This window comes from Alosa pseudoharengus, unplaced genomic scaffold, assembly GCF_046254945.1.
Source record: "Alosa pseudoharengus isolate Yale_2024_CS ecotype anadromous, Long Island Sound unplaced genomic scaffold, YU_APseudo_1.1 YU_APseudo_1.1_scf_8, whole genome shotgun sequence".
Taxonomy (NCBI): Eukaryota; Metazoa; Chordata; class Actinopteri; order Clupeiformes; family Clupeidae; genus Alosa; species Alosa pseudoharengus.
In genome coordinates this window covers 29,643,886-29,785,533 of record NW_027468870.1, presented here as the reverse complement: position 1 = coordinate 29,785,533, position 141,648 = coordinate 29,643,886, and the positions used below count along the sequence as shown (strand labels likewise).

Sequence of the window (141,648 nt, the reverse complement as noted above, 5' to 3'; positions counted from 1 at the left end):
TGCTTTAACTTTATTCACAAAACTATGATTGGTCAACTCGCCCTGTGTGTTGAGCCGGCTGCTTTAAGCAACCTGTGGGTAGTAGCATCATACTAGTTCGCTAACATAAGCTTTGCCAATAAACTCAGACATATTTTGATTACAATGACGGGGTTAGGCTATCCATTTGTAAACTGTCTATCTGTCAGTAACGCTTTGAAATGAACACTTCGTATCGCCAACGAGCAGCAGTAGGAGTTCGACATTCTAACAACCGTTGCGGTGGTGAGCCACGCAGACACAGGAGACACAAAACTTTGAAAGGTTTACGCCGAAGTAAAGGTAACTGCATTGTGTCGACGCAGAAGCTATTCACCAGCACATCAGTGAGGGTGTTTATGTCGTATGCATCCATGCACAAATGTATAGGCGTAGAAATAGCAGTCGCTTTCAAAATAAAAGCAACGATATTGATTTGCGTGCATTATCTCTATGCTAGGCTCTTGACTACTGTTGTAATGGCTATTTGTCCTTTCGTTAACAAAACAAAATAAAACAAATCAAATGGCCATTTCCTGGCACCGTGGATTAGGCTTTACGCAGGTCAAGGAAAACAATTCAAAGTCCATACCAGAAAAGGCATTTCAATGTTGGTTTATTCACCATTTCAGCAAGTTACAGCCAGCAAACACAGCCTTCACCTCTCTGATCCCTGGTAAAAAACCATATGCCCCGGTGCCCTCTCAAACCCATCCCACTTGACCTACATATATGTAAATTTGCACCTGACGGCCCATTCAATTAACGCAAGCTTAATTTAAACTCCCATAATGGAAAACAATAATACAAATAATAAAGAAACATAAACCCAGTTTAAAGTTAACAAATAATGATAATAATAATTATAATAATAAATCAAGGATGTTAATACTAAAGAAAATTAAACCACAAATAGCTCCAACAACCCAGCCCCTAATTGTGAACATGAAATCCCACAATTACATTCAGCGTAAGCATAAGAGCTATTTCTAAGCTACACTACTAAGAATCTTTAGGTCTTCTTCTCTCCTCAGGGACACTTGGACATCTGAAACAAATCAAATAGATAGAGGAGGAGGAGGGGAAGAAAGAAAGAGAAAAACAGAGAAAGAGAGAAAGAGAGAGAGAGAGAAAGAGAGAAGAGACTTTCAGGGGACAGCCTCAAGGAGGAGACAGAGCTTGGTAACAGATCTCTCCAAGATGCTGGTCTTCGTTTGGACCCTCACAGAGCGGACCAAGCCTCTGGAGTCAGATAAGGTACTCAACACTCTGCCCATCATCCAGGATCCTCTTGGAGCTGTGGCATCAGCAATGGTGACAATATCCCCTAAACAAAAGCTCCTCTTCGGTCTCACCCATTTTTGTCTCTCTTGCATCACCAGTAGATATTCTGATGTCCACCTTTTCCAGAAGAGCTCGGCGATATACTGTACTTGTCTCCACCTTCTCCTAATGTACAGATCAGATGGCTCAAACAAACCTGGTGGCAAGATGGGCTTCCCTTTTAGCTGGAGGATGTGATTGGGAGTGAGCGCCTCCAAATCATTAGGATCATCTGAAACTCTTGTGATTGGCCTGTCATTTAATATCGCCTCTACCTCGCAAAACAGAGTCTGCAGACCCTCCTCATCCAGAGTTTGCTGCCCAACAACAGAGGTAAGTACACTTCGTACTGAGCGTATCAAGCGCTCCCACACGCCACCTTGATGTGAGGCCGCTGGTGTGTTGAATCTCCATTTCACTCCCTCTTGGACAAAGGTACTCTCCATCTTTGATTGATTTAACGCAGCCAGTGCTCGTCTTAGTTCTTTCTTTGCGCCAATAAAATTTGTGCCATTGTCTGACCTTATACTCGCCACAGGACCTCTTCTGCAAATGAATCTTCTGACAGCATTTATGCAGGAGTCTGTATCAAGAGAACATGCCACTTCAAGATGGACAGCACGGCTACTCAAACAGGTAAAGATTACTCCATACCTTTTCAGAATGGTTCGTCCTCTTTTTACATCAAGTGGTCCAAAATAATCCACTCCCACATCTGTAAAAGGTGCTTTGTCTGGCAAGACTCTCTCTTCAGGCAGGTCTTACATTTTCTGCTCACCCAGCCTTCCTCTGTAACGTCTGCATACTATACACTCAGAGATGATTCTTCTGGCTGCAGAATTGGCACTAAGGATCCAATATTTCTGTCTTAACTTGCTCAGCATGTGATTACGACCAGCATGTCCAAGTTGTTGATGAATGTGACGCAATATCAGCTGGGCAACATGCAGATCTTTGGATAGGATCACAGGATGCTTTACTTCCAATGGCAAAGCTGATTTAGACAGGCGACCGCCAACTCTGAGTGTGCCATCTTCCAAGAAGGGATCAAGACGATACAGGGGACTATCTTTAGACACATTTTTTGAGCCTTGTTTTAAAGAGGCAATTTCACTGCTGAATCTTTGCTTTTGTACATAATGGACTACTGCCCTTTCAGCTTCATTAAAGCATTCAAGGATCAAGCTGGATTTTCCAGATGTGGCCCTAAACCTTTTTAGCTCCTGGTCCACTTTGTCACATTTACCAGCCACAAGTTCCTTCCTCTTCCGACTCAAAAGCAAGAGACGCTCTTTTAGCTCTAGGAGCCAGGCTACTGATGTTCTGAGCTTCCTCCAAGAGGAAAAATAATGGATAAGGCGATCTGTAGGAGTGTCACTGTGCTTAACAATAACATTCACTATTGGCTCCTTCTTCACCTCTGGATCATCAACAGAAACCAAAGATGAACCTATGTCAAATATTGGCCACTCACTTCCAGGTAAAGACAGAAATTTGGGGCCCTTTAGCCACTTTCCTTGAGTCATAAACTCCTTAGCCGTCAGCCCGCGAGACGCTTCATCAGCAGGGTTGTCTTTGGTATTCACATATCTCCATTGCTGCATGTTTGTGGCTTCTCTAATAACTGAGACTCTATTGGCAACAAAAGTGTGGAAGCGACTTGTCTCATTTAAGATGTACTTGAGGACAGTAGTACTATCAGTCCAGAAAAATGACCTTTCAAGTTGTAACTGAAGCTCTCTCAGCAACATCTTATCCACACGAACGGCCAGCACAGCTGCAGCAAGCTCGAGGCGAGGAATGGTGACTTGTTTCAAAGGTGTAACTCTGGCTTTTCCTACAACAAATGAGATATGCACACTGTCAGTATTTTCAATCCTCAAGTAGGAGACTGTGCCATAACCAACCTGACTGGCATCTGAGAAATGATGGAGTGCCACCTTCACAGGTGTCCCAAAACTTCGAGGCTTCATGCATCGCTCCACTTTAAATCCACTCATATGCTGGAGGTCAGTGAGCCACTTAGACCAGCGTTTGGAGAGCGCAGATGGTATCGGCTCATCCCACTTTAAGTTCAGTCTGCACAGCTCCTGCAACAACAACTTGGCAGGGATAACAAAAGGGGACAAAAAACCAAGTGGATCATAAAGAGAGCTCACCACAGATAAAATGCCCCTCCTGGTATATGGCCGCTCTTGCACTGCTGTTCTGAAGCTGAACGTGTCGCCTTCAACACACCACTCCATCCCAAGTGCTCTTTCTAGGGGAAGCTGATCCTGGTCCAAATCCATTTCCTTTGTATTTGCAGCTCTGATGTCACTTGGAATTGATGCCAACACTTCACGACTGTTAGTAACCCATTTTTGAAGATTGAAGCCGCCCATCTTGCAGAGTGAAGCCAGTCCATGTATCAGTTGTATTGCGTCCTCTTCTGTGGCTGTGGACTTAAGACAGTCATCCACATAAAAATTACATTTAACTGTATTAATGACATCAGGTGAGTACTCACATGCATTGTCCTCTGCTGCTCTTCTCAGAGCATAATTAGAGCAGCTTGGTGAAGACACAGCTCCAAATAAATGCACCCTCATCCTGTATTTCTGTGCTTCATTGTCAACATCTCCATTAGGCCACCAGACAAAACGCAGAAAGTTGACATGTTTGTGTGGAACCAAAACCTGGTGGAACATGGCATGGATGTCAGCCATAACAGCAACAGGCTCTTCTCTGAACCGGAGGAGGACCCCGACAAGTGAGTTGGTTAAATCTGGGCCCTGCAGAAGTTGACAGTTAAGTGATGTTCCTTTATATGTGCATGCACAGTCAAATACAACACGGAGCTTTCTTTTGGTGGGATGATATACACCATGGTGGGGAATGTACCACACCTTTCCCTCTGAAACCTGTTCATCTATGGGTACTCTTTCAGCGTAGCCTTGCTCCAGCATGTTGTTCAAGAAGTCTGTGTATTCCTGTTTAAATGCAGTGTCTCTAGCAAATCTCCTCTTCAAGCTTTGAAGTCTTTGTAATGCAATGCAGTGGTTGTTGGGAAAGACAGGATCTTCTGCTCTGAAGGGTAAGTCAATGCAATAATGTCCATTTTGTAGCTCTGTTGTGTTCTGTACAATGCTCATGAATTTAATGTCCTCCCTTGACATCTCCAGTTGTTCATCACATGTCCTTTCATTAAAATCATGATTATACTGCTGTCTTAACATGTTCTCCAAGTATTCTACTGATATGTGATTAGCAGTTACAACAGTACAGCCTGTTTGGACATTACCTCCAGAGTCTCCACCACGAAGAGGCCCGTTTATGACCCAACCAACTCTTGTCCTTACTGCATAAGGTCCATCACATTGGCTGTTGATTAGCTCCCATGGTTCAAGTACTTTGGGAGCATCGGTGCCAATAAGCAAATCCACGTCGGAATCCACCTCAGGTAACTTAATGCTGCTCAAGTAGGTCCATTTAGCAAAATCCTCTTGACATGGGATATTCCCTCTTGACACTGGCATTGTAGCTTGTGTCAGAACAGATGGTAACTCAATAAAATCCTCTTGATCAAGACCAGATACCTCCAATCCAGATACGACAGTAGTTTGTACCTTTTTAATCTGCCCCATTGTCCTAAGTATAATGTTCTCTGTTTTGCCAGTTACCCCCAACCTCTTTGCCAAATTAGTAGTACAAAATGTACCCGAACTCCCTGGGTCAAGAAAGGCATATGTGTACACTATTTTGTTGCTCTTTTGGCTTTTCACTTTCACAGCGACAATAGGGAAAACAGTACGGTCCTCTTCTCCAGCCCCTATATGTCCACATGTCTGCTGTAAAGCAGGGCTCACAGTCTCTTCCTTTGCGCCATCCTTTTCCACATGCAGGACAGATGGATGCTTCCTATGGCACACTTGACAATCCAAACGAGTCCTGCAGTCTTTGCTTGTGTGTCCAAACTTTAAGCAGCCAAAACAAATCCCTTTTTCCTTTAGGAAGTGTATTTTGTCCTGCTGTGTCCTTGATTTAAACTGTGAGCATTTGTCCAGTGCATGGTTGGTATAATGGCAAAATATACATTTTATCTGCTTATCTGGAATAGGAGTGAAATTTTTTCTGTTATATTTATCTCCATCTTTTGTTGCAGTAACATTGGTGGCAAAAGTACCTCCTTTTCTCCTCTGCTTCATGTGAACTGATGTTTTAGCTTGGTTGGCTGAAGATGGATCATGAATATTCCCAAACAATGGGTCTGAAACAATTTTGACTTGTTTTTCAATAAAGCTCACAAGATCAACAAATACTGCCCTGCTACCTGTTTGTTTATGAATGTTACATGCAACATTTCTCCACCTTTCCCGCAGCCTGTAAGGGAGTTTCATTACGATAGTCCTGAGGTTTGCTGGCATGTCCAACTCTTTCATGTATTTGATGTGCTGTACTAAGTTAGAACAACCTCGAAGGAATAAAGCAAACGATTGCAGTGCACTTACGTCCTCAGATTTAATTGAGGGCCAGTTGGTAATTTTGTCCATATAAGCAGAGGAAATTTTATATTCACTGCCAAAGTGTTCAGTGAGCAGTGTCTTTGCTCTTTGGTACCCATGTTCAGGGGGAAGATGCTGGCAGCTTCTAACAAGGTCTCTTGGCTGGCCCCTGGTGTGCTGCTCCAGGAAATACAAGCAGTCACTAACATTTGTTGTTTTATTCTCAACACAGTTTTCAAAGGCTCTCAAAAAAGATTTAAAATGCAAGGGGTCACCATCAAATATAGGTATATTCCTCATAGGTAGAGCAGAGGCTGAATTTTGCTCGACTAACAAAGCAGTGATCTCATTCTGGCGTTGCATGACGCTAAAAATGTCCGGAGTGGGCTGGGCTTGATGCCCTCCTTGTGCATCATGTGCCCTTTGTGCTGATGGTGTGAAAGTTGGAGTAGGCCTATTTGTAACTGGTGGTTGTATTATCCCAGTGTGTTTTGGTCTGACAACTTGAGGATTCAGTGGAGGGTTAGATTCACCTTGGGTTGGTACAAACTGCTCAGCATTAGGATTTAATCGATTTGACATTATTTTGGCCTTTTCAACATATGAGTTCATGCCATCTGATACTCTAGAGCCACACTCTGACCTTAACTTATAAACTTCAAGTTTTGCGTTAGTCTCTTATTTTAGTTTCCAATGCCAGTTGTTCCTTTTCTCTTCTTAACTGCTCCTGTTCCCTCCGGAGTTGTTACTTTTCCAAACTTATTTTTTCTTCCTTTGCCTCCAAAAGGTGTTTCTTTTTTAAAGCAGCCATGCGTTCTACCAATGCTGCCCTTTCTGCTTGCGCTTTAATTTTAGCTGAATTGGTAGAAGATATTTTAGATTGTCTAGAGCCGGCATTAGAGCTCACTTTAGGACCAGCAACATTTGATGCGCTGTCTTCAGGCCCAATATCGTCATTATCATTTTCAGCGGGTTTATCGTCATTTGGTGGTTCATATGAGTGCCCAGCATTAGATAGCCAGCTCTTTACTTCTTCAATAAAACTAGAAAAGGTAGCCACTTTTTGTTCAAAATATTTAGTCTGCGTCTCTACCTCATCTTCTGGCAAATCCAATGACAAAAATGATTCATGCATTTGCGTGGCTTCTTCAAAACACGTTATCAATTTACTCAGAATGGAATTAACAGCGTTTACATTTTCCGTGGCTTGCATCAACTCATTCAACTGATTCATATACATTTTAGCTTGTTTGCATTTCATAGTCCTCTTTTCTTGGCAAGTCTGTATAAAAAACATCATGCCCTTTGTTGTAAAAGTGATGCGGCGTTTAGACAAAGGCACAGATGCAGGCTGTGGTGGCTCATTGGCAGCTTTTAATGCAGTGTCGGACATTGTCTCCAGTCTCTTGTTTATTTTCTTTATTTATTCATTACTTTTTTAAAAAAGGTCACAAATTTTAAAAACTGATTCACAGTGCATAAGCCACCTATAGGCCTACCGTGCAGCAGACTTGAGCTGGTGATGGCGACTGGATGCGCGCGCCCGTGGGCTTTTCCCGAAGTTGAAGGCCTTTCAACGTCCAACAAACTTGATGCGCCAATAATCCAAATACTGAAAGATACATCCAGCGCTCCAGTAGCGTCACCGTTATCCAATACGATGTCCTCAGAAAACTTTCACTTTGGGATGGATTGGATTGAAATAGTCCTTGCTGTATCTAGGCCGTAAATCCTTCACTCCTAGGCCCGCGTCTCCTCATGGGAATAGTAATCCAGTACGCACAAACATTGTCCTTAGTCCATTTTCACAATTGTTCAGGTAATCCAATAAGTATCCACTGCTGGGGAGGTTTTTTACTTTATGTAATGGCTATTTGTCCTTTCGTTAACAAAACAAAATAAAACAAATCAAATGGCCATATCCTGGCACCGTGGATTAGGCTTTACGCAGGTCAAGGAAAACAATTCAAAGTCCATACCAGAAAAGGCATTTCAATGTTGGTTTATTCACCATTTCAGCAAGTTACAGCCAGCAAACACAGCCTTCACCTCTCTGATCCCTGGTAAAAAACCATATGCCCCGGTGCCCTCTCAAACCCATCCCACTTGACCTACATATATGTAAATTTGCACCTGACGGCCCATTCAATTAACGCAAGCTTAAATTAAACTCCCATAATGGAAAACAATAATACAAATAATAAAGAAACATAAACCCAGTTTAAAGTTAACAAATAATGATAATAATAATTATAATAATAAATCAAGGATGTTAATACTAAAGAAAATTAAACCACAAATAGCTCCAACAACTGTTTTTTCACGGACCTTACGCGGGCCGGTCAGGGAAAGCCCACGGGCTGGATGTGGCCCGCGGGCCGTATGTTGCCCATGTGTGCACTACACAGTAGCTTAAGGTGTGTTGCTAAAGCAGCCATAATGAAATGAAGGTGTCATTGTTTGGATACTTCACACACACGTGCTTTTTAATTTCACAGACTACAACTACCAAGCTGGAATCAAAGCACATCGATTCCCCTCTCACACCCTGCACGCACTTAAAACAAAATAAACAGGCGTCTCAGTCTCACGCATGTATAGGCAAAACTGTATCAGACCGGTGTAACGTAAATCTTCGATTGCACAGAATGATTTTTGTAGCACGTGCAACAAATGACAGTGGAAAGATACAATTACAGTGCTGCTATCAATTTGCTTGGTATAACCACATTTATAGTTTTCTACAAATGCAATCAATCAAATTGGCCTCCATCACTCAACCAACGCTAACGGTAACATTACCTAGGTCCTTATTGATATTATAAGATTAATGTACCTGCAGTAAAAACCAAGCATGTCCGATAAACATCCTCAGATTTATTTCGGCTTCAAGAAGAAATGGGAATTACATTTCATGTGAACATCATCCTATCCTTATTAGACGTTCTCTGCGGTAAACTATAGTCCTTGTAGGAAGCGTCCATTGTTATTCCAACCCACGTTTAACTTCCAAAAAAATTACGTCTCACTGCAACGATGCGCCATCTAGTGGACAAACGACTACTTATCGCCAATACTGGAAATGCAGCCATGATGATGATGAATATTTATTTTGGCTTTCTTTTAATCCTACTGAATTTGTAATTATGTATCGGCTGTTATAATACCGATAGTATGTGGGTGCCTGTGTGTGTGTGCATGTGTATATGTGTGCACCGCCATCACAGGCCAATGAGTGTACAGTCACTAAATGTACACATAATCTAATTTTTTAAGACCCCCCCATGGATGAAATTCTACAAAACTTGGCATACCCCCAGAGAATGCCAGGTCAATCATACACATAAAATTTGGTGCAGTTCTGAACATCTTAACTGAAGATAGGGGCGATTAAAGCAGAATAATATTGCATTTTCATTTTTTACCGGGGGGGTGCAAATCACAAATGAGTGATTATGGGCCAGATTGATGTGGGCCCTTGAGACCAACATACCATAAAAGATTCTTCATCCTCGGTGCCACGGTTCAGGTAGTTATTTAGGAAAAACTGCTTTTTTTGCAGTTCGGGGGGCCCAGCACGGGGGGGGAGTGGACCCCGGGGACGAAACAAAATTTTTCCGTAAAAGTCTAGTGGGGCTACATACCCACCAAATTTCATGTGCCCCGGTGGTTCGGTGTCCCGGGTATCGTTGACCAAAAATTCAGGAAGTAGATAACGGGAAAAAAAAAACAAAAAAACAATCCCTATATGTAAAGGGAAAGTTCACATATAGCCTAGCTTCGCTAATAATTAACAATGCATGCCTATGCATGGGTCATGGTTTTACCAAAGTCATAAAACAGTCAAAACTATACATATTCTAAAAGTATATGCACTGTACATGAAATATAGCATCAATCAACTTATGTCCCATCTTCCTCCATACCATGCATAACACATACTCCTCTATTCTGTATAGGCAAATCAAGTGAACAGCTGATACATTTTGGCCTGCACTATTAAGGGAAACAAATTAAACACCATAAACCATATATTTTCTATAAGCATATACCCTCCGGAGGAGATATAACACCATTTAAGACATTTCCCATCTTCCTCTATGCCATGCACAATACATTGCCCTCTATTCTGTAAAGGCGAATCTAGTGTAAAGTGGATACATTTTGGCCTATACTGTCCAGGGAAAACAGATTAAACACCATAAACTATATATTTTCTATAAGCATATACCCTCTAGAGGAGATATAACGCCATTTAAGACATTTCCCATCTTCCTCTATGCCATGCACAATACATTGCCCTCTATTCAGTAAAGGCGAATCTAGTGTAAAGTGGATACATTTTGGCCTATACTGTCCAGGGAAAACAAATTAAACACCATAAACCATATATTTTCTATAAGCATATACCCTCTAGACAGTGCTTAATTTGTAAAGTGGGAGGGTGCCGGAGCGCATAGGGTGAGTAGATCCGGCGACTCAAAACGGGGATTTGAGGTTACGGACCAACAACAAAAAAACCTGCGTACATAGCTCTGACTAAAAAAAACTAAACAACGCGGTGTGTACACCAGGGCAATGTTTATTAACTTCAGAACTTGCAACACTGCACTTCATGGGTGTAAAATGTAAAAAATTAAAATAAAAAAACAGCAATTATCCATTATCAAATTATCTGAAAAAACTAGACAAACATTCTACGCATAGGCCGAAATAAAAACATATGGGCTATAGTATGCTATATATTGCAATGATGAAAACCCAGTAATCAATAATCAACTAGATACCGCGTGGAATGATTAATAATTTCTGATTGACACATCTGAATACCTATCTGAACCCCTATTCCCCCCCGGACACCTCCCCTCAATCAAAACACATCGGAACTGACACATAATATGACACAGAGAGGGAGCGGGACACAACACAAACACTCACGCGCGCACACACAAGCACGCACACAGACCGGGAAAACAGGAGATACAGGGGAACCAACAAAACAGTCCAACAAGGGGCTAATAGCCTCGGCGCTAAAGTATGCTATATATTGCAATCATGACCACCCACACCCAGTAGGCCTAATCAATGATCAACTAGATACAGCGTGGAAGCGCAATTTCTTCCTACTGTAGCCTAGGCCTACTTGTCCAAAATGGCCCATACAGCATCCAGACCCCCGGCCTCCATTAGCCTGCTTCTTTCTCTACACCTATGTCCTTTAGAAATCCATGACCTCACGTAAGGAAAGGGGTTGAACCGGGCAAGCCGCGGGCCGACAAGGAAAATGGGGAGGAGATGGTAGAGGTGGTATTCCCTGAAAGCCCTGATGACATTCCGCGGGCTTTCGATGCAAAACTGCTGGCAGAGCATCTCAACTTCTCTCTCCCCGAACAGCGCGTCACCCTCCTGTGGCCAATATTGTGGATAAAGCACTTTCTAATCCTCGATTAGCTTGTTGTATCCTTTTTGGTCTTTCCCCTATTTCTAAAGACTAATAAGAAAGATATTAACATTGAACACTACACAAACAGTAATTTATTTATTTTTCGTTTAGGCGATTTATTTTTTATATTGACGTAAGAGTTGACGGATCCAATAAAAAAAGGTTCCGGATCCAACGTCGGAGGTGCCGGAACATGTTCCGGCGTGTTCCGGCTCAAATTAAGCCCTGCCAGTTAAGACATGTATTATCTTCCTCCATGCCTTGGACAATTTGTTTGTCAAATGTTGCAATTCGTTTTGGGTCACTATCTATACATAATTACATGATGCCCTGTTTGCCCATGTTAACAAACAATTTAAAAAAACTTATAATACATTTTTTGTTTGTCTTGATGTAAGTAATCAACTCAGTAATTTTCATGGTGATATGTGAAGGTTAATTTTTTTCCCCGATTTGCGTGAGAAAAATACTGTATAACGCATGAATAGGGTATATTTAGGTCTTTTTCTAAACTTTCCCCTATTGGGATTCTTCGGGGCTTTTTTTCCCTTACTCAGGACATATTGAGGATACAAAATCAGTTAAGTTTGCTTGTGTTGCAATTTGTTCAACCCTTTCTCCTAAAATGACTGGACTAGTATGTGTGTGTGGACTTTAATGTGTGGTCTGTAAATAAAGAAGGACTAAATCAGTATGCTGCATTAAATGACATTAACCTTCACACAATTGGCTAATAACTACATTACATGCAAGCATCGCATATCAAAATGACCGTGGGTATCAAGCTAAGCAACATAAAACCAACACATAGCAACATAAAACTCAGCTTAGCATGCTAACTTTCCACTTAGCATTCTAATCATGTATAACGGAATGTACACATTTATGGTGACCGCTACAACCTGACTTATCATGTCTGCAACTCTACAAACACTTACTTTTGTATGGACGCACACAATCCAGCACATACATGTATTTTGGGCACATAAACTGCAAATTACTTAAACTATTGTTTGACCACGAACTCGTGTCACTCTGAAACTGAATTGAAACTTAACGAGGCTGCACGAGCCAAGGTTGCTAGGCAACGTCAAACAAACAAAATAAGAGTCTTTCGTACAGCTAAGGCAATTCGCTCTTGGGAAAGACTCATCCTCCTCAGGTGCCGATGGGATCTCCGGTGTCATCATCGTCCGGGATGGCTGGAAGGCGAATGAGTCGAGTCACTGGCCTGGTATACACTTTGTCTCTAATTTGAATATCTGCTGACCGGACATGACCATCTACGCTCCGATGGACTTTGATGATCTTCCCGATGGGCCAACTGGCTCTAGGGAGCTGTGGGTCCACCAGCAAGGCCACAGAGTCATCAGCGAGGTCTTCTGTGTTGGCGTGCCACTTCTGGCGAAGCTGTAGAGTTGGTAGGTAGTTCCGTATAAAGCTTGCCCAGAACTGGTCAGCCAGAATTTGGCAGTGCTTCCATCTCTTTCTGGTGAGGCCTTTTTCCATAGGGTACACTACCTGTGGTAAGGCGCCGTCAGGCCGCCCCATTAACAGGACATTTGGTGTCACTGGGTCCTCATCGGCTATACTTGAGGACGTATAGCCTAACGGCTTAGAGTTCAGGATGGCTTCAACTTCCAGCAGGACTGTGCGAAGCACTTCCTCAGCTACTGACTGGGATCCTATCACTGTGTATAAAGCATTCTTTGCTGATCTGATCTCCAGTTCCCAGGCCCCACCGAAATGTGGAGCTGCAGGCGGGTTGAAGTGAAAAGCAATTTTCTGCTTGGCCAGGAGCTTCTGGAGTTCTGGGCTCATACTGGTGAAGGCTTCACGTAGCTCTTTCTCACCGGCCTTGAAATTGGTCCCTTGGTCTGAGTAGACTTCTGCCGGCGTCCCTCTGCGAGCGATGAACCTCCTAAGTGCCATCAGGTAAGAGTCTATGTCTATGCTTGGTAGAAGATCAAAGTGCATGGCACGGATTGTGAGGCATTTAAAGATAATGCCCCACCTCTTCTCTGTGTGGCGGCCTATCTTGATCTGGAAAGGCCTGAAACAATCAACGCCAGTGGAATAGAATGGAGGCTTAAAGAGTTGCAACCGAGCTGCAGGTAGGTCTGACATCTTTGGCACTACAGGACGGGCCTTCCACCTTCGACATTCTTTACACTGGTGCTGTACGCGTCGGATAGCTTCTCTCCCACGCAGGACCCAGAAAGAACGCCTCATCTCTGCGTACACCCATTCAGGCCCAGGATGACATAGACGAGCATCATAATCCTGGATCAGGAGTTTGGTGGCTGGATGGGTCCAAGATGATCGGATGTAAGGAGCTGGAGTCTAGTGCCTCTGCTCTCCGTAGCCTTCCCCCTATGATCCCTGCTTCAGGGTCCAGCTCCGGCGACAGGGTAAGTAGGCGGCTGCTGTGCTGTACAGGCTTGCCTGCTTCTAGGAGGCGCAGCTCTTCCTGAAAACAGTCCTGTTGCGCTTGCTTGATGATTAACAACTCTGCTTGCTGATAGATGGAGGCGGTCGGGCTGCCACGCTAATGGCCACTGCGTCTTGTCTGAAACGCAGTAGGACTCCGACAAGAGAGGCCCCCAGGGTTGGCCCAGACAGTAACGCTTCGTTCAGGTTAAGGCCTCGACACTGGTACGAGCAGTTGAACACTATACGGTTCTTGTCGTTGTGCTGTACTAAATGATGTGGGATTAACCACGTTTCACTCTCTGTTGTGACATCGGTGCTGAGCTTCACTACTGATCCTGCTTTGACTAGTTTGCGGATCTCCTCACAGTATGCCTCTGCGAGTGCTGGGTCCCTAGCCAGCCTCTTCTCGGTGCTCCTTAGACTTGGCATGACCACCTCCTTGGTGGCTTGGAAGAGGGGCATTTGACGTTTGCGCAGCAGAGGGGTAGCATACCGCAGAACACCATCGACCTCCACGCGTATTGTCTTCGCCTCAAGCATGTCCACCGCCTCTTGGTCCTCTGACCGCATGACTACCTTGTCACTTTGAAATGGCACCACATCCATCTGCCACAGCCTTTGTACATTTGTCATCAGTTCAGCTGTCTGTGGGGAGACGGTGGTGAACAGACACTGCTGGTGTGGCAGAGTCTGCTGGACTAACCTGGCGGGGCCTTGCAGAGTCCATCCCAGTCGAGTGCGGATAGCTGCAGGTCCTCCTGGTGGGCCCAATCTTACCGGTTCGACTGGGGTGAGCAGGTGCGGGTGGTCGGCACCTATGAGTATGAGGGGCTTGACTCGGTCAAACTGCTTGAGGGGTAGACCTACAAGGTGCTTGTATTTCTTCTGGAGAGACGTGATGGGGTAAGACTGCTCAGCAAGACCAAGACGCTCTGATGTAAAGGCTTGTGTGATTTTAAAGCTCTTCTTTGGCTGAGCAGCGGGAGATAGGTGGAAAGACACACGTGCTCCTCTGAGCACCTGGACGTCCTGCCTTATGGTGCGCAGGTTGAGTTCTTCAGGGGTGCCTTCTAACCCCAGTTGCTTGGCAGCCTCAGGGAGGAGCATGGTGCGCTCGGAGCCATCGTCCAACACTGCATAGGTTTCCAGCTTGCGGTCGTGATGGCTTAGCAGCACTTTAATTATCTTCAGCAGGATCCTTGATGAATCAGCTGGTCTGTCTAGATAGAGGATCTCAGTTGCCGTGTTGACATAGCAGTTCTCCTCTCTGGGTGGCTCAGCCGTGCCTCGCTGATTGACCTCATGAAGGACCTTTAAGTGTTTGCATTGGCACACGTCGCAGGTCCTTTTCAGGTCACACTGTGCGGCTTGGTGGTTCCTTGCGCAACGCCAGCATCGTCTGTTTGCTTTGATCCACTCAGTCACTTGCTCCTTTGTGAGTCTCTGATAGGTTGGCATTGGCTTAGGAAATGTTCTGAGCTCTCACAGTATGGGCAATAGGGCTTTGCTTTGCCTCTCTTCTCTGATGACATAGGGCGTTGCTGTGTTCGATTTGTGGCTACAGGGGGCTCTGCTCCATGTAGAACAGAAGCCGCATGTCTACTCTGCTTCTTCTCGATCTTTGAGCTGTGCTGCACTTGCCCCTTGCTTGCCAGCTCAACCTCATAGCCTTGGCACCAGGACTCGTATCTTAGCCACTCTGCCAGGTCAATCAGGGTGTATGTCGACCCAGGTCGTTGAAGCATCTGACGGCGAAAGTCAGCTCTCATTTCTGGTGGGAGTTTTGTGAGTAGACGGGCAACGTGCGAGTCGCATCTCAGCTCCACATCTCCGTCGGGTCCCAGGGTCTGGAGCATACCCACCAGGGACTGTACGTGTAGTGCAAACTTCTCAAAGGCTGCAACATCTCCATGCTTCACCTCTGGTGACTCCATAACAGTGGCTATTCTCTTCAGAGCCACATGATGGGGCTGGCCGAACTTCTCATCTAAGGCTGACATAGTGTCGGAGTATGGAGTGGGCGAATTGAGGTAAGAATCAGCTACCAGACAGGCCTCTTCGAGTTTTAGGTGGTCGATGAGGAGTTGGTATTTGAAGAGCTCTGAGCTGTCTTCAGGTAGGAGATTCTTAAGGGCTAATTTAAGACGGACGAACTCCATTGGGTCTCTGTGGCTGAAAAATGGTATCTTCGGCTTGGGCCCTCTGTAGACCCTCTCTTCCGACACAGAGGAGTTGAATGACCGCTGATGGCCCATGGGTGAAGAACCATAGCCTGCTCCAGGGCTAGGTGAGTATCTGTAGCACGCACCAGGATCATACGGGGCTCTGTGGTCTGAGGGGGTGAACGATGGGGGGCGTATAGCTGAGAATGGCTGGGATTGAGTTAGCCTGCTAGGTGGCACGGGCTGGCTAGGCGCCATGGGCCTACTATGTGGCATAGGCCTGCTAGGTGTCATGGGCCTGCTAGGCGGCATTGGCCTACTAGGTGGCATGGGCCTACTGGGGGCATAGCCTGCTCTAGGTGCCATGGGCCTGCTGGGGGTATAGCCTGCTCTAGGTGTGGAGGACAGGCTACTATTTGCTTTTAAACTAGAAGCCGCACTCTGTTTCAGAAGCTGTAGCTCACCCATCACTCTATCTATGGCTGAGACCATTTCTCCTTCATCAGGATGCTCTGATGGCCGGGGTGTTCACCCTGGTGGTGGTGGCGGCCAGTCGATGTCGTCATAGTTTCCGTCCTCTTTACCTGGGCCTTGTGTTGCAGGAGGTGGAGGAGGTGGTAGGTCTGGCCATACTGTATGATGAGGCTCTGTTCGGGTTTCAGCTAGGGCCTTCACTGTGTCAGCTAGCGACCTCACATCATCGTGGACATATCTTAGACATGCAATGTCATGTAACATGTACTCATGTGATTCACGCAGTTCCACGTTCCCCTTACGAATCTCCTCTAGCTCGGCCTTACATGCAGCAGCAAAGTCTTCACTTTCGTGCTTACGCCATGTATCATATTCTGCGCGGGGCCTGAGGGAAAACTCGTCCTCTTGCTCGTTGAGGGCTGGGTCCCACTGCACTTGGCGCCTTGAATATGAAGCATGTGGATGTGTGGTGGGTGTCATCTTGACTGTTTCCAGCTCCGCTATACATCTCTGTTCGCTCTCCTGTATGAGCATCTCTATCGTAGTCGAAGGAGAATGACGTTTTGCCGCTGCCTGTGTCGAGCTCATATTCTTCAAGGTAACGTGGGAGATGTGTCTGTCGCTTAGGACGAACTGCTTCACTTATTTGTTCCATCTTGATCCCGAATTAACACAGTATCCGGCTCGAAGGACCAAAATGTTAATGAGGTTAAGGACAGTATTTGCTGGTTGGAGTGGCTGGTTGTATTGCTCGGGCGTGTCTGTTAGAACACGAAGAATCCACAAAGCAGTCTTCCTTTATCTCTTTACTGTGCCTTCATTGGTTCCATACAATCTTCCAGAAATGTAATGGAGGCTATCTAAGTCTGGGTGGATGCCTTTACGTACAGTATGTGTGTGTGGACTTTAATGTGTGGTCTGTAAATAAAGAAGAAGGACTAAATCAGTATGCTGCATTAAATTACATTAACCCTCTAACCGCCCATGTCGCAATATTGCGACAAGCGTCATTACTGAATAAAACAGACGATAGACGCGAGTACAGTGTAAAATCTCATTTGTACTCTTCACCACTAGTTGGCAGACACCCAGAGCTTCGATTCAAGCTCAACCTTTTTTTTCAAAGTTTTCAGGAAGCATGTGAAAACACGCGAGAAACACACGAAGAAGACGTGCATTTCCTCCATAACGCGGAAGCGATGTGGGCCATAGTTTTGCACAAATTGAAGCAGAAATACACCAAATGTTAAAAAAAAATCACGTGTGATTAAGTCTCGGGTCTTTTATTCATCTATTCTGATTCTAAAGGATAAAATCTGCATTTTGGAGGATATGATCGATCGTCTATTGGCAGTGATAGTCACGGAGCGTCTGTGAATGGAGGTGCGTCATTTGCGTCTTTCCGACAGTGTTCACTAAGGGTGCATTCAGAGCACCTCGGAATGACAAGGACCGCCCCCATGGCTACTTTGTTTTTCCGACAGCAAGTGTTCATGTGCTTTGCCGTCGAAATGTGTGACAAACACGGATGCCACAACAAAGGTTAAAACATACACTCACTAATCCTAAACAAACAACTGTATTTGCTTAAAATATAGTGTAAGACGCTTGTGAAAGAAAGATATGCAGCTTTCAAGTGACAAAAACGGCAAATTACCAAGTTCACATTAAAACTGTTGGACATGAAAGGCCACATGGACTACAAACGAACTACAACGTGACGACAAAAGTGATGACGAGCCCCTAACTGGGCAACTCTGTTAGCAAAATCTAGCCCCAGTTTCCGACCTCTGACTCACACATTACGTGACGTGAATGACGCGGAATGATGATGTTTTCACTCGGAGAAAGGGTTTTCCGAAGCTCATGAACGCTAGGTCAGCATAAAATGCATATTTCGACCCTCTGCCCAACATAGCTGTAGATGCCAGTGGTAATAGTGATGATAGTGTCCGTAATGGACGTGGTATTACACGCGATTACACACGAGAAACACATAAGAAGACGTTCATTTCCTCCATAACACGGAAGCAATGCAGGCCATAGTTTTGCACAAATTGAAGCAGAAATACACCAAATGTTGAAGAAAAAGTTAACATGTGATGAAGTCTTGGGTCTGTTATTTACCTAGTCTGATTCTGAAGGAGAATATCTGCCTTTTGGAGAATATGAGCGATCGTCTAGTCACGCTGCGTCTGTGAATGGAGGTGCGTCATTTGCGTCTTTCCGACAGTGTTTACTAAGCATACCACGCTTATGTCGACCCTCTGCCCAACGTAGCTGAAGGTGCCAGTGGTAAAGGTGATGATAGTGTCCGTAATGGACGTAGTAAAGACAGCAGGGGTAGTAAAAATAGGGCTCTGAAGAACTACAAAGTCACCCGCGATAGGAACTGATTTGACCAGGCTACTTTATTGTATAGTAGAATAAGGTTTGTGGTAATAGTAATAGTTTACTATTGTTGGGTTACATGTGACTGTATTCCTGTTCATTTGTTATGTCGGTGAAATGACAAAAAAAGAAAGAAAAACTGCTCAAATATGTTCAACATCTAGTATTTACTGAAATGTGCATAATTCACGGTGGTTACCATCCAGTGATGTCATAATATGCAAATTAGATTAGTAAATTTACCCCCTTCATAAACTTCTGTTCATACTAAATGATTTTCACATTTACAGTAGGACTTTATCTCTGACCACTTGCAAGCCATGGCCTTTTGAAATTTTTATGTACAAATCCAATTTATTCTTTTTAAACCCTGGCGGCTAAAGGTTTAAGAGCACAACTCCTTACATTTGTAAGGCTTTTGTTTTTAAGTCAGCAAGTTTCATGGCCATGTCACATCCATAACGTTTTATAGGAAAAGTTTATGCTACACATACAGTGTTGATGCGACAATGTCCATAGTGTCTGTGCAAAGCTGATTTATATCAATGTAAAGTGTGATGACCAAATTGTGCCCCTTTCTTACTTTTAAAACCTTTAATGGTGCGTTATGGATGTGACGTTATGGATGTTACATTATGTAAATTTACAAGACTGGATACTTTATTATACCTCAAAGCCGATAAAACGTCTGTTCTGGTGGCATGTCAGTTTCAATGCATTTCACCTTAGTGTTTACAATTGACATTTCAAAGATTATTAGGTTGATCAAAACCACAGGGAGGCCTCGCCTAAGCATTAGCAAAACAAACATAATATTAAAATACCTCCAGTGATTAGCCTAGCCATAGCCTATTTTCAAGTGGCCTAATAAAAATCTGAAAATCTGAGCGATTATCTTCCCGTAACTGTCATACCAGGGCCGGAGTGGGGCCACTTTTTAGCCCGGGAGTTTCAGGCCCATGACCGGCCCACTTTTTTAGTGGTGATAGAAATTGGATGAATAAGGCAACATTTCAGCTCTTACTATCCTGTAGTTTTTAATTATAGGCTACCAATATTCCACTATTCCACAAGGATAAGTTGATAAGTTAACAAAAACAGGAAGGAAGAAATAAAGCATTTGAAATGTATCCCACAATTCCACTAAGAGGCATATTGAACTATTGTTTAGGCTACATGTTTTTTCTGCATGGGTCAGCTATCATGTTGTTGTTTGGTGATTTGCTCCTTTACTACACCCACTTCTGAGCAAACAAGGCATCATGTAGCCTACTGCTGTCATATAGCCTACTGTTCTTTCTTACATAAAATAATTTTAATTCATATGGTTAACTCATAGCTAATGAGTCATAGCTAATTTCAGGCTCATCATTTTTAGCAGGGGACTGGCTGCTCAGAGGCTTTTGTTTTTAGGCCTAGGCTACTGCATACACAGATCAAGCTTGAGTTTTGTTATCAATATTTGCATAATATTTGCAAAGTCTATGAATCATATTGGATGATACAAAAAGGCTATTTTTTAAATTAATTTAATATGTTGCTTGCGAATAGGTTGACAACGCTACAACGTCCAGTATTAGCCCAATAATTAGGCTACGGCGCTATAATCATGGCTAATTTACCAGTTGCCATTTATTCTGTCCTCTTCAAAAAAAATCTGGAAGCTTGGCACATTTGGCAGCATTTTCCTCCAATACTTTTCGTCTTTTTTACCTGGCCTTTCCAGTCCCTCATGGCCTCTTTCTACCATCCATCCTCCCTGACGCTTATCACTACGGTAGGGCCGGCCCAGCTGGTATCCGAGAAAACTTTTTAGAAAAGACGGGCTATATGGACCCAACCAATTAACTCTTCTTTATGGTTATGGTTATGGTTATGGATTTAGCAGACGCCTTTGTCCAAAGCGACACATAAATACAAAACAACATAATAATATTTAAAATTGAACAGGGAACAGATTAAAATGTAGGTCAAATATAGTAAGGAGAATAGTTGTAGTACACAATAATATCAATTCAATCAATAGCCTAATAAAAAAGCAATGTAAAAAAGGGGAAAGGCAATAATAAAACAATAATGTCAATTCAATCAATAATATAAAAACAATCACATGCTAAGACTACATTAAGGAGAATATCAATAATAAACAATAATGTCAAATTAATTAACAGCCCAATTAAAATAAAACAACATTATATAAACCATAACACATAAGCGGTTAAACAACTAAGTATATGTTGAATAGGAATGTCTTTAGACCCCTCTTAAACGACCCAAAACTACCACAGGAACGGAGAGCACTGGGCAGTTAATTCCACCAACATGGAACCACTGAAGAAAAGAGTCTGGAATTAGACCCAGTTTTCATGACTGGTCGACACAACATACGCTCACCAGAAGACCGCAGTGGGCGGTTGGGGATGTAAGGCTTGATTATTGAATTAAAATAACTATGAGCAGATCTAGTTAGTGTCCTATAGGCCAAAGTGAGAGATTTAAATTTAATTCTGGCTGCTATAGGGAGCCAATAGAGAGTAACTAGGAGAGGAGTTACATGTGTCCTCTTTGGCTGATTGAAGACCAGGCGTGCTCCAGCATTCTGAATCAGCTGTAATGATCTTGTTACACAAGCGGGTAAGCCAGCTAATAGTGAATTACAATAGTCCAGCTTAGAGATGACCATGGTCTGAAGTTGTGTGGAATCTTGTGTCAGATAAGGTCTGATCTTCCTAATGTTGTAAAGCATAAACCGACATGATTTTGCAATAGAAGCTATATGCTCAGAGAAGTTAAGTCGGTCATCAATTACAACGCCCAAGTTTCGTGCCGATCTAGTTGGGGTCAGTGAAGTTGAGTCAAGCTGGATGTTAATCTGTTGGGGAATAGCTGTTTTAGCTGGAAACACCAAAAACTCTGTTTTTGAGAGATTAAGCTGAAGGTGCCGATCTTTCATCCAGGCTGAAATATCTTTAAGGCATGCAGAAATCCGGTGGGAAACACTAGAGTCATCAGGTGGGAAAGACAGGTAAAGTTGAGTGTCGTCTGCATAACAGTGATAGTCAAATCCATGGGAGGGAATGGTATCACCTAAGGAAGTGGTGTAAATAGAGAAAAGCAAGGGTCCTAATACTGATCCCTGAGGCACACCTGTGGTGAGGTCATGAGACTTAGATACCTGTCCCTGCCAAGACACGTTGAAAGAACGCCCTTTAAGGTAAGATTCAAACCAGTCAAGAGCTTTTCCAGAAATTCCCAGTTCAGATAGTATAGATAGGAGAATGTCATGGTTAACAGTATCAAAGGCTGCAGATAAATCTAGTAGAATTAATACTGATGACTGAGCAGAGGACTTAGCTACTCTCAATGCTTCAGTCACAGACAGAAGAGCGGTTTCAGTAGAATGACCACTCTTGAAACCAGACTACATAGGGTCTAGTAGATTATTCTGATGAAGAAAGTCACAAAGTTGCTTGAGGGGAAAACAACCCATGCAGAGGCTGCGGTGTTAGCTGTGTAGCCAACTTAGAGAAGAGAGCCAACTAAGAGAAGATAGATTAACGTGGCAAATGTTAATATTTTTCCCTCGACCGGCCCACAAGTGAAGCGGCCCACCGGGAATTCTCCCGATTCTCCCGATTACCCACTCCGGGCCTGTGTCATTCTGTTGTTGTACAGTAACTGGATTATCGTGTTAGCTGGTGAAGATGGCTGACTTTGCAGCTGGAGTTAACATCGCAACCTCCTTCTGTTGCAGATCTGTTCAGCCTTTCACGTCTGCTTAACCAACGGCGTAGGTTTGGTCTGAGCTTTGGTGGGGACACTACCCACTAAAGCCTCCCCCCCTCCCTCCATGATTAAAATGTGCTACTGTCTAAATTGATCTAACTATACTGTGTAGCCTACATAATCTGATTTTAATATGTACAGATATGTAGGCTATATTTAACATTTACATTTATTTTCTATTTGGTCTGTTATGAAATCATGCATTGACCCATTTAAGCACAGCTCAGTTTTAACTTAAATACATGCATGCTTAGCATTTTGTGAAAAGAAATCATTAAGGCTACATTGACAAACTCTTAACCGTGAGCTGCCTGTATATTCTCTGATTCTAATAATTACAGATATCTAGGCGATGTAAGCACAGCTCAGTTTTAAGAAATGCTTAAAGCCGAAAGACCATGTTGAATTTTGCTACAATTTATTTGTAGTATTTATTTATACTACAGAGTTCAACAGAGAAGAATGGGTGAATTTGGACGCACTTCATATGCCTTGTAGTGAAGTGAAGATGAAGCGCTGCACCATGCTGCGCAGGAGACTGCGGCTCAATGGTAGTTATTATAGGTAACTTCAAATCAGCGCGATTTACCCTTAGGCTACTGCACATTACAAGATCTGTATGAGATGATCCGCAGCACTGAAGTGAGAAATTGTTTAACTCTTTGTGTAGCGCATGTGAGCGCTTTTTTCCCCATTTCAACCTGAATATTGGTGGGGACATTTCAGTCGTAATTTGACATTGGTGTGGACACGTCCTTCGGTCCCCACACAAATCTACGCCCCTGTGCTTAACACAGTTTCATTTTAAATGACGCGATATGCCAGCATTTGAAGTGTCAGGTCCTCTGTAGCTAATACCCACAGAGTAACATGAGTAACGACAGCAATAAACTAGATGTACCGCATAGTGGTACAAAATATGACCGCCTCTCAGTCCTGCATATTCTCTTCGCAAAAATAAATCACGCTTGTCAATTTGTCTCCATCTCCTACTCCTGCAACTCATGTGCATGTAAATGAGTGTGTGTATATGTGAGTTTGCTTTTGTTTATAAGAGTGTGTCTGTGTCTGTGCATGTGCGTATGCGTGCCTGTGTTTTGTGTGTTTATATGTGTGTTTGTGTGTGTGTGTGTGTGCATGTGTTTGCATGCGCACATGCGTATGCATGCCTGTGTGTGTGTGTTTATGTGTCTGCATTCATGTGGGTGGGTGTGTGTGTGTGCTTGCCTGTCTGTATGTGTTTATGTGTGTGTGTGCTTGCCTGTCTGTATGTGTGCGACTGTGCGTGCGTGCGTGTGTGTGTGCATGTGCGTGCATGTGTGTGTACTTTATGTGTGCAAATCACAAATGAGTGGGTATGGGTTAGGTTAATGCGGGCTCTTGAGACTAACATACCATAAATATTTTGTCATCTTGGGTGCAACGGTTCAGGTAGGGCTAGTTATTTAGGGGAGTGGCCACCAAGTATCATGTTCCCTGGTGTTTCAGTAACCCGGGAATCACTGACCAAAATGATGGCGGTAAAAGAAAAAAATTAATTACTTTTTTATATTTTAAATGACTTGTCCTGATTCTTCCTGTGGATCTTAGTGGGCACTGAGGAAGCAATACTTTCATTGCTAGTTTTTCATGATTACTATTTCAATTGTTTCATATCAAAATTCACTACTTAATTACAGTTAAACACTGTTAAACACTGTATGTGTTTTATGTAGTTTGTCGAGGACTGGTTCAGACACGTCACATCCATAACGTGAAACCGTCACATCCATAACGGCAGTTTTTCCTACATAATGCATTACGAAAATGACGCATAGTTTCAAAAACACACGTTTTGTGTTCATTCAAGTCTCCTTCATGCTACATATATCATAGTTTCGGCAGTTTCCTTTAAAATTCACAGAGTTTGTAGAAAACCTGTAATCTCTCACAAAAGAGTGTCCATTTCATGTCACATCCATAACGCTGATAAAATGGCTTGTATTTTTAGGATGAAATTGATTATATGCAATTTGAGGATTTCTCAGTATTCAGAGGACAGAGGTTACATTAAAATGTATGCAAATTAATTCACTGATACTAATTTTGCCCCCACTTTAAGGCATTTTGTTTACCAATATGAGTGCAATTGTCACATCCATAACGCTGGAACTGCCCTATAACAGAATGTACACATTGACTTATCTGACTTACCTTACCTGACTTATCATGTCTGCAACTCTACAAACACTTACTTTTGTATGGACGCACACAATCCAGCACATACATGTATTTTGGGCACGTAAACTGCAAATTACTTAAACTATTGTTTGACCACGAACTCGTGTCACTCTGAACGTCAAACAAACAAAATAAGAGTCTTTCGTACAGCACTGTAATATGAAACAATAACAATGAATGAGAATCTGAAAATGTACATGAAAGGAAAGGAGTTATAAGGTCTTGGCGTCTAGAAAACAAAAACAGCCCTTGGCACCAGTTCAAGGTAGGCGTAAAGAGTCTAGCAATTCCAAAAGCAACTGCTTAAAAAAATTACTTCCCTTTAAAACCAAACTAACTGGATCACCACCAAGGCATTATAAATGCTTCCCTTTGGTGAAGATTAGTTGATTCATCCTTGCTCTCTAAAAACAACAGGGGTGAACAGTACTGTGGTGAAACATTTTGGTCTCAGACCACTTATTTTTCAATCAAACATGTTACAAGGTATTCTTCTGTTGGCATGTCTTGCACTGACATCACAGCCTATGGAGTGTCGACCAGGTAAGCATACCAGAGACCTTAAAATCTTATGTGTTGGTGTTGATATTTAGAAAAAGAAATGATGCTCATTGTATGTAGCATTTGTATGTTCCAGTTTCTAAGTATCAACACAGAAGTCCTGTGTAATAATAATACAAAACTATATATTTCTCAAAATATATCAGTTAAAGATTTCGTTTCCATTTCTACAGGGGGTGTTTTTGATCCCCGTGGTATCAATGCGACCAATGGCAATTACAAGGTGGAAAAAATTCTACGCAGATTTAGAGTTGTTGAACGTAGCTGCAAGGAAATCCAACAGAACTATGGTATTCATGAAGGTGAGCCCCTATGTCCCTATCTTTATCTGATAATTAAACAAAAAGTGTTTCCATTTTTCCTCCAATTATTTTATAATTGATCATGCATGATTTCATTTCAGATGGTCTGTATTACCTCACCACCTCCAGTGGGGTCGTGTACCAGACCTACTGTGACATGACCACAGCAGGTGGTGGATGGACACTGGTAGCCAGTGTGCACGAGAACAACATGTATGGGAAATGCACTGTGGGGGACCGGTGGTCCAGTGAGCAGGGAAGCAATCCCAACCGCCCTGATGGAGAGGGTACATGGGCCAACACAGCTACCTTTGGGACTCCAGAAGGTGCAACCTCTGATGACTACAAGGTAAAATCCCATTTACTTTCAGAAGATACTAGAAAAACTGAGGAAGCAAAAGAATAATAACCAATAATGAGGCTTATGAGTTAATGACATTACTTAAACCTTACCTATTCCTTGATACAATTGAATGTTTTAACATTGAAATTGAGTTCCTTATCTTCCACAGAATCCTGGTTATTATGATATTGTAGGGGAGGATGTGTCTGTTTGGCATGTGCGTAACAATGTTCCACTACAACATTGGACAATTGCTGCCATCCTACGATACCACACAGAGACAAGATTTCTCACACTCAATGGAGGAAACCTCTACCAACTCTACCAGGTACATGGAGCATCAAAGGTGATCACATACACACAATAAGTTATGTACAGTGCTTTACCATAAATGTATTTATATCACGATTTTTAGCGCTACCCAGTGAGGTATAATGTTGGAGCGTGTAGGACTGAAACTGGACCATCCATTCCTGTGGTGTACGATTATGGAAATGCTGAGACCACAACCAAATTGTATGGCCCAAATGCTAGAAGTATGTTAATTTAAAGCATTTTGTTATAGCAATTGATTACATTTTATAATGCCAAACTAACAGCCCACTTCTAACATTCCTCTCAAATAAATGCAACTTCTACAATATAGAAATACTCAAATTAGCATAAACACGCTGGAATGAGTTGTTCTTTTACTTTCCCAGATGAATTCACTCCTGGCTACGTCACCTTCAGAGTGTTCAACCATGAGAGGGCAGCCATGGCCATGTGTTCTGGAGTCAGACCCACTGGATGCAACACTGAACATGTAAGGATGACCACAGCACAACTTCTCCTGACATTTCTTTTTAATATTTAAATTTTTATAATAACTCAGTAGGGACTCAGTAGGGACTTGATATTGTCTAGTTGAAAGAACTAAACACCATTGAAGAATACCATGGTGAGATGATGGCTTATTTGTATATCACAAAAGAAATATGAAAGAAATTATATTCATGATATCCACAACATAATATCACAGTACACACTTGTCTTCAGAAGAAGTATTTTAAGACTAGTATGCAGTAATGAGTGTTTTTAGACTATGTCATCAAATAAAATTTTTGAAAGAATGTGTAACATGATCAAATCACTTCCTGTGACAGTATTGCATTGGTGGTGGGGGACACTTCCCTCAAGGTGATTCTCGTCAATGTGGTGATTTCACGGGCTTTGACTGGAATGGTTATGGAACAGGAACAGACTGGAGTGCATCCAGAGACATGACTGAAGCTGCTGTGCTGCTCTTCTACCGCTGAATCTATTAGATGAACTGTGCAGAAGCTATATTTTGTGATTCTGTATTTTTTCAATATTAGGTTTATGGTTGTCCTACATTTTATTGGTGAGGTTTACTTTAGGGTTAAGCTTTATATTGACTCCTGTCCTATATAATGTCTCTACATAGCAGAAGATCTTTGCTTTCACCTGTCACTGTCCAGCCCTTAAGAGTCTATAAGCAAAACGCATATTAAAATGTATCTACTTGCATTAATAAGATGTGTGAAATATTTGTTATCGATTTTCTGTTTAGCATTTCTATACAATCAATGATTGTATTTTGAGATGAAATGTTAGGAAATTGGGAATTAATTTCCATCAATGTGATGTAAGAAAAAATAGGAAAGGTTTTCTCTTCTTCGGATTGATAAAGCAAAGTGGTTTATTCCAGTGCAAAATGGTAGAAAGGTTCGCAAAAGTTCACAAAGATTCAACCTATGCCTGCCCTCAGCATATTCTCTGGAGTTCTCTCTCCTTCGTCCGGTCTGGGTGAACTACTTCCTCCTGTCTGTGTGAACTACAAAAAGTTACCAATTCAAGTCATTATATGGTCTCAATGCAAATTAATCTGGCTTCTACCAAGATAGCCTTTTGTCCTATGTATATGATAATTGAGTTAACCTCCTTAAGAAACACCTTTGGCTGGGATGGTTTTCAATGGCTTACCCCCAAAACCCATTGCTCACCTGGCGTCAAACCGTCTGGCCTGCCATCAGAACATCATAACTGTATCTTGGTTGGAGAAATTATATCACGCAGAATTCGGCAGGATTCATTTCTTATAGGGATTAAAAATATTGATTAAATCAATTCAATTTATCCAGAATCATGTCCCATAATAGGTTACATGTGGAAACATATCTCTCATACTTCCTTTTATACTTCTGACATTATAATCATCCTGAGGTATACAGTTATAGATAGATAGATTATTGATCCCCAAGGGGAAATTTAAGGCACCTAACCCCTCACTGCTCCCCGAGTGCCGCTGTAGCAGGCAGCTCACTGCGTCAGGATTAGTGTGTGCTTCACCTCACTGTGTGTTCACTGTCTGCTGTGTGTTTCACTAATTCATGGGATCAAAAGAGTATGTATACTTATATACTCTATAAAATAGACACCATGATGGTTGCAGACCAAAGGCTTAGACACACTATAAACAGCACCACCATTTTGATTATCCAACTAAACTTACTTATCAGAAATGTCTTCCCCAAAGGGACCACATCACCGCCGGAAATCAGTGTCAGTTTTTAGGAGTAAGCATCCTCACTGTCCAGCAGGCCAAGATCTTCCTTGGTCTGTTGCAGAATGTCTGAAGAATAGTGTGAGGGTGCCATCGTCTTGTTTCTGCTTCTCTAAAACCCAAACATGTCTAGTGTTTATTCGCCTTATTCACCCGGCGGCCAGAACGAGGCTAAAGGGTACACTTGCCATTACACTTCAGTCCAGCAGATGGTGGTGGTAATGCACTCCGTTTGCAAACTGCCAAAAAAAGCTCACCGAAAAAGAAGAAGGGTTCGTTGGCCTGTTCTACTTCTTCAGTGAGTTTTTCTTGGCAGTTGGCATTCATCATGGCAAATGTTGTAATGTAGTTGTTTCCATGCCTACCACAAACCATCTGGTTTTGGTTATGTTTTCTGAAGTGCATAAGTCTAGAAAATGTTGTGGACAGAAAAGGTGCATTGCATTTAATGATTTGACTTTGGTTTTGGAATTTTATTTGAGGAATTATTTGAAACATATCAAGAAGGTCACAGGTTTGTTTTGTTTTTAGTCACACAAGGAATGTGACAAAATCATTAACACCCCAGGTTTTCACCTGACTGGGCACCTGCTCTTAAATGTAATCCGCTACACCTAAACTTGATCATCAGATTTACATTTGAAAAGCTCACAGTGTTGGATGTATTCACATTTAAACACCACATTGACGCACAGAGTGATTTATTTTAATGCAACATAAATATATATATTTTTAGTTACATGTAGATGTTTAGAATTTCTGACTCCCTAGCAAACAGGAATTGCTTCCAAATGCTTCAAACACCTACAGTATTGCACCGTAAGCCTATGAGGATAACTGCTGTTCAGTTCTTTTTTTTTAGTTATCATGGCAAATAATACTGTAAGTATAAATTCAAAACAAATGCAATTAAACCATCATGCCTCCAGGAGGCACTCATGTGATAAAACATAAATGAATGTCTTGCTTTGCCCATAAATTAATGATGTTATGAACTAATTTCAAACCCAACCTTGTTAATGGGCATAATCTCATAGCAGATGACTACATGACAGAATGTTCATGTTCAATGTATTGGGGAAGACTCAAAGTCAAGGAAAATGGGTACATTTGTACCCTCTGCTGTGACTTCTGAGCAGGGACATTAAACACCCTCCCCTTGAACCCCCTTAACCCTTAAACACTGTTGCAGCTGAACTGTATTTCATGCATTATGTATATGTATTTTTTGTTGTCAGACAAATGTCTGACAAAGACAAATGTCTATTTTATGTAAATGTAATAGACAATAAGGCTGTCTTATATTAAAGACAACTTTCGTATGCAGTCATTTTCAGATAATGTTTTCTGTTTTTGTCCATAGGTTTATTATATCACATACAATAGTTGTAAGCATGTCTATTAATTAGGGCTGTCAATCGATTAAAACAATTAATCTAATTAATTACTCTGTGATTAATTAATCTAAATTAATCGCATATATAATTTTTGCTGTGAAAGTATTTTAAATATTCAAATTCAAATGAATCATTGAATAATCAGCATTAGTGACATTAAAGTTCAAAAACTATTTTATTATTATTTTCACTGTTCAAATAATTGCCATAATCTATGATATGACCTAATATGCTGAGGAAATAAATTCAAAGTGCTTCAAATTCAAATAAATTCAAAATAAAGTGCTTCAGGAAGAAGTTTTTTTACATACAAGGCATTTCAGGCCACAGATATAACCTAGGGGACACAATGAAAATAAATTAATACTCCCCTCAATGTCAACACTTATTTCTTTGCATTGATGTGCGACTATAGAGTTGATGAACTCCGGTGATATACAAATTCCTTGCTGCAGACATTGCAGAGGACTTTATTTTCAACACTTTATTTTTTATCAACACCATCAGGCCGTTTTTTAAAAGTAAATGTTCCAATCAATGATCCAAGCAGCACGTTTTCTTCTCTCTCCTTCATTTCTCCTCTCTCCTCCGTCTAATTTTTACTGACTAGAACGGCTCGGGGTCAAAGGTCATACGGAATCGATTAATCTGCACTAATTTTTTTAATCAGTTATTTTTTCTCAAATTAATTAATCGAAATTAATCAGTTATTTTGACAGCCCTACTATTAATATCTTAGTTTCTCAGCCTACAGGTTCCTGTAATTGGTCTATCTGGGGTAACAGTTGGGTCAGATGGTTCAAAGCTTTATTCTCAGACCCCGACAAACCACAGACTACAGCCCTGACACCCACAAGCCACAACACACCGAGTGACCAAAAAAAAAGATTAGAAACTTGCAACCAGTCCAGCATGCTCATTGAGGTTATAGTGTGTTACAGAACAGAACTGACATGTTGAAGTCACCGTGGAAACCAGCTGGGATGGAGGACAAGCAAGCAGAGCATGTTGGTCAGTCAGCTGGTCATAGGACGGTTTAACACACGCATGTCACATGTTACCCAAGTTCATTACATCTCTGTGCACACTGTCCTTGCTGGCTTGCATTGCACATGCAGCAATTACTGAGGGAGACAAACAATGGTCATTGTTTTGTGACCATTATAAATGTACATTCTCATCTGGCCTATTGAAGGACATGAGGTCAAGTGGGCCTGCCCACATACTGGTTGCAGAGAGTTGTGAAAAGCTTTGCATGGGTTACATAAGGGGACAATTCTAAATGTACATGGGAGATGCTTCTCACCTGGCCTGCTGGAGGACATGAAGTGAACCTCTACACATAGTATGTAGTACAGCAGAGTGTTGTGAAAGGGTTTGCATGAGTTGTATGATTTGTAATGTGACAAGCCTGCTTTTAACCATGAAACAAAGAAACACAGGGTGCCAGTTTCTCTGTCTCTAGTGCTCCTCTTTCTCTCTCTCACACACATACTCACAGACGTCATACACTCTAACAGGTTCAAGCATGCGCCTTGCATGCATACACATACATACATACATGCATACACACACACACGTTCACACACACACACACGCTCACAGACACACGCACACACACACATGCACACACACATGCACGCACGCACACACACACACACACACGCGCTCACACACACACGCACACGTACGCACACACACACACACACACACTCACTCTCTATCTCCCTCTCTCTCTCTCTCTCTCTCACACATATCTCTCTCACACACATACACACATACACACACACACGCATATACACTCACACACAGATATCACATCACATAACACAATATAGCACACTCAACCTATACACACAATCTTTGTGAATGTGTGTGTGAACGACTATTGTTCTGAGACAGCACAGATAGGAGGGACACTTCCTGTTCTTGTTCTGGTGGTCGGAAATGGAAAATCTGAAGAAAAAAAAAAGTTGACTCTTGTTTCTTGTGTAAACACAAACTCTGACACCACAATACATTATACTGCTACCTGTAACTCACAGCAAAGACAATGTAGATGATCATATTTTCTGGTGAATGGGCAAGACAGATCAGAAATAGCATCTGTCAACATTCAGTGAGATAAGACTTACAGTCAGAAAGGTCTGTTGCAATACATAAAAAAGATTAAAAGAATTTTAACAAAAACATATTGAAATCTGCTTGTCCGAGTCTTGGCCGAGTATGTACTGTCTGAACATGAACTGTCTACATACAATGGGATGTAGATTACTATGGGTAGACTTAAATGGCTATTTGCAGCATTATTACATTACATGCGGGAAAGCAAAGACTTCAAGATGAAATATGCTGCATAATTCAGTAGCCATAACTGTTAACCATACCAACATAACCACCATAACAACTAAAACAGGAGTTCACAGACACTATGGAGTGAGGAGGATGCTCCATTTGTGAAGGACTGTTCTGAAAGTCTGGAACTTATATATCAATTTATTGAAGTGTATCAGTTTGTGGAGGACATTTTAAAAAGTGCAGCACTGGCTGGATAACAGTTTTATTGTTGGTGTGTTATGACATAAATACATTGTTATTTCACAAATAAGTGAACCAAATGCAAGAAAAATCAACAAGAGCATTGGTGTGACATTTACATTGGATTGCTGCAGAAAATGTATTTAAGTCGTATAATTTAAGTCCATTAACGTTTAACATTTACAGATGCAGGATCCTTACGTGCATTAGCATTTCAATTTCATCTTTCTATTTCTTTCAATGCATTTCATTTCTCTAATGCTTTGAAGATTCACCACTTATGTATCCTACAATAACATTGGTCAAGATAAGTTTTGTCACCGTCAGATGATTCAAGTTTATTTTGAAAGGAAAGGTATCTTTGTTATCAAGTACAAATTAGCTCACACATGCTATCGTCTTTCCCCGAATTTGTTTTTCAGACATCCTTTGAGGCTGATACTATTTGTCATGTCAAATTAAAAAAAAAAAAAAAAATCAAAGGTGTCTGATTCTCAGCAAAAAGAATGTGTCTGGCTACAGAGGCATCAATATGGTCCACTTACATAATCATCTTTTCTATCATGAGCATACATTATGTGAGCATACAATGACATCTTTATATACTCAGATCCAGCCATATCACTATTCAGAAATGAGATCCATTGGATTTATGATTTATCTTCACAGTGGGAGAGAAACCAAAGTGCATCAGATGCAGATTATTTTCATTATTCAGGGCCTTCTTCTCACCACTGTTGGCTGACAGATCATTGGAGGCAAAATGATTATATCAACAGTCAACAACAGTGAAAGTGTCTAAGTGGAAAACCCAGGACTTACTTAATGCTTCCAAATGTTGTTTTTTTATGTTTCCTGTTTTTAGTTGTTTCCCCCTCTTTGAAATTTGCCAATGAAAGAAGTCAGTGCAACACAAAGATTTACATTTGAGTGAATCAATAACCCCAAAAAAGTTCATGGAAATGTTGATACCATTTCTCTGGGGGAATTACTGAACAGTCTATCATATCATTCCTATTGTCCTATTCATCATATTATTCTTATACTGTCACAAATCCATTCAATCAGTTATTTCCACAGAGTGCTGACATGGTTATTGAAACGGCAACATTTTGATGTTTCACATGATGTGTAATAATCTATCTTTAGCCTCGTGTCTGAAGCTCAAGCCGCACTCCAAGCAGGTCTCTCGTCATTACGAAGGCTTGCATAGAGACAAGGTAACGACCACATTTCCTGTTTGTAACTGAAAAAGACAAGTCACAGGGTAAAAATAGCAGATAGGTTGACAAAAACAACCCTGCAATGAAACAGCGGTGATACACCATGGCCTGATCGAGGAGGCGAGATGGAGCCACATGTCCAAAACTATTCCTAGCCGCACAATGTCGGGTGAGGCGCATTCTTTTAAAGAAACCAACATTACTCCAGTTTTGCCTAAAAAAATCTTGCTTTCCGCTGTTAAATGGCAACTATTCTAGGGTTAAGAAACAATACAAATACATACTCTAGTTTACATTAACAGATGTCACCATTTTGTTGGCTGGTTAAAATTAATGTAATGCTACATCATTTGCACATATTCAGTATCTGACACTGAAAAAACATTAATTTATTTTTAGCAGTATAAATGATCCAGCTCTTTGTAAACCGACAAACACCAAGTGGAGAAACCACACATCTCGGACAATTTTAACATTAATAGTGTACATTTATAAACTAACCAGCAGTACATCCTTTCAGCAGCAACAGTTTTCAGAGTTTGTATGATTCAAATACTTTGGATTTTGTGCCAATTAATCACCACAGTTTAGATACAATAGATGCTTTGAAAGAAACACTGTCTGAATTATTACTTTGGAGTGGAATGTCCAGCATTTTATTGTTGGCATATACCGGTACATTATATTGTCATTTAACTGTAGCTTGCATTTCAGAAAATACATCTTATAGAAAAAAAAAATCTCCTGTATGATAATATTTTGTAAAGATTTCACATTGTTCATGCATGAAACTGAAATTTGTATTGGATTTCTACCCAATTTAGACTGTGCACAGGCCTATATAGGTCTGGCTCTGACCGGGCTGGCCTTGATGATTTCAGCCTGTTTAAATGTTTTGTTATATTCACTGAGACGCAGAGACCAAAAAACAAGAGGTATGTAGCAATCTAGCAAAAGACCAAATCAGACATTTAAATCACAACCGGTGCACATATGCATTTCGTCAGAATTTTGGAATTGTTGAAGTGTTCTAGTTTCTTTAGTTGAATTTTTATGTTGATAGATCTTATTTATACTGTATGATATAGGCCATGATATATGAAATAGTTGAATTACTCGACATATCATAGATTTAGACAATATTTTAAAATTTTCAAATTTTCAATTACATATATTTCAGTGCTAGAGCTTATATTTAAACTCTGTATGTGACAAAAGAAATGAAAAAGAAAAAATATTTTTTATCAGATGCTGAGGAGTATCTTTACGACAATTCTGAGCACAGTGAGAACAGGTATGGTTGGATTTGATGTCAGAGGTCATATTAATGACAATAGATGAATGCATGCGTTCAAGTCTTTGAAATACAACACTGCTCATGGATTTGTTTTTGCGGTTTTATTCACAAATATGCTTTTAGGTTTGAGGAGGAAGTGCAACAACAGGAAAATCCAATCTATGGAAATATATGCACAAATGGGGGAGGTGAGTTGTATTTTATGTGCATGCTTAAAAATATGTAAAAGGGTCGAGTTTAAGTGCTGCCCTATTTGTGGAATTTCTTCCATGCTGAAGCATTCAAATGTTACACTGCAATGTTTCTCAACCGCTGGGCTGGGGCCCATTAGTGGGCCACGGAGCGCAATCTAATGGGCTACAAAAAGTTATAACTCATTTTATAGAAGAGCACAATATTAATCTAATCTATAATGGAAAGATGTTTAAGAGTATTCATGTTTAACTTATAAGTAATAGCTATCAAAGTAGTAGGCTGTATTATTTGTTTCAACTTTAAACAATGTCATCAATTTGAGGCGCTCAGTTCTCTGCTGTGTACTTTATATAATGAAAAAATGCCATTGCTAGTGATAGGCCTAATATTTTACCAAACACTACTAAGGCTCTGCGAAAATACAATCCGGATTACATAAAATAAGGTTTTGACAATGGAGGTGACGATGTTGAGCCCAAAGCCCAGTGTCAGTCCAAAGCCATTCAAAAGTGAAGTGGCATCTGGAGACGACACACAAACTCTGGCTGGTAAGCCAGTTGACTACTGAAAATGGACTTCAGCTACAGTAAAATGTAATCCCAAATTGGGGATCTTTTTTAATTTTATTTACAAGTATGAATAGGTGGGCCTTAAAGCAGACAAGGTTGAGAACCCCTGGTATATTGTATATTAAAGTGATTCCATTTCATGTAGTAAAACATCAGTCTTTTCTAAACAGACACTTTGGTTAGTCTAATTAATTCATTCTAAATAGTGTGGATTTAGGGGCTATAATGCTTATTTACATTTGACTCATCACAATTCATCCTAACTATTTTGTTTTGATAAAAAGGATAATATTTGTCTTTCACTGAAACATTTCTTTAACCTTCTTTTATTTTTTTATTCTGTTCCTTACATTATTCCCATCACTGCTTGTGCTCCAGAATCTGAGGCAGCAAATGAGATGTGCTACGAACCAATGACAGGCCGGGACCCTACACCAAATGAAAGGGTATGTGTATATTTTATATATCAATCTTCATGGAAACACTTGATAAGAACTGTGTATTCGTAAATATGTAACAATATGTACAAATATTCTATTTATGTAGTTACTGCAGTTACACCGTTAATAATAGCACATAATGACATGTGACATGACATGAACAGTTTTAGGAACGCAATAGTTATAGCATGCATGCTCATTATCCTAAATTTGTGGATTCATTTTCACTCATTACAAAAATGGCTTCAGTCTGCGATTCTATGGATGCTAAGAGATGAGATGACCTAACAGCAAGAAGTAGCGTAAATAGTTTGAGGGAGATTCCATTTACCTGCACCATTTTACCTGCCCGTAATCCAATAGGCCTTTACAACCATATGAAGAACAACAATGTACAGTATCATCTGTCTCTATGCTCATATGAAGGATATGTACATATAGCTCTATAATAATAGCAACAACTGTAAGACACATGCAGTGTTCTTTTCCTAATTTCTTAAAAGAAAACCAGCTGTTTGGGCCAATTGCTCTCTCAGATAAGGAGATAAAATTGTTGCCAGGCATACCCAAAGTGATGTTTCTTCAATCAGTTTTGAAAAGACCTGTAACTATTACCTACCTCTTAATTTGTCACGTTATCCATGATTTGTGATCAAACAAACCTATGCTTTCCTAGCTTTTAGATGTATTTCAGCCTATTACTGACTCTGAACCTATAGGGCCCTACTTTAAATGACAGGCAAAGTGCAAAGTCTAAAGTCTAACATCAGCTAATTTGGCTAAAAATAAATTAGTTAAATACCATGAGTTGGGCTGTGTCAAATGGATGCTTCATGTCTGATCTTGTACTGTAAACCAAAATGATTGTGGCAATATAACATTAATTTATTTTCCTGTCATATTTTTAGAAGTGCTGGTATATGAAGGGTTGTTACATGAGTCACATCAATAAATAGTTTGTGTACTGATAGTGGGTGTATGTCTCCCCATCACTTGCAATTCAATCTCACAATATGCAGACCCAAATCAGAAAGTGAGTTATGTATCTCATAAAAATATTTCAGCCTGCAGATGTCTCCTATGCTTCTCTGGACCTGAGAAATGCCAAAAAGCACAAAAAGAAGCGCAAGTACCAGCAAAACCAGACCGCTCAGACCCAAAAGGCCCAGTCTCACGCGACGTTGCCCCAGGGCTGTCTGGACGTGGCGGAGGGTGAGGAGGACGTCACCCTTCCCTCCAGGAGCTCCAGCCTCATGGTGTCCCGCCACAGCATCTACCTCAACAGCCAGCAGATCGCACAGGAGGCCCAGGAGCTGGAGAGAGAGCGGGACAAGACGCAGGAGCTGGGAAATGCACAGGGCCACACAGAGGAGTGGTGAGGGCCGGAGAGAGAAAAGAATTCCATTTTTTTACACTGTACCTAAGTATCTAATAAATAACTCTGCACTTCTGAATGTACATCTTGTGTGTTTGAATATTTACGTGTTACTAATCTTAAAGAGTTAAAAGTTAAACCCCATACCTAGACCTAAACCTTCACTCAGAGTTACAATATGTACTGATTAATTTATTCGTATACTACTATTAAAGCATCATTCTGGAGTTTTGACCCACAACTAGCAAGCCAAATGCTGACAAACCACCGGCCAGCCAGATGGCACTAATAAAAAGCTTGCTAACATAATAATATAGTTTGTGATTAGCTTTGTCTGCTGGGGAGGCTTGTCTTATGTTTTCATAAGTTTAGTCCTGGATCACAGAGCTGCCGAACACATAGCCTGGACAAATAGTGGGACTAAAACAAATGTTCTCCCCAGCCCACAGTATGTCAGCATGATACATTTAAATTAAATGAAATAATGAATGTGTAAAATTCAAAATTGTATTCGTGTTATATCTCGGGAATTAGAGTAGTCTGTCTTGTTGCTCATTCTTAACGCGTGGTGTTAGTAGTCATGCACAGTAGCTACTTGGAAGTGCTACAAAGCGCTACACTCTAGAATCTTTGCTACAAAGTGAGGCTCTCGCTCTCTTCTGTTTGCCGTGGTACTGAAATACCTTCCATCCACTATAAAAGTCCAGCTTGTCAGATGTAAACTACTGACGAAAGCTGTCGACAAGATGCTGAATAGGTAAAAAAAAGCACAACTTCTGGATGAAAGTGTACCAACATACAAGGTAGCTTCAAGAGACATCCTTCACAAACACGCAAGAACAGAGATCTAAGCGTGGCGTGCAGGGATGGATTACTGCACGGGCCTACCGGGCCCAGGCCCAGGCCCAGGGGCCCAAGGGGTCAGGGGGCCCTGAAGCCCAAGCCTTTGCATGGAATCATTGCCTCAATATCAACAAATCAGAATGTAGGCTATGAATCTGATTGAATTTAGTATTGGCCATCCCCAAAATGCACCAGAATACAGGAAATCACATCAAACAAATTAAAACATTTCTGGGGGAGGATACCTAAACCCCCTCTCCCACATATACGACAATTAGTGGGGGGCCCTTAATACATCTGAGCCCAGAGGCCCGAAAGTTCATAATCCGCCCATGGTGGCGTGGACAATGCCAAGTATGCCAAGAAGTCAGTGGACAAAAAAACTGCAATTATGTGTCGATTGCACATTTGCAACAACAATGACAACAATAGAAAGGGGTGCTATAGCAAAATAAGGCTGTTCCATGGGTGAAAAGCTGTCAGTCATATACAAGAGAGGTCGTCTTTCAAGGTATTCAAAGTAGAGATTTTGAAAAAAGGACTAGGGATCTACATGAATGACTCTTTACATGATGAATATGTCAATGACATTTAGATTCACCTGGTACATCTGTTATATTGTTTTATTCATACGATTGGCATCTGGTAGCTCAACAGCTAATATAAATAAGAAATTGTAAATAAAATAGCCTGTTGCAATACAACAAGTTCATTCAACTAATCTATCGTGGCGCATGTAATTTATGTAAAATAAAAAAACTACAGTATATCAGATAAGTTTCATTACAACTGACGGCCTATTGGAGAGCATGATGCTTAATGAAGTCTTCAGTTTGGGTGCGACTTTAGGTGACACTTTAACTGAGGATGCGTCACCTGACTTCTCTTGCACTATGGCTCCCCCTGCAGGTTCCTGCTGCTCATGATCCACCACTCTTATGCTCCCTTATAACCTATTTGCTAATAAGCAACAACATGCACAGCGAGAGCACTTGAGTGCTATGGACACAGATTAATCAATTTGTTCTTTCAGGACTTTTGAAATATGACAGCGACTAATCTAATCTGTGGGACGTTCATATTTCAAGTATACATTTTGTCATTTTGCACTTAATAAATAAATTTGTTAATACATTGCTAAAGGGAATTGAGTGTTCCAGTATTTGCATTGAGTTCAATGGTAAGAAGCCCACTGAACTGCTTGAAGGATACCTTTCAATTAAATATCAATAAAAGAGTCTGTGTGGTGGTGGGCTATGTACAGGCAGCAATGTTTGCACCAGTCATAGCCAACAGGCTGGCTACTCCAGTATCCCACAAACCCACAAATAACATGACTTAAAGGTAGAGCTTGTGATTATGCCAAAAGGCCTTGGGCACACAGTGACACTAAGATGCAATTCCCCCTATTACAGTAATTTCCTGTGTATTAGCCGCATTGTGTATAAATCGCAGGACAGTGTTTTATGCAAGTAAAAAAGAACAAAAAAAACCATAATTTATACCATATTAACTGCCCCTGTGCATTAACCTCATAGCTGAATAGTCTGTAAATGATGGTAAATATAATGATGGTTGTGTACCATCACAATCATTTTTGAGCTGTTTACATTAAACTATGTGTTATTTTGTGTTTGCTTTAAACGGTCCAACTGTGATGGTGATGATGATGAGAATTCATCTGTCTGTTTCTCTACCAGCCGACATGGTAACCACTTCAATCCGCTTTTAACCAATTACAAGAGTGAGAGTAGCACCTTATCAGCAGTTCACATGACACCACAGAAGGCCTCCATGTTAAAGATGTCAAAGGACCTCATTTAGCTTGGCACACAGAACAAGCCTTTCAGTATTTGAGAGAGCAACATTAGATGAAGATGGACCGTCTGAAATGCAGAAATGAGTTAATGTCATCAGCCTGAAAGGTGTTAGCAAAAGGTCTGTGTGTGTGATCACTGTGTAACTGAAGGGTGAATCTAAAAGTGGAAAGATGACCAAAACCAAGCTGTCTGACAAGGCCAAACACAAGTGGCAAACAACACTTATACTATAGTGACCTGTCTACGTCTGTCCAACATGGCTAGTTTGTAGAGTATTTTATCAGATATAAAAAGAAGGCTTTGGATGCAACTTTACAAATTGCACAATATGTAGATTTAGAGATGTTGGTTGTTGATTATGTTACTGAATATGTGCTGGGGTTGAACATGCATCCCCTCATCTTCCCACAGGAAATGTGCTACTTCTATTGTGATCTTAAAATGCAAAACGGCTGCTTTTAACTGGTGCAAACTCACATTAAGTGTTAAATGCAAAAAAGGTTACTTCTAACTGCTGTAAACTCCTCACATTAATAATGTTCCATGTCTCCCATCACCATATTCAACCATTCTTGTTTCATACTGTGTTTGTCTGTAGTGTTTTAATTACCATTTCAAGAGATCATCTCTCCAGCGCTGAATCTTTTTAATAAAAAGGTTCACACAGTCATTACATATATGTGCAATGTTTGACCATTTAGCTATTTTCATTAGCCCATTTGTATATTTCATTAATCATTCTAACACTGTAACAGCAAAAGAGATCAGTCTGTTTGACTCAAGATGAGGACTGGGAATCTGCTGCAGTGCCAATGGTGCTAGGAGTAGACGTGGTGTTGGTCAGATCAGCAGGTTTAGGTACAGGAACAGGTAGAGGTGCAATGGCATCTGATGAGGCATTCATCAAACCAGGTGCTGAAGAGCTGAACTCTGGTGGTATTGGTGCAGTGACTGGCAGGGCTGGCGTTACTGTGGAAGGCAGCTTTAAGAGTGAAGGGGTCATCTTTTCCCCAGAAACGCTGAGGGGGGACCCCTGTACGGAAATCTCGGTCACTGATGGTATAGAAAAGGGTGTCATTGGTCCTTCAACAGTTATGGGCACTGCTGCCTTTGCTTCAGAGGATACAACAGGGGCTTCTGATATACCAGGGACTAGGCCCACTGGACCTGACAGTTCTGGTGCCAGAGTTGGTGACGGGACAAAGGCTGGTGCGCCGTTCCCAGCACCATTAGTTAAGGACGGTCCATTCATCACCGGCATGTCTGCAGCAGGTGAAGCTATGCCAGATAGATCGGGGACTGCTGCTGCCGCTTCAGGGACAAACACAGGTGGCAGTGGGGCATCTGTGGTGATGATGGGCGCCGCCATGTCCGGCGTAATCCCAACGGGCACATCTGTGGCTGCCAGGCCTGGCACTGCTGGCACCGCTGCCTGCTCCACTCCTGCACTGGCACCGGCAGCCTGAGCCTCCGCCTGGGCCAGCTCAGCAGCCTTGCTCTCCAGCTCGTCCATCCGCCGCTGCACCATCCCAGGCATTAGCTGCACGTAGGTGCCCATCAGGCGGTGGTTGGAGCGGATGAGCTTACCAGCACAACTGTCAACGCAACGCTCCTATTGGACCACAAACACCAGCAGGCAATGGGCGACACATCAGTAAATTTACATGACATCAGGACCAAACACATCATCTAGGCCTATTACACAGCATCATCAATTTACGATTTTCACCTGCAGGGATACGTTGACAAACAATATCACATTTATATCTCAACCACCTAACAGATGCATCTAGCTGACCATACAGCGAGGATGACTAGTAAGACTCATTCCCTCTTCAATTTCATAATGTCTTTCGCCTTACCTCGTCCATAGTAAGAGCTCTGTAATTGAAGTTAGTTGTGCATCGCTGGAAGCAGATCTCGGTCATCCGATTGTAAACTAACAGAAAATCCTTTAACTGAAAAATAACATATTTAGTTAAAACAGTAGTTTATTCTACTGGACTTTCTAACATATAGCCTACGGTTAACGTTAACTTACATTTCGTAGCTGCTGTACTTGATCCATTTTAATACACCTGCAGTCCCCGAGGAAATTGGCCTATGTATCTCGTTTAAATGTAATGTGGTGCCTAACGTCTTAATTTATGATTGATATAGTTGTAATTTGTAATACTATATCGCCTATGTTTCACGATAAACAACAGCAATTCTTACAAGACGTGTAGCTCATGACTTTCAGAAGTGCGCCGCCATGTTTCTTTTCGCCACGCCTACTCGGTTTCTTCTTCGTGTTACAGTAGGAACAACATTCGGTAAAATGAATGCATACAGCCGCTTACTGTGGTGGAGTACACCACATGTTTAAACTGCTGTAGGTTGCATAAATGCTGCTGGGCTTTTAAAATTCCTCAGTTTAGGATCACATTTAAGTTTTAAGAAAGTGTTTATACTAAATGTGCATCAGTCTTGTTTCATGAGCAAATCACTTGACTAAGCTTCTCAGATTTAGCCTAACCTTCAACCAATTCCTTGAACATAAACCTGCTGATATTCACTTGACCTCAAAGGCCTACATACTGTATTGTTCAAGGTCCTCTTACAGAGGCATTTTTATCATTATGTGAGACCAATATCCAAAGACAAAGTCTTTATTGTTAGCAAGCAGTGTTGGGTCAGATTACTTTGAAATGTAGGCCTATCTATTACTGAGACAGACTTAGGCTACACCATATCCATTGCATTTTAAATAACCGATTATAATCTGAATACTTTTGGATTACTTAAAAATTAAATACATTGAATAAAAAAGACACTGCCAACATTATTCCACCAATATTTATTTTCTTTTTGCACTTGAAAGTAACACAATGTAAGTTGTTTACCTTAATAATGGCATCAAGCTCATTTTGATGCTACTCTGACTTAAAATACGTACGGAAAATAGCATGTCTGACATTGCTAATGGACATGATGTAAAGCTATGTTATGTATTCAGGGATGGGCAGTATTTCTGATACATGTATAAGTATAAGTATAGTATGTATATATACTTTTTTGATCCTGTGAGGGAAATTTGGTCTCTGCATTTAAATGGTTATGGTAAAATATGTCTTGTCTCCACCGTGGGATAGTGAGAAACGTAATTTCGATCTCTTTGTATGTCTGGAACATGTGAAGAAATTGACAATAAAGCTGACTTTGACTTTGACTTTAACCCAATCGGTGAATTAGTGAAACACAAACAGCAAACAGTGAACACACAGTGAGGTGAAGCACACACTAATCCCAGCGCAGTGAGCTGCCTGCTACAACGGCGGCGCTCGGGGAGCAGTGAGGGGTTACTGTAGGTGCCTTGCTCAAGGGCACTTCAGCCGCGGCCCACTGGTCGGGGCTCGAACCGGCAACCCTCCGGTTACAAGTCCAGAGTGCTAACCTGCGGGCCACGGCTGCCCCGTTGTATCTAAAATATGTATTTCAAATACAAAATACTATTTTGTCATTTGTATTTTATTGGGTTGAAGAAAATGACTCTGTATTTTGTATTAAAATACTTTATTGTATTTATATATTTTAAAAATACTGCAAATAATCTCTGTGAAACATCTATGTGACGTCATAAAGCAAAATGATGCATGGAAGCTGGTGCTGACCTATACCAAGACTTTTGAATCAGGTCTGTCCGATTTGTTGTGTAGTTTTAGCAGACTCACGACTAGAGCCCGACTGATGAATCGGTGTGCTGATATTATCTGCCAATATTAGCTATTTGCCGATCTATCGGTATCTGCATTTATAATTATTTTAAAATTAAGTAAAAAAAACATTAACATTAGTGCTACGTCCAACAGTAAAATAATGTTAGCTACTGACAGTAGCCATAGGTAGTTAGCCACAATGATAGAATTAGCTAATGCCATTGTTTGTCTAGGGCAGGGTTGTCAAACTCATATTAGGCAGTGGGCCGGATTTATTGGAATGAGACCATGTGGGGGCCGTCATTGTCATGGTCATTTTTCTGCATGGGTATCAGAATGTTGTTTGATGATACTTCTCTATTATACCCACTTATGAGCAAACAAGTACAAGTCATACTGCTGTGCTATACTTCTCTTCCCTGCTGAAAAAAAGCAGCTAGAAACCAGCTTATGCTGGTAGTTTTAGCTGGTCTTTGCTGGTTTTCTTCCAGTTCTTGCCGGTCTTTGCTGGTGTAGCTGGTTGAGCCACCAGGTGGACATGCTGGCATGACCATTTGAGGAAGCTGGTCACGCTGGTGTGACCAGACTGTCATGTGGGATATAGCTGGTGTAAGATTGTCATGCTGGTGACCAGCCTGCCAAGTTTAACATTGTTGGTGTAAGATGGTCATGCTGGTTTTCTAGAATGACCAACATAGGCTGGCATAGTCAGTTAAACCAGCAATGTAAGACCAGCAACACCAGCTAAAATGACCAGCTTCAGGTGGTACGACAAGCAAAACAAGCCAAATACCATTGTAAGCTGGGTAAACCAGCTGTAGGTATGTTTTAGCAAGAGTTTTGCTGGTCTAGTATCACAGAGGTTGTAATTCGTCCGTCGCTCACGGCCCTCAAACCCGCCACCTCGACACACACCGGCATGGGAGTCGAATGCTCTAACCACTGAGCTAAAAGCCCCGGCTTCCAACTCAGCGGTTAGAAGCGTTCGGTTAGGGCTGTGAGGATTTACACGGGCAACTAGCACGCTAGCTCAGTCTGCCTCCGTTACACTAGCTGGTCAACCATCATATGGTAGTCAAACAAACTGGTTAACAAGCTGGTCAACCAGCAAACCACCTTAAAGGTGCTCTAAGCGATGTTACACGGTTTCTAAGCTAAAACATTTTTTGTCAAACAGCAAACATCACCTCACCATCTGCTAGCTGCCTGTGCCCTGAATACACTTTGGTCTCTGTGGACAGCCCAGGCTCTAAAAACGGCAACAAAAACAGCCTGGTCCAGCCTGGACCATAAATACATAACAAACTGTTCCAGCCAATCACCAACGAGATGCGTGTTTAGGAGATTTTCAATTGCACAGGAGGCAGGGAGAGAGTAGCGAGCTAGCTCCTGTTTTCTTTGAACATCAACGTTACCCAACATCGCTTAGAGCACTTCTAAGCTGCTCTGGCTGGTCCGGCTATTTTTTTCAGCATGGTTTTCCTCTTGAAATACCCTACTTCCATGTCAGTTTTTTCGACCTCGGTTTCCTCTTGAAATACAACCTCTTCCTTCCTGAGGATGGTTTGTTGTACAGTATGTTTCAATTGATCATATCATAGAGACATTGCTTATTATGAAGAACTGGATTCGATTTTTTTTTACCTTCCCTTCCTACCCAAAACATTTGGGGGGCTGCATGAATTCTGCTGTGCCTGATCTGGCCCCCGGGCCTTATGTTTGGCACAACTGATCTAGGGTGACCATTCATCTGAATTATAAGCCCTCTGACCGGACCAAAGTAGAGTGTCCTCCTTTGTGGGCATTTGTCCACCTTTTTGGCAAGTGTTCCAGAGCAAACAATGCTTGTAAGTAGTGATAATACAAGTGCTCCAAAGCAAATGAGACTTATAAGTAGTGACAAAAACAACACATTCTCTGCAGTTGCACATTACATATAGGAAGCGGCATGCATTGCATTTGCTGCGAGGTTGCGCTGGGTTAAGCGAATGGCCCAAAGATTTGTGTTGTGGTAACACTATTGCCAGAGAGGGTTAAAACGAATCTTTGCCATTTCTGCTACACATGTAGCCCCCACTTCCCCTTTTAAACACAAATTGCGTGTATATGTCTAAACCTCACTCCTGATCCTGGTCACGGCACCAATGCCTTGTGTTGATTTGCACGGCTCAGCCCTGCATTCGAACCCACAAACAGCAGTACCTTGGATTCGGGTGTCGAGCCTGCTAACGATCAAGCTAAAAGCCCAAGCTGCTGTCTCTCTTACTAGCATAACTCTTAAGGTGTTGGGAAATAAAGTTTACACAAAATACATACTGCACAGATATACACCAGTCGTTACACAACCGGTATAGGCAAGCAGACATTGGGGGGATCCTCATTTTGGCTAATTTGTCCTCACTTTATAGACACAACTTGTCCTCCTTTTCAGAGTCTGTTTGGTGGTCATCCTAGCTTTTGCACACGTGTAACACCTACTTTCCCCTTTAAACACAAATGATGACTATCAACTGCTCTTTTCAATGCATTTCTGTACACAACCACTCCCATGAAGTGGCAAAAATAGGCATTCCTTTTTATTCTCTAGCTGGGTCAAGGCTGCAGATGAGTTTGAGCCGTGCCTGAGACACGGATATGGAGGAGGTACTGTGGCTGCTGTTACCTGGTAACATGGGTGCCGAATGAAAATCAACACGCAACGCAGCCGTTCCGCAGATGCAACACACGCAAAAGTTATATGAGAGTATTATTTTACATTATGCAATTTTCCTTTCCAAATCACACAAAGTATTGCACTGTTTAATGGTGTTAACAACTGTTTGACTTTTTGCCTTTATTGTGACAGGACAGTCTGACCAGGATTGATCAACATGCTTCATCTTCAAAGGCAATAACCCCGTAAATTATGACTATGATTATTGTGCAAAGAAATGGACAGATAGGGACTTACAAATATAACCATCAACACATTTAAAGCCACCCTTACACCAGAAGACTTGGACAAGAATTGGGAAAGATTCTTGAAAGATTATAGTCTTTTGAGTAAAGCTTGAATGGGGGATATTAGCTAAAAGACTCCAATCTTTCAAGAATCTTTCCAAAATCTTGCCAAAGTCTTCTGATGTATGGATAGCATTAAGCATCTTGCTGTGAAAAAGATGCCAATTGCAAAGCATGATCATCGTACATAGCGTGACCTGTGTTTTTTGACTGAGGGGCCCATTAGATATTAGGGTGATATTTTTCAAAGTACAAAAATACAGTATTTTATTTTGATACATAATATGGCTACACTATGTTGTAGTTTATTTCGATACATTTAAAAGGAGGGGTATTTTGTATTTTATTTAAAAAAAGGCTACATTCTGATGTAATTTTGCCCTTCCCTGTATGTATTGAAACACGTTATTAAAATGTAATCAAGTAATCTTCGACAATGTAACTATAATCTGATCATACATTTTTTTAATGTAATCTGGTCTGATTATAGTCACTTGTTTTTTGTAATCTGTTATCCAGATTACTTGTAATCAGTTACTACCCAACTCTGTTAGCGAGAGTAGGCCTATAGGCCCACATAAAAATGAGTCAGAGAGAGATGTAAATACCAGTAAATACCAAAGGAAACATATTTGAAACATCTTTGAAGTTCTTAGTGTAAGGGCTGGCTAGCAGGCCTGGGTCGAGATATTCCGTACCTTTGCCAGGATAGGAACAACACATAGATAGATAAATAGGTAGGTAGGTAGGTAGGTTGGTAGATAGAGGCCTACTTTCATCCCAAAGGTAAATTTGGCATTCAATATCTTGTAGTATATGCCTAGGAATAAGGAAACTCACATTCAAAACAAAAAACAATATGATGAAATTACAGCTGTGAAATTACATATATTTACCAGAATTACTACAGAGAACTGAGACTCGAAAATAATATATGCCAGTGGAGCATGTGCAGTCCTGCAACTCCTCATTTCCCCTTGGAAATTCTACATAAACTCCAGGACTGATTTGTCTCTTGTTTAGTGCTGCACTGGTGGTTATTGCGGCACTTTGGACTTATTGTTCCTTATTTTACTTCCTATAGTGACAGTAAATTGTACTTGCATCTGGTCAAAAGGAAGTTGCCTGGACATATCTATTTGTTGTTTGTTATAATAATAGATTTAAAGCAGGTCTAAGCATAATACCAAGAATTCTTGAAATATTTGATAATATTGTGGCATGGATGTGGTGTGCGGAGAGCCCTGTTTGACCCTGATATAATTATAGTGCATGGACTTGGTCAGGGTTAGTAGATGTAGGCCTATTTTAGGTCTATGTCTTTCAAATGACCAGACCATATACTCTTAAAAGGCGTCACAACAAAGTCTATGGGGCAGTTCCAGCGTTATGGATGTGACAATTGGACTCATATTGGTAAACAAAATGCCTTAGAGTGGGGGCAAAATTAGTATCAGTGAATTAATTTGCATAACTTTTAATGTAACCTCTGTCCTCTGAATACTGAGAAATCCTCAAATTTCATATAGGCCTAATCAATTTCATCCTAAGAATACAAGGCATTTTATCAGCGTTATGGATGTGACATGAAATGGACACACTTTTGTGAGAGATTACAGGTTTTCTACAAACTCTGTGAATTTTAAAGGAAACTGCCGAAACTATGATATATGTACCATGAAGGAGACTTGAATGAACACAAAAAGTATGTTTTTGAAACTATGCGTCATTTTCGTAATGCATTATGTAGGAAAAACTGCGTTATGGATGTGACGGTTTCACGTTATGGATGTGATGTGTCTGAACCAGTCCTCGACAAACTACATAAAACACATAATTAAGTAGTGAATTTTGATATGAAACAATTGAAATGGTAATCATGAAAAACTAGGGATGAAATTATTGCTTCCTCAGTGCCCACTAAGATCCACAGGAAGAATCAGGACAAGTCATTTAAAATATAAAAAATTAATTATTTTTTTTCTTTTACCGTCATCAATTTTGGTCAGTGATTCCAGGGTTACTGAAACACCAGGGAACATGAAACTTGGTGGCCACTCCCCTAAATAACTAGCCCTACCTGAACCGTTGCACCCAAGATGACAAAATATTTATGGTATGTTAGTCTCAAGAGCCCGCATGAACCTAACCCATACCCACTCATTTGTGATTTGCACACATAAAGTACATGCACGCGCACGTGCACACACGCACATGCGCGCACACACACACATAAACACATACAGACAGGCAAGCACACACACACGCACACACACACACACACACACGCACAAACACCCACCCACATGAATGCAGACACATAAACACATACACACAGGCACGCATACGCATGTCGGCATGCAAACACATACGCACACACACACACACACACACATAAACACACAAACACAGGCACGCATACGCACATGCACACACACAGACACACACACACAGACACACACACACACACACTCTTATAAACAAAAGCAAACTCACATATGCACACACTCATTTACATGCACATGAGTTTCAGGAGTAGGAGATGGAGACAAATTGACAAGCGTGATTTATTTTTTGCGAAGAGAATATGCAGGACTGAGAGGCGGTCCTATTTTGTACCGCTATGCGGTACATCTAGTTTATTGCTGCCCTTACTCATGTTACTCTGTGGGTATTAGCTACAGAGGACCTGAAACTTCAAATGCTGTCATATCGCGTCACATTTAAAATTGAACTGTGTTAACCAGATGTGAACGGCAGGCTGAACATCTGCAACAGAAGGAGGTTGCTATGTTAACTCCAGCTGCAAAGTCAGCCATCTTCACCAGCTAACACGATAATCCAGTTACTGTACAACATTAGTATGATAATTACAGGAAGATAATCGCTCAGATTTTCGTTAACTTGAAAATAGGCTATGGCTAGGCTAATCACTGGAGGTATTTTAATATTATATTTGTTTTGCTAATGGTTAGGCAAGGCCTTCCTGTGGTTTTGATCAACCTAATAATCTTTGAAATGTCAGTTGTAAACACTAAGTTGAAATGCGTTGAAACTGACATGTCACCAGAACAGACGTTTTATCGGCTTTGAGGTATAATAAAGTCCCCAGTCTTGTAAATTCACATTATGTAACATCCATAACGTCACATCCATAACGCACCATTAAAGGTTTTAAAAGTATGAAAGGGGCACAATTTGGTCATCACACTTTACATTGATATAAATCAGCTTTGCACAGACACTATGGACATTGTCGCATCAACAATGTATGTGTACCATAAACTTTTCCTATAAAATGTTATGGATGTGACATGGCCATGGAACTTGCTGACTTAAAAACAAAAGCCTTACAAATGTAAGGAGTTGTGCTCTTAAAGGCAAGCTGAGCATAGACATTGCTCTACCATTCCCTTGTCAATCTGGAATTTGTCAAATGACACAATTTGTTTGAACATTGGGTCCATTTATCCACTTTTGAAATATGTATAATATTACCATGTAAAAAAAGTTGTTTCTGTATGGTTGCACACCATATTTATGATGTAAAAAGAGTGTCATTCTCCATCAAATTCAATCAGATCAGTTACAAACAATAAAATATAGACCTAAATGAAGATTTTAACAACAGTTCTATTTGCGTATGCACAACTTTTTTTTTCCATGGTAAGGATGACCTTTGCATGGAATTGCCCTATGATGTTAGATTTTAACTGATGTCCTTGCAATTCTGGACAATCCATACTATGCAATCAAAGAACATGCCTGGCGTATAGGCTGCAATTTACTTAATTTAAAATATGCTACACGTGGTCATGCGATTGATAGGCATTGGTCCTCCTGTAGCTTTGGAACAGCTCACGTGATAGGTCAGCTGACAATATGAACCGATCACAAGACCAGCTGTGACTTGTTGTTGTTGCTAATAAGGTCTAATTTCCCTTGATAAGGTCGGAATATTTTCATAGCGTAGACGTTTTGGAACATCAGCGTTTATAGTTGCTTTCTTCATTCGGGGAGTGCTCCACGACAGAACTCAGCAGCCGGCCAGCCACCTCTCTCTGTTTTCCTTCCTGTTTTGTTGACGATTGCACCGCAAAAGCACATCCTTGAACTTATGTGTGACCTGCAGTAGCCGAATGTTAGTCTTTCAGCTGTGACTGTTAGTGGTAGAGGGTGCGGATTTGGTGCGGTATTTTTGAGTAAACTTCTGGAATAACGATCCAGAGAAGAGAAGAAGCTCGCTAGTGACTTGACTTTTGTGCACTGTAGCACGTTGGTAGAGCTGCAACTCGTTTCACTTTATGGAGGTTTAAAGTTAGCCACCATGAATACGTTCAAAGTGTCCTTCTTTGGCTTTTCTTGTCTCTTCGTCACGGTGACCTTGATCCATTTCGGTTCATCAATCCCTCTGCAAGAGAAGAATTTTGGCCAGTTGAGCTTTGTAGAGCAATTGGGTCGTTTTGGTGTCCGATTCAACTGGCGCAACCTCACGTGTCCTGTGTGCAAAACAGTTTTCACCATCCTAGACATCGCATTGTTGGTAAGAACACAATTATTAATCACACAGGTTTTGTCATTGGTCCTTTTATATTTGTCTTAGCAACTTGCAGTTTGAAAAACTGGAACATCGGGTTAGTAAGCAAAGCCTAGCCCATGCCAGTCAGCGAAGCAGTTTGAAAACAAAACTAGTAATAATAAATGGACTGGTCTTGACACCATGTAGCCTGTAACCTGATGAGAAATGAGAGGGGAAAGACCCCTTCAGACCTTGTTAGTCACACATTGAGTCAGACTAAGACTTAGAAAATATATCACCATTGTGGCAAAACTGTCTGCATGCATACTCATGCACTGTGAAGAAGAGGAAGTGTTTAATTGTGTTAACCACAGCTTCATGAATATTTATATGCCCCCCCACCAACACCCATGTCATCATCTTTCCTGTTTACAGAGCGACACGAATAAGGAGCGAGTGGCTCACGCCGTGGGTGAAGCTTGCACCCGCCTGCACCTGGCAGACGAGCATGTGTGCCGCGAGATCACCGAGCTGTTCAGCGACGACTTCATCACCACGCTGCAGCAGTCCATCCTGTGGCCGACGGAGGCCTGCGCCGTCCTGGTTGGCCCCAGCTGCGGCCGTTTCGACATCTACGCGCCTTGGAACGTCACCCTGCCGGCCGTGGCCAAGCCGCCCATCACGCCGCCCACGCCACCCAAACCCGGTTCTCCCCAGAGCCGGGTGCTCTTCCTCACCGACATCCACTGGGACCGGGAGTATGCTGAGGGCAGCAGCGCTGACTGCAAGGACCCGCTGTGCTGCCGCAACAGCTCGGGGCTGCCCAGCTGGAAGCACCATGGCGCCGGCTACTGGGGCACCTACAGTAAATGCGACCTGCCGCTGCGCACTGTGGAGAACCTCATGGAGAACGTGGCCAAGGACGGGCCCTGGGACTGGGTGTACTGGACGGGCGACATCCCGGCGCACAACGTGTGGTCGCAGACGCGCGCGCAGCAGCTGATCGAACTCACCACCATCTCAAGGCTCATTCACAAGCACCTGGGCCCCAACGTCATTGTCTACCCGGCCGTGGGCAACCACGAGAGCACCCCGGTCAACAGCTTCCCACCGCCCTTCATCCACGGCAACCGTTCGTCCCACTGGCTCTACGATACCATGGCGGAGGAGTGGGCTGTGTGGCTGCCGCCTCAGGCCCTCCATACCATCAGGTGGCCAGACGATGCCCTTTCACCATCATTTTTATGTCTTTTTGTCTTACGGTTGTAATGTGTTCTTCCAGTTGTCCGTCTCTGGTGGATGTAATGACAGTTGTAAATTTTGCCTCTTATAATTGCCAGCAGTTTTAATTGACTGATATTAGATTAACTTGGTTACCTCCAGGGAGTTGCCGCTATAAATAGAGTTTGCCCTTACAAGTGAATTTTCTTTTTGTCAGTATTTGGTCTCTGTTAATGTATTGTTCAATAGCTTGTCATATTGTAAGATGAAACGGTGTGTCCTCCAGTGCCTTGTGTTCAGTGTCTAGTACATCCTGTTTTGGGTCCATCTTGTAACATATCTTATGCTGATGTGTTCAGGCGTGCTGGTTTCTACACCGTCCAGATCCAGCCAGGGTTGCGGCTGGTGTCTCTCAACATGAACTTCTGTGCCCGAGAGAACTACTGGCTCATGGTGAACTCCACGGACCCAGCGGACCAGCTCCAGTGGCTCGTCCACATCCTTCAGGAGTCCGAGAACAAGGGCGAGAAGGTAGGCACAGGACAGCCATATAACACTGAAAGAAGGAACGTGGAGATCAAAGAAGCCAGGAAGTTAGAGTAAGGTCATCAAAGAACCCTCATAAATAGAACAAGGTCAAAAAGATAAAACATGGTCATTAAAGACCCCTGAAAGATGGATCATGGTCATCAGAGAACCCTGACAAAATGCAAATAGTAGCACTTGCACTCAGAAACAGCCATACCTCCTCAAATGAACGTCAGCTAGGCTGTCATAAAAGCCCAGTGATTATCACCTAAAGGCAAGTCACCCCTTTTAATATTACAGATAGCCAATCATCTAAGAACCTTTATAGATGGATCATGGTCATCCAAAATAACCATGCAAGTTAATAAAAGAAAAGCACTCTTGGCTTACAGTAGGCTCTATGTCTGCCATCATCATGCCATCTGTGTTTCGTCACTATAACGTTACAAATGTCCTATCTGTGTTGGCGTTGAAAAATGTCTGACTGTTGAAATGTTTCAACATTAAGGCAGTGGTTAGCTATTCTGTTGCCTGAAAAGAGCCTTCAGTCTTAATTCCTGTTCTGACTTGCCAAAGAGGCCGTCTGGGATTAATCCAGTTAGATCAAAGCAATCCGTTGCAAAGACCATAGCTTTACTTTACTTAGTCTCCATGGTGTTAAGGATAAATTGAGGTTTTGACTAAACCTGTATGATCCCTTTTATTTCAGAGTAATATGATGCAGCATTGTAGTTTAATTTTATTTATTTTTTCTTTGCTGTTGTGTTTGTGAATTTTAACAGCTTAGTAAATGTACCTTCACTGCACCCAATATAGCTCTTCAGTGGAGTTATTATTGATGTCTCCCTTATTTCAGGTTCATATAATAGGACATATCCCGCCTGGACTTTGTTTAGCCAGTTGGAGCTGGAACTACTATCACATAGTCAACAGGTCAGTGCCACACTAACCTCCATTCATGGCCCTCTGCCCATTCCATTCTCCTAATCCTCATACAATGCCTAGGAACCTCGGTACAAAGTCATGAGGGTCTCCCGCCATACATTTTGTGTGTGTGGTCCCTGTGTCTGTGTTTATAGAATTATCAGGATCTATCATGGTTTCACATGAATTTGATTTGGGAATGTACTGTACAGCTTACACAATGTACCCAATGCACTTTTGAAACCGCAAGACGGAGAATGAGGTTAACAAACTTTGGAAGCTTTATCAAATAATGTTTGCGGGTTTTGTCTGTCATGTGATCCCTGACCTTTAAGACTGACTTGTGTAAACTTTAGGAGTGGTTGAATGATTCTTGTTTTTGCCGGAGCTTTGCCTTCATCTATGTTTTTTGTTTTAAACTCACCAATGTAAAATTGTACAGGTTTCTTTCTCGGTCACGATTGTTTCAGTTAGTTATCTGTGTGTGGATAATGATCCTCTTTTGACCTAATTTTCATTTTTATTGAACTTAGTTTTGTGTGTGTTTCTTTTGTAGGTATGAAGGCACCATTACGGGACAGTTCTTTGGTCACACTCATATTGACGAGTTTCAGATGTTTTACGATGAGGAGACCATGACCAGGCCACTGGGTGTTTCCTATATTGCACCAAGTGTCACCACTTTTGTTAACCTTAACCCAGGTAGGTTCCATTTTAACTCATCTTGTTCCTGACCTTCTTTTTTTTTTCTCTCTTAATATACTATAACTTAATCATTACTTAAACATACGATGTCGATTATGCTCATTGTCGATTAATCTGACTACTATTTTCTCGATTAATCGGTTTGTTTGATTGATATAATGTCAGAAAGTCAGCCCAAGATCATGTCCTCAAATGTTTATTTTTTGGTCCACACACCAAAAATATAGTTGACAATTAATCAATGAATTGTTGCAGCCGTAATCTAAATTGCTATAAACAAAAAAACTCTTGAGATGGAACTTGCACAACATACTGTAGTACATAGATAATGGTGGTGTTGGTATGCAGCAGAGTCTTCCAGACCTGTAGTACATAGATAATGGTGTTGGTATGCAGCAGTCTTCCAGACCTGTAGTACATAGATAATGGTGTTGGAATATTGCAATGTCCTCACTGGTCACAGTTGTGGGCCTGGTGATTTTTTTTTTTTATTTTTTTTTTTTATTATTATTATTTATGTTTTAACAAAAACATCTAGTAGGCTTCTAAATATAGTACCGGTAAACTTAAATCCATATCCTTCATTTGTCCATCATACTAACTAGCTAGTGGTTCCATCAATGTTGATGTATTCCGAATTCTGGTCAGCACGTTAGTGGTGACTTTCAAATAACTATGTTGCAATAGATGTCTTGCTGGCATGTGGAGTGTTCAAGGTCAATGCTCTCTCTGTTGCTATAGTGCAAACCCAGCACTGGATTAGCAGAATTGATGTTTTTGTTTGTTTTCTCTTCGCTAGGCTATCGTGTCTATTACGTTGATGGAAACTACCCTGACAGTTCCCGTTTCGTGCTGGATCACGAGACGTATATCCTCAACCTCACCGAGGCAAACAACCGCCCCAATCCAGCCTCACCCCTCTCCGCTGCTGCCCCCGACCCCAACCCTAAATGGACTCTCCTATACCGGGCCTCCAAAGCCTATGGCCTGACCAGCCTCTTCCCCTCTGATTGGCACGGCCTCATTCAGACCTTCCTGCAGGACGACCGGTACTTCCAGACGTACTGGTACCTGATGCACAAGGGCCACGTGTCGGAGCCCTGCAAGGACACCTGCAAGACGGCCAACATCTGCTTCTTGCGCAGCAGCCGCTACCAGGAGCTGGTGCAGTGCAACATCTTGAAGGGCCTCGGCAACAAGAAGCCAGCATACGTCCGCAAAACAATGTGTTAACGTTTCGAGAGTGTGGAGAGGATAGACTGGTTTTGGATTGTAGTCCAGAAAACGGATCGGGTGAATTATTTTTAGGATGCTGTGAAACTGCATGTGTGACACGGGTGTATTAATGCAGTCCTGGCTATTGACATTTTGTGGCACTTCCTTTAAACGTGGGTGTTTAAAGATGTTTTGTTCTCCATGGACTATGTTGAGCCATGATTTTTCTGTCTGGCATTAATTTGGGACTTATTCATTTCCTGATGTGTTGCACAAAAAACTTAAACCTCTGAGTGGGCCTTGGGTTACACTGTGCTGGTCTTGGGTGTAGTTAGACCAATAACAGGTCTCGGTGTTTTGTGCGCTCAATTTCCAAAGAATAAAGAAATGTAATGGGGGATATTCATGCCTTAAAGTTCTCAAGTCTTGTGTGGTTTCTTGCACATTGTTCCTGGCTCTTTTGTAACCTATTTGCTTTGGCAATGCACTTTTGGATTATATGGCCAGCAAGCAAAACTTTGTCAATCACTGATTTATTTTGCTCTTGTGTGTGTGTGATCCTACCACCTCGTGCCCAAAATGAGCTGGGCTTCTTTTTTTTCTTTTTTTGTTTTGTTAAAGTGTTAACCTACTGTTTACTGTTTTGGGAGTAAGTAGTTGTAATTTGTCCTTTTACAGGAATGTCTTTAGAATATTACTTTAAACCGTGCACATCAAATTGTAAGTTAAATTAATTTAACTTTAACTTGACAATGACAACATAAAGTTCTTCTTATTGCCCTTGTGAGTTGTTTGTTTTCTGGCACCCTTAACCATTCAAGTTAATTATTACATGATTTAATGAATATACTTAATATAACTTAATTAATATAAACCTGAATTATATCAGTATTACAATTTACAGTATATTGTAGACCCACGTGTAGTTGAACTGAAGCTGAAACTTGACCTGACCGTTCAGTCTTGTTGGTACTTACGGCTCCCACACACAGCTGCGTTCCGTCAACGCATGCCAGTGGGTGTTCCCGACGGTAGCTATGCAAATGACTTGAAGTAAAACCGTAATGTGATTGGTTGGTGCCGTCCGTAGATTGGCTTGATTGGCCGGTGCCGTCTGTCAGTGCAGCAACAGCTGAACTCAATGCGAGCGGCGGGAGAAACGCGATGCAACGGACCCACAATTCAGTTCGGCAACGGATCACGTGAGCCCATGTAAAGTGAATGGGATGCGTCTCCAGCAACGCGATGCACGCAGCTGTGTGTGGGAGCCGTAACGTAATGCCGTAACGGCTCCCACACACAGCTGCGTGCATCGCGTTGCTGGAGACGCATCCCATTCACTTTAAATGGGCTCACGTGATCCGTTGCCGAACTGAATTGTGGGTCCGTCGCGTCGCGTTCCGCTCGCGTTGAGTTCAGCTGTTGCTGCACCGACAGACGGCACCGGCCAATCAAGCCAATCTACGGACGGCACCAACCAATCACATTACGGTTTTACTTCAAGTCATTTGCATAGCTACCGTCGGGAACACCCACTGGAATGCGTTGACGGAACGCAGCTGTGTGTGGGAGCCGTTACTGTACTAGACTGACGGTACCGATCCACTTGCACGACACTTCTTTTTGTCGTGTAGCATTCCACTCTAGTCCTATGGGTGACGTCAAGCGACTTTAACGCGCCCGCAAAGCATTCCGGGAAGGCAGCGCTGCATTTGAAATAATGTCGCGCGTCAAAAAGCTGGCCGATGCCCATACTGTTACGGTACCGATCCACTTGCACGACCCGACATACGGATGGTGTCGCGCTGCCTCCCCTCGTTCAGTCGTGTGTGGGCGTTTCGTTTAAAATGTCAGTTACCAGCTCATATTCAGTTCGTTTTAACGTATCTTAAGTGTTTTTCCACAAATGGACCCCAATTTTAGGCATGTACTTAACAGTATACAACACATTAATAGCCTAAACAAACTATGCAAGCCATTTCGAAATCTTGTTTTATTTAAACTACTCAATGCAATCTCAAATCCTCACCAGAAACACCAACAGTCAATATATTCATCCAAATCCTAGTTTCGTTTGTTCTATGGACTATAGGTGGTCGTGGAAGAGATGGTTAAAACATTATTTGTCTGGTAAGCGGAACCAAAGTTTCACAGGCACCGTTGTGGTAGAACAAAGGACCTACAAACTCGTCCTTTCATTGGAGAGTCGCCTCGCGTTCAACGGATTCATTTGCATAAAGCTGGGCATCGGCCAGCTTTTTGACGCGCGACATTATTTCAAATGCAGCGCTGCCTTTCCGGAATGCTTTGCAGGCGCGTTAAAGTCGCTTGACGTCACCCATAGGACTAGAGTGGAATGCGACACGACAAAAAGAAGTGTCGTGCAAGTGGATCGGTACCGTAAGTTACTCCAAGGAAAGAGTAGTAAAATAATTTAATGATGGATTTACTATGCACTTTGATCAGTGACAAGTACATATTTAACAACATATAAAATAATAATAATACAATTTATTTATATAGCACTTTTCAAGCACAAAGTGCGACTGTTTATCAGTTAATTCGCTACTGGTAGTTAGAAAAGTAGATATGTGTAGGGGATTAAACATATTTAGTAAAAATAAATCCACAAATTACAACAAACATGGTCATGGAGGAAGTGAAAGTATCCCTATCCTGGTGATTGACCTCTATTAGTGTCTATTATGTATCCGACTCATCTGATGTTTTTTGTGTGGGGGGGTGGGGGGTGGGGGGGGTCATCCATAATATTGTATCAATGTTTTCAGGCCACCAATGCAGTCATGAGTGTGTGTAGTCACTCACCCTCCAAACAATTTAAGTAGCTACAGATGTTTGATATACCAGGGCCGTAGTCACCATAGACTTTGGGGGGGACGTGTCCCCCTCAATATTCAGATGTGACCAAAATGTCCCCCCCAATATTCGGACATACAAAAAAATAAAGAAAAAAACGCTATAGGCTACTACAGGAAACCAACAAGTCCCGCCATCTGAAATGCAACCAAACGTAAATACATGTAACACACAAATTAGTGACCTATTCATGGTTTCAGAGAGTACACTGTGAGTGGTTTGTCCTGGAGGTTTTGCGTTTATCGTTTGAGGCGTGCGCTATCAAAAGCTTCCTGCACCCTACTGCTGTGCAGGCTGTCAACAATATCGCAAAAGATACCGGTACAATTCTCACAAAACTTGTTGGAAAGGTGTAGCACTGTCTAAGGAAACCCCATTCATTTTTTAAGCTGATCAGACTCAAAGGTAACTTTGAAGCATTTTCCATATTGTAGCCTATTTTCTCGCAATGATAGCGAAAGTGAAACATAGTGTCCTTTTATTTGAATTTGTGCGTGCCTGTGTCATTCATTTCTTTCACATGTCTTACAACATAAATAATGCATTCATATGCTAGTAGTAATGTCAGAAATTAACCGGTTTATAAGCCTCTTAGAAATGGCTGTTGCATCTTGCATGTTACATTTAGATGCGCACTCAATCGCGCATCCATGCAGGCAAAACGTAGCACTCAAATGTGGCGACGGCACAAAAGTTGAAAAAACGTTTACAATGGCGGTGATAGCCTACAGTTACTGTAATGTGAATCGCGGACATTAACCAAAGAAAGGAATTTCCACCTCCATTCACCAAATAAAGGCTGTGTTTCTACATTTTAACACAAAACGTAATTTCTGTCAGAAACCAGCCTATAATGCATAGGGTAACTTGAGGTGAGTCAGACAGAAGAGGGACCTGTCTAGTAGCCTATATCCCATCCCTTTCAAACAACCTTAAAATTGTGTGATTAGCCGCCAGAATAATAAAATCAAAATACAAAATATGATTGGGCTAGGTCCAAACCTATGAGTAAGCATTCAGTGTAATATAGAGGTTATCAAAGTATTGTCTTTTAAAATATACATTTTGGAGACAAATGGAGTCATACCACATGTCTATCCAGGGATGGATTATTGAATGAGCCTACTGGGCCCAAGAGCTCAGGGGGCCCTGAAGCAGACTGTGTGAAGTTGTATTTAAAATCTGTTATTGAAATACACCGCACCACAGATTTGGTCCCCCCCAATGTTGACATCATGGCTACGGCCTTGTGATATACCAAATATGAAATTGAAGGTTCGGAATGTGTACATTGATCAAGTTCAACAAATAACAAATATGTCAACAGACATATATTTTATTCCTCTGACCTTCACATTCCTACAATGTCAATCCTCAATAGGACACAGGGACTGCAATGTATAGTGCAGGAGGCTCCACCTAGAGGTGTCATTTGTAACTACAGCAATCCTCTCCACACTCACAAGTGTGATTTTAGTCCTAAAAAACATCCTGTTTTATAGATATGCTGAGGTAATACAGTCATAAAGAGTAGTGTTGCAATGAGTGTGCAGCAGTTATCAGGTATCAGGCGGTGATTTATCAGGCTTATTTTGTCAAAATTAACCTGTGGGATCTCAAATTGGTTTGAAGGAAATGAATACATGATAATATCCAGAGCAGCAGACAGATACAGGCAGTACAGATCTGATGATAAGTGCAGATCTGATGCAGAACCTCACTGATGATGTGTTCAGACCTGTGTCAGCAGATGTACAGTTTAGTCACAACTTAAACTCAGGCAGCAAACCCAGGCAATGGACATGAGCAAGTAGTACAAATGTGTGCAAGAGGGAGAATGGCGAGAAGATCCACCAAGCGAGGAGGAAGGAGGAATAGCAGCACGACATACAGGTATCCAACCTGGTGAGAGGCAGGATGAGCCAGGCCCGGGGTCACCCCATAGGAACCTCCAAGTGTTGCAAACCAACCCCTCTAGCATCAAGTCTAAAAGGAGGCAGATCAAATGGCCTGCAGCAAGTATGACAACACTGTGGAAACAGTTGGATGATGACACTGACCAAATTCTGAAGGCAATGGGTAAGGAAAAAAAGCCCGATGAGAAGCTACAAGACATGGACACCATAATTGTCAGCATCGCCGCTGAACGGTTCGGTAAGGAAGGAAGCAGAGGCAAGGCTGCCTCTCAGGAGGCTGGTTGAAATGGTCACTCGGGCAAAGCAAGACAAACACCTCCAGAGGGAGGGAAGGGTGCCACCTGGTTCAGGAGGAGGTGAGAGCAGCAGTGAAGGATATGAGAGCCTGCAAGGCAGTGGGAATGTAGCAGCAGGGAGCTTGGATGGGAGAATGTGCTGAAAAGTGACCTGGTCTGAGCTTTGGAGAGCTGAGCCTCACCTCATCAAATTTTGCATCCAGGCAGTATATATGATGTGCTCCCAAGCCCATCAAATCTGCAGACTTAGGAGCACAGTCACCATGCCCACTGTGTTCCAAGATGGGAACCATTCAACACAGCTACTGTTCAAAGGCACTTGAAGAGGGATGGTACCGACGATCAAGTCTTGAAGACCATTGCTGAAGCAATCAGCACAGGACTTGAGTGAGTGAAGCGGTGCCCTCAAAGAAGACCATTGGCTTCGTCAGAACTGGAGAGCAGCCAATTGCAGCTACCACCATGTAACCAGATACTGTCCTTGTGTCTGAATCCACAAAGCAAGTTGTGCTGCTGGAACTAAAAGTTCAATAGAAAGATTGCTGAGACAAAGCCTTCGAAAGGAATCTTTCCAAATATGCAGTTGAATAAAATATAAGAACAGACAATTGAGGGGAAAAAAGAAGCTAGTTTATAGCACATCTGATTCTACCTGTTTATAGCACACCTGTGTGCTATAAACAGGTAGAATCAGATGTGCTATAAACTAGCTTCTTTTTTCCCCTCAATTGTCTGTTCTTATATTATATTCAACAGTTTATATATAAACTCATTTTAATTTTGTATTTGCTCAATAGCCTTACCTGCAATTTAGCAAATTTCAGTTTATTAATGTTAATTCTCATATATTCCTGTTAATTCCCATGAAAAATGTCTAACTTTGAAAATTCCCTGAATTTTGCAACCCTACTCTGGATGTATGCAGACCCTTTGAGAGGTTGGTCTGATCCATGACTGAATGTCAGCCAGTTCCACAAACCGGCAACTGACACAGGAAGTGGTCTGGTGCAAGTCCAAGCCAGGCCTGTGCAGGATCATGGTCCAGAGGAAGTTGCTACTTACGAAGAGTGTTTTTGACACATTGACACCAAAGATTCAAACAGTAGCCTACATTTATTAATAAACACCTTCACAATTATGAGCCATTGTTCAAGTCGTTGAACAATTCAAGACATTATAAATCCATTCAAACCTCAGTAGGTTACATACAGTATGTAGTATCTTTGTCCACTCACTTAAAATTCATACTCTTTTATGTCTTCGTTTTCTGGAAGTGAACTTGTGGTGGAAATATAGTGAATCCCTTTCATACCCATATGTCAGAATGTCTGTCAAAATAATGATTACACATGTGCACCAATAACAACATTCAACTCACTATATTGTACCAAATAGTGCTAAATAGATGTACAAGATACAAAGTATAAGATTATACATTTAAATATATTCCTAAATCTCCCTTTCACAGATTGAGCAAGTATCCCATCCCTTTTTCACAGGTAAATTACACCACGGAGAAGTCTAGGATTTCTGAGGACTGAATCATAGACTGACCAAACAAGTCTATCCAAAAATATGTTTTATGTACTATATTCATATTGTTTTATATGAAAACATATTTATGTTGTAAGAGCTTAAGATCCATTCTCCTGAGTTGGAGTGCTTAGTTGTCTCCCCCTACTCGTCTTGTGTCCCCATTCGTTAAGTTTACTACAACGAGGACGATTTGTCTTCAGTGAGGGGAAGCAGACATGTCCTGTCCACTTACACCTCATCAAGGGTCACAGAAGGACAGAGTCACACCAAAGTCCTCTTTGTAGATGTCCCACACCTTCGATTTGTGTGGATTGTCCAGTTCTTCCCTGGACAGAAACAACCTGGAGCGGTGGAAGAGAGGAGATGTAAGATGTGAGGGTATAATGTCTCACAAAAATGCGTCAAATGAGTCAAATCAGAAGTCAAATAAATCGTACTTATTATTCTCAACAAAGGAGGTGTTGAACCAGAAGTAGAAGGGGCAGTTCTCATATCCCTTTGGAAGACCCTGTGTGGAGGTTGGATTAGTTTTACTGCATAAGACAAATCACTGTAAAAGTATGCAGATGTAATCAAATTGTTGGTCGTTGTGCAATACAGTATAAAAACTTACAGCACTGGATTCAAACATGACCTTGATATCCCCTGAGATAACCGGACAGTCCTGTAAACTGATGACCACGGCATTATTGCCAGTATCTGGAAACAGCTGTAACACCAATCAAGCCATGAATTAGTTAATGAAAAGTAAACCAACGAAGAAAAGACAGACAGACAGATAGACAAACAAACAAACAAACAAACATCAACCAATATCAATAAAGAGGAACAGCAAGAGACAGAGAGCGATAAATGGATATCATTACAATTATTTTCAAACTTTTCTTACCGCACATTTCTCCTGCTTGGCACAGACACACTGGAACACAAGTTCTCTCCTCACAATAATTTTTACTGTCAGGTCAATGCCACTGCCTTTGCCCACACCTGCATATGGATTTGTTTGAAATATGATTTTTGCCAACATTTCTAATGTGTACGCAACACAGTATTTACCATTTAGCAGTGTGTGACAAAGATGAAAATGCTCATTATTTATCACTACACAGCATATAAAAAGGACTATTTACATTTCACTTTTATAAAAGCGTCTCAGGTTTAACAAGAGAGCTCAGTACATTGGACCATTTACATGTTTGTAAATAATCTATAGGCGGACATTTCCATGTCCAAAACCCAGTGTGAGCAAGACACTGCGTACTGCCTTAAAAACAGTGCATGTGTGTATGGCAGCCTTTGTCAAAAGCTGAAGAAGACCTGGATACTTCACCTGCGATGGAGTGAATGCGGACGCTCTTTATCCTCAGGAACCTGTCAGGGGGCAGCTGACGGTTATACTTGGTCTTCATGACTTCATAATATCCAACGTACCTGCTCTGAAGACATAACAGAGAGTCCCGAGTCAATACCAATCATTCGCCTAACAAAGTATTTCTATTTTTAATTCTGCCATTTGCAGTATTGGCCTCGGTTGTAATAGTTTCATGCACCAATAGTTGAACTAGGTTTTGAACACTTGCACAAATATATTTTTTAATTTAAACTTTGGTTAAAATCATATTCAAGCTCAACAACACGTGATGATGTAAGCATTAGTGTGCACCTGAGAGGGTGTCTCCACTCCCTGGAACTTGGAGCTCATGCTTTTGTCAGTTCTCCTCTCTCCAAAGTAGTCCAGACTCTCCTGCAGATTATAACAGGAAAGTCATATTAGCATACGCGTCAGTGTAAAACCAAAAAAAAAGCCAAATACTGTATATGAGCTTGCTAACCTGAGCGCTCTCAAACTGGTCACTGTCAATTAGCCATGTGCAGACCAGCGTCCCAGTGCGCCCTAAAAAATATGAAATAGTTACGTCATGTTGCAAAGCACACTCACTAGTGTCTAGCATTGGATGAGGAAGAGTTTTTAAGTTTTAAAGTTAAAGGTCAGCTATTAGGCAGACAGAGACCTGCAACGGTCAGGTACTGATTCTCAAACTCAATGCCTTCCACTACACTATTACACAATAGTACAGTAAAACAGATGCAGACATGCTACCTGCTTTCAACATCTCCTAAGATACATCACTGGCATTTAGTTTTCAATACAGTCATTTCCTGTGTATTAGCCCCATTGTGTATACCGCAGGACAGTGTTGTATGCAAGTAAAAAAAACGAACCATATTAATTCCATATTAACTGCCCCTATGTATTAACCTCATAGCTGAAGAAATTTAGCAAAATCAATGTATTAACCGCGGCTAATATTTCGGAAATGATGGTAATGGTTTCCAGAATATTGAAGACTTAAATAATATCACATTTCTAGAGTCAAATCTATACTCTGCAGTGTGCACAAGTGTTTGAATCGGTTGAAGCGTCTCCATTCAAAACACTGAAGAAAAAAAAATGACGTGAGAAAAAGAGAGGCTGCCGCTGCTTCTGGTAATCAAAGTCATATAAAACGCCACGCAGACGCCACGCAATTGACACGCAACGTTCACGCCACGTACCCGGTGTGAAACGGGCCTTACCTTTCCCTCCTTTGCAGTGAATGGCAATAACATTCCTGGAATCAGCTGACATCCACTCCCTCACACTGGCAGTGTACTTCAGCATATCACTAGCAGAGACAAACAACAAGAACAAGAATAACAAGAATAAGAATAACAAGAACAAGAATATTATAAACACAAGAATGTGACATGTAATTCGCTGAAAACAAAGGGACCATAAAGTTATAAGAGATCAGAAGTCCAAACATGAGTGGACTTCTAGCACAATGCTCATGTGTTTTAAAAGACCTTAGAATACACAGTAAACCACAGTACCGGTAGATCCTGTAGTGGAACAACATTATATGAAAATGTCCATAGTGCAGCAGGTGATACTTACTCTAAAGATGGCACATTATGGTCGTCTATGAGCACGCGCTCGACTCTGTAGTGGAAAAACTCGTGATCATAGCCCTTTTCACCTGGCAAGTCAAACAGGAGTTGTGTTATGTAGTGACAAAATAGATTTTGAAATATCCATTCTTTCTGTTTATATGAACATTTTCTACAAACATTTTCTACAGTTTCAGCGGTCTATGTGTTCACTTACTGCAGAGGTTGTATACTTTGTAATGATCAAGATGTTTGGTGTCAAGGAATCTTGCCACCTCCTATAAAAAAAAAAAAAAAAAAATCAGACACATTCCATAGTGTGTTCCTCTACACAGTACAAGCGGTCATCCTAAATCACAGTATACAAGCATGCACTGAATTTTTAGTTTGCTATTGAAAAATCTATTTGTTTTTGAGGTCATCTTTCTCTATTCTATATCCGTCTCTGCTGGTTTAGTCTTTTGTTCCACTGAATCACTGGAGTACTGATGTTCTCAAAAAAAGTCTTGCTCACTTTGATTGGATTTCTGTAGAGAGACTGCTTCCCAGAAGATGGAAAAGACATGGCGATGACTCGATCTGGAAAGAAATATGATATGAGGCAACATTCACTCAACACAGTACTGTCGCCCTGGTGCACCACCCATGAATTACACCCACCTGTGACATACGTAAGGTCAAGGTCAAACCCATCTTTCTGATAGCGCCGCTTGTTTTCTGAGACCTGCACAAGTAAAGTAAACTTTCAATTGAAGATCATCCATGTTCACATTCCTACTGATGGTAGCTGCAGTGTGACAACTGTCTAGGTTGTTCCCCAAAAACAGTGTTGTGCCACAACCATCCAAAAACTAAGAACGCAGTGTTTAATAGTCTTTCTATCATTTTAAGACATGTTGTGCCACAACAAAGGTTTGGTATTACCGAGGGTCTCTGTCTAGGTCCTAAACTCACCATTCTCCTGGTAACTTTCTCCAGTTCCTTCTTCTGTGAGGCCAGGCGAAAGACACGGAACAGGATAATGATTCTCAATGCCTTCAGGAAGTTAAACACTCTATAAAGGCACAGAAGATACACAGTAAAGTCATTACCTCTGATTCACAGTAGAATGTAACTAGATTTAAAGATCAGAAAGACAAGAGTGACAGTACCTTGGGATGAGGCTCACTCCTGAGAAGTCTGAGAAAGTATAGATCATAGTGATGACTAAAGTAACTACCACAATGCAGGTGTCCATGATATTCAGCTTGGAGCTGTAGTACACTTTAAATCTGCAAAACAAAATGTCATAGTCTTTCTGAATATCTTATGTTGAAGGACCACATGCCTTGGTGTACTATCATATTATTTTACCTAGTATTTTACAAAGTACACATTACCATAAAGCATCATGGTATACATTAGGAGTAACTACTGTGATAAATTTGACTATTTTTCTATCTTTAATATGAATGAAATGTCATGCTGACGAAGTCTTTGTGTTTGACGATCGTCACTGCATTTCAATCAAGATGAAATTCATGTTAAAAACAAGTCAGCGAAATATCCAGGAATAACTGCCTGATAGAAGCGAACACTTCCTGTGCATACTTCCTATGGTGAAGGCAATCCCCTGAATCAGCACATTTGTGACTTTCCTCCTCCACATTGTAGGTCCCATTTCAAAACCTTATCCTCCCCATTACCTCGTATGTATCTAGAGAACCCTGCTGTTGTTACTCTATAGCCTTAGAAATAAAACTGAACAACGTGGTCACTCTCAATTTAAGTAGAAGAAGGCAGGTTTTGTTATATACGGTCACTTCTGCTGCAGCTTTAGCTGCTTTGTCTCAACTCACATGTGGATATTTAACATAAAAATCCAGTCACCACTGGTGTGGTCATTCTAAGTTTTATGGTGCAAGTCTGCATTGCTGGACGCTCACTATCACAGCACGTATAGTTCACTGACACTGTTGATTATTTACTGCACTTAATGTTACTTTATGCGTGCTTATTAGCCAAACCACACAATCACAAATAGAGACAGAGAGAACAGATCAAGTAGGATATGTAAGGAGACCTTCCAGGGCCTTCCTTATCCCTCCACAGAAACTCTTTAGGATAGTCACATTCTACTTTTAGTCTAGCCATCCACACTAAATATGCTAAGAGACAGCAGACAGGGCTAAAGGGACATTTCTGAAGCCATTTGCCCCCTTACATGCAATCAATATTGTGTGATTATCTATTTCCAAATCTTAATGTTTGTGTTTATGCAATTAGCTAACGCTTTTATCCAAAGCGACTTACAGATACCAATTGCCAACAAATCTCCCTGGAGCAAATTGGGGTTAAGTGCCTTGCTCAAGGGTACAACGGTAGCAGTTGGAAATTGAACCTTGACTTTTATGGCTGCATAATAGCCAAGCTCCTTAACCACTACAATACCAAATGCTCGTGGGCTGGCCCATATCTGAATTCCAGCACAAAGCCTGAGAACCTAAAGCCTAGCTGAGAGAGAGAGAGAGAGAGAGAGAGAGAGAGAGAGAGAGAAGCAAGCCTTGGAGTGACTGATCCAGGGGTCTTCCTTACCCTTCCACATATACCCTGAGGAGCACATCCACCAGGAAGAAGATGGCAATGGCCAGAGAGATAGCCTCCAGTGTGTCCCCCAGACCCGCACGGTTCTGCTGGGGAATGGCCAAGTCAGCGATGACCAGGCAGATGTCCACAATGATGAGCACCACACCGAACACTCTAAGGGCACACAGAGGAGACACGTTTGCTCATTTAGTCGAAGCTTTTATCCCAAACGACTTACAGTACAGATGTACAGTAGCCTACACATACAGGTGTGTTGTTATTGCAGCGTTCCTGCAGATCAGATTTATTGAGAATATGCATTATAACTTGGTTAAACCAAAATACATTTGGGAGAGGAAAATGTTAGTCACAGTATGTAAAAAATTTAAAGCATTTACCGAAAACCAAAGGACATCACAAAAGGAGTAATCTTCTTTCGGACTTTTCTAAACGGAGAAGAAGCAAAGTTATGCATAGTTAGGAAAAAGGGTAGTCATTTCTGGACATGTAACTCACGATTAGACCTCCACTGCACTTCACCAAGCGGTTAGAGATGATGAGTCCCTGTGCTGTGTTTCATTTGACAGCCTCCCTGGTCATTTAGGTATTTTTTTTTTTTTTTTACTCTTTTGATCCCGTGAGGGAAATTTAGTCTCTGCATTTATCCCAATCCGTGAATTAGTGAAACACACACAGCACACAGTGTACACACAGTGAGGTGAAGTACACACTAATCCCGGCGCAGTGAGCTGCCTGCATCAACAGCGGCGCTCGGGGAGCAGTGAAGGGTTAGGTGCCTTGCTCAAGGGCACTTCAGCCGTGCCTACTGGTCGGGGTTCGCTGCTGAAAGCTCCATAAAATCTTTGTGTCCGCCTTTTAGGATGGTCTTTCAAGACATGTGACTTCATGAACTCAACTAAAAGTAGCCTACAACGCATCAACTGTATATCTATATCAATATAAACTCTGCTTATGTGGTGAAGATAATTATGAGCATCATTTGAATCATCTGTGAAAAACCATCGTAAGCCTGAAGAATAAGATAAGAGTTATAGATTTACTGGTAGAGAGTATCAGGCTCATCAGTCTCCTCTTTGCCATCATCAATCTTGACTTGAGCTTCTTCTTCTTTATTTCTGAAATAAAGGGGAATACCAGTTAATATCACAATACCATGGACATCACCCCATGACATTCAACCAACACCAAAGATGATTGTGCAAATGCATGACTGTTCAAATGGAAATGAAAGTGTTACATGCTATTCTAGATGGAAATGTTTTGTTCTAAAAAGACAGCCTAAAGGTTACAAGAGCTTGTGTAGTGTTCAGATTAGCCTGAAAGTTTTTCGACTTACCCATTAACCTCTTTGGCATCCAGCCCAGGGTTAAAATGCACGGATGACATGTCAGTTGGATCCTGATGACACAGACACCATCAATACACCCACAGGGCCGGTGATAGGCCTACATTTTTGGCTATTTTAAAGCAAGCAAGACTTGAAATTCACTTTACTTATGGTGCATCATGGACAACCAGAGTCTTTCACATACTTAAATGCAATTTAACTGTTAATAATAATACGAATATATCAATTCTGAATACAAAAGTAGATAATATGATGACCTACGGTGTAGCCTACTATTAATGTTTAAGGGGAAAACCATGAATGTGCAAGAAAAGTGCAAACAGTAACATTGCTGAAACAATTATGTGTAAGCTGTTAAAAATATCACATTAATGCAAATCAAATGCACTTGTCCAACAATTACCAAGTGCATTTACTATCAATATTGTCAAAGGTTTAAAGAATACGAATTCCACATAAAAAACGATACAAACCGGACAGTTCTCGGAGGAGGACGGACGGACGGAATGCAACCCTTTTGTTTCCCTTGCGGTGTGAACTTTGCAGTATCAAAACGTTACTTTCCTACTTAGCATTTTCAAGCCCATTCCCTGCCTTGTGCCGACTAACTGTCTTTGGAAATGTAGTATCTGTCTTGTGACTTACCATGAGGATACTAAGGAAAAGGTCCAAAGGTTGCTCGTGGTATTTTTCTTTCCTTACATCCACAGTTATTCCGCCGCCCCTTCTCTGCTAACGTAGCGGTTTTGAACTTCCTGATGCGCTCCAGAAGCCACTACCTTTTCCTCTCCAAGTTAGAGTCTGAATGGTTTATGTGTATGCTGTGCCATGCTACAACTCTGCATTTCATGTCTTATACGTATATATGCAAGTTATTATAAAAGCAATCAGATTGTAAGGAATTCGGCCACAGCTGTTTCCAATTAAACACTGCTTTGAGTTTTCACTCTCTCACACAACCGAAAAGCAGCTTTTATGTATCAGGACTAAAATCAAGATAAGGTCAAAATATTGGTTGATGTCCCTGGCTTCTAAGATCCAAAAACTCAACCTACCAGCTGTGGAATGCCAGGAATGGGAAAAGTTACGACACCTTTCCCGTTCTTTGCTGAATTTAATGTAGAACATGCGGAACCAACAGGTTCTATAAATACTGCAAGCAAACCCCTGTCAGAAAACAACGGGCTATTTCTTTTGCTTCTGGACGGGGAACGTGCGAAGCGCATCAAGGATTCATCAAGGTAAGGCACATTTTTGGTCTGAACAAAACAGGAACACATTCTAAACAAATCCAAAGAAACACAACACATTAAAAATGGAAAATGACTCGAGTATGAAAATTATGGCATTTCACTTGAAGGATGGAGCACACTTTTTGATTCACTGTTATCTCTTAAGGCCACTGCAAACACCAGTGCGTGCGCACACACATATCTGATGCCACTGGTTGTGTCTCTGTTCCTGGTGCTCAACATGGTGTGGCAGTGCCATGCCGGTGCCTTTCCACCACTCTCAGTATGTCGTTTTACAACTCTTCACATTTTTGTGGTACTTCTGAAATATGATTGATTTTAAAAGTGCTAATTGATTAAATGTTACGCTGTTTAGACTGTTATGTCTTGTTTATTTCACCCGAGGCGAAGGAAGAATGTATGCTGGGCTTGTCAGAACTCAAGCAGAGCATCCAGACGCTGGATCACAAGCTGGTGCTTGGGGAATGGCAACTGCAAAACCTACGAGAGTACAGATATTTCCCACCTCCTAAACTGCGCCAGATCTCCATACCAAATGACACAGTCACATACAAGACAACTGCTCCACTTTTACCGCTTGGTCCTGGGAATTTACTAGTACACGATAAAGGTCAAGCTTGTTAAAGCACACCCTGTGAAGGATAACTCTAAGGGGAAAGGTATTGACCACTAGTTAAATCATGTTGTTGTGCTTTCTAGATTGCTCTGAGTTATATGACAGACTGCAACCACCCAGTGGCTTCTACCGAATCAAGCCAAAGGCAGCCTCAGAGCCATTTCTGGTGTACTGTGATATGGAAGATGGTGGGGGGTGGACTGTGTTTCAGAAACGTCGCAATGGAAAGGTAGACTTCAACAGGTAAGACAAAACCATCAGCATTTAGTTAGCTCCCCCTAAACATGTTTCTCATTTGAATGTATGAGAGATATGGTAAAATGCAATTATATTTACTTTCCCCCCCCTTGTGAATTTCTGAAGGGACTGGGCTGATTACCGTGATGGGTTTGGAAATTATGAGTTGTGGAACGATGAGTTTTGGTTGGGGAATGAAAACATTCATTCTGTACTCATTGGAGGTAAGACTGCCATCATATAGATACCTTGTAATAAGTCCTGCCATCAGCAAGGGTCTAAGGGCACAGATGACCCCACCCCCCAAGGCCAAGGAATGTATATGTTCTACTTAAAGGGGAACTATGCAGGTTTTTTTTAGCTTAATTTACCTTAACTGAACAGCTTCAAAGTCATTGGAATGGTTATATGACTTTTTTCGGGTTGAATGGTGGCCGTCTCGCTTCCCCCTAGCGCCTGTGAGCGGAAAAAGCACCCTTCCAACTTTGGGCCGGCGGGCTGACGGAGACAGAAAGTCTCGCAGCCATAGCTCGCACCCTCACAATGTAACAAATTGCTTTACTGCACTACACACATACACGCCAGGCACTGACTAGGTAGTGATGGAGTTTCTCAGACATTAGTCATGGCAGAGCTAGAGAAGCAGAGCAGAGCAGAAGCAGAAAGCGAGTAAACCGTTGTCGGAGGGGAAACAGGGAAAGAGGAAAACGACAGACTGCCCGATTGAGGAGTGCCGTAAATCCTATACTTTGAAGCTGTAGAGGGAGCTCTGCAGAGAAACCTGCGAGCAAAAAGCGAGAAAACAGCAAAGAAATTGCCAAAACTGCGTAGTTTCTCTTTAATGCTGGAGCGTGTATGGATGAGGGGCCCAATTATTTTGTCACCCCTGGCCTGTTCATATACGTCAAACACATCAAAATATACAATGCATACATAAAATGTATACTATTGATGCATATATATTTCTGGTTAAACTTGAATGTTGACGAAGTCATACAGTTTATTTCCCTGTGCTCTAGATGAGTATCTGTTGAAGATTGATCTGATGGACTGGAATGGGCAAACAAAGTATGCCATCTATGACAACTTTAAAATCTCTGATGAAAAGGTAAGCTTTAGCATCCCTCCCACACACCATTAGAGAAGAGGTAGTTTATTATGGATAGCTGGAGACATAATAATTTACAAGCAAAGCTATCGTGTGCCTTATGGGAGCATTGAGCTAACCCACTGATGTTTGTGAATAGGGTTTTCCTTGTGGTATTAACTCAGCAAATAAATTTGGCCTGATCGCAAATAAATTTGGCCTGATCTAGCTTCAGCAAGACAAAAATAATTTTACTCGTTTTACTCGTTTACTCGCTGTCTTCGTCTTGTTGTTGCCACTGTTTGTCTTACCACTGACACATTTGTAAAACTCCCTCTTCACCTGTCACTTATTTCAACCCTCTGCAACATATTTGATACAGACTAATATCTTGAAATGTTTTTAATGGCTCAAACAATGTTTCCACCGGTCGACTTCAGGTGGATAATAAAAAAAAACACTCAAAAAAGGAGAGAAGACTTTTTATTGTCAAAAGTTGTTTTTTGACTCCTGCAATTGGGATGTGAACAATCACCTTTTCCTCCTGACCGTTTCCTTCTTTCCTTACATCCACATCTATCTGTGTCCATTTCAACATCAGATGGTAGTTCTAGGTGGTAGTTCACTCCATCTCAGATCGGACACAGTTTTGTTTAATCTGCTAAACCAGGACAAAATCACTTAAGAGTTAACTGTAGGCTGTTTATTCATACAATATATCAATATGCAGGATCAGTAAAGGGTAGTCACTCTAGTTACCTGAAGCCAGGTACACAGACATTTCATTTCATGTTCCATTTATTTAGAGTAGTTGTAGAAGTGTGCACATCCCCACCGGTGAGGTGCAGGGCAAATGGAACTAGAACTCAAAGAAAAAAAAAAAAAATGATTTGCCTGAGGAAGACCCAGCCAGGTCGCAACATTTAATAAATATATGGGAGTTTTAGCAGAGTGCGGGCATTTCTTCCCTTTATGTTCCATTTATTTCCCACACCTGTTCCACACCAAACCTGGAAGCACTGCATTAGACTGACCTCCTGTCTGCCTGAGCTGATCTCTGTGTGCGTGTGCTCCTCTGCAGGACCAGTACAGGCTGAGTGTGGGTGTATGCAGTGGCCAGGCAGGAGATGGGCTCTCCGGTGGGACCAACATGGTGGAGCAGTGGTCAGCCTCGCTCAGCGGCATGCAGTTTAGCACCAGAGACCAGGACAACGACCGCTACCTGCAGGGCAACTGTGCTGAGGAGAACATAGGCGGCTGGTGGTACAACAGGTCAGCTACGATTCTGAGATTAAATCTGATTATAAATGGAGAGTTAATTTACACACATACATAAACGTGACATTATACAAAGAGTTATATAGCTTTGATTTAAGGGCTGAGTACGTTTTATTTATGCTGAATTTTGAATAAGCAATTTGATCCTTAAATGTGTACATCTAGTCTCCATATGTGATGGGGTCTGGGAAAACCCATCGCATGGTGAAATTTCCCCAACTTAAGGTTCTGATACCATCCTATCCTTTTCCAAATCACACCACATATAAGGACAACTAGATGTACCGCAAAGCGGTACAAAATATGACTGCCGCTCAGTCCTGCACATTCTCTCCGCAAAAATAAATCATGCTTGTCAATTTGTCTCCATCTCCTACTCCAGCCCCTACTCTTGCAACTTTTGTGTATGTAAATGAGTGTGTGCATAGTGTGTGCATGCGTGTGTGCGTGTGTGTGTGTGTGTGTGTGTGTGTGTGTGTGTGTGTGTGTGTGTGTGTGCGTGGGTGTGTGTGAGTGAGTGTGTGCGTGCCTGTGTGTGTGCGTTTGTGTAGCTGATATGGCCCCCCTCCAAAACTTTGCATGCATTCAGAATATGTCATAATGATCATATACTTCAAATTTCATGCAGTTTTGAACCTCTCAGCCAAAGATACCTGCGATTGCAATGCATAATTTTTGCCTTTTCATTATTAACTAGGTGGTGCTACACAAAGGTGGGCACAAATACATCAAAAACTTTTGTTACAAATAATGGCTCATGAAATGTAACAAAATAAAATACAAAATACTGATGTGAAAAATGTATTTAATTAAAATACAAGTAATTAGTAATTTGGAAATACAAAAATACCCACACAATAATCATAGTTTACTAACAAGGCATATTATTGAAAATTTATCCCTAAGAGACAAGAAATACTATTTTTGATTGGCTGGCAGGGGGCTATTAATTCTGTACATTGGGGCACCTATGAAGTAGATCTGGTAAAAAATGTAATCACCATCCCATATCAATGTAAACAATGATTGAACTGACAAGCAGGCTTCGCAACAGTGGAATCAACTGTAACAAAGCAACCTACCCACCATCATTTTCCGTAACCAATGAAAGTAGTACAACAAATTGAACAGGTCGGTCTCTTTTTAAACTGAACTACATTTCCCTTGTTGTGCTATAAATGCATGCCTACTAGCAACATGGGGGATCAACAGAATAACAACCTATAAGGTGTCCCAATATACGGAATGAATTAACTTGGGAGAGAATTCCACTCCGGGAGGTCTTTGTCTCCGTCTCCTCCATTATTTCTGCATATCAGGACACCTCAGCGGATGTTACTCCTTACATAAATCCTCATGTCAAATCCAAGTTTTAATACTGTCCTGCAGTAAGAATGAACATCAGCTATTAGGTACTCAAGGTCATGGGGTCAAAGGCCGTGGTCCTAATATTCTTCCTCAGTATCTTATCTGTATTGTTTTCAAATTTTTGTCTTGTAGCACTTAACACACCTGACAATTCAAGCTCCTAGTTTTTCATTTCTTTCAACTTCCTGAAATGTTCTAAGGGGTTCTAAGGGGCTTTACGTTGTCTACAAGGTGACAAAAATTGACATAAACAAACAAATTGGGTTTACACCCCATGTTGTCCTTACAGAAGGGTGATAAAGTTGACCATTTTGGCTCCCACAATTGACTTTTCTTTTCATTTTTTTCAACTTTACAAATGTTCAGAGGGGATCATAATAGAGGAAAGTTGGACTTTTAAGTTGGACACAATGTGGCATACCACAGCAAGAAAAATGGAAAATGGGTAAACATTTCATGTTTTTCTTCCTAAAAGGTAATGAAATGTTTAGGTCAACTTTACAGTTGAATACAGGGAATTGCCCAAAGGATATCTCCAGGCACCCAGCACTATTCTTAAAACCAGATTCACCAAGATTCTGGCCTTTGGCTTTATGATAAGCATTGCCTATTGTCATTGTTATAGCGGGTAGTAAATTTAATTGATCAATTGAGTGATGACATTTTGGCTTATTTGAGAAGTATTTAAGTAGTTGAAATACTCAAATACAATCCCTCAAAGTATTTTGTTACAAACTACATTTGAGTTTTCCCAATCCTGCAAAATACAAATTACAAAATACGCTAAAGTAATTAAATACGTATTTTAAATACATATAATTGAAATACTGCCCATGTCTGCTGCTACACCTCAAATGAGTGGATATGGGATGTGTTGACATGGCTCCTGGAGACCAACATACCAAAATAATTTGGTCATCCTAGGTCCTACGGTTCTCGAGATATTCACAGAAAACTGTGTCCAGCCCACCCTCTTTTCGGGGGGCCGATGCAGTTGGTGGGCGACAGATGAAAACAACTTTTCTGTGTCCTTGCTTCCATCCTTGTGGAGCTACATGCCCACCATGTTTTGTGCAGCCTGGTCTTTCAGTGTCCCGGGAATCGTTGACACAAAATTACTGAAAAAAGTAAAACATTGACTAAACCTATATGACTGCCACTTCGCTAGCACGCTGGTCATAATAACCCATTTGTCATTGTTGCAATGCTCTGAAAAGGTGAATAGGAATAACTGTTATGTGGGGTTTGTAGATGGTAAGTTTTGATAGAAACTGGATAGCTCATGTTGATGCTGTATTCACAACGCCACTCAATACAGGTTTCTAGGTGTGGGGGTTGGTCTTTAGGTAACATCCTCAAATCACACTAAGGTGGGCACCATTCACCTAGACTACCTATGTTGTTGGTTATGGAACCCAATGGAAGCATATCTATGGTTTACAATATGATCAGCAAACAGGAGAAAAAAACTCCAGCTCTTCCTAGGTCACTCATATTATTTGTCTAGAGAAAACATTAACTGTGTTTGAATACTTTATGATGTCATTTTTCAATATTTTTCATAAAATACAGGTGTCACGCTGCCAATCTGAATGGAAAGTTCTACAGAGGAGGCGAGTACAAGGGCGAAAATGACAATGGCGTAGTGTGGGGTACCTGGAGAGGGCTGTGGTACTCCCTCAGGCACACCACCATGAAGGTGCGCCCACAGCATGCCATGGACGGCCTGGGAAGTGGAGCCGGACCAGAGGGCTAGTCGGCCATGCAGGATCCCTTTCTGCTAGGCAATACAAGAAAGGTTCCTTTTTGGAAACCTCCTTTTTGCTATCTTTCTTCGTTCACAGTAACAAACACTGGAACCACTGATTTTTGTAGTATAGTGCATAGTTTATTTTTCATCCTTAGTACATGTCAGTACAATGATAAGATTGTCCTTGCATGCCATTTTACTGGGGCTTGTGATGGCTAGATTAAACCAATAATTAATATCCTCCATTACATTCAGTACAATGATAATAAAACCAGCATTTGAATTTGGCCCCTTGGTTGTGTTTCTTTTCTTTTAAACCTCTATGCTATTTGCATGAAAAACGTATCAAACAGGCAGATTTTATATATAATACATTTTCTATAAAAGTAATAAAAAAACAGTACATTTGTGCATGGTTAACCACAGTGCACATTGACAGAACAGTTAAAAAAGAAAGGTTAAACATGATAAAACAAATACAATAACCTCTCCCCAGTGTTATCTGCTTACTGAACAATTTGTGCATGGAGGTTAAGGCATTCGTGACATTTTTCAACAAATCTATTGTTCACGTCAAGGCCCTATGAAGTTATATCTTCAGTGTCCTTCAGATGGAACATATTTATGGTCACGAGTGAGTTGCTACAAATGCACTAAAAGCAGATTTCAGTTACTGTTTAGATGAGAAACTGCCAAATACCATAAAATAATCCACACTAGACTCTATTACAGTTAGTACTACGGGCATTCAGTTTCTTCCTCTATGCCCAAAAATGAAAGCAAATGACAATCAGTGATTAGAGTGAGTGAAGTTGTGTAATCATAATCAAAAACAACATTTGGTACAATAAACATTCAGTAGTTTGACAGTGTATCAAAGGGAATTCACATCTAATAGTGACTGCTACATGTACAAATGTATGTACATGTCCAAACTTTTGACTGGTAGTGTATGTTTTCCCCAGTCACTGGTGTTACCTCAGGTGCGCCTGTGCATTCCCAATCCCGGCGGTAGCTCCACTCCCTCCCCCTCCTCTCCCAGGTGTCCTGGGAGGTCGATCATGCGCTTCTCTGCCTCAGAGAGGCCGTAGGGTGAGCTGGCACAGGCGTTGCTGTAGTCACCTGAGAGCGGGAGGCTGCGGCAGCGGTCTCTCCGCTGCGCCGTCGCGGAGAAAGTGGCGCTGCGCTGCCGATGATAAGCCGCATTAGCGTTGTTAGCATTGGCGTTAGGGTTAGCATTGGCCTCACGTAGCTTCCGCGCCAGGATGTTCCGCTGGATCGGCGACGGACCCCGGCGGTTCCAGTTCTGCTCGGCCTGCTCGGCCCTGCTCAGCCCGAGAGCCGCTGGTGGGCTGGGGACGTCCCCTCGGTGCCGCTCAACCGGGGCAGCCACCGGTCTGGCGCTGGTGTCGGTTCCGGCTGAAACACTTCTGGCTAGCCCTCCTGCGTTTGCCTTGAGGTCGATGAGACACGGCAACGCCTCTATCCACGGCCGCCTCCTGCTGTCTGTTGTGCTTTCAGAGGTTCTGGGTTTCCCGGGGGCCCAGGGCTCGCTCTCCCGGATGGGGGGAGGCTGCTCCCACGCTCCCCGCGTCTTGCAGCTTCCCTCGGGGATCTGCCGTGGTGTCACCTGGGTCATGCTCCGCTCCCGGAAGGGCCTGGCAGCCACCGCTGATACTGGGGTAGACTGCTGGTGCAGCTTGGTCTCGTGGAAGCTGGACGTGCGCCTGAAGTTGGGGTTCTTGGATAAGCCGACGCCGCTGCGCTCCACCATCTCCACCCAGTCGGCCGTCCGCTCCCTCTTCTGTGCGCTGAAGCCTGCCGTCGGGGACCCCAGACTGTAGTCAGCTTTCGGACCGAGTCTGTCGGGGAGGGTTTTGGAAGCTTTGGAAGGTGTCCATGCTCCCTCCAAGAATGGAGACTTGATTCGGTAGCGGCTGAGGTTGGAGTCGTCCTGGCTTTCGCTGTCCTGCTGTGTGGCGGTGAGGCCGCTCTGCGTGGACTCCACAGCCTCCAGCATGGTGTCGTCTATGGGGCTCTGGGAGACGTGGTAGACCTTGGTGGCCTCCTTTAAGCCCCGTTTCTTCATTTCTTTCAGCTGCTGCTGGGCCAGCCGGTAGCCAAAAATTGGCGGCACGATTTTCTGCCCCGACGGAGACAGTCTCTCCGGGTCCTGAGGGGTGAGAGGGAGGGACAGGTTCTGTTGATGCCCCCCTGAAAAGGCCCTCTCCGGTGGGCTGGACACTCCAGCAGCGAGAGGTGGGCCCTTCAGGAGGGCAGGAGCGGCCTGGAGGCTGTCGGAGAAGCTTGGCCGCTGGAGGCTGTGTCCACAGATGGATGCCTCGTCCGAGTTCTTGCGGCCGCCAGGTGAGTGCACGGAGCTGCGACGCACCGAGCTGCATTTGGCCGCACGGCACACCTTCCTCCAGACAGTGATGAGAATCGTGGCTACAATCACTGCCAGGCACAGGGAGATTCCTGCCAGACCTACTAGGTTACCCTGCAGTGAAGAGCCAGACTTAGGAGGGAGCATTGATGGCACTGGCACAGGAACTAAAACAGATGAAAAGACACAAAATATGTGGCATTATATAGTCTACTGCATTCAAAGTATGAAATATACAGTATATGAAGCAGTCAAAAACATGCCTTTATTATGAAAGCACACACAATTACCAGAATATGAACATGGTGATCAGACTTGATATGATAGTTTACTGTATACATGTAAGCATATATTTGTGTACATGTAAGTGTGTAAATTTGTAAATTACAGAGCTCTTATATAGGACTGAATGCTCTTGGGTGGTGAACTTACCTACACAATCCTCTAGGGAGCAGTGTGACTGCTCCTTCACCAAGCCTGTGCACCGAATCATCGCCCCACCAGATGGCACCAAACACTTGCGTGTGCGCTCCCGAACGCCCTCCCCACAGGTCACACTACAGCGGCTCCACGGCTGCCACGGACCCCACGTCTCTGGGATGGCGAGGAACATGAAAATCAGTCAAAAACAAAGCAATTAGTAAGCAGTACTAGACTGATCAGAGAAAAACAGTTCAAGAATGCCAGGATGCACTGATGTTCTAAGACGATGTGTTCAGCAATTCTTTACATTTATATTGATCCATCACTTTTATCCACAAATACTTGTATAAATATACATTATAATTAGTATCTGTGTTCTCTGGGAGCTGAATCCATGATTATGCTAATTTTAACCACCTTGTTCTAGTGGAGGTCCTTTCAAATAAGACAGAACCACTCTGCTTCATGACGTACTTTTAGGTGGCAGTTTAAACGCTCCTTAAGTATTCAAACCTCTTGGACTGATCTAGACTTGGGTTACAAGATGGGTGGATGGGTTAAAGTAAACACAATATAACATTGTACTATTGTGGACATAACTTATTGTCAAAAATTCAACTTGTTAAGTCCAGCCTAAACTGGTAGGGCCAACTGGTTATTGATGGCAATTTTGGTTAAGATTTGGGATTGGTGATCCAGACTACACTACACTACACATACAGTATATGTTCTTTCTATGCCATTTTATTTGGATGTGGTTTTGTGTAAACAGTCTAAACACAATTCGCATGTTGCATGTAACTGCTAACCTGCAATCCTCTGCACCACTGTACAGGTCTGTGCAGGACTCGGTGAGCGACTGGAGTTGAGGATGAACCGGAAGCAGTACTTATTCTTCCCGGGGTCAAAGACAGAGCAGTTGAACTCAGTCTCGTTTTCCCCCTGGGTCAGCCAATTGTAAGCCAGGTGAGCAGGAAGTGTGGCTTCCTCGGTGCCAGAGGAGGAGGACCCAGACCCGGTCATCTTGGACGCTCCGTCCCGGTATACAAACACCTTCCCATAGGTGAAGGCACAGGGTGGGGGGACCAGACGCACAGTAACTGCCCTATTGCACCCGCTCCTGTGGTTGCTGTCCACCAAGAGCTTATAGGGGAAGATGCGAGACAGGTAGAGGGGTACAGACGCCTTGATCTCTTGCTGGGTGTGGGGAGACTTCAGGGCCACTCGGATGAAGTCGTGCTCGGTAAAGGGGAAGACGCAGTCCAGGTCCACGTGCTGCGACCTCAGCGTCGTGATCTCGTGCTCCGTCTGTGCCCGGATCTTGTTGATGTTGTTCTTGCCGATCTGATTGTACTCCAGGTAGGTGACCTCCAGGAGGAGCCTGGACGCTCCGTCGATGGCGCATGCGTGGAAGTGGTCGTTGGTGGACACGCCGATTTGGAAGGAGCCGGAGGTGCGATTGTTGGCCTGCTCGACGGAAATATGAAAGGTTGGCCAGCTGATCTGCAGTACTGGACTCCACCACCAGGTGGCTGAGCCATTGGCTAAGGCGTTCTGGTCACTCGTTCGTTCCAGGAGGAATCGGAAACTGCCGGCGTAGAGAAAGCAGGAGCAGTCGAACTCCATCCTACCTTCTGACTGGTTGTAGGGGAGGTACCTGGTCAGCAAGGTGGTGTTACTTCCTATGTCCACCAGAGAGATGGTCAGGTTGTGGCCAGTGCCATTGCAGTCAGTGTTATAATCCACAAACACGCTGGCATTGCTCAGGGCAACGTGGACAGAGGGCCACAACTGGAGTCCAGCCATCACTAGAAAACATTAAAAAGCACACTATCAGGTTATTCTTGAGCCATTTTTTTTTCTTCCTTGGCTATGATTGGCTTGTGCAGTTTTGGGAGAAAAAAAAACACCCTCCCTGCTATTCCTACTCTGCATTGTGATCACAAATGCCACAGTGTATAGGTCACTTCCTCAGAAAAAAGCACACACGGAAGAGAGCCTCACCCTTCCACTGACCTCTCTCTCTTCCTCATGCTGCTGCCGTACCATTGAAATAAAGCACCACTACGCCCTTTATAAAAGCAGTCATAAAAGTTGCATAGGACCATTGAGCTGGTTATCACAGTAATCAATGGAGTTTACTCACCATATCCCACAAGTACAAGAAGAAACGGTAGGTGGATCCTACCATTGGTGGGTCTCTGTGTCATTCCGATGCATGTGCTGCAAGACCCTTTAGCACCACATGCCTCCTCTGATCAGCCATCCAGGCCTGTCTGTCAGACAAGGCAAGCTACCATCAGACAGCTCCGGTTCAAAGCAACAAGACAGTCTAAAATGTGGCCATATACAGTATGTTGTAGTGACAGCACTGCACTGAACCCTATCAGGATCCAAAAATGAAATTCTAATATGCAACTAGCAATGGCATATGCAAGGCATATCAGTAGAGGTGTTGCCTCATTTATGATTGATTGATATCTCCTCTACAAGCAAAAAGCTACTGCCATCATCACATGGTGTTTGAGCCCCCCAATTGGCCTACTTGCATAATCAAAAGTCACAGTGCACAGATACTGACTGTGAGATTACCTAAATACAGTAGCCTACTGTGCTGTAGTATGATAATTATGGGAAAGTACAGTTGTGATTTTGTCAAGGTTGAGATATAGTTTACAAAATGTCATATTTTCACAATAACCCCGAAACAATTGACAATGTATTCATTCAGTCCAGTATGTCTGCTGCAGCTATTAAAAAGAAGAATCTGGCTTTAAAACTTGGGACACCATGGTTCAACAAACTTAATAAAGAGAGACGAATTGTGAGATATTTGCACCTAAGTATGTAAAAAAACAGTCTTTTTGATAATTAATTTGCCAATTGAAGGATCAACGTCGTTATAGAATAATTATCTAACTGTCATACGCTAGAAAAAGTTGCACATATGAAATGTATGAAAGCATTTAGATTGAATGCAATGCACACTTTCATGGTAGGTTAATTCCAGATCAAGAGCAAACAACAAGACCTTCACGTTCCGTTATCGTACAACAGAGAGACCATACACCTATATAGTTCTATAGAACAAAAACGGACTAACCTTTTTTCAGGGTTAAAGTCATCCGTCCAGTCACCGTAAGCCGTCAGCCGTCATTTTTTTGTGCACTCGTTTGATAGTCTACAATAGGCCTGGCGTTTGAAAACCAGACACGGATTACGAACACACGCAAGACATTGTCAAGCAATCTGTCTCGGTTTGGTCTTCAGACCCACCTCTCTGTCAAAGCGATCGCGCGCTTCCGTGCTCCCTCTGTCGGCAGATTACTGGCTATTGGCGTTAAATGTGGTTAAATAATTTGCCTTTCAACGTCAAGACATATAATGCACGTAGTGAAGTAGCATTACCTTTTGTCAAGCGGTTCCAAAGTGAATAAGACAGAAATAGCGTAGGCCTATTGGTGAGAAAATTCCAAATGAGAGTTAAAAAAAAAAAAGTGTGATATGGGTAAAATAACAAGTCTACAGATTAAAATAGCCTACAGTTAAACTTGTGAACAAATATGGTGTACAGCTTATTAATGAATAACCTATGTGTCAGCCTTTCAGCCTTTTATTGCAATCTCTCCCCTTTAAATATTAAAAACAGAACCAATAATGCAATACAATATGTCACTAACAATGACCCACTGTAAATCTAATGATGACATTTGAAAAAAATACTCACGTGTTTCCCGGATGAGACATAAGGAAAACAGGAAACGCTTCCAGAAATGTAACTCACATGGAGAGAAAAAAACACAGACCATTAACAAGACAATAGGAACCAAAACAATTCATTTTGAGCTAATATTAGGATAAAAAGCCAAGATGGGAGAGCCATCCATTATTGGGTTGGGGGAGTGGCTCCCCAGGTAGCAAAAATTGTGCGGGCCGAAAGCGGCCCGATTAAGGCGAAAACACTCGGCCGATCCTCGGCATGAATCTAGGTCCGATTGCTCTGCGAGCACTCGGCTGTGACGCGGCCCTATTGCGGAACGCCGAGTGAGATGACGTAAAGCCCCCGCCCCCAATCCAGTTCCTTGGGTTTATTTTAATTTTATTGATTTCCATTCGTGTCAAGTTAATACCAGAATCGCTAAACAGCCGTTCTTTATAGGCTACAAGATAAACTGAAAATACAAATACAAGTAGACAGTTTTCATGTTTAAAACATTTTTTTTATTATTATTGGAGCACACTTAAGTGTGACACCCTATGATGTCTGCCGGTTTGCCCTCTGGCTTCGGCCACCATCCTTGTCACAGGCCAGCTGCAGCCATCTGGTGATGAGGAGCTCTATCTCCTTTTCGGAGGAATCTTTGGTTAGGGCATTCCGGCGGACTGCATCTGAGAAAAACACAAGAAGAGGGCAGCATGATCATGTGATGTATACTCAGTGTAGCACTTATGTCACTGCAACCGCACCACCTTGCAGTTATCACTTGTGTCACTGCAATCACCACATTGCAGTTATCCAGTACTGACCACACTTTTCAAAATGAGCCTTTTGAATGCAGGCTTTTGGTTGGCCCCACTCCAATTAATGAGTCTCGCCAGCGAGGTGTTCATGGCTCTTGAATGTCAATATATACGTGAACACATCTAAAAAGCTATCCCCCTGGCATTGATAAGTCAAACACGTCTGAATTTAATTGCAAACAATAGCCTATGCAAATACAAGATCTATGCAGAAGGCTAGACAGACTTGCTCATTGTTTGCAATTAACTTCAGATATGTCTGGTCTATCAATGCCAAGGGAATCCCTTCTCAGGGACGTTGGGGTAGGCTGCGGTAACAGCCCAGCTAGTCAATGTTAGCTACCTTGAGCTAAATGGTGTTGTTAGCTGGATGCGTTCGCTCCATAAAAGTACAACTAAGCCAGCTAACTTTTTGTTCCACTTTATTTTCTTCCACAGGTCAAAGACCGTGCTCGTAAAAAACACGAAAATTGCATCCAAGCTGCGAAGAACCCATGAGCTAACAACACCCCAGCTAGTCAATGTTAGTTACCCTGAGCTAAACAGCTAGCTACGTTCGCGCCTTAAAAGCCGGAGACACTTTCATATATATTTTCCCCAACTTGCACTACTTTACTCAGGCAGGCATGATAAAGAATTTTAGGTTGTTGTCCTAATTAATAATTATTAATTGCATTGCATTTCTGAATTCTTTCTTCTCGTTTCATCTGGAGGATAGACGAAGAAACCTCATGAACAAAGTTTAAACGGATCGATAATAATCAATATTTAATCAGCAATAATTCGAAATATGTAGAGTTAATGTAAAATGTTAAGGAAACTCAATTGTTAATGCTTTTTAAGGAAATGTTAGACAAGACTTACCTCAAGTTCACCGTTTTCGCAGTCTGCTCCCATCCAAAGTTTTCGAGTCTTCTCTCATCCAAAGTTGTAAACGTCACTCCAGTGACGTGCTTCTTGACGCTTGCTGCAGTTGAAATCGGCTGAATACGGGTAAAAACGGTCTGAGCCGAGCGCCCAGAGTTTAACAGCAATCACCGGTCAATGCTGGTAAAAAATTGAATTGGCCAGTAAAATGAGTTGCACACTCAGTTGCTAACAAAACGTTGTACATGTAGGCTACCCACCCCATCCCAAGTAAACACAGGATTAGTCTGCATGTTAAAAAATATATGGGCCAGTAAAAACTATATAAGATAGGCTATTAGATAGGATAAGATAAGATAGTAGCCTACTTTATTCATCCCGAAGGAAATTCAAGAAAATATATATTTTGGCTGGCATTTTGTTTCTATCACCCATTATTGGTAGATGACCCAAAAGTAAAAAAAAAAAAAGTTGTAGGTGCGGTAGCATGGCTGCCTGCAGGTGGCAAAATTACCTGGCCCAATTGCGTTTACCACGACTCAGCCGATGCCGCGACGCAGCCGACAGCGCCGCAGGTTTTACGGAAGCGGCCCGCTCCTACTTGCTAGCTGGGTCACAGCCTCCGGAGGGCCTACATTCTCTGTAGTAGGTCAATGTGTATATTTTCAGGAAAACAGCTACTTCTGTTAACTGGTACAACAAGCAAACTTTTTTGTGATTACGAAATAGTTGTTTTCTAAAAGCTAGTTAACTCGTGTGTAGGCTAAAGTAAACCCACGTTGCCATGGATACTATCACAGTAGGAGCCCACCTACAAAAGAAACACAACAGTCAAAGCAGAGTGTTGAAAAATAACCAGATGCATAATTGACCGTCAACCGATCAATCAGTGTGATAAATTAACAACAATTCCAATATATGTTGGCAATTCCAATATATGCATCTTTTTCACATGCATTACAAATATTCCATTACATCGTGATGAAATAGCCCAAATTAAAGCATGCCCAAGTAAATGTATAGTGTAACACAATGGTGTCTTGTTCCGCCCTGAAGGGACTTATTTTCACTGTAATGACCTGTGTATTCAGTAATGATTTTTTTTTTTTTTTTTTTTTTTTTTCATGAGATCAGTGAAAAGGCCGTATATAATACAAAATATATATCATGCAAAAAACAAACTATGTGTCACTTGCAGGAAAAAAAGTTATTGACAAAGGTGTTTTTTAACCTTGTCAACACCTCGTCAACCTTGGACTGCCAAAATGCATGGTTATGTACGCATACAGAATACGGTATCAGTATTCTGTTGTAGCCTACTGTTGTTACGATAGTGTAACAAATATTATGAAGGAGACAAATAATAGCCCTACCATCACCATGTGGGGTCTTGGTTCACTTAGGGTAAAGTGCTTAGCAAGATTGAATGCTACATTTGGAAAATAAATAAATAAAGGTGTTTGATGTGTGAACTTCATTAAACTCAATGAGTGAAAATGATATTATAATTTATTATTTGAATAAAACATTTGGTCTCTGTCTCCATAAAACTAAAATGACAAAGCTACTTTTGAGTATATAAAACGTTATAAAAGCAAGAGTCTGGCGGCTTTCCCATTGTTTTCTTTTAAAAGGTGGAAAAAGAGTAGAGGATACGGCAGGCGGACATGGCCTCTAACACAACAGGAAGTGTGTCAGGAAGCTGATGACGGCAGCCAGTCCTGTCTCCCTCTATTTCTTGGGCACTCAGCTTAGCTAAAACAGAAAGACAATGGCCACTAAAGGGAGTCTCAGGATTAAACTTCTTTTATCAGGTTTTCTGGACATGCCCAGAGCAGAGAAACTGTGTAAATGTATAAGTTGCATATCAGATATCCTAATAAAAGTAAGATAACATTATTGAATGAAAAGGGCTTTCTTGGGGTATCAATTATGGTATTATTAAGGACTCCAACATTGGACCAGAAGGCCATTTGATCAAGGTTTGAATGCATTGAACATTTGTACCTCACTTCACTGCTGACAATCACAATTGGAATCAGCTCTGTTGCTACATTTTGTAAATATACATATACAGTATATTATATCTATCTATATACGTATATATAACTACCAAAGGTCAAAATTGAGGTTGCCCACAGTGCTGAGACTCAACTCACTATCAGTGCACCCTGTTCAGCTGGCCCCTCTCTGGTTCCCTGTAGAAGACTTCCTGTGTCGAGGCCTGCTTCATCCCGTACTGACCAGATGGCCCTCCCTCTCTCACCCCCCCCCCCTTCATCCCTCTCTCGCCCCTAATTCTGCTGAGCGGCTGGGGAGATCAGATCAGCTCCCTTGCCTCCCTGCTGGACAGTTGGTCTGCTATTGCCGCTGACAGGCAGGGCCACCATAAGGTGGGGAAAATTAGGATGAGTCCAAGGAACCTGGCTGTCACCAACATGGGGCCTTCACAGACCATAATGACCAATATTATTTTTATTATGGGGATTCAATATTATATTCTTATCTTAGGGCCAAATATTTCTTGCAGCACCTCTACTGAGCGGCATCTCTATCTCTTGCTCAGTGCTGCACCACATTCTAGCAAAGAACAATAGGACGCACACACACACACACACACACACACACACACACACACACACACACATATACACACGGACACACACACACACACACACAGACACACACACACACACACACACACACACACACACACACACACACACACACACTGCCCTATCACTCCACCTCTCCTTGGGTGTGCATGTGTGTAAATGTTTGTGATGCACCTTCACAACATCAGTGAAAACCTCATAATTATTTGTTAGTGTGAGAACCCTATGTCCAGAAAAATAACTGTCAAAATTCAAAAGACACCAACAGCTTCATAGTTTGAACGTTTATCTAATGCTGTGACATCAGGAATTTCCTTTAGACATGCTCACAGACAAACTTGATGAGTCTCACTAGATGGATTACCTGCACACACACCAGAGAGCGTGTTGGTGTTGCTACAGGTATAGCCATAGTATGCCTGGATTACACTCCAAAGTTTGCCAAGCAACAAGCTTATAGTTAGCGTCCAGACACGCACAGACTGACCCCTTTAATGTGCTCAGGCCTCTCACAGTAATGTGGTGTGACACACATGTAGTGCAAAGGGGGGGGAAAATATGGTTTTACGACATCCTATTAATCCATCTTTGGGATATAATTGCATTTTGAGGAAACAGGTACAGTCATTTGTAGGAGTTCTATCAAAAATGCTTCAAATGTTAGAAGCTACCCAGATAGCATTATAACCTCATTTTGTAAATGATACAATCATCAATTTTAATCATCAAAAATAATTTTACAATGATGTTTTAGTTTTTAAAAATGTTGTCCAAACTAAATGTTGTCCACTGATTCACTGCTGTTCTGTGGTATCTCATCTTCTGTGATCTAACTGGGCATTTTGCCTTATCTGGCTTCACCCTGATTTTACCCTTCCATGGCTTTCATGACTAATTCAAACAGAATTATGCCTAAAAACAATCATGTATGAATAGATCTAACTATCAAGCGTACGTCTTCCAGGTAATAAGAGATGCAATTATTGGCCCAAAGGCCACCTCAGAAGAAACACGGAACAAAAATGCTCATCAGAAGCATGGACAGTCTTAATTCATTTCTATGGGAATGTTGTGGGTATATCTCACAATCTACATCCAGGCTGGGCTTTAAAACCCAGTCTACAGACTACACATATGCTGTGACATTTGCCAATTGATTTATTTCACTGTGGCGAGTGGTCAATCCTGTGTTCAGCGATTGAATTATCTTTGATAAGCAACACAAGATTCATAGACCTGTGGGGGTTCATGCAGTGGTCAAATGACTGATTTCTTTCTCCCCCTCTTTCTTTTAGCTCTCTCTCTTTCTCTCACGAGGGAGCACATAAGAGAGATCATACCTCACTCGCTCAACTTACTCACGTAGTTACGAGGTTTGTAAGGGCGCACAAGCTTTTGAAACACTGTATTGTTTTGTCTGTGTACATTCTATAAGAACAAAAGATGGCAATGAGCTGATTTCCTGCACAGCAAGACTATCATGCCATTGGGGAATCATGAGCCAGCATCGAGGAAAGGGAAGTGGACCCTATAGCACAGAGGAGACTGGCTGTGAACAAAAAAGTTCCATCTTTCCAAGATGGTTATCTATTTTAAAACATGCATACATATATTAGTATGTCTAATACTATTAGAATGCATTATTTTAGTTTTTGCTTTGCTGTTTGATAGCAAAATAAATTTCAATCCAGTTTCTGACAGAAGGGGAGAACTAGAGAACTGCCATAATGCCACCTAGTGGCATATATAATCATTAGACCCTGATATTTCCAGTTCTTTAGGACCTCTTCCTGCTTCATGATGGTGATATGTTCTGTGTCAGTCAAATCTCCTCTTGAATTATATTGCAGGATTAGGTTCATCATCCCTGCACTCTAACACAACAAAATAGATATGCTTTAATTGGAACCCGACCTGTTTTTTCCACTTCCACCTGAAGCCATTCCCTCCACACAACAGCTGAGCCAGTGTTATTACTTCCAAACTAATCTTGCAGGTTGTGGGGTCAACATCTGATTACTGGGACTTGTAATCAGTGAAAAAAGTGAAAAAAGTTTAAACATATAAGCTCATTATTTCAACCAGTCATCTAGTTTGTCAGAGTATCCCCTTGCTAGTGTCCTGGTCCCCCTGTCTAGATCTCATCAAGAGGTGGACAAGCACTCATCGAGCAATGGGGCCAAAGGACTATTAAGACTGAATGCCATTAATGGACATTAGAAAAACAGACAAAACAGCTATTATCCCTCTTGTTATCCCTCATAAAAGTGAAGATGTGTTGGACTGCACAAGCCCTGTGCCAGTGAGAACTTGCACTGCCCAAATACGTTCCAGCTTGGTTTGCCCAAATTGCTGTTATTGACAGTGGCTTGCTGTCCAGTGGTGGTGTGTGAAGGCATTGCAGGTGGCCATTGCAGGTGGTTTACCTCACACCCCACAACAACTGTCGTCAGGGTCATGGGCGGATTATGAACTTTCAGGCCCCTGGGCTCAGATGTATTAAGGGCCCCCCATTAATTGTCGTATATGTGGAAGGGGGGGTTTAGGGGTCCTCCCCCAGAACATGTTTAATTTGTTTGATGTGATTTCCTGTATTCTGGTGCATTTTGGGGATGGCCAATACTAAATGCAATCAGATTCATAGCCTACATCCTGATTTGTTGATATTGAGGCAATGATTCCATGCAAAGGCTTGGGCTTCAGGGCCCCCTGACCCCTTGGGCCCCTGGGCCTGGGCCCGGTAGGCCCGTGCAGTAATCCATCCCTGGTCAGGGTCCTTGTTAGTCAGAATGATGGTCCCTGATGCACAGTCAGTTAAACCTAATGTAGACTTTCAGGTATAAAACTTAAGCTTATAGGCTAGCCGCGCCTGGCCCTGTTTCAGGTTAAAGGTGCTCTAAGCAATGATGGTTACCGTCACTTCGGTTGATGCTCAAACAAAACAGAGCGCTGGCTCGCAATTGAAACTCTCCTGAACGTGCATCATATTATATACTTTTAATTACTTTTTCTGCTGTTAGTGAATGTGTGTGTGTTGTCTGTATGCTACTGAGACCTTCAATTTCCCCTGGGGATCAATAAAGTATCTATCTATCTATCTATCTATCTATCTATCTATCTATCTATCTATCTCATCAGTTATTGGCTGGAACAGGCTGTTTTTGTTGCCTTTTGTTGTTTTTGGAGCATGGGCTGTCCACAGAGACCACATTTTAAGAACTTTAGACACTAATGTGTTGACAGATTAAAACCAAACTTAAATGTTTGTATAGATGTATAGATGGCCCTTACAATGACAAATCACACTAGGTTTCAAAGGATTAATGTTTCTTTCCATAAAAGTTGCCAGAAGTTATTATTTAAGGGGTTGTTTTTTTTTTTTTTTTTTTCTGAGCTATCAACCTATTTAAGTGGCCAGGGGGCCCTTTTCACGTCTGTGCCCAGGGGCATAAAAGGGTTTAATTTATGTTCTACACAGTATATGCAAGCAATTCACTTGGAGAATGTTTCAATGTTACAAAAGACTTTATTAAATGTACACAGACGTATCTTTAAGCACTTTAAATGCTCAATAATAATCAAATGTTGTTAAATAGCCTAGGTCAACTAAATTATGTACCATTTGTATAAATTTGTAAATGTGCCATTTGTATAAATTAGACATATCTCAAAGCATTGTTTTTGACTGTAGAAATTTCAAATGTGATAATGATTATATGCCCCCCCCCCCCCCAACCCACTTCAAGCACTGGTTTCCCTGAGATAATAACATTGTGTTTCTGTCATAACAAAGTTTTTCTATCTCAAGATAATGAGAACATTGTCATTGTCATTGAAAACTTGATTGATAACTTTGTTATCTAGAAATAACTTATTTATTTATTTAATTCATTATCTCAAGATAATACATCTTTCTCATTATCTCGAGATAACAAAGTTCAATAACCTGAGATAATAAGATAAGGGGGAATGAAATCTGGGAGAAACGGGTCTAAAATAAATGTAAAGTAATGGAATCTACGGGCTTCCATATTACCATGCAATAACTACAGCTGAACCACTGTCTATGAGCTGAACCTTTTCGTAGGCTACTTTCTTTTCTATGGTGTGTGACAATCATAGGGTGACAATTTGCTGATTTGATTTGTTTGACGTATGTGACGTAGTGTATAGGGAGATAAAATGTATCAAAGTAAAAGTTACATGTTATATTTGAGGTACTTTGTATCGTTGTATGACAAAAGTATTACATGATATGTACTTCCTCTATAACTTGGCAAGATGTTCCTTCCTTTGCCCCATTATGATAGTTTTTCACTCCGTAGGGCAGACAGTGAGGTATATATTATGACTATATCCGGAATCGCTGCACTGGATACAGAAATCCTACCGCATGAGCGTCACCAATCTGAACCAATGGACCTAGCTAGCAAGCTAGCTAACAAAAGAAGTCATGTCAGCAGTATATCGTTATAAACGTATAGAGCAAAGTAATTGTATTTACAGCACACTTTAATATCTACCAGTTGACAGCAGCAGGGGACGGTTTTGTAGGACGGTTGCAACCCATCTTCCAAACTATTTGTTTGTTGCCATTTCAAAGGGCTGAAGATTGTCGGAGAGATTGCTAGCTCGCAAGCTAACCGGGGTTGTTTTAGCCTGGTGAATTAAACCCAGCTATAGGGGTGCCCTTGCATACAAGATTACCAAAAAGACAACACAACCAAATAACTTGGTTATTTATATTTTCAGAGGATCGGAGTAAGATGTGGTTTGTTTAAAGAATATGTTGTTGGCCCAGAAAGTGGCTCATTAGATATTACTTTAGGTTAAGTTTCCTAGGATATATCTATCTATCGTTTGCATCAGCAAACGTTACCCATTGGAAAGTTGCTTGGTGATTATCTTGGCTACCAATCTATGCTTAAAGGCAGGATTCTGAAATCTATTTCAGCGATTTATGCTACTTTGAACATTCATCATGGACAAGAAGTCATTTGACATCGTCTTGGACGAAATAAGAAGGGTAAGGATGCATTTCGGTTGATGTGCACGTACAGCACAATGGCAGCCAGTCTAACAATAATAAACCCTCTGTGCTCCGCTCAGTGTGTTTTGACAGATCAAAGAGTAAAAGCAATCGAACAGGTACATGGCTACTTCTCCAGTGAACAGGTAAGGTTCAGACAAGAATGACAGAATGTACTGTAGCAGGTTATAAGGATGGCATTTAAGAAATCTCACACTTGTTTGTGATTGCAGGTGATTGATATTCTGAAGTACTTCTCATGGGCAGAACCACAGATCAAAGCTGTGAAGGCTTTACAGCACGTAAGTGCCTTAATAAACACGATACATGGGAGTGGCAAGTCGTATAACTAGTAGCCTATATCGTGATTGATTGCCTTGGGATCAATACTCTGATGTCAAGTCAGGATTTGTCATCTCTGTCAAGCGTTTAGCATCAGAGTGACACTACATGACTTCTTGTGGTGGTTCTGAAACTGTTGAAGATATAGGCTACTCAATCAGATTTAGGACATGTAGCCTATTGATTGACAGCCTTGTAAAGTCCTTTTTTTCCTGCAACATTTTGCTTACAGTTTTTTTCAGTTGCTAACAAGCGTTTGTCCAACCAGTTGTCACATTTTCAAAACTCTAAATACAATTAGCACAGCATTGGTCTTTTGTGGCCATACCATTCACACATTTCATGTCGTTTTCACACAATATGCAGTCAGTGAAAACATTTCCTCAATGCTTACATTTTCTTAACAGACAAGCTGTACCTCCCACCAAAATTATGGATTGTTTTTGCATTATTTACGAATGTTAACACACAACATCCCACAATAGTAAAAACAATATTCCAAACCTTAGATACAGTATAAAAACCTCTGCCTCTGCAATGATATCAGTTCAAAAACAATATATCTCAGCAGATAATAAACAAACAATTCAATAATTGACACACAACTGATTTATAGGGCCAGGGAGGAGAGCAGGCCCAAGGAGAGGGCATGGTAGAGGTGTAAGAATGCGTGGTGGTGGCATTCCGTTTGGCTGCAAGAAATGTTGTCAGTGATGAAATTCGTGCCACTATCATTGACCATGTAATCAATGCAATGTTGATGAAAACATGTGGCCTAACCCTGAAGATCGCAGAGATTAGATACAGTAATTTTGTGCTTTTTTTTAGCTCCCCCCCTTTTTATCTGGGCTTTTTGCTGTTGTTTTTTGTTCAGAATGCTTGTGTGTTTCATGGATAGTTTGTTCACCCTAAGCATTGCAATACTGTAAAACTTTTTCTGTTCTATCATACTGTAAACAGTATTTCTGTACCTCCTGTAGTAAACAGTGAAGGAAAAAAACTGATTTGCTTTTTACTAAAATGCTTTTGAATGTTAACATAACATGTGGACATACAGTTCCCAACCAAGAAATTTAGTGTAAAAATTGCATGCAAATACCTGTAAAACTGAAACATAAAAGTCTATGCAGGTTTTGTAATGTCAACAATAGCCAGTATTTTGAAACCTGGTGTACTTTGATTGACTGCATGTACCTTGTGAAGTGAAAACAAGTGTTATTCTTTGACAGAATAATTTCATTTTGAGTCAGATTCCTAGTGTTTTGGTAAAGTTAGTGTGTGCAGAGAAAGATGTGTTAGTAGTATATTTAACAAAATGTGTTTTTGAGAAGAAAATGATCCATTTGGCCAGTTGTGTTTTGTAGGTGTGAGTCTGTGTTAAGAGAGCGATAGAAAAAAACTGCAATAAGCCTTGGCAACATTTTGTGACATTAAGACCCCCCCCCCCCCTCCCTTTTCAGTACAATGCATCATTTTACAACACACTGCACACTAAATACCTGATATTACCACAGCTAGTTATAGGACTGTAGGTAGGCTAATTTAAATAAAACCTCTGCTTGTTTTGACATCACTGAGTTTGTGTCTAAATTGTAGAAAATGGTTGCCATCCCAACCACCAAAGTGGCCAACATACTCAACTGTTTCACGTTTACCAAGGACAAGCTTGTTGTTTTGGAACTGATTGCATTGTAAGTACAAACTTAAATCCACCTGCTTATGTTACATGATATCAAACAGTAATGTAATCAATGTTAATATGTTAGGTGTATATTACATGCATACACATTTTTCCGGTATTGTTAATGTGTTATAGTACATGATGCATTACAATGTATGAATTAAAATGTTGATTTTTCTTGGAGAAATGTCATAAAGGTAGAGTAACACATTAAAGATGGATTGTATAATGACATCTCTCTCTCTCTCTCTCTCGCTCTCTCAGGAATATCTGTGATGCTCAGAACTATCGTCCAGTGGAGGATATCTTCCGCACTCACCTGTCTGAGAAGAAGCGTGCACGGAGAATCCTTGAGCAGGTCACTTCATACACTCAAATATGTCTGTTTGGTAGACAGTTTTAACCAAAGGGATTTATTGTATACGTGTGATTTTAGCCAAGGTAGCAGTAGGCTTGAGAGAAACCAGAGGGAACCATAGGGAATAAGTGCGACAGCCACTCTACCCAGTTGTAAACAAACAGGACCAAAATGCCTTTGAAAATGTAAAAAGCAAAAGAAGATCAGAACAGTTAAGAAACAACTATATTTACGTATGCCCATCTTTAACATAGACACAGATAGAAGACATGGAGATGTATTTGATGTATTCAGCATTATGACATTGCAAATGGTTTGGCATTTTATTTAATTGTCAACATAATGACAAATTAGTGTATTTTTAACTGCTGTTGGCTCAATGTGACCCTGCAGGTTTGTAAGGTTGGCTGTAAGGCTCCCGTGGCCATGATTTCCTCCTGTGGGGTGATTCCAGGAAACCCCTACCCAAAGGGTCGGCCCAGCCAAGTCACTGGCAGCTTCCCGGTAGGTAGTCATGTGAGGCTATATCTTTGGCCTCCTTCATTTTCTCCTATTAGTGGAGTCATAACTCAAGGTTAAAGTTGACCCATTCAAGGATTCAAATAGCACCAGAAACTAATAATGTCCAGGAACAGTTTGTTTTTATGTCCAAGGTTAGAATCACATGTCCAAGAAAGAATCAGATCATCACCAAACACCAAAGGAATGAGACCCCATTGTTATTGCTTGTCTGCCACCATTGTTCTGTATGTCTTTGTATATTGCAGGTGTTTATGCATGTATATCATTTGCTACTATCAATGATGGTGGGCATAGCTACTAGGTTGAGGTTGTTTTGATTATGTTTATCAATTTGTGTGTGTGTGTGTGTTTTCAGAAAGCACCTTTGCCTCAGCCTCAGTCGCAGTCCAATAATGGCACTACTGCTAAGAAGAAGGAGAATGAGGAGAATACTAATACTGAAGGGAAGGGGTCGGGGATTGCAGCAAGGATCCTTGGACCCTTCAAACCGGTAATGCACAAACCTCTCCCTAGGCCTCTTCAGGGAGTCATAGGGACCATCCCAAATGTGTTTCTGCCCTAGAATTATTAATGTTCTTTATCAGTATTATTTCAATTTCACTGTTACTGTTTCTTCTTTTGATTTCACTATTGCATTGATTTTGTATTTTGTATTGACAATATATCTGACAAGTTTTTAGACTACATCTGTGTTTTATTAAATGAATATGTAGTCTGTATACTGTTGTTGATTTTTGAGGACAAAGTTATAATGCACTCATGTCCACTTTTCCTGTCACTTTCTGCCCTGTTAGTCTCCGTCCTCTTACAACCCCCACCGGCCTGTTCCCTACCCCATCCCACCCTGCAGGGTGCACGCTACAATCGCACCAAGTAAGTGTCCTCACACCCACCAACACTGTGGTCCTGATGGACCTCCCAACTGTCATTGGAGAGAATTCGGCTTTGATTGAACCTGTGTTGTTGTTTTGTTTGTATATGTGGGTTTGTGGTATTTGTGAGTGTTTCTGTGATGTTAGTGTTGTGGTTTAAGTGTGTGTGTGTGTGACTGTTTGTCTGTAAGTGATAGTTGTTGGTTGTGTCTGTTGTGTGAGTTTGTGGTAGATGTATGAGTGTTAGTATAGAACTTTTTGATATATATGTTTTTGTGCATGGTGTGTATTGTCATGGTGTGTGTGGTAGTGTGTGTGTGTGAGTTGTGTTGGCCACTGCTAATATGCAGTTTATAACTGGTTTTGTGCATGAATGTGTGTGTGTGTGTGTGTACATACCTGTGTGTGTGTGTGTGTGTGTGTGTGTTGGCTGGTGCTGACGTGTGATGTGTTTAAACACCCTGCCCAGGTGCGTACAACAACGCAGGGCTAATGTCAGTGGGCGGGGTCATCACTGCCAGCGTGCCCCCCCCACCATACAGTGCCACGCTCGCCTCCCCAGGTACGACCCCCCTCCTCCCCCTCCCCGCCCGACATCTGACGCCCAGCCGACCGCCCTGACCACCCGGCCACACACGCGGGCTTGAGAGATGCTGCCTCACTCCCACGCTGTAGCTGTAGAAAAGCTTGGCCCATCAGCGGCTACTCACACGCGCGCACGAGCCTGGCGTCTGGCGCTAGATTAACGTCACCATCCGCCTCTTTCTCGCTCGCTTCCCTGCGGTCAATCTGACAGGCAGATCTTTGGGAAGCGCAGGCTTCCGGAGCCAGATTGACCAATAACTGGGTGTGTGGGCTTTGATCTTTTGACCCTGCAGCAATCCCCATTCCTCATGCTTCTACTACCCATAACCCTGCTCCTCCTGAAGCAGCTTGATCGCTTGAAATGGCCGCCGAAAGCTAATGGGTGCTTCCAAACCTTTGTTGGTGTCTTAATAACTGATGGTATCTCCGTCAAAACAGTAATTTGGGCTGTCTAATAAAAAATGCACATTTAGAGCACACTAAAAGAAACCACTGTGTTTTGGAATGAATAAGTCATGAGTTAATTTTTGTTTGTTTGTTTGTTTTGTTTTTTCAGGTTACTCTCGACCAGGCTCCACCAGCGTCACCACCACGGCCACCATCTCCCCGCACACGTGTTCGGCCCCCTCTACGCCCGTCTCCTCCCAGCCCTCCACCACACCGGCCCCCACCACCCCCATCACGCCCGTCTTCCCCGGCATGGTGCCCTCCCAGAACCCTGTGGCCCAGTCGCCCAGCCCCGTGCCCGCACCTTCTCCCTCGGTCATCAAGGGCCCGCCGGGGACCCCCATGTCCCCACACCTGCCCTCCAACCTCAGTGGGCAGCAGCCCGGCTCGGGCTCGTTCCCTGGCATGCCCCCGTCAGCTGGCCCTGCTGGTTCGGTCATCAGGTCCCACACGCCCACCGCGCCCTGCGGGACGTCGGGGCCTTCTGGAAGCTTCTCGCCATCACCGTTCCCCGCCAGGACGTCCCGTGCGGGGACCCCATCGGGCGCACCCCCAACCCCTACCTCCAGAAGCTCGGCCAGTGACCTCTCTTCGGCACTGACCGGCAAGTCTTACCTGTCGCCCACTGACCCTCAACTGGGCATGCCTTTCACCACGGCTGCGGGCACCCCTTCACACTCGGTCATCCGCAGCTACACCCCCACGGGAGGCCTTTCTGCCCACGCCTCCGACCGCTCCATCCCTCACGGCGCCCACGGAGCCCCGCACGCCCCCAGCCCCAAGCCCTCTGCTGCCCAGCAGGCGTTCTTCGGCAGTGACCAGCATCTGGGCGTGATGACCCAGCGCGGGCACGGTGGCAACAGTGGCAGCAGCAGCCCGGTGCCCTCCGCCTTCAAGGGCCCCTCGCGATCGGGCACACCCTCGCTCAGCTCGCTGGCCATGCCCAACTCGGCCGCCCTGGCTCGCTCGCTGGGGCTGACCGGCCACCCGCACTCGGCCGGCTCCCCGCAGAGCTCCATGGCGGGCCCGGCTGCCGTGCTCTCGGGCCTGCAGGGCATGACCCAGCAGGCGGGCGCCAGCCCCGCTCCTTCGCCCTTCTCCGCCCTCTCCTCCTTCCCCCCCTCACTCTCCTCCGCCTCCCCCTTCCCCTCCGTGGCCTCCTCCATGCAATCCTCCATGGCGTCCGTGGGTCCCCCTTCCTCCGTCTACTCCGTTGCTCAGGCCGCCTCCCCATTCGGCCTGGGCCTCACCACCGCCCCCTCCATATTTTCCGGGCTGCCCCCAGGCCACAGTCCCCAGGCCTTCTCAGGGTTCGGGCCCACAGGCCCCTCAGCGGTGGGAAGTCCTGTGCTCTCCTCGCTAATGGGGCTCCAAGGGGCCCCGTCGTCGGTGGCAACTGTGGCTCCATTACAGGCGGCGGCAGCAGCAGCTGCGGCGGCCGCTGGGGTCCCCAGCACGTCACCGGTGCTTCCGGGCTTCGCCTCGGCGTTCAGCTCCAACTACAATCCAGCCCTGGTGGGCCAGCCTGGGTAAGTGTGTGTCTGTTTGTCTGTGTGTGTATGTAGTTGGGCCAGTGTTCAAGGGATACTCTGGAGAAAAAACAACCTGGGGTCTATTTATGTTTGATAACGGGTTCAAAATGGGAGCAAAATTATTCAGCAAAAATTTCAGCTAGAACGTTATTTGCATTAGCAACAAAATTGTTTATAGCGTGTTACAGTGGGCATATAGCCATGTAAAAAAAAAACACTCAAACCACTGACAAAATCCAAAATAGCCTTACACTTCAGTGGTAGTGTCCATGGGTATCCTACAGATAAACCGAAGTATTGCAAACTTAGTAAAGTGAACCATTATCAACCATTACTCTGGAGTATCCCTTTAAATGAGGTTCAACTTTCACTGCTTGGTATTGTCTAGTCTACTTTCCAGATTTGTATGTCCTTGACATGGATATTTACTTGCTAGTGCACTATCTAAGTCCAAGTCGCAGTGTGTGCAGCCTGACCAAGGACATTAAAGCCATTATAGTCTTATTGCAAATGTGTGTTGTTGTGCAGCCTGTCTAGGGTATATAAAGCCATGAAAGTCATAATGTGTAATGTGCACATGTGTGTTGTTGTGTAGCCTGACCAGTGTATATAAGTCATAATGTGTAATGTGCACATGTGTGTTGTTGTGCAGCCTTGACCAGGGTATATAAGTCATAATGTGTAATGTGCACATGTGTGTTGTTGTGCAGCCTGACCAGTGGTCTTCAGGCCGCAGGAGGCGGCTCCTTCCCCGGGCTGCTGTCCTTCCCTGGCATGACCGGCTTCTCCTCCGCTCCCTCTCCCGCTACCCTCTCTGGACTCCACAACCAAGCCATGCAGTCAGCACTGCTGCAGGTACTACACACATACGCCCGCATCTACCAAAAGTGCCCTCTCAACACTTTACATAGTTAGACCTGATGGTAGTAGCTCAGGATATATGAGATTGACAAGTCTTGTATATTATAGCAAAGTTTAGTTGTATGTCTCTGTGCCTGCATGGGCCTCACCACATCTTTTCATTTGATCTCTGAGCACTGACTACAGATGTGTGTGTGTGTGTGTTAAATTGGAGTTTTAATAGGCCAGCCATTTGATTGATTTACTGTTTACAGTGTTTTTTCCGTGTCACATACGTTCCCCGAACGTTCCGCGTCCATTCTGTGTTGAGTGTTTTGTGGCCCTCTGTGCTTGTCGGATCCTCATTCTGGCCTTTTGTCCCGCTGTCCCCAGGCCCACTCTGCGTCCCCTCTGGAGAGCTACCCGCCCCAGCCCAACGGCTTCACCAACTACCCCCCCGGCCCGGGCACCCCCTTCCCCCTGCAGCCCGGACTGCACCCCCAGCTGGGATGGCAGTGAGGCCCCCACACGCCTGACCTCTCCGCACGACCACCTCCGGTATCTTCCTCTACGTGCTAGTGACGTTGAGGAAACGCTATCTGTAGTCGTTAGACCACTCCAGTCAAATGTCCATTTTTATCTCAAGCCGTGACGCTACTAAGCTGCTAAGCATCAGCGGTATGTGAGGTGCGGGACTGTTAATAAGTACAGTATCTAAGAAGCTGTAAGAGTGGGCTGGACTCCTGTTCAGAGACGTGATGATGTTGCATGATGTTGATCGAAATTAATTTTTTAAGCTTGATATATTACTTAATAATATAATGGCGTTATGGTCATGACATCAAAATGGACATTTGTATGGGTCTGACCGGTGGTTTCAGGGAGGTGGTCTGTGCATGTGAGACAGGGGAGATAAAGAGATGAAGGCTGCATTTCTAAAGTCTGCATCTGAGCCACTGACTGGACACAAGTCATGTCATTCTGTTAGCTGTTTATCTTTCACTGGTTTCCCAGGCTGTGCTGACCGCACTCTTTGGAGAGACACCAAAAGAAACTGATCAGTGACATGAAATGTTTACAAATTCTGTGTGTGTGTGTGTGTGTGTGTCTGTCTATGTGTGTATGCGTGTGTTTGTGAAGCAAGCTCTTGTCTTAGCCAGCACTAGTATACAATGGTTGTAGTATAGTGTACACAAAATAATGAAATGATATTGGAAGGCAACTGAAATTTAAACAAAAATCCAGCTTTTATCTACAGTATTTAACAATTGGGTACTGTTCATTTTACAAATTCTTATAGCATTGTATTGTATGCTGTGTTTTAACCGTATTCATAAACCTTATAATCCCATGTTCACAACCTGTTTCGAGCGTATGATAATCCAAGGCTCAAGTTGATGTTGGTGCATTTGTAAGTTGAGGACTAATTTGGTAATGATTTTGAGGAGTGAGTGAAAGACATTTTTATAGACATCCACAGCATACTGCATGTCAATGTGTAGTGAGGAGGTCTGCACACACTCTATGGCTTTTATTTTGATACACCTCAATTCAGAAAGTGCTGCAGCCGTTCCATGACACTTGATGAAGTACTGCTGTACATGACATAGCGATAAGGTTGTGTGCTGTGGAAAAGAAGAAATTATGAGTTGTACAATGGACATTTCCTCAAACTGTTATTTTACTGCTGTTAGCATGTCTTAGTGCAATGGACATGCTTCTTCTAACATACTGTACACTGAAGCTTTTTTATAAGTATGTATGGGGATTTCCATTCATCATGTTTTAAAGCTCAAATGAATTGTCCTGGGGGATAGTTTGGTAGTGATTTGCTATGGTTTGATCTGAATGAACTGTCTTTTCTTTTTACCTTTTTTGTTATTGTCTATGTTGCTCAGTAATTCAGACTGAGCAAATTATTTGTTTGTCTTATTTTTTTACCAACGGTTAAAAAAAAGTTTTGTTTTGTTTTTCTGTTTTAGGGGCATGTGGCCATGCTTAATTGGTTACCCACTCTTGGCAAAGGCCTTGGTCAGTCTTGTGTTAATTGGGTTTAACAGAGCTCACATCAGAAGGCAACTTAGTAGGGGTGTAAAGGTACACGTATTGGTACTGAACCGTTTAGGTACAGGACGTTGGGTTCAATACAGATGTGTACCGAATGTACTGAATGCAGTCTTGAACAGTATGTTCAACATGTTTCAAATTCAAGCTCCCACAGAAACATATAAAGTGGCAGACCATATGTCAGTTTAGTCAATTAACGTCACAAAACATTTGACACCTTTTCAGAATACTATTACCGTTGTACATCAACAATATTGTCAGTGAATTTTAGGCTAGCAGTACCTACCGTACTTACCGTACCGAAAAATGTACCAAACCGTGATTTCAAAACCGAGGTAGACACCAAACAGTGATTTTTGTGTACCGTTATACCCCTACAACTTAGTGAAACTTTGCCTGAGTGCATTATCAAACAAAATACCAGTAAAGTTTGCCTAGAACTGGACATTTGAATGAGAATTTCAATTTAACAGAAAGACTTGTATTTTTTAAGCCACATTTTCATGAATGCAGTAAAAATATGTAAACTAGTTGAAAGAGATGCTAGACATGGATCCCTAGCTACTGCCACTCAGCAGGGCACAGTCAAGCATAACATAGGTTGAGTTATTAGTGGATGTGGCAATAAAGTAACTATTTAACAACCAATCACAATATTTCCACCATGCTGTCAGCTGTGTTGCTTATCAGTGAAATTAGGGCCTGATTAATCTTTGGATGTCCATGCTTTTTAAGGCCTACGCATATGGCCTACTCACACGGCTGGCGACGCAACGACAATTTATGGCAGGCAACCGGCAAAATGGAATAGAATCTATTGAAGTGAAGGGTGCAATGCACACAGCAAGTGGAACGACAGGGCGACCGTTGCCGTCTCTCGACCCCTTTCTACTTTTCAGGGCGATTCTGATACGTCATAATAGAAAACAGCTGTCTGGCCACTGAATCGATGGGTGATCGCGTCGCCAGCAGTGTGTGTAGTAAAGCGATAACAGAATTCCACCGTTGCGTTTCACTGTCGCATCGCCGGCCGTGTGCGGTGGGCTTTAGTCGTTACTCCTACCCAACTTTTAAACCATTGTCATACATTTATCTTCAGATGTATGCTGTAATGCACGTCTGATCTCACAAGACTTAGGTGACCAAGGCATTTGCCGAGGGCGTCATCATCCCAGTGTCATATGGGAGAGGAGGTGCTGTGGGTGATGTGTTCCTGAGATACCAAGTAAGCCATGTGTGGCGCCCAGAGGGATGACTGTTGTCTAGGCTTATAGACTATTTACTGTAGCAATACTGTCCAATATTAAAAAGGGTTGTCAATGCTCTTAAGGGCTCTGTGTGTGAGTGAGACTTTTTCATTGAATTTATATTGCACCATCCATGACTTTCTCTCTTGATTTATCTTTGTATGAAGAATACAACAGCAAACACAATGATAACTTGATATGACATAACATGATGGCAAAGTTATACCCTACAAGGTTAGGAGGTGCTCGCAACATGGGTTAATTTATTGAGTGATTTCTTGAGTTCATTTATTCAGTGTTCACCACCAGACCATTTTTACAGAAGAACTACAACATCGGCATGGCATCAGTTAAGTGATCAAGACAATTGGCAATTGTAATAGCACCTTTCAGATAAAAGGGACATTCATACCTCTTGGTATCATGAAATAAGGCAGATAACCTTAATTTATTCATGGATTGAAGAGAATTTAAAGACAGAAAACAATAAACACCATAACATCACATTTACATACAATTTATAAATGGAAGGCAACAACAAAAGAGGGAACATGCAGTGTAGTTAGTGGCAACCCTTTATTTGGATACCCTGTGGACAGATGCTGGTTTGTTTCAAGTTTAGTCTTTCCAACTGTTTAAACATCACCTTATGCAAACCCAGCCCTTAACCTCAACCATAAATTATACTTATTAGAGTTTTAACATCTGTCCATAGTACACCATCCAGATAAAGTATGGCCCAGTAAACTAAACAGTAAAGCCACAGTGAAGTCTTGGCATTGCACAGTGCAGGCCTTATGACTTCTTTGATGAAAACAAAAGGGGTTTAACCTAGATTCTCAAAATGGCTGAATAGGCACCCATCTAAGATCTTCCTGGCACTGCTTGGTTCCTGCTGAGAATGGCAGAACTGCTGAATGCTGCCTCACCGTGTGAAGTCGAAACCAGAGAACTTACCACAGTGACTGACCAGTGACCATAGCTCCTGGTCTACAGATCTGACGTTACAGCTGTGTCCTCAGTGCTCCAACATCCTGCTCCTGTGGGACATGCCCCCTCCACCTGGCAGTGGCACTCTTGGTTATATGTCCAGACCTGTTTCTTTTTCTGATCCAAAGCTTTTCAATTGTATCAATTTCAATGGGGTGTGCAAGGAAGAGGTCAAGATCAGAGACTGAATCTGGTAATGGATTTATATTAGTGCACAATGTACTGTACAGTGCTTGAGACTATTTAAAATTTGATAAAGAATTGTTATGTGAACTATTTTTTATGTATGCACCTAAATACATACCTGATTTTGTCTACATATCCTATTTATGTTGATATACATGTATGTCAGTATCAAGTAAGAATATGTACAGTATATGGAGCATAGTTTCAGATTCCTCAGAGTCTTTCCTCTTGTGTAAACATATTTTTAAGGCGGAGATTGAAAAGGCTTAGCAGTAAAAGATGTATGCTGCCATCAAACCATCCTTGAACCAACTTTGAAACAGGACCTCATGACCTCACTTCCTGTTGTGGAAAAGACAGGCTTTCCTCTGGGTCATCAGGAATAAGCTGATTGGTGTCCTCAGGGATGGCCCTCTCCAGGTGACGTACAGCGCTGCTCACACACACACACACATACACACACAGCTGATTACAACATTATTTTGCTGTCAGTATGCTTATTATTCAATTCAACTCAATTTGTGCAATGTTTGCGATCTTTGAAACTTTGAAACAGCTTGTAGTGTTTTCTCCTGAAGTGTTGATGGCTTATACTGTCACACTGCACCTGTAAGCCCTGTGGCCTACTCACCAGATGAAGTGTTGATGGCTTATACTGTCGCACTGCACCTGTAAGCCCTGTGGCGTACTCACCAGATGAAGGTGACGGGGACCAGGGTGATGACCGCCGCCAGGAGGAAGCTGAAGCCGGGGAACCAGGAGACAGTGGCCGCGTACAGGCTGCTGAACGTGGGGAAGGACACACCAACACTGACCATCTCCATGAAGGCCACACACGCAAACACAGCCCCTGGCATGGCAAATTCGAGGATAGAGTGAGAGAGACAAGACCATAATAACAATACAGACATTCCAACCTGCAAAAAGTCATTTCAGGGAGGTATCACGACCCCCACCCCCCCCCCCAAAAAAAAACTTTAGCCTACTTAAGATTAATATACTGTATAATGTCTAGTCAGGACACCAAATAAGGAAGGCCTATAGATAGCAATTGTGAAAATATGTAGATTTTGGTAGTTTGGTCTTTGGTCATCTAGTAGGCTATTGGCCTGAAATATATGCACATGAATTGACACTTGTTAAACTCACCTCAACATGTCTTTTGCAATCATTTAACCCGCCATGGGCAATGCTAAAGTCACTGTTACAAACAGTGCAGCGTGCAAGACTAGGCCTATCATTCTTTTTTACTCTTATGATAGAAGGGTAGCCTACACTTTGAAATGGGTCTTACATTTAACTTTTTTTGAGGCACTGACACTGCTATGACGCTCCTGTTCCTATACACTGAACTGATTCATTAAGTTCCGGAGAAAAGAAATAAAAGCCCGCCTACACTGAAAACTGATTGGTTGATTTAGCGAAACAGGCCAATCAGGAGGCTCTCTGTCTTGGATGCGCTCAGGCACACACGCACCACCCCTCTCTCTCTCCCGTCGTCCGCGCTCTTGATCGCTCACTCTAGATTCCGGGAGATTTTATCTAATTTGCGGGCGTCAGGGAGCCGCTATCAATATGCGGGAGACTCCCGGAACTTCCGGGAGACTTGGGATGTCTGTAGTCAACACACACATAGTGTTATGAGATGAACAATTCAACACTTTCCTTTTCCAAACAAATTGTTTGTGTTGAGATAGTGTCATAAGAAATGACAGTAAAACCTTTCATGACTGCTCAAGTTGTGTGGACAGGTATGACATCTACCACAGTTATAATGTGGATGCAGGCGTATTATTGCATGTGGTTACTAAACAGCCCACTCATCACCAGGACCAGCTCTACCAAGGAGCCATTGGATCCTAAATCCACAGAACCAGTTTGCAGGTATGCAGATTGTGGTGCAAACAAGTTGTGTATTTTCTCTTGAATCTAATGTTGACTTTACCTTGTTCAGAGTTGGTGACCATCTTTGACATCATGGAGCGAATCAGTGGTGAAGGCATGACTGACAGGAGCAGCGGGACCCTCACTGTAACACACAGTGGTACAATTTAATAACAATTCAGGGACCCTGTCACTGTAACACACAGTGGTACAATTCAGGGACCTTGTCAGACACTACGTCCCTCCGAATCTTTTAGGGGTCCCCACTTAAGCAAGGGGTGTAGGTAGAAATATTAGGCCCTGCATAATTTTGTTTTAGATATTATTAGGCCTATAATGCCTGAGATGTTCCTGGACCCTTGGCCTGCACTGGACACTTGCTATGCCCCCCTGCTCCAGCTCCAGTCGACCCCGGTTGATCTTACCCAGATACATGAGCAGGGTGGTCTTGGCAAAGGCGGCCATGACGAAGCCGACGGCGAGTGACACAAGCCCCAGAAGTACCACGCACACGTCGGCAAGGTAACCGGACAGCAGCCGGACGCCGGCGAAGCTGCCCAGATACATGGCGGAGGAGAGCGCAGCGCCGTAGCCCACCATCACCTCGTCCCAGCAGAGCGGCGCGTTCAGCTCGTACAGGATGAAGAGCGACATGCCGCCCAGCGTCACCACGTTGTAGAAGGCGAAGGCGCACAGTGCCAGCGCCAGCAGGGGGCCGCGTCGCTTGGGGCCGGCCGAGAAGAGCCGCCCGACCCCGCGCAGCCGCGACGCCACCGTCCCCAGTGGCCACCGGCGGACTTGGGAGGAGGTGAAGGGCGCCGGCTGGGCCGGGACCAGAGACTCCCGCAGGACGAAGAGCACAAAGGCCAGCACGAGGATGTGGAGCGCAGTGACGGTCAGGAAGGGCCAGGTGAAGCCGGCCAGGCGGAGGTAGAAGCCCGTGGCGATGGAGGCCAAGCCCGACTGCATGCCCAGCAGCATCTCCAGCAGGGCCATGCGCGCCGTCCTCCTCCCGGACTTCCCCTCGGCCTCGCCCCCGTCGCAGCGGTCCGCCACGTAGGCGAAGCAGGCGCCGAAAAGCGGCGAGGGACCCCCCGAGAGCCCGCGCACGAACGCCGCGCCCAGGAGGTAGCCGAGGTCCAGCGAGTAGCGGCTGACGGTGGCGTAGGCCAGCGTGAACAGGATGTCGCCCAGCAGGGGCGGCACGATGGCCACCTTGCGGCCGTGGAAGTCGCTGTAGGCCAGGAGCAGTAGGGACATTACGAGGCTGGGGAAGAGGAAGGAGAGCTCGCTGTGGAGGAGGAAGAGAGACGTCTCCCTCTGCACAGCCTGGAGCTGGGCCTGATTGAATAAAACAACAGAGAGGGAACGGTGAAAAACATGCTTTTGATGTCTTACACAATGGCACCAATGGGCACTGAAACCCATTATTTTCAATAGTTTGCACGATGCAAGCCATTCAGCAGCAAGCAATTGCACACACAGCGGTCAAAATTAAACATTGTTGAACTTTGACTGCAGTGTGCGGTGGCGACTAGTATTTTGCGCTGTACAGAGATGTGAGCATAGCACATACAGTTTCTTATCTGAAAGCGCCTTAAGGCAAAAGATGAATGAAAGAAGACAATGACTGTAAAACAACCTGTCAGTAGACCGGACAAACATACATGATGAGAGAGTTGAGAAGGTGAGACAGACAAAGAAAGAAGGGAAATGAGAGATGAAGTGGAAATAACACACTGTGTGAGAGAAATTGAAAACCTACAATTAACCTTACCTACGTACAGGCCTACTACAATAAAAACCAGTTCCCCTCTTAGGCCCAGTAAGACGAATTCAAAGCGCCTTTCAACAATAGCTTTCTATTTTAAGCTTTTCAATCTTCAATCTTTTTGTTCCCCTCTCTCTCGCTCTCTCTCTCTCTCTACCCTCCCCACTCCCTGCCTCTCTCTCTCCCTCTCTCTCTCTCTCCTGCTCATCTTACCCCATGCTGAGTGCTCTGGTTGCTCAGGTTGGCTCCTCCGCAGCGTGAGGTGTTGTTGAGCTCAGTCGGGTAGGGAGACCCTATGATCCTCTCCCACTGGCGCCGGTACACGTACTGCTGGACCAGTGGATAGGTCATGAACATGCCAAAGGAGTACACGCTGACCACGGGCTCGATCAGGTACACACGGCCCATTTTGGACAGCACAGTTGTGTGTGGTGGTTGCAGTATGGTGGTGCTGAAACCAAAACAGTTGTGAAACAGCTATCAGGAACCGAGCTCTGAATCACATTCTTATGTGAAATATGTGAAAACTACATTCCTGAGTGTCTCTAAAAGTCAAGCCTTATCAACTGATATAAATGAAAAACAACATTACCTAAATGCTTGGTTATTCAAACAAATTTGGTGACACAACGGAGCTGGAAGGTTCTCCAGTAAGAGGATCATGAGTAAAAGAGCTGCTATTGTTGGTCTACAGAGGAACACATCCAGCAAGTCCTTACCTGAGATGTAGGTCAGGGGAAGGTTTCCATGTCCATTTGTCTTGTTGATAAATGTGTTTTCTGACCTGTGAAGAGAAAGCCAGGTGGGAATATTCTGGCACTGTAAATACTGTAGCTATACGTACTGTGGTCGACTGGTCCAGATAGACCTGGCAGCCACCATCACTTCCTGATTGTTTGTGAAGTCTGCTAATCCCCAAATGTGTATACCCATGAGGGGTGTGAGAATGAGAGGGAGAGAGGGTGTGTGGGTGGGTGTGTGTGAGAGAGAGAGAAAGAGAGAGGCAGGAATGGAAAATGGATAACTTTTCCCATGGGTGTTTAAGGCTCTCACATTAAAGCGATAGCTCAACTCAAAATAAAGCTTCTATCAGTATCTCCTCATCCCAACTCGATGTGGTACGGCTCGTTGTGATAACAGAGGTGTTAATTCATGACCAATTGCTTGCTAGATAACTCATTTTATGCCACACCAAAGAGCAGAGAAGAGTAACTACTGTATTCACATAAGTAACATGAATGGTATGACTGCCGCATGGTGTTGCCGTCTGCTATGCATAGAAAATAAAGCACTTTCTAAGTTCTCTCCATACCCTGCTCCTAGCCTGGAGATTCCAGACCTAAATATGAAAGATTAAGGATCTGGCCACGAATAATGTAATGGCCCAACTCGAGGGGCGGGACCAAGCATGTATTTGAAAATCTCACTGCACACAATTGGATAACACTACGACCAATGTTAACTGACTGATTCCGGACTTTGACGCAATTGGATAACACTACGACTGTCATCTGTTTAGCTCGCCTCTGGCCAGCCTATATCAGATACACAGATGTGATTGGTTCCCCGCGATGCAAGGGGTAAAAGTTACGCGCATCATTACTCGTTGCCGGAGTCTCTCGCTGAGAAAATGCTTCTGCGAGAACTCTGGATTCCCAGGGTACCCTACTCCTGGAACTCTTAGTAAACAAAGTATTACATATTCTCGCTCATTGATTGATAACAATGCAACACAATAGTCTATTGTGGTATGTGGAATATTTAGATGACTTACTTTTTATTTATGAGCAGCACCCGTGATGTGACATGATGTTTGACTTGGTGGTGTGGATCGAGGTTCATTGGTTTGTTTTATGTCTGTGTCCTTGTATTTGTGTTTACATTTGTGTTTGTGTTTACACTTCCATTTTGCACTGATTTGGGTATGTAAATCAGTGTTTATTAACCCTGGCTGGATCTTCCACTATCCTCATAACACTCTCATAATTTTTTTTTAACCACCACCCCCGGCCCCATCCTTTTATCCATTGACACATACACACACAAACCTTGTTCTCTATTGACACAACTGAAATGATCAATAACAAAAAGCTTTATTAAATGGCAGGCATAGTTTTCCTAATGACTCAAGCTCCCATTGAAAAGGCAATTTTTAGTGAAAAGGCTATTCGCACTCTTCTTTTTCATCGTGTGCTTCTCCTTGCTCAGGGTGATTCAGTTGTGGAACGAGCTACAGTACTTTTGAAGCTCGAAGATGCTGCAGGGTTTGTGACAGCACTGCTGCACAATTCCATCTCCCATAACCCCCCTCCTCGAGACAATGGTTTCTCCCACCTCATTCTCCTGGCCAGATTTTGGAGGCAGGAATCCTAACAGGACAAAACAAGACCTTTTCATTTTCAAATGTCTGACAGTCAATGGACCATGTTAATATTTGAAATTGTATTGACAAGACTAGGAAACAATAAAAAAAAAACATACACTCATGCATATTTGAAATGGCCGAGACTAGGACACACACACAGTACTTCACACACTGATATTTATCTGATAAAATGGAAAGTGCAAGAAGTGCCACTGTCGGTGCTACTGTAAGTAGAATGTGTTATTCAGTGGTCACCATTGGCATGCTAGAGATCTGGTTCTCATGAGCCTCAATATGTGCTCAGAGTGTTTAGAATCCCATTATCCTATTTATTCATTCTTCTGTACAAGTCTTTTCTGTATCTCTCACTCCACACCATCCCTCTCTCTCTCTCTCCATCGCTCTCGTTCTCGCTCTCTCTGTCTCAATCTCCAACTCTTTCTCTCCAACCAGTCTCTCTATCTTTGTCTCTCTCTCTTTCTATCTTTCCCTCTTCTTCTGTTTCTTTTATCTTGCCCCTGGTGTTTGATTCTCTCTCTCCCTCTCTCTTTCAGTCTCTAGTTTGTCTTACCCTGGAGGGGGTCCACAGCTCTCTTTGTAGGCTTGTAGACGAAGCCCTCGTCTGCGCACACCAGGTACAGTGCATCCACCAGGTGCGACCCGCACAGGTGTTGGGCGGTGGCGCCATCAGTGCCCGTGGTTGACAGAGCCACCACGACAAGCAGAGCAGCTGTTTGGAGCCAGAGAGCCATGGCAACGGTGGGCTGTCACACACAAGCACACCAGCAAACTCATTAATTACAACAGGTAAGTTAAAAAGCAAAACATACAGACATGACGAGACGAGACATGCCATAACCTAAAAAACAGTCAACAGATCAATATGCTGACCTGCTTGTTACATCTCATAGCCTAAATACTCGTCAGTGCATGCCCAGATTGAGCAATGTTGCAGGGAAACCACATAACCGTTTCCATGTCTTCGGATTAGATGATTAAAGGTTTCAAGAAACTGATCATTAAAGTCAGCACCAGTCAGAGGCTGCATTCATTATTTTGCACTTTTATGATGTCAGCACATCGCCAAAAGTAGGTTATTGGTTTAACCAAAAATATTTGGCAATATTTTTAAAGTACAAAAATACACAATAAAGTATTTTGATACAAAATACAAAGCCATTGTCTTCAACAAAATAAAGTACAAATGACAGCATACTATTTTGTATTTGAAATACTGATTTTAAATAAATGTATCAGAAATACTGCCTATCCCTGGCTGTTGGCTGCAGCAAGCTAGGTAGTACCGATTTTTTTGTGTTTGTGTTTTGTGTTTATGTAAATTTTGATCCAATTTGACCACTTTGCTATGTTGCCCACCCAACCAGCCCACCCAAATGTAGTAGGCTAGAACCGGCCCTGTCTGTAATGAGAATTGTTGGTATAGAATAGCCAGTTTCCAATGCTACATTCTAACCTCTTGTACTCTAAAAGACAATAAGTGATGGCACCTCACCTGCGAGGGAGTTGGAGATGGAGGTGTTCTTCTGGGTGAAGATGGAGATGCAGATGGCGATGGAGAAGGCTGAGGATGAGCACCAGTCGCCCTGACCTTATATACGTCCAGCCGTCAGCCTTTTCCTCCCAGGTCAGCGGAAAAGAAGAGCAGAATGAGCAAACAGCCATCAGATTAGATAAGTGCCCCCGTTGGACGCAAATCGTGCGGCCCATTTAGTGCATTTGTGTCATTAGGGCGTCGCGCCGCATTAGTCATGTCAAAGGTGAAGCACCTGAGTGCGCACTGAGAGCGATGCCTGGATGTGCGCTGGATTGCATCGTCATGGCTAACACTCAGCCTAGAGGTGTGGCTGGCGGAGTCATGGGCTGAGGTTTCATGTGCTGTGGGCTAACAGTCCATGTGTAGGCCCACAGGACAGGAGATGCACACTGGTCAGGAGGTTCTATTTTTGTTTTTCTTCACATCTTTTCTCTTTCCACCTATAGTAGCCTACGTGGTATATACACACAGGCAAACACATTGTCACACTGACACACACACATACACACACAAACCGACACACACACCGACACACACAGACACACACACACACACAGTGCAGTGCATACAAGTTTGGACAAACACACATAGATATACAGACACATACACAAACACACACACACCCACATACACACATTGGCAGAGCACACAAGGGGAACCTCACTAACTCACCACCAATGTTACTCACATGTACCCACAGGCACACACACACAAACACTTGCTACACGCACACAGGCACAGTCTGACACAGACACACACACGCACGTTCTAGTATATCAGGCAGTTTGGACTGTGTATATTGTTCAGTCGCATTGTTACAAGCTCTCAAGCAAGTGTATACATTCACGCAAACTCAATACAAACACTCAGGTGCTAACCAAGGGGAGAACACGAAAGGCTATGTATTTACAAAGAGTAACAGGAGCAGAGGACAGAGAGATCTTGAGGGGCGTGATTCACAGTTGCAGGTGTTGGGCGCAGGAGTAGGGCTTGGAGAGGACTTGGAAAATGTGCTTTAATTCCTTTGAGTAGCAGGTGGCAACACCATGTGGTGATACATCTAGTTTATTAAAGACTCAACACCCTCCTGTACTGTTACAACAAGTTTTATTACCTACTCCTCTTACCAAAAGTGCATACAAAGGTGTAAAGTTATAAATACAGGTTTCCATTCTTCAGTTTAATCTCTAGTCTACCATTACTATGTGGACATCACAAGAGATGAAAATGTGTAGGAGAGAAGAAAGAGGTAGACAAGCATGCATTTGCTCATGACGTTTTAAGACATAGTACGGATTACATATGATATGTACGTAGCTAAAAAGTACATACTGTCTAGATGAAAACATTTCACATACATAAAAATGCATTCAGCAACCCCCCTCCCTCCACCCCTTGCCCTTCTAGTACTATTTACTGTGTAACTAGTCTGCCCTGTATACTATATATGGCAAGAATAAACAGAGCTAACATTCAGTAGTTCATAGAAATGTCCACAGGACAAACAACTCAGTGCAGTCTCAGAACCTGATCAGAAAAAGGTCAGTTTATACATTAAGCACCCAGATATGGACAGTGTCAGATTTGCTTGGAAAGTCCATCACAAGGTAGTAGGTAATAGGTAATATAAATATACTGTGGGTTGGTGTTGTTTATCATTGTGTTGTTTAGATCAAAGACTGATAAATGAAGAGGGAAGCAGCTCCTCTTTTGGGGGAAGTGCGTTAACCTAGGATTTTGTTTTTCATTGGTGATGATGGTTGACAGGTGTTTTCAAATGTCTTCATCCATTGCTGAGGCTTTGAATGTCATATTCAGAATTTCATGAACCTAGCTGATAACCAGAGAACTGTGATGTTAAGAATGATATACATAATGTATAATGTATTAGCATGGCAGTGGTTTATGTTCCATCAAGCCCCAATGACATTGCAGGATGCATGTATTTAAACTCAGCAACGTGTTCAACATGGCATTTGCAATTTTGAATGCAATATGACACATTTGACTGCACTAAAGAGTATGGATTTCAGGATGCCAAGTGTAACCATTTTTCAACATTTCATTTGTTTCCAAACACAAACATCTGTGTAGTTTTGAGTTCTATCTAGTAATGAATTCATCTTTACATTTAAAGTCTATCTGAGATAGAGTCATGAACAATGAATAGTCTAAAACTACACTGAAGAACGCTGCATGGTTACACTAGGCCAACTTCATTGCTACACATCACAATATAACATTGTTAATAATAACCATTAGAATCAGGACTCCCATCAGAATATTAACTCATTATGGCTCTGTTATCTTCAGTCACAATCATTGCTGTCGCTGTTGTCGTCACATCATCATCATCATCATCATCATCATCATCATTAGCGTCCAAACGGGTCAGAGTCAGTTCTTCAGGGGCTGTACATGTAAAAGCCCAGGCATCACAGTGAGAACTGAATGTCATTCAGAGTGTCTAGTTGGTAGTTTTCCCTTCTCAGGCTAACGTGTATAAAAAAAAAAAAACATTTCACTCAAAAAGAGTAAGAAGAAACATTGAATAAAAAATGTAACCCAAAAACACATTCTAATTTAGGAATCATTCTTTACAAACCATTGGTTAGATTATTGTACAGAGTTAAGAAATCCTCTACAGTATGCTTACAAACAGTGAATGACCTGTATTACATTCTTCCTTCACAGTTAACGATCAAATGTCTGCAAACTAGTAGCATATACAATGAATTATTACCTCAGGTTAACTTCACATTACAGTGCAGCAAATACCCTTTTATTCCATACAGATATGTACAACAGGAAACAGTAACCCTTTATGCCACACAGTAGTCTGAGCGAATTAGGGTTGAAGGTGGAAGTAAATACAGCAAAAGGATATTTGGTATCAATCGAACCGTAATTTCATGTAGATTAAGAATGTCAGGTGCCTACAGCGCAGATTTGTACCAGAAAAAGATATACAGCTTTGAATGGACCATGGTATAATGATTATTGGGCCAAAAACGTGTATTATAACATATAGATATTAGCTGATATCTCCCATACTGGTAAAAGGATCTTTACCAAACTTGGTGTACTTACTCACCATAAGTTCTTCATTAAAATTAGTAGGTGTTTAATGTCTTGGGGTCAAAGGTCAAGGTCACGTGAGGTCATACTTGACATGCAATGTTTGTTTAAGCCTAAATTAACTGATAAGGCATTAAAGATCATGGGGTCACAGGTAGAGGTTAAAGGTCATGAGGCTATAGCTGGCTGAGGCATAGAATCAACTATCTGAATTGACACGAAAAAAGATTAAGACATTCATTAAAGCAAAACAAACTTTATTTTCTGTATAAAAACAGTTGTTTCAACCTCCACATCTTATTTTAGTATTGTAGTAATAGCCTCTCTGAAATCAGGGGAAATCTAAATAATTTGCTGTTTTAAAAATGCAAACATCTGTGTGAATACCTGTTTTAAAATAACTGTTTTAGTTCATAAATGATATTGGAGTAAAAACAAAGTACTATTACATAACATTCAGTACATCAATAACAACATTGTAGTTCATTTAGACAAGCTGAATAGCAGAAGTTGTAGATTAAATCCAAACCATTTCTGTCAAACTTCTGATAAACATTGTCATCTAGAGCTATTTCCTTCAACTTAAATTATAACGGCAGACAGTAGAAGGGGGTCACTTGCGCTTCAGCCTGGTTGGTGCTCACGGAACAGGACGCAGAAGTCAAAAAGGGAGATCCAAGGTCTAACAGGAGCCAAGGAGCAGGACCGGAGCACTCAATGCTTTAACGTGTTTTTATTTGTGCAAACTGACTAACGTTTCGACGCCCATGCGTCTTCTTCAGAGTCAAAACGCCAGACAATCGATGTAAATGTCTATCTTGATAGAATAGTGTTAGAAATAAAAACTACCCTTGCATCGCATTGCAATAGTTATACTTTGTTCCCTGAAGTTGGTAGTAGGCATATAAGCAACGGCAGCAGTGGACTGATATTACCTAGGATTGTACTATTATGGTGGGTTTTCAGGATGTGAAGGGATGTAATCATGGGTTTCATAAGGGTTTATACTATTGCATGGGTTTTCATGTTTTAGAAGAATGTAGTCATGAGTGTCATAAGTCTTAATGCCACTGCATTTGCTGTGAGCAGTGTGAGGTCATTGTATCTTGTGTAGGCCAGACCGACTGTCAGCGGAGTGGGGTGAGTGGAAAAGTACCGGGGGTACCAGGATGAGAGGATCTCCTCCTTATATGGTTAAGGGAGAGGGGGTGTTATCAAGCTGGTGAGGACTGGACAGGACAGGGATGAGGAGGCCACTGTGCCTGTCTAGCTAGGAAAAGAATAAGATAAGAAGGCCTTATTTCACCAAACTGGAAGGAAACAGAAAAACTTAGGGTTACACTATTTTACATATGTTACCTATGCATTACATAGGTTTGCATATAGTTTTATGCATGATGGGAAGATGGTTTCCACCAATGTAAGCGACCCTGCTTGGTACTGATTGGTGAAGGGTGTTGAGGGAGAGGGGGTGTTATCAAGCTGGTGAGGACTGGGCAGGACAGGGATGAGGAGGCCACTGTGCCTTATGAGTTAGGGCCTGTCCAGCTAGGAAGAGAATAAGATAAGAAGGCCTTATTTCACCAAACTGGAAGGAACCAGAAAAACTTAGGGTTACACTATTTTACATATGTTATCCATGCATTACATAGGATGCATGATGGGAAGATGGTTTCCACCAATGTAAGCGACCCTGCTTGATACTAATTGGTGAAGGGTGTTGATGGAGATGGCGTGAGAGGGTGGCACTTCTCAAGAGCTGAGGAGTATAAAATATAGTGTATAGCCATCCGTAAGGGAGATCTTGTCGGGGGGCCCAGCTGATGACATCTCCTCCCTATTGCTTTGATGGTTGGTCTGGACTTTGGTTGGGCTGTACCATCATTGCAATACGGTGAATAAAGATCAACAGTCTTCGGAAAATCTTCTATCTACATTGTCTCCTTCGGACGCCTTGTTCCAGAGTGCTAAATTACTAAATAGTCATGTGGTAATTGTTAATTGGACAATTGGATTTGGAAGTGGACATTTTCTAGCCTGGAAAATCCAGACCCTGGTAATCTCAAAAGATTAAGGGTCTGGCCACGAACAATGTAATGGCCCAACTCGAGCGGTGGCACCAAGCATGCATTTGAAAATCTCACTGCAAGCAATTGGATAACACTAGACCAATGTTTACTCTGAATGATTCCGGACTTTGACACAATTGGATAACACTATGACCAATGTTTACTGACCTCCAACGTTGCAGCGTTGTCGTCATCAATTTAGCTCGCCTCTGGCCTGCATATATCAGATACGCCGATTTGATTGGCTCCCCGGGATGCAAGGGGTAAAAGTAACGTGCATCATTGCTCATTCCATTGTGCTCTCGCGAGAACTCTGGATTTCCAGGGTAGACATTTTCCACGACAGTATCCTGATTGGAGTGCGCTTTTCTGTTTACTTTTCGACGCAGTACTACTAACCGCTGCTAAAAAACTAGTCCCTTAAAATGTTATGCGATCATTGAAATGCATAGAATAATGTTAGAAATAAAATGATCAACACAGACATTTACATTGAGTCTGCCGTTATAATTTATTTGTCTGCCGTTATAATGTATTTGCCTGGGTGTACTGTGGATTGGGTAAGACTGTTTTTAGTGGCAGGCTGACACATACTGATGACTTGCGCTAGCTTAGCACCTGCAAACTCTGCCACTATAAGGACTGGATCAAACGTGTTGAAAACGGTCTCCACTGATAGATATCACACATGCTAACTTGGAAATGAGGTCCTATGTCCAAAATCCTGAACCACCCTTTTAAAAATGTGTTGTTGCCTATAGCAATGCTATAGTAAATCAGCTTTTGCAAGCCAGTGCTACAAGATGACAGCTCACCTCCACATTGGCAGATAACACAAAGATCTGCGCATATGCCAGGTTCCTCTTCAAGTGCTGTCTCATCATCCATTGCAAATAACAGACATGCCACATTACTAACATCAAAACTGGAAGACAATGCTGTCTTCAGGGTCACAGAAATTACCAGGAGAAAGTGGACAACACCTTGTCCACGAAGGGAAAAATAGCAAGGGCCACAGTTAACAGTCATACTAACGTATGGAAAGTCACAACAGCACAGAAAGCTATAATTTACAGCTGGAAGTAGCACTGCTTGTACTGTGGAAAGGACTGCAAGGGCAATATTGAAAGAGATATTGGTCAGGTCATGACTATGCTAGTGGACGTATTTCACTGTTACTGTATGTAACTGCTAAGCACATTTGCCTAGTAATTGCAATCAGATTCTTGATTCTTATATACAAAGAAGGGGTATTAAACTCATTGTGCTGTAGATAGGGACTCCCCATGTCAAAAACAACCAAGTCTATGTTGTGCAACATAAAAAAAAGAAATCACTATATTTACAGTAATTGAATTGAACATGGCATGTTGATTAGCATGTCTCCACCGTCTATAACCTTGTATGTCAGGGGATAAAACTGACCTTAACCTTTGACCCCATGGCCCTGAGTCCCTAAGTTCATCTAACTTGTATAGACAATAAATGTACTAGAGTTAATGAAGATCCAACAGTCTGCTTTGGAGATATGAACCAAATACTGCATGTGAGTTATTTGAGTGACCCCTTGTAACCTTGACCTTTGACCTCAAGACCTAAATTGTCTTGCCAGTTCTTTGACAACTTATAGTGGGAAAGTAGACCAAGTTTGATGAATATCTTTCAATTGGCTTAAGAGATATCAGCTATTATCAAGATGTACTAACATAAGTTTTTGGCCCAAAAATCATTGTTCCATGCTCCATTCAAAGCCCTATATATTTTTTTCCGGTACAAATCTGCGCTGTAGGCACCACAAATTCTTAATCTACAGAAAATTATGATTCAAATGATACCAAATATGCTTTTGCTGTATTTACTTCCACCTTTGACCCTTTTCTAGGCTAATTCACTCAGACTACAGCCCCTCTCTACACAGTATAGTAAAGTGAAGTACAATGGGAGTCTATGGCGTTACAAAGACTACTAGAACATGGTTGTGCTAAAGAGGTAAAGTTGGAGTTTGGATAAACTGGGTTCCAGTTGTGTCTAATAACCACATAATTATTTCAGCCTGAACATTAGTGTGACACTGTGCTTTGTGCTACAGTATGCTCCTGACAGTGTAAAAAGGGCTGTGTCATTTAAAGTGTTACAGAGAATACAACTGGAATTGTTATTATAGGCTACTCCTGAATGCCAGTGAAACCTTTCCATGGCATTTAGCTGCTCAGCTGAGTGCTTGGATTCCCCTTATTGAGGACTGAGAAGTTGGTGTAACCACATCTATCAACTATAGTTGTACCCTGTAGAAATACAGTATTTCAATGGAATTGAGAAATCATAGCGTCACATTCAGGGGATGGTGTTGTCACTAACAACACTCTTCAGACACTATGAGAAATTATGATTACACTAATTCAGTTATCACAATGGAGTTGTCTTGGAAAATACAGTATGTATAGCCAGTAATAAATTAAAACTATTACAATGATCCCATGATCGATTTTAGGACAAAAAAAAGATAAATCAATGAAAACTATGAGCTACCACAGTCAAATCAGTCCAAAAGCTACAGAGAAACCTATCCTGTATTGAAAATCAACATGGCTAAAATGCCTGCTATGTGTCTACTGGCTACATCTACACAAGAAGAAAACTCCCTGAAAGTTGTAGTATCATAACATCTACCCTTTCTACTCAGGATTTCATTATTTTATTTCCAGAAATATACATTCTCTACAAAATCCCCCACCTGGGTTTCACGGTAACAAGAGTGTTTCCGGTGCAGAAATATATAGCTCAAAGTTCATAGGCTCAACTAGCCTGGGTTTCCCCATGCTGCCTTATGCACGTGATTTTTATTTACACTGCTAGGCAGCCTGGATTCCATGGACTTCGTTTTCACCTCAACGAAGGAACCAATCACAGAACGGTGGGGGGACAGCAAGACGATGACAACACACCGAAGCTGTTATGAGCTACGTACAGACGCATTTGATAGACATTCGTAGCGCCCTATAAACGGCTCTGGGCATTCGTAAACCACGTCTCAAATACGAGAAAATGAATGTGTAGTTCCCAGACCCCATCTCAATGAGATGAGGTTTGGCGTTAGCCAGGCTAAGGCTCAACCACAGGCTGGTACATTCCTTTTGGTTAGCTATAGGGCAGAAAAGAAGCAGTGGCCTCCATTCATTGGTCGTCATATGGGAGCTGGAGTTGGACCTGCATTAGTTTCCTATATTCTTCAAAGAAAGCACCATGGCCAAAGGAAGTGTTTTCACTGGTGAGGAACCAACACTCTTTCAAGTAAATGGCTGTTATAGGCTAGCAGGAGCAGAATGGATCTGTATAGGCAGGCCTTAGGCTTCAGAGCATCACTGAAGAACTTTGAAAAGGGTTTGTGTCTGACTACATCTATTGCTCGGCTGCTACTTCCAAAATACATCTAAGAGTAGTTAACTTCATAGAGCCCTGCTTCGTCATCCCTGCTATTGTGTTGACTTTGAACTGTGCACCAAAGACTAGAGGTCATTTAAAAGTGAACCACACCTTGTTCAGGGAAAGTGTTTTCTACTGTATACGCATTTCTGTGAGGTGACTGCATACAGAAGATGTGAGATCTGACTGACCGTTGATCTATGATAACAATCTAACAAAGAGTACTCTATTAGGTCATACAAGACTGGAAGACTTTCAAATGCACATGCATGAAGAGTAGGAAAGCGTTAAATACATTTACTGTAGATACAAAGGCTAACATAAAGAATCATTGAGATTATTACAATTTATATTTAAATACAGGTAGTACATCCTCAGTGCTTGGTTCCTTGTGTGTATTTGTGTAAACTTACGAAATACAGAGAGGATGATGTCTCATGCCAGACGACCTGAGAGGAGGCAGACCAGAGAGGAGGTCTTCACTGCAACTCATGGAAGACCAAAGCAGAAGAGGAATGTTTAAAATGTCCACTGATAAATACTATAATCACCCAACCAAGGGGATAGAATATCCTCCAAATAAATATCTCTCTCTCTCTCATTCTCTCTCTCTTTCTCATACTTCTCTCATTCTCATTTCCCAGTCTCCCAGCACTCTGGGTCTTTACTGCACAATTATCTCTTTCTCCTCTCTACCTCTCTCACTCTATTCTGCAAGTCTCTGACTCCCTCTCTCTCTCTCTCTCTCTGTCTCTCTCTCACCCTGTTTACTGCTTGAAAGTCAGACTATAAAACAAATAGAAAACCATTGTCTCTGGGCTCTGTGTGATCAAGTGATTTAAAAAAAGGAACTGAGAGAGTAGCTGGTAGCTCAGGTCTGTCTGGCAGTATGCTGTTAGCGTAGCTCCTTGAGTCAGCGCTGGGAGGATGGGAGGTATACCTGTACGGTCATCACATTCACACACTCCTGCCTCGCACCACTACTGTGTGTTGACACAGGGAGCCAGAGCTCTGGCGGGGGAGCACCTGGGGACCGGGCTGCCCGGTCCAGAGAGAGGCAGAGCCCGGTGGGTGGGGGTCCCGTGCCCCGATGAGAACCCGTGGGTGGGGGTGGCGGGTCCCGGCGAGTAGCTGTGGACGGGGGTCCCCGGGCCAGGCGAGTAGGTGTATGGGGGGATTTCAGCGGAGGCCGGGAAGAAGGCGGCGGTGGCGGCGCGGTGGCTGGGCGAGGCGCAGGGCGACATCTGCAGGCGCCACAGCAGCTCCTCGTTGTTGCGGCTCAGACGCTTCTTCTCGTTGCTCTCCTTCTCCACCGACACCTGCAGAGTGGCGTTCTCCTCCGACAGATGCCTGCAAGACCACGCAAGCAGTGTTGACGAGCTGATGACATGGTAAACTTAGTGCCACAGTTGATTATTTTACAGTTACCTGCAGCACAACACAAGCACAGTCTTAGGCGAGGATCACATCAGCCAGCTGCAAGCGGCAGCAGCAAACGTAACGCAACGCTCAGACCAGGATAAGTTGTATCTCGTTCCTAAGCAACAACAAACAGTTTGTGAATTGAATACGCTCGCGTTGCGCTTTGAAAGTTGAATTAAGTTCAATGCTCAGCTTGTTCAACGCTAGCGTTACGCCAGCGTTGCCACGGTTCCTCTGCCGAACCATAGTGAACAATAGGAAATCTGCCGCTTGCGGCTGGCTAATGTGATCCCCGCCTTATGCGCTGATGACATGATGAACTTAGTAACATAATGTAGGAATTCCCCTTATTGGCCATTTTCAACATACTGGGTACTCATTTGGTGCTAAGGGGGAAGCGTTTGACTGGGTCCTGACCTGGAGATGGTGAGGTTGTGGTCAATGCGAGCCTTCAGGTCCTCATTCTGCTGCTGCAGCACTTGGACCCGTTCCTCCAGAGCCACGTTCTTATGGGCCTGCTCAAAGGGCAAAGTAGACACACAGCCTACCATTACATTCTTAAATAACCACAGATGCTTGCTTGACATACCAGCCATATGAGCCAAACTGCAATTATTTTACTGTAAATATCATCTAGACAGATGTTACATATTCTATTTCTTATAATTCAGACTAAAACAAAAGCATTCAGACACTTAATTTTGAATGATCTGCAAGGATGTTGTATGACCTGATTGTCCAAAAAAGAACCATTCAGGGACGTCATTTTGAGCCTACCATTTTCTCGAGTTCTGAAATCTTTTTCTCCTGGTCATGAATCTGTTGGTTCTTCATCTCCAGAACTTCTTTCAAGCTCTTTAAGTCCTCCTCTATGTACTGGTAAGGGGCTAGGGCATCCTACAACACAGTGTAGCTTTTGTTAGACACTGCCACCAATAAACCAATATAACAATAGCTCAAAAGGTGTACTATTTGTGTGTGTGTGTGTGTGTGTGTGACATTACCACTATCTGCTCATCAGCGCTCCTCCTGAGTGCTTCCTCAAACCTCTTGGCCTTGTCTTTGAGGGTCTGGTTCTGGAACGTCAGGGTGTCCACCTGGTCCTGGCAAAACCAAACCACACACAGGGTCTCAGACCAGAAACAGCAGGGGCTGGTGCATACCTTTTATACTGGACATTCATACCAGGGGACCGGCTGTTTGCCAGAAGAGTGAGGGAGCCATAGTGAGGGATTTGTGCCCATGGGGACGCAGGCTCGAGTCTGACCTGAGGTAATTTCCTGAAACCCACCCCTCCCCCACTCATTTCTCTTCACTATTGATTGATTGAAACCTTTATTTAACATTCTCGGGATTACATTGTGGGCAACCCTCTTTTTCAATGCAGCTGAGATACAACAAGGGTTATGCATGAGCCAGTCGAGGCTGTGGGTAGTCTGACCAATAACAACAATAACAAACCTGCATACATACCCACAAGCTATAGCACAAGCATATTCACAAGCTATAGCAAATGTGGATACAAACACACGTATACCTATACACACTTTATAAGGAAGACAATAAAATAAATAAATAAAAGGTAAAACCAGAATTAGTAAAGATAGAATTTAGAGAAAACAGTTACAAACTGGAGTGGGGAGGTTTGAGATCAAAGCCTTAAATTGCTCTAAAGGTATTAATAACTCGAGTTTAAGGGTGCGTTGGAAGTTCCAGGACATGGCGGCATCAAAGCAGAAAGCTGACTTACCCAGCTCGGTGCGAGCATTGGGAACTGTCAGTAAGAAATAACTGCTGGAGCGGGTCTGATAACCACTTGAGTGGCAATTTAATAATAAGGAGATGTAGGACAGGAGTTTACCTATGATGGCTTTATAAATAAACTGAATCCAGTGTTTAAAGCGTCTCTCAGTAAGCGAGGGCCAGCCAATTGTGGCATACAACGTGCAGTGGTGGGTGTTGTAAGAAGCACTTGTGGCAAACCTGATTGCTGAGTGGTATATAACGTCTAGGATTTTGAGAGAAGACATAGAGGCATTCCTATAAATGATGTCGCCATAGTCGAGAACAGGCATGAAAACGGACTCAATAATCCTTTTCCGACAGGATAGGGGGAGGGAAGATTTGTGTCGATAGAGAAACCCAATCTTTTGTCTCAGCTGCTTTGCAAGGCAGTCAATGTGAAAAGAGAAATTAAGTTTCTCATCTATCCAGATGCCCAGGTATTTGTACACAGGAACCTGTTCGATGTTACTACCACTTAAGGTTTTCAGGTGGAGAACGCTCTATGCCTTTTCCTCTGAAAAAAAGCATGAATTTAGTTTTGTTGGGATTCAAGACTAGTTTGAGGCTAAAAAGAGACTCTTGCAAGGCATTAAAAGCCAGTTGCAGGCTATCGATAGTATCTGCTGTACAATACAAGATTGTATCATCGGCATAAAGATGGACATTACAGTTGTTAAGAGAAGAGGCTATGTCATTAATGAAAATAGTAAATAGGACAGGCCCTAAAACAGAGCCTTGAGGAACACCTTTTGTAAGAGGCAAGAAGTCAGACTTAGTGATTCCTGTTTTTACACATTGAAACCTGTTGCTAAGATAGCTCCAGAACCAATTACGAGCATTAGAGTCAAAACCAATATCTATTAGTTTTTGCAAGAGTAAGACGTGATCAATGGTATCAAAAGCTTTCGTCAGATCTACAGAAAGAGCAGTGCAGTGTTTCTTTCTGTCTAAAGCAGATATTATATAATTTAAGACCAGGGTTGCAGCAGTGATTGTGCTGTGTTGAGCTCTAAAACCAGACTGGTGGGGAACTAAAACAGAGTGCCCTGTAAGAAACGCCTTTAATTGATTATTTGCCAATGATTCTAAGATTTTTGACAGACAGGGTAGTTTGGAGATAGGACGATAGTTGTTCAAGTCATTTTTATCCCCGCCTTTATGTAGGGGAGTTACATGAGCCATCTTCCAAACTTGGGGGAAAGTAGCAGAAGAAATAGAGAGATTAAAAATAAAAGTTAGTTTTTCTGCGATAACAGGGGCAGATACCTTTAAAAGAAATGGGTCCAGGTTGTCTTCACCAGTGGAACACCTATAATTCATGGCATTAAGTGCTCTAAGGACTTTAGCAACAGTAATGGGTAATAAGGAGAACTGGGCAGTAGAGTCTAAGGAGTCGATATTGAGAGAGAGGGCATCATCAGAGCTGGGATGAAGGTTAAAAGGCCCAGATAAATTCTCATTAAAAATGAGCCCAGCAACTGAAAAGTGCTTGTTAAAGGCTGAGCAAATATCAATAGGGTCAACAAGAGTACAGGTATCAGAGATCACAGAGGTGGGAATAGAGATTGTACTACCATTTAAAGACTTGAATGATTTCCAGAAAAGCTTAGGATTTGAGGAGGAACTGGAGAGCATACTAAGATGGTAATTAGATTTAGCTTGTCTCACCATAACTGAGAATTTATTTCTAATTTGCCTAAAATATGTCCAGTCAGAAGCTGCATTAGTGCGCCTTGCATGTGCCCAAGCTTTATTCCTGGCAATAAGCAAGGTAGATAGTTCTGATGTAAACCAAGGGTTTGATCTGTTCTTTACCCTAAACTTTTTAAGGGGGGCATGAGTATTGGCAATAGAGTTAAAAGTAGTTATAAAACAATCCAGAGCTAGGTCAACATCCATGAACTCAGTTATGCAATTGATATTGCTATTATACAGGTCATTTATAAAAGCCTGTTCATTGAAGTGTCTCAGGGACCTTTTAATGACAAACCGAGACGGTGCTTTTTTGAGATGGGTATCTCTGATGCAAACAATGGGGCAGTGATCACTGACCCCTGGGTCAAAGACCCCAGTTGCAGTAATTTTATCAGGTCTATTAGAGAAAATTAAGTCTATAGTAGTTGACTTGGAGGGGTTTAGGAGGTGAGAGAGATGAGTTGGGTGAGATTAAGGCTAGTGGCGACCTCTTTCAAGTGACCTGAGGCAGCCGAGGACCAGTCAATATTAAAATCCCCTAAAATAATAGTTTCACTTTCAGCATAGGAGGATATTAGGTCAGCCAACTGATCAAGTGACTTGATAGTGGCTGAGGGTGGTCTATAAACCCCTATAATAACCAAGGCATTGTTATTCTGCCCATACAAGACTTTTAGAGCAATAAACTCAAAGCTATTTTTCACTGAGACTGAATAAAGGGAATGTGAACTAAGACAAGACTTTGTATAGACAGCAACACCACCACCTCTACTAGGTCTATCAATTCTAAAAATATTAAAATCATTCAATGCCACCTCTGAGTCATTTATGTCACTCTTCAGCCAGGTCTCGGAGAGGACCAAAATATCAGGAGCAGCTTGGGAGACAAGAAGCTTTACATGGTCCAGTTTCTGTGGGTTAAGCAGGCTTCTAATGTTCCAATGAATAAGACCAAGGCCTTTTCTAGCACTAAATGCCAGAGGGTTAATTAAGGGTCAGGAGGCTGATTAGAGGAGTTTGAAACTTCTATGTAATAAAAGATAAAAAGCCCCCGTGCAGTGCTGTACCTGTAGTGAGAGTCTAAATTTCTGGAAATCCTCCTCTAGTTTGCTCTTCTGCTGCTCATGGGCTTTCCTCAGGTCTGTGTAAACACACACACGCACGCACGCACGCACACACACATTCACACACGCACATACACAAACACACACACAAACACAGACACACACATGCAAACACACACACACATGCAAGCACACACCACGCACAGTGGAAAGCGAATACATTCATTATACTGTAGTTTCACTGACATGCTGTTCTCTTGTGTGTATGGATTTCTGCATGGTCTCTCCCTTAACCCCTCTCCATCACACACCTCTCATGGTACGGGTGTGTTCCTCCTGCAGAGTTGCCATGGTGAAGTTCTGCATGGTCTTCAGCTCATCCATGGCAGACGCATGATTCACACTCATCTCAGCAATCTAATGGGGGAGACACACACAGAAACAGACACACACACACACACACACACACACAAACATACACACACACACACACACACACAAACACACACACAAATATTTCATACTTTGGTTCACCTTGCCACCTTGTATGTTTGACCATCTTCTCTTATACTTTACACGTATAAGAAAAACCTGTTAAACAGCCGTGTTCGTGGCTGTCATCTACTGACCTGCTCCTGCTGCTGCGTCCGCAGCTCCTCCACCTCGGACTGATACTCTGCCCTGAGGTGCTCCAGCTCGGATGAGTGGCGGCTCTCAAGCTCCGCCTCCAGGGCCGCAAGCTCCGCCTCCTGTTTCTCCTGCAGGCCTTGCACTTCCTGGTGGAAGTTGTGCTCGAGCTCAGCCTTCTCCTTCTGAACGTGCTCCAACTGCTCCCTGTTGCAGGCTGATGGACATACAGGCATTTACAAAGTAAACAAATAACCGAGTACACTTTTTCAGGAGATATTTTCATTTACACTCACAAAACAACCTTACACCTGGGCACATGTGCACACACACACACACACACACACACACACACACACACACACACACACAGAGGCACTCACCCACTTTATCCTTAATCCTGTCCAACTCCAGAGAGAGCTCCTTCTCCCTCTCAGAGGCTGTCTGGCTCTGAAATGTAAATGTATATAATTACTAATTCATTTGTGCAAAGCTTTTCTACCAATAAAATAATTTACTGATTCAGGCACTCATACATAGGATATGAGTTTATTATATGTAATACAAAGATTATAATGAGTTATTACACAGCTCTTCAGAGTGCTGCAGAAAGTTCCATTTACATGAATGGGCCTTCCCAACGTTCGGGCCTATGTTAAATCTATTTGTTGACAACAGATAGATAGAGGGGAAATTCAACAAGAAGCCTAAAAATAAATGTATCACTATTATTGATTCATAAAGGACAAAACCATTAACACAAATACACAGGCACCATTTTGGCAAATTTCTCCCAAGATTTGAGCTTTCATATGAACCTTGAGCAGAAAGATCATTACCATAGTATGCCGTTCTAAGAGTGTTGTATTTCTCCTGCACAGCAGGGGGCAGTGTGTCCCCAATAAGCCCATGTGTATTCAGCCTGAGCCCACTGCAGTGGCGCTTGCCTATCGCTGCCTTCTCATTAACCGTTTAAGACATCCAATTCTGACATTATCTGGGTTGAAAATTCCTTTAATCTAATATCACGGGAGACTGCTGTCAGCATGGATCTTGGGAGGTTTTCTCTTTCTGCGAAAATACAGAATCTCTGTTCGGAATCAGTTGGCCAAGCAGATTTTCTACTGAATTCAGAAAGCAACCTGTCTCATTTGTAACTGTTAAAGAAAAAGCTGGGTTTACTGCCTACTGGTTGAGTGAGCTCATAACAAGTTGACCCAATCCCCGTTCAATGCAATTATTGATGTTTGTGCCCACACGCAATGTCCCCCAACAACCCCACATAAATGCCCATTTCAGGTCTTAAAGCCCAGCAAGGCCAGGTGGGGCATGGGATATCAGCAGGCACAGGTGCTGTGTTGGTGTGTGGGTTACCTGCAGACACAGGTGCTGTGGGTTACCTGCAGACACAGGTGCTGTGCTGGTGTGTGGGTTACCTGCAGACACAGGTGCTGTGGGTTACCTGCAGACACAGGTGCTGTGCTGGTGTGTGGGTTACCTGCAGACACAGGTGCTGTGCTGGTGTGTGGGTTACCTGCAGACACAGGTGCTGTGTGCAGATGGCGAAGGCCTCCAGGCCCAGCGTGGTCTTCTTGAGCTCGGCACGCATCCGCTCCAGCTGCCTGGCCTGCTCCTCGCAGCGCTCCTGCAGACGCTGCACCTCCTCCTCTGACGGGCCCTCCTTCTGAGGAGCAGACGGCTCCGGGGCATTCTTATTGGGGGAGGTGCTGAGGGTCACCCTCTGGACCGCCGCCACGGGCCTCTGTCTGCTGGGGACTGGAGGTGGTGGTGGACAGACAGCAACAGTAATGAAGTAACAGAGAATGTACAGCGTATCCCATCGGTCAGTATAGGGATATGAATCCCCACAGGATGAACAGATGTGAATCAGAAGTACAAGCCCCACAGCCAGTGACAGCAGTCGATATAAAGAAATCTGAACATTGGGCTGGCCCATTCTGTTTAAAGCAACTTCCTGCATGATTCTAAGGAGCCATATAATAAAGACTTATGTGTGATTTGGGGAAATACACATCACCATGTCTAAAGCTGCGGACTTAACAGAAATGATATTGGACCATCACAGTTCTGGGTCATGACAGCAGACAGCAGACCCCAGCACAGACTAATCAATATCAATGAGTTTGGCTGATCAGCAATTGACCAACTGGTGAATGAATGGTAATTGACCATCAAGCTGAGTTCTTGAGGCTGAATATTTTGTCAAAGCATTGTTATTAGTTCTGTTTGTAGAGATGTATTATTTCATTCCCCATACTGCCCAACAAGGTTTGATTCACACTTCCTATTATTTTCTAAGAATCAGGTGAGAGGGTGTAGTAGTGTTGGATATTGGAACAACATCTATAAAATCTATACCCCCTCTATCACTGCTTTTAAATCCAGGCTCAAAACCCACCTGTACTCTCTGGCCTTCCCTACCCTCTAATGTGCTATGCTTGCTTTCTGTGTCCTGCTGTCCCTTGTTTAATGTGTAGATGTATGTGTATATGTATTTTATTTTTTAGTTATTTTTATTTTATTATTCATTTTCATTTTATTGTATTTATTTTATTTTACTTTTCTTTCTGTTTTGAAAACATCAAATCAGCGTTAGCTGTGTATAAGTATACACATACATATGCATACATAATATGTATACACATACATATAAGTATACACATACATAATATAAGTATACACATACATATGTATACATAAGTATACATATGTATATGCAAAATATGTGTATCGTACATGCAAGTATACTTGGCTAATAAACCTGATTTACACAAATGTGCTGTAAAAATAAATTGTACTTACTTTACTTACTTACTATATTACAGAACATTTTTCACCACTGACGCTGCTCCTAACATTCACTATATTCAGCACTATGTGGTTCTTCAATATAAAAGGAATATGGACATGCTGAGATAAACATCAGCACAACAGTGTATTGAGTAGGCAGACGTTACTTTTTCCTGAGTCAGTTCCAGTCAGTCAAACTAAGTGTCATACAGTACATAAAGATATAGAATGCTGTTGCCCACTTTGTCAACAACATTGTGTAGAATTTGGATTTATTGTGAGTATTTTTTGTCATGCTTCTTGTGGGAGAAACACATACCCAAAAATCCAGTAAATACTGTATCTGCATTCATTTGTCCTAATGTTCTTTCTGATGTGCATTCTTAGTGGATAAGCCACAAAGAGGTGCTCCCACTAGCACTGTCAACAGACTGGGATAATTAGTGTTTCTGTTTCCCTTTGTAACTCTGGGCCTTTGTAGAGATTAAAGAATCACTCTATTAAATATGCCGGATAGTAGAGGCACATGGTTTATTAATGTTTTTACCTGGTGATTGAGGTTTGGGGGAGACCACTGCTAGTCGTTTAGGGGAAGATAAAGCTGGTCGGGCAATTTCTGAATTCTTCTGCAGTTCCTTCTTAGAAGCTGTGGATGAGCAATTTATATGATATGCAATTCAGCACAAAATAATGCCATTTCCATCACATCAATAAATTATATATATATATGCAGAAAGACAATCATAGATTGAAAGACATTGCAGAAATACAAAAAATGTGACTGCACTCGACAGACCATCGATCGAGGACATCCAATTTCACATACTCTCACTCTCTCCCCCCTTCTCTTTCCCCCTTTTTGTCTGCCTCTCTCCCATCCCCCTCTCCTGATGCTAGGTGGCCCATGGATCAATTTCAATATGATTCAGTGAAGCGCAAAATGGTTGCAGGGCCTTGTACTGGGCCAACCCCCCCCCTCTCTCCAAATTGCACCCCAAGGGCAGCTGACGCTGTCCCGTACAACCACAAAACATGTAATATTAATCTCATATCAGTGTCAAAGCTCAGCGCACATCACCTTCATGTGTTACAATACAGCAACGGGATTTGCATAATGTAATGAGTTGGTGGCTAAAGCCCATTCATTAACCCTAAAATATTAATATTAAAATGGTTAAATATAAAATATATAACTAAAGATTTCTACTTCTAGATTTCTATTCTTACTAGTATGGTTTGCACTTGGGGACTTTTGTGCTAAATCTGGATAAGGGTGATTGAAGGTGTGGTCTCGGAATCTGACTTTGTCAACACACACACACACACACACACACACACACACACACACACACACACACACACACACACACACACACACACGCACACATACACACAAGTCAAATTGCTTCAAGGAAATACATAATGTCCAACCAAGCCATACACTATTTCAACCAATCAGCACGTTGCTCCAGGGGCCAGAAGAGTGTAATTTGCTTGGTTGTTCTCAAATATCTAACAGTCTTTAATAACAATCTTTTGCTGGAATCCAGGACTACAACTTTATATTATTGTGTGAGAAATCTTTCAAGCCAAAGCAATGCCTTGTGAAGCTGCAGCAATCACACAGTCTACATACAGACTCATGAGGATTCAAGTTTTTTTCTACCGTCTGTAATCATAAATTTGACAAGTTGTCTCCATATGGTGTACATTACTCTCATTATCAAAGAGCGGAAATGTCTGGCCCTCATGAGACCAAATTTAACACCAAAATGAGGGTGACATGTCTCCAGATGTTCAACTATCGTCACAAAGAGCTGGTGTTGTTTCTCTTCACCTCCATCCACACTGTCTGGCCCTCATGAGACCAAATTCAACACCACGTTAACACCCAAATGAAGATGACTTGTCTCCAGATGTTAAACCCTGTCTGGTTCCTATGAGGTTCAATACCATCAACCCCGACAGGTGACTCACCGGTGGCAGGTGGTGGGAGGAGAGAGCGGCGTTTTAGAGCGGGAGTGGCAGGCGGCTGGGGGCTGCCCTGATAGGACGCCCGAGTAGCGCCCCCTGGTGCTGGGGAGATGATCCTGTGGAACGGAGGCTCATCGCTCACACTGCTGGGGCCTGGGACAGAGAGAACATATACACTCAAACTGACACATACACAGATGTAGACTGCTGTTCACTGGGTGTTTGGCTAGGATCATTATCACTGAGTTACACATTTTTGAATCTTTCAGCGAAAATTGTAATCTTTTCTGACCCGTGGATTATGTGTTTATGCGTCACGTCATCTTGAATGTGATTTTGTACTGCTTTGTGATCGTCTGTTTAAGGCAATCTTTGAGAGCAAGACCACTAGGGGATTAAAAACTAGGATCTCAGAACATCGCAGTGCTATTCGAAATGGTGTAACATCTAGCCCTGTAGCTGTACATTTCATGAATGCTAAACACACTGTTTCCAGTCTAAAATATATGGGGATTGAGGCAATCAAGTGTCCACGTAGAGACCTTTTTGGATATTTATGTTGGATACCTTAGCTCCTAGAGGTCTCAACGAAGAATTTGATATTAGACCTTTTTAGGGTAACATGGTTTTCTCGAACCTGGTATTTGCTTTCTCCTACTATCTCCCCTTGAATAGTGTATCTGGTACTCTGTGACTTTGTTGTTCTCCTACAAATACGGATTGATTCTGTCTCACTGAATATGTGGTCCTCACCTCTTAGTTTATAATGTACAATGTATTTTGAGATAAAAACAGATGCCTCTAGTTTGTCTTGGAGAGTTTGAGATTACCCACAACTTTACTTGAATATGTTGCAAAGTAAAGTAAAAACATACTTTCTAACATATATGTATGTTTTTTTAAAGTTGATATGTATAGTAGAATACTGCACTTTGAATGAAATGGTAAATATATGGTGATCTGATGTGTGGATTGTATATGTGAGTATTTACACCCACAATGAAGGAATTATTATATTATATGTACTGGCGATATGGTGTATATTGTATATTGTTATTTGTTTATATTGTGTATATACACGGGCATGGTTCTTTTATTTTAATTAATTGTGTAATGGATCCTGCAACCTAATTGTAATCACGTGACAAATGTAATTTAAAAGGGCAGCTATGTAACACTTGGTTGGAAGTCTGAGGAAGGGCCGTAAGGGCTTGAAACTTTACCAAAATAAAAAATACTTCAATGGGAGCTCTACAGTGTGCGGATCTTCACTTTGACAGTTCACAGGGCACTCTTCAGGGTGAGTACTATTGTTCCTTGTAGTACTATTGCTGTCCTTAGTTGGGCAAAGGGGGATTCTGTGTAGTTGTCCTGTCATTCTAACATAGGCAACACATTATCTAAAGCTTATGCATGCAGATGATCACTCATTTGGGTGATGAGGGACGTTATAGATAAAAGTGACTCTAAACCATACTGTATAGTATGTGGGTGCAGTCTCACCTATCTTTGTAATGGGGAAGGATACTGGAACTGACCACATTGTAGATTACATGACATTACAGATACAATTGATTATTAAATGGGTTTGAGAGTGGTGATCTAGTCAGAACAGTATAAAGTAAAAATGCATATCATCAAAAAAGGGAGAGGACATTTTACTCTTAGAGGGGAGGGCTTCACACTACACACTGACTTGAGATCTTGTGTGAGTGCACTCTGTGTGTGCTCTTATTGATCATATTGATGCTCTACTTTCTTGTGGAAGAAACAGGAGACACAAACATCACAAACAGGAGCTTTTTGTTTTTCAGCCGTTTCCATGTGTGTCAACTCAGGCTCTGTGTCCCCACCTAAGAGCACACATCAATTACCTGAGAAAGAGCATTGATGTCCTTTAAATGCAACGCTTCAGTCTATGGGTACCCCACCCCCATCAATAATCTCCACAATCGCTCTGCGGCGAAGGAACGGAAAAGAAAATTAACCAGCCCATAAACCCCAGCTCTCTCTCTCTCTCTCTCTTTCTCTCTCTCAGAGTTGATTAAATGCAGCCAGACTCACACACTACACCTGCATATGAGGTTTGCTGCCGTGAAGATAAAAAAGGGAAAAAAATATGGGCTGCTGACTTGACCTTGATTACACCATAGATTTTTAGTGGTGCAGGATTTAAAGGGATGAGCTATGGGGTTATGAAGTGAGACTTTCCTGGAGAGTTGTACAGTGGCTGCTCTCTCGCTGCCACAGACTAAGATGAATTAGCCCTCCAGGTCTCACCTCAGCATTTTCTACTTCTATTGTTACTCCTGTGTGTGTGTCTCATACATTAAATCAGACTGTCCAAGACTTAAGGGAAAACTGGGTAAGGTGTGTGATTTTGTTAACTTTGTTAAATATAAAAAAAAAATATGATCATATGACTAGCTCCCTCTCATCCAACTAGCAACTTCATGAGAGATTTCTCCCCAGCAACCTCCATCCTGATGTTTGTTTTTAGGCTGGCTCTATGTGAGCTGTGTCACATTGGAAGATACCAAACAATGGAGCTGCTAATCTTTATCCCACCACCTCTGCAGAGGAAGGAGACCAGAACAATAATGTTAGTTTGGGCAGCAGCAAACGCCTCATGCTCTACTCACTTTCATTATGTCCGATCATCTCAGATTCTAACATACAAAGCATACAAAAAGGTTTTAAAATAATCACAGTGAATTTTGAGGAAAAATGAAACTGAAGATGAAAATTGAACCACATTCCAAACGTGGAGAACAGAAGAGATACTAAAGAGCGGCCCATGTAGCAGCATCCGCCAGGCTCCGGGCCAGAGTACGAAGCCTACCCACCAGAGAGCCCGGGAAAAAACAGCAGCCGCTTCTTAGAAGGATTACGATGCAGAGGCAGGGCGGGAGGAGAAAGGCCTCCTATTGGTTGAGCACGATCCAAACAGGCCTCCTATTGGTGCGCGGGTGGAAATGTGCCCGTGAACATCAGCCACTTTAAAGCGCGGCCCCCCTGGTGTGTGGACCGTGCAGAAGTGGGTTAGCTGCTCCGAGGCACGCCAGCACCAGCACCAGCGCCAGCGCCAGCCAAAGATTCCTCTTCCTGTCTCTCTACTCTACTCTACTCTACCCAGGCTGAGGCTCTCTGTAATCCTGTTCTGTGGGATGTGTTTATCGAGGGGTGCCAAAAAGCAGCCACCACCAAGCCAGCCACAATACTAAGCAGACATTTCAGCTGTGTTAAAGAGTACTTGTTTTGGCTTATCATTGCAGTGAGAGAGAGAGAGAGAAAGAGAGAGAGAGAGAGAGAGAGAGAGAGAGAGAGATGGGGGTGTCATAATCTATGGATATGGTAAAGTTAACAGACATTCCTATGCTATATCTAGCTGGCACTCTTACTCTTACTCTAACTGGTGGGCAGCTGTGGCCTACTGGTTAGCGCTTCGGACTTGGAACCGGAGGGTTGCCAGTTCAAACCCTGACCAGTAGGAAGTGGCTGAAGTGCCCTTGAGCAAGGCACCTAACCCCTCACTGCTCCCCGAGCGCTGCTGTTGTTGCAGGCAGCTCACTGCGCTGGGATTAGTGTGTGCTTCACCTCACTGTGTGTACACTGTGTGCTGAGTGTGTTTCACTAATTCACGGATTGGGATAAATGCAGAGAGCAAATTTCCCTCACGGGATCAAAAGAGTATATATACTTATACTTACAAGTGCATACAAATATATACACATACTGTGAGAGGAGAGAGAGAGAGAGAGAGAAATTGGTTTCACATGAAAGTTGTGAAGTGGCCATTGTGGCCACACTGGTACACTGCTGACACATATGGACTAATGAAGACAAATGCTGAGCTGGGAGCGCGTAGGAAAAAGCAGCGATGCAGCTGCACGGCACTGACACGTCTGGGGGCCAGAGACCACAAGGCAAAAGCAAACACTCACTGGCCTGAGACGTCTGGAAGACCACTGGGCCTAGCTGGCACTGGTTTACTTACAAACAGAGAAACACTTTAAAACTGGCTGCAGGTGTAGAAAGCTTATGTAGACTATCGAGCCACAAGGTATGGACACTTGACACTTTGCTTAGAAAGGTTTCACCTATGGAAAATACTAGTTTATTATTAGCATTGGAGGGGGGGGGGGACCAGAGGCTTCCCCAAGCTACGCTGCTTTGAGACTGTTCCTGGCCAAAGTGCTGGGCAGTATCCTCACCTTCTTTTAAGTTATTTTAGATGCAGGCACAACAAAAAACTGGGGTGGTAATGAGAAGAAAGCAAACTGAGAAAATGGGCATCAAACTGATTTATCATAAACCCACTCCACTGATATTACTCAAAACATATAAAAAAAAACCTTGGGGTGAGATTTTTAGAACCACCTTCTTCCTGTAGGCTACTGAGCAGCCTCAAGCGTCCTCGAGTGCACGGAGAGTATGAGTGCATACTATACTCAATGCTCTACAGACCATCACACTACCTACTGGGAAAGTGTAATGTTCTCCAGAAGGGATTTCTCTCTCAAATCTACTACCTAAATCAGTAGGGGAAGACTGTGGTGTAATTAATGTAGGTCGAGTGACTCCCCACTGAAATGAGACAAAGCTAAGTCTGCTGCTTGGCTAGTGACCAAATGAAAAATGTCGCTGAAGGGAATCCCTATGCCTACTAACCTAGACCAACAACACATTTAAAGGGACGGGTCAGGAAGGATCTGTGTTTCTTCGTCTGAACTTCTAAATTCCAAACAGGCAGATGGAATAAATCACCTGATCAGGGTAACAGGTCACATCACTGACTTGGGTGAGGATTTAAGCCAGACCTTGTTCACAATATTCTATCGCATCCAAGCTGCACAGTTCCTCTAATGTTCTTCTCATTAGTGCATTACAAAGTACATTGTGAGTCACTGACAAGCACAGATAGCGCCCAGAAGCACTGGTAGAAACTAAACTCTTGTGACTCATCACATAGCCTGCTACAAAGATAATTCTAGAGAATGTTCTGGAACCATCCTGATCAGAACATAGTTCTATATCGTGATTGAGATACGAGGATATGACTATATGCAGTATCTGAGCACTTCATATAAATGATGCCTGACATCTTGTCTGATTCTCACCATCTGAATATGTCTGCTGTACTTGAGTCTTATTCCACAACATGGGCCTGCAGCGTGTAGAAGGACGCTGTTCAAGTGAGTTTAATAAAACTGATATCAGAGGAGAAGTTAAAAATGAAGAAATAGAGACAATATTAACAGTACAGCTAAAAGGAAATGGAAATATTGAAGCCCAAACAGAGAAGGGATATTAAAATAGATCCCAGATATTAGTAACACCAACGTTTGGTTTTCTGATAGCCCAGACTCAGTAAAATCCAACTGTTAATACAGTCAGTGATTACAATAACAAATGTGTTCAGCGTGATTGGCTACATATATGGCAGTAATCTCATAAATAGACAGAGAACCAAATAGGAAATGTGATGTTTCCAAAACTGGAGCGACACAGGGAAAAGTAAGTCACACAGCCGGCTCAGCACAGCTGGGGTCCCGGCCAGAGACACTGAGGAGGCATGCATTATAGATGACTGTGGAAAAGCTCAGGACCACTCTCAAAACAGAGCATGCAACCTGAGGAGTGGGGCCCGGGTTTAGTATGTGTAAAGATTTGGCATGACTCCCGATTCAGTGTTGAAGTGAGTGCTCTTCAGGGCAAGACAAATCCCTCTTTACACTGGATACACACATAGATTTGTTTACAACAAAGAAATGGATTATATTAAACCTGGTTTCAAATACTTCCGAAAAAGTGTACGTTTTTCTCTGACAGTATTTTCTCTAAGGCAAGGCTATTTTTAAACGACGCAGAGGCATGTAATCCAAACATTTCACAGATAAATTATTGATGACAGCGAGTCAGCATTTGTGTATACACGGCAACCGTAGCACAAACGGGTTTTTTTTGTCTTGTAGGTCAGTGGAGAGTTTTGTGTTAAAACAGTTACCTATTTTTGGTGTGTTATTTCTATGAATAATAAAACATGTCAAAACGTGCCCTACAGTATATTCTGTTCGGTGGTTTTCACAAAACCATCCAGCAGTCTTGAGTCATCATATAAAATGGAGACAAATGGGCTTCTAGTTGGATGTTCTGCATCTGTCAGCATTTCCTCAAGATTTCCTCTGCATTCAAAAGTGGCTACTCACTCAAACTTTGTTCTGTAGTAGGTTATATTATATAACTCCAATAACTGATATGCAAGTTTCGATCAAAAGTGCTCTACATAAGTTTGGTTTGTATAACTACAAGGTAACATTTTATCCACACTGTTGTTTTAAGTCTCTTTCAACCTTTTTATAAACAATTCAAATTCAGTAACCGATTATTCAAAATGAATTATTCAAAATCCTTTCAGCTGTCATATCTGCTGTTGGATTTGTCTAAGTCTCCTTTACGCCTTTGCTGTGTGTGTAAAACCATCTGTTCTCTATCAGACTGAGTGTATCGCAGGACAGATCTGTGCCACAGCATCTGCACTCTCACAACTGTCTGATGTGCCTCTGGAGGCCCCTCTCTTCGTTTCTCGGTACCTCTGTGCATCCCACCATCATCAGACACTCTCTTTCTCTCTGTCTCGGTACCTCTGTGCATCACTCCATCAACCTCTGCGTGAACCTGTCTCTCTCCTCAGTCTCCCAGGACTATCTCCTATCAGATCTGGAGACAGCCAACTATAGAACTGATCTGGCCCAAATCTAAATGGATGACAGCCGACTCTAGGGTTGATCCGGCTCTGATCCGGCTCTGATCTGGCCCAGATCTGGCATGTATGGAGGAACAGGCCTAGCACAGATCTGAGATTGATCTGACAGCCAACTGCTATCTGGGTCTCCTCTCTCTAGTCCTGTTTTCACACATCTTCACACCTCTATTCTCACACACACACACACACACACACACACACACACACACACACACACACACACACACACACACACACACACACACACACACACATTATTCCTCCATTCTCTTCTATACTGTGTGCCCTTGCTTGTCAGAGAAGGACAAAATGCAAAGCCACTTGGGATTCCATTTTAAATATAGCCACAGAATGTGGGAATGCGATGTGAAAAGGTTTGGTTACTTTGACAGGCTTTGAGAAATTGTGTTCATACACCATTTTTTTTTTCTGTGGACATCAGTGAAGCGTGAAATGAAGGTCAGAGTTGGGGAAAATATGAATATAAAACAAGAGTATAACAAAGTTCATAGTGAAATCCATCTATTTTATCAAACTTTCCCTATGAAAGCTTTCCGCTTATGAAGATTACTCTCCGGGCCTAACTGACACATCGTCTATTATACAAGTCCTGGATGGAGGGGAGCTCACATATACTGATGCCCTAGGCTGTCCATATAGGGTGTAATGTGTGTGCACAACCTTTAACAGAGCTCAACTGGTTCTACCTCACTGCTGAACAACAAACCTCAGTGCACTTTATGACTAGACTGCCTCTCACTGTCTACACTTGCATATGACCAAGGCTGAAGGACATATCCTTTCTTTAACCATTTACACACTCACACCACAAGAGAAGAAAGGGGTAGAGATGCTTCCTAAAACGTGCTTGTTGACTGACACACTACATGAGAGAGCACACCAAAACCACAACAAAATAAACGAGTGGTGAAAATAAAAAATAAAAAACTAGTAATGAAGATGAAAAGAGGGCATGCACATACAGTAGATGTGATGTTCTCCAGTGACAAGGGTTTCACCACTATGGGATGTTGCTGTTTCTATGTGTCCCAGCAACAGGCTTTGCCACACACACAGGCCTATCTCCCCCACCACTAGATGATAATTCCTGTGTGTGATCTCCCAGATATTGTAGATGTTTTCAGATGATAATCCACAACAGAATCGATTTTCGAGATCCTCAGCCTTGGGGAGACTCGACCCATTAAAAACATTCAAATTCCGGAGCGGTGTCACCAATCTGGCGACTGGCGGAGGATGCGGGAAGTGGGGACGTCGGAGTACATATTGAGCTTTAACTCAATCCTGTCTGCAGCTGAGTAAACACATGTGACAGTCTCATCACTCCAGCCCACACATCTCACTCCGCGCCCTCCACTCCAAACCTGCTCCAGCCAATTACACGCAAGCCCTTTATCGTACTGGGACCGGCAAATCAATTTCTGCTCTTTTGCCTATATGGGCTCCTTGAGACGCCTGATGGTTGTTAACACCTTGATATAGGCTGCATCAATCCTGCTTAGACAATTAGGCTCACAGCCATGCATTATGCAAAACCACAGGGAAGAAATGCATCTGTGTTTAAGATGCAGATGGGATACTTTTTAGAGGGAGCATGCTTGGCATACAGTATGTAACTCTAAATGGTCATCATTTAGACAAAAATAGTATACACAGTGAGGAGAATAATAAATGTGTACAATTAATTTATCAACATCTATATGTATATACAGTAGTCCTTAATGTGTTGTTACAATTAGCAAGTATTACTGTGACAAGACAAAGCTAGTACTGGGACAATTTGAATTTGTGCCTTGAATTCTGTCTATACCCCTTCCCCGCTGTTTGAGGCTGGAATTGTCTCTGGGGGAACCGGCCACCTCTGAACAAACACAGCCCTGTAAACATCAAATAATTTGCTGTCATCAATTATGTTTTCTTGTTAACATCACAAAGGTCAGGTCACTAAGGTCGATAGCAGCTAATTGCTTTGAATTGTCTGAGTCTTCCAACATCTGTTTGATAACTTTTCATAAGTAAGTCAACTGCCAGTAGGGCAATATTGTTTTGTAAAGTGTGTGTTTCCAAAAGGCTCAAGGGATTCCAGGGGCTTCAGAGGAAAACAGAATTTTGAATATATATGCAAATGAGGCATGTGAATCATCCTTCAAACCCCCGTGCGGGCTCCTTCAAGTCTACTCCACATCGCCCAGTGCTGGTCATCGAGGGCAAGCGTAAGTCGATTGGGACCCCTCTGCTGCAAACACCTCATGAAAAAGTAATGTCATGTGCAAAAACTGAAAAATCACTCATGTAGCCTCTTCAGTTTCATAAAACGCACACCCATCCAGCGTTGCTACATCACTACCAACAACTGAGGGCTTCAATTCTGCGCACAGTAGCGTATATTCATTAGTTCTTTTCAAGCTCTCCTACTTCTTTCATCTAGGGCTCTTTGCCTTTCACTTCGGAGGCTTTAAAGCTGATAGATCACTCACTCTACACAGGCGGATATGAAAGAAAGGCTTTAAAGCGGGTAGATCACTCACTCCACACAGGCCGATATGAAAGTGTGTGATGATATAACACACAGATGCTGACGCAGGCGGCTGGGGGAGACGGGGTGCGAGGGACGTGCTTACGTCAACTGTAACTGGGGGAAAAGTAACTATCATTACTAATGTAGGTCACATTAAAAACCCATGTGGCGAATGCTGTCATTTCCCTCTCTGAAGGAGTGCAATACAGCGTGTGTAG

At 42.5% G+C, this 141,648-nt stretch overlaps 10 protein-coding genes and 1 long non-coding RNA gene across 14 annotated transcripts; 5 read left to right on the top strand and 6 right to left on the bottom strand.

Annotated features, from left to right (window-relative positions):
• The first annotated feature begins 25,105 nt into the window (after positions 1 to 25,105).
• LOC143111400 (intelectin-like) lies at positions 25,106 to 27,477 on the top strand. The gene is made up of 7 exons (XM_076273628.1): positions 25,106 to 25,277; positions 25,469 to 25,597; positions 25,699 to 25,946; positions 26,110 to 26,268; positions 26,356 to 26,476; positions 26,642 to 26,745; positions 27,086 to 27,477. Exons 1-7 carry the CDS (start codon positions 25,211 to 25,213, stop codon positions 27,236 to 27,238), a joined length of 981 nt encoding a protein of 326 aa, XP_076129743.1. The 5' UTR covers positions 25,106 to 25,210; the 3' UTR covers positions 27,239 to 27,477.
• Positions 27,478 to 33,694: 6,217 nt separating this feature from the next.
• On the top strand, positions 33,695 to 37,623 carry LOC143112333 (uncharacterized). Its single transcript, XM_076274606.1, has 6 exons — positions 33,695 to 33,833; positions 34,489 to 34,599; positions 34,913 to 34,958; positions 35,085 to 35,149; positions 36,104 to 36,171; positions 37,230 to 37,623. The coding sequence occupies exons 1-6, from the start codon at positions 33,800 to 33,802 to the stop codon at positions 37,542 to 37,544; spliced, it is 639 nt and encodes a 212-aa protein (XP_076130721.1). The 5' UTR covers positions 33,695 to 33,799; the 3' UTR covers positions 37,545 to 37,623.
• A 3,209-nt stretch (positions 37,624 to 40,832) lies between these two features.
• On the bottom strand, positions 40,833 to 42,465 carry timm10b (translocase of inner mitochondrial membrane 10 homolog B (yeast)). The gene is made up of 3 exons (XM_076273755.1): positions 42,245 to 42,465; positions 42,066 to 42,161; positions 40,833 to 41,815 (listed from the first exon to the last, which is right to left on the bottom strand). Exons 1-3 carry the CDS (start codon positions 42,269 to 42,271, stop codon positions 40,982 to 40,984), a joined length of 957 nt encoding a protein of 318 aa, XP_076129870.1. The 5' UTR covers positions 42,272 to 42,465; the 3' UTR covers positions 40,833 to 40,981.
• An 8,361-nt stretch (positions 42,466 to 50,826) lies between these two features.
• smpd1 (sphingomyelin phosphodiesterase 1) lies at positions 50,827 to 56,793 on the top strand. The gene is made up of 6 exons (XM_076274019.1): positions 50,827 to 51,444; positions 51,856 to 52,631; positions 53,001 to 53,172; positions 54,026 to 54,102; positions 54,650 to 54,795; positions 55,598 to 56,793. Exons 1-6 carry the CDS (start codon positions 51,229 to 51,231, stop codon positions 56,029 to 56,031), a joined length of 1,821 nt encoding a protein of 606 aa, XP_076130134.1. The 5' UTR covers positions 50,827 to 51,228; the 3' UTR covers positions 56,032 to 56,793.
• Positions 56,794 to 62,196: 5,403 nt separating this feature from the next.
• On the bottom strand, positions 62,197 to 70,227 carry tpte (transmembrane phosphatase with tensin homology). 2 transcript variants are annotated; one of them, XM_076274570.1, is made up of 19 exons: positions 70,149 to 70,227; positions 69,492 to 69,553; positions 69,196 to 69,270; positions 68,533 to 68,580; positions 68,144 to 68,308; positions 66,721 to 66,840; positions 66,524 to 66,623; positions 66,230 to 66,293; positions 66,084 to 66,148; positions 65,787 to 65,847; positions 65,577 to 65,658; positions 65,216 to 65,304; positions 64,471 to 64,532; positions 64,302 to 64,382; positions 63,969 to 64,074; positions 63,528 to 63,625; positions 63,252 to 63,347; positions 63,076 to 63,146; positions 62,197 to 62,979 (listed from the first exon to the last, which is right to left on the bottom strand). In XM_076274570.1, exons 1-19 carry the CDS (start codon positions 70,149 to 70,151, stop codon positions 62,877 to 62,879), a joined length of 1,551 nt encoding a protein of 516 aa, XP_076130685.1. In that variant the 5' UTR covers positions 70,152 to 70,227; the 3' UTR covers positions 62,197 to 62,876. The 2 variants fall into 2 exon arrangements, with proteins under 2 accessions (XP_076130685.1, XP_076130686.1); XM_076274571.1 differs by lacking the exon at positions 70,149 to 70,227 and adding an exon at positions 69,977 to 70,124.
• Positions 70,228 to 70,407: 180 nt separating this feature from the next.
• Positions 70,408 to 77,137, top strand: fgl1b (fibrinogen like 1B). Its single transcript, XM_076274238.1, has 8 exons — positions 70,408 to 70,744; positions 70,902 to 71,018; positions 71,141 to 71,366; positions 71,456 to 71,615; positions 71,736 to 71,833; positions 72,629 to 72,717; positions 73,778 to 73,968; positions 76,915 to 77,137. Exons 2-8 carry the CDS (start codon positions 70,941 to 70,943, stop codon positions 77,096 to 77,098), a joined length of 1,026 nt encoding a protein of 341 aa, XP_076130353.1. The 5' UTR covers positions 70,408 to 70,744; positions 70,902 to 70,940; the 3' UTR covers positions 77,099 to 77,137.
• A 346-nt stretch (positions 77,138 to 77,483) lies between these two features.
• thsd1 (thrombospondin, type I, domain containing 1) lies at positions 77,484 to 83,129 on the bottom strand. Its single transcript, XM_076274237.1, has 5 exons — positions 83,005 to 83,129; positions 82,048 to 82,177; positions 80,711 to 81,709; positions 79,911 to 80,072; positions 77,484 to 79,645 (listed from the first exon to the last, which is right to left on the bottom strand). Exons 2-5 carry the CDS (start codon positions 82,109 to 82,111, stop codon positions 78,072 to 78,074), a joined length of 2,799 nt encoding a protein of 932 aa, XP_076130352.1. The 5' UTR covers positions 82,112 to 82,177; positions 83,005 to 83,129; the 3' UTR covers positions 77,484 to 78,071.
• A 704-nt stretch (positions 83,130 to 83,833) lies between these two features.
• LOC143111928 (uncharacterized) lies at positions 83,834 to 85,894 on the bottom strand. Of its 2 annotated transcripts, none has more exons than XR_012984640.1 (3): positions 85,804 to 85,894; positions 85,287 to 85,469; positions 83,834 to 84,290 (listed from the first exon to the last, which is right to left on the bottom strand). It is a non-coding gene; the product is annotated as an uncharacterized LOC143111928 (long non-coding RNA). The 2 variants fall into 2 exon arrangements; XR_012984641.1 differs by having other exon boundaries at positions 85,823 to 85,887.
• A 6,439-nt stretch (positions 85,895 to 92,333) lies between these two features.
• proser1 (proline and serine rich 1) lies at positions 92,334 to 103,508 on the top strand. Of its 2 annotated transcripts, XM_076274042.1 has the most exons (12): positions 92,334 to 92,930; positions 93,014 to 93,079; positions 93,167 to 93,235; positions 94,872 to 94,966; positions 95,221 to 95,314; positions 95,708 to 95,818; positions 96,192 to 96,326; positions 96,631 to 96,709; positions 97,178 to 97,270; positions 97,850 to 99,269; positions 99,983 to 100,127; positions 100,506 to 103,508. In XM_076274042.1, the coding sequence occupies exons 1-12, from the start codon at positions 92,886 to 92,888 to the stop codon at positions 100,629 to 100,631; spliced, it is 2,478 nt and encodes an 825-aa protein (XP_076130157.1). In that variant the 5' UTR covers positions 92,334 to 92,885; the 3' UTR covers positions 100,632 to 103,508. The 2 variants fall into 2 exon arrangements, with proteins under 2 accessions (XP_076130157.1, XP_076130158.1); XM_076274043.1 differs by lacking the exon at positions 97,178 to 97,270.
• Positions 103,509 to 104,858: 1,350 nt separating this feature from the next.
• On the bottom strand, positions 104,859 to 108,665 carry slc46a3 (solute carrier family 46 member 3). The gene is made up of 5 exons (XM_076275176.1): positions 108,471 to 108,665; positions 106,912 to 107,815; positions 106,548 to 106,631; positions 105,296 to 105,452; positions 104,859 to 105,035 (listed from the first exon to the last, which is right to left on the bottom strand). The coding sequence occupies exons 1-5, from the start codon at positions 108,663 to 108,665 to the stop codon at positions 104,930 to 104,932; spliced, it is 1,446 nt and encodes a 481-aa protein (XP_076131291.1). The 3' UTR covers positions 104,859 to 104,929.
• A 1,702-nt stretch (positions 108,666 to 110,367) lies between these two features.
• On the bottom strand, positions 110,368 to 112,318 carry LOC143111786 (insulin-like). Its single transcript, XM_076274045.1, has 3 exons — positions 112,136 to 112,318; positions 111,194 to 111,386; positions 110,368 to 110,626 (listed from the first exon to the last, which is right to left on the bottom strand). Exons 2-3 carry the CDS (start codon positions 111,372 to 111,374, stop codon positions 110,472 to 110,474), a joined length of 336 nt encoding a protein of 111 aa, XP_076130160.1. The 5' UTR covers positions 111,375 to 111,386; positions 112,136 to 112,318; the 3' UTR covers positions 110,368 to 110,471.
• Positions 112,319 to 141,648: the final 29,330 nt, after the last annotated feature.

Excerpts from the sequence above, each read along its gene's own strand:
- LOC143111400 (XM_076273628.1), top strand. The coding sequence starts at position 25,211 with ATGTTACAAGGTATTCTTCTGTTGGCATGTCTTGCACTGACATCACAG. Across the intron at positions 25,947-26,109 it reads CAACCTCTGATGACTACAAG|AATCCTGGTTATTATGATAT; the intron begins GTAAAATCCCAT and ends TATCTTCCACAG. Across the intron at positions 26,477-26,641 it reads GTATGGCCCAAATGCTAGAA|ATGAATTCACTCCTGGCTAC; the intron begins GTATGTTAATTT and ends TTACTTTCCCAG.
- LOC143112333 (XM_076274606.1), top strand. The coding sequence starts at position 33,800 with ATGTCCAAAACTATTCCTAGCCGCACAATGTCGG. Across the intron at positions 33,834-34,488 it reads TCCTAGCCGCACAATGTCGG|ACTGTGCACAGGCCTATATA; the intron begins GTGAGGCGCATT and ends TACCCAATTTAG. Across the intron at positions 34,959-35,084 it reads TCTGAGCACAGTGAGAACAG|GTTTGAGGAGGAAGTGCAAC; the intron begins GTATGGTTGGAT and ends ATATGCTTTTAG.
- timm10b (XM_076273755.1), bottom strand. The coding sequence starts at position 42,271 with ATGGATCAAGTACAGCAGCTACGAAAT. Across the intron at positions 42,162-42,244 it reads AAGTACAGCAGCTACGAAAT|TTAAAGGATTTTCTGTTAGT; the intron begins GTAAGTTAACGT and ends GTTATTTTTCAG. Across the intron at positions 41,816-42,065 it reads GAGCTCTTACTATGGACGAG|GAGCGTTGCGTTGACAGTTG; the intron begins GTAAGGCGAAAG and ends GTGGTCCAATAG.
- smpd1 (XM_076274019.1), top strand. The coding sequence starts at position 51,229 with ATGAATACGTTCAAAGTGTCCTTCTTTGGCTTTTCTTGTCTCTTCGTC. Across the intron at positions 51,445-51,855 it reads TCCTAGACATCGCATTGTTG|AGCGACACGAATAAGGAGCG; the intron begins GTAAGAACACAA and ends TCCTGTTTACAG. Across the intron at positions 54,796-55,597 it reads TTTTGTTAACCTTAACCCAG|GCTATCGTGTCTATTACGTT; the intron begins GTAGGTTCCATT and ends TCTCTTCGCTAG.
- tpte (XM_076274570.1), bottom strand. Across the intron at positions 66,149-66,229 it reads TGACCTTACGTATGTCACAG|ATCGAGTCATCGCCATGTCT; the intron begins GTGGGTGTAATT and ends ATTTCTTTCCAG. Across the intron at positions 64,533-65,215 it reads TCACTGCAAAGGAGGGAAAG|GGCGCACTGGGACGCTGGTC; the intron begins GTAAGGCCCGTT and ends CATATTTTTTAG.
- fgl1b (XM_076274238.1), top strand. The coding sequence starts at position 70,941 with ATGCCACTGGTTGTGTCTCTGTTCCTGGTGCTCAACATGGTGTGGCAG. Across the intron at positions 71,019-71,140 it reads GTGCCTTTCCACCACTCTCA|GCGAAGGAAGAATGTATGCT; the intron begins GTATGTCGTTTT and ends ATTTCACCCGAG. Across the intron at positions 71,367-71,455 it reads TTTACTAGTACACGATAAAG|ATTGCTCTGAGTTATATGAC; the intron begins GTCAAGCTTGTT and ends TGTGCTTTCTAG.
- thsd1 (XM_076274237.1), bottom strand. The coding sequence starts at position 82,111 with ATGACACAGAGACCCACCAATGGTAGGATCCACCTACCGTTTCTTCTT. Across the intron at positions 81,710-82,047 it reads TCTTGTACTTGTGGGATATG|TGATGGCTGGACTCCAGTTG; the intron begins GTGAGTAAACTC and ends AATGTTTTCTAG. Across the intron at positions 79,646-79,910 it reads CTCCCTAGAGGATTGTGTAG|TTCCTGTGCCAGTGCCATCA; the intron begins GTAAGTTCACCA and ends CATCTGTTTTAG.
- proser1 (XM_076274042.1), top strand. The coding sequence starts at position 92,886 with ATGGACAAGAAGTCATTTGACATCGTCTTGGACGAAATAAGAAGG. Across the intron at positions 95,819-96,191 it reads AAGTCACTGGCAGCTTCCCG|AAAGCACCTTTGCCTCAGCC; the intron begins GTAGGTAGTCAT and ends GTGTGTTTTCAG. Across the intron at positions 99,270-99,982 it reads GCCCTGGTGGGCCAGCCTGG|CCTGACCAGTGGTCTTCAGG; the intron begins GTAAGTGTGTGT and ends GTTGTTGTGCAG.
- slc46a3 (XM_076275176.1), bottom strand. The coding sequence starts at position 108,665 with ATGGGCCGTGTGTACCTGATCGAGCCCGTGGTCAGCGTGTACTCCTTT. Across the intron at positions 107,816-108,470 it reads ACCAGAGCACTCAGCATGGG|GCTGTGCAGAGGGAGACGTC; the intron begins GTAAGATGAGCA and ends GCCCAGCTCCAG. Across the intron at positions 106,632-106,911 it reads CACCCTGCTCATGTATCTGG|TGAGGGTCCCGCTGCTCCTG; the intron begins GTAAGATCAACC and ends TGTGTGTTACAG.
- LOC143111786 (XM_076274045.1), bottom strand. The coding sequence starts at position 111,374 with ATGGCTCTCTGGCTCCAAACAGCTGCTCTGCTTGTCGTGGTGGCTCTG. Across the intron at positions 110,627-111,193 it reads AGCTGTGGACCCCCTCCAGG|GATTCCTGCCTCCAAAATCT; the intron begins GTAAGACAAACT and ends TTGTCCTGTTAG.